The sequence below is a fragment of the Rhinolophus sinicus genome, linkage group LG11 (assembly GCF_036562045.2).
Source record: "Rhinolophus sinicus isolate RSC01 linkage group LG11, ASM3656204v1, whole genome shotgun sequence".
Classification (NCBI taxonomy): domain Eukaryota; kingdom Metazoa; phylum Chordata; class Mammalia; order Chiroptera; family Rhinolophidae; genus Rhinolophus; species Rhinolophus sinicus.
The window spans coordinates 20068287-20210598 of record NC_133760.1 but is presented as its reverse complement, the minus strand read 5'-3'; the positions used below and the strand labels follow the sequence as shown (position 1 = coordinate 20210598).

The 142312-nt window shown below is 48.1% G+C and overlaps 3 protein-coding genes across 7 annotated transcripts; 1 reads left to right on the top strand and 2 right to left on the bottom strand.

The window, feature by feature from the left end:
* Nucleotides 1–17701: 17701 nt before the first annotated feature.
* Nucleotides 17702–46839, bottom strand: ZDHHC7 (zDHHC palmitoyltransferase 7). Its single transcript, XM_019747114.2, has 8 exons — nt 46577–46839; nt 33071–33156; nt 29671–30002; nt 22338–22462; nt 22006–22102; nt 21422–21503; nt 20498–20628; nt 17702–19840 (listed from the first exon to the last, which is right to left on the bottom strand). The coding sequence occupies exons 3-8, from the start codon at nt 29983–29985 to the stop codon at nt 19664–19666; spliced, it is 927 nt and encodes a 308-aa protein (XP_019602673.2). The 5' UTR covers nt 29986–30002; nt 33071–33156; nt 46577–46839; the 3' UTR covers nt 17702–19663.
* Nucleotides 46840–55936: 9097 nt separating this feature from the next.
* Nucleotides 55937–112939, top strand: KIAA0513 (KIAA0513 ortholog). Of its 5 annotated transcripts, XM_019747109.2 has the most exons (14): nt 55942–56095; nt 56850–56989; nt 87583–88068; nt 90205–90304; nt 91151–91224; nt 94184–94254; nt 96210–96417; nt 97233–97273; nt 97767–97845; nt 99765–99842; nt 101099–101128; nt 104203–104283; nt 104799–104893; nt 105954–112939. In XM_019747109.2, the coding sequence occupies exons 3-14, from the start codon at nt 87740–87742 to the stop codon at nt 106001–106003; spliced, it is 1236 nt and encodes a 411-aa protein (XP_019602668.2). In that variant the 5' UTR covers nt 55942–56095; nt 56850–56989; nt 87583–87739; the 3' UTR covers nt 106004–112939. The 5 variants fall into 5 exon arrangements, with proteins under 5 accessions (XP_019602667.2, XP_019602671.2, XP_019602668.2 ...); XM_019747108.2 differs by lacking the exon at nt 56850–56989 and having other exon boundaries at nt 55937–56095; XM_074314493.1 differs by lacking the exons at nt 55942–56095; nt 56850–56989 and adding an exon at nt 56097–56226.
* Nucleotides 112940–114394: 1455 nt separating this feature from the next.
* CIBAR2 (CBY1 interacting BAR domain containing 2) lies at nt 114395–125558 on the bottom strand. Its single transcript, XM_019747096.2, has 9 exons — nt 125397–125558; nt 123348–123582; nt 121471–121539; nt 121289–121390; nt 121177–121182; nt 120270–120374; nt 116968–117081; nt 115562–115663; nt 114395–114732 (listed from the first exon to the last, which is right to left on the bottom strand). Exons 1-9 carry the CDS (start codon nt 125414–125416, stop codon nt 114589–114591), a joined length of 897 nt encoding a protein of 298 aa, XP_019602655.2. The 5' UTR covers nt 125417–125558; the 3' UTR covers nt 114395–114588.
* Between the last annotated feature and the right edge of the window lie 16754 nt (nt 125559–142312).

The window sequence follows — 142312 nt, the reverse complement described above, 5'->3', positions numbered from 1 at the left end:
TTGTCCCTGGTCGCCTCCCCACCCCCTCCTCAAAGAAAAAGCCAGGAGGGAATTGTCCCGAGACTCAGGTTCTCTCACATTTGGCTGTCACCGTGGGAAGAATGTGGGGGGCACCCCCATAATGCCACCCATTCTGCTGGGTTGACTCGTGCCCTTAATAAGACACATTCAAGGCCTAACCCCCAAACCTGTGAGTGTGACCTTATTTGAAACTAGAGTCTTTGCAGATGTAATTAAATAAGGTCATGCTGGATTAAGGTGGCCCTGAATTCAATGACTGATGTCCTTATGAGGAGAGAGGAATGTAGGCACAGACACAGGAGGAGAAAGCTGCATGATGATGGAGACAGAGGCCAGAGCCTTACGTCTCTAACCCAGAGACGGCCAAAGATTGCCAGCATCACCGGAAGGTGGGACAGCAAGAGAAGAACCTCCCCTGGAGCCTTCAGAGAGAGCTCAGCCCTGCCCACACCTTCATCTTGGACTTCTGGCCTCCGGAACTATACGTTGCTGCTGTTTAAAGACCCCCCAACCCGTTTGTGCCCCTTGGTTACGGCAGCCCCCGGACACTCACACACTCATTAGCTATTGTCGCCCATTTCCCAGTAGTCACCGTTGGGAGGAAACATGAGAGTCAGGAGATCTGCCTCCACGCGGAATATATCCAAGTTCAAGGACTGGTCTTTATGCCCAGCTTACGTCCTTCCTTCATTGTTGGGGATCAGGCTATCCTTTTATAAAGGGATGATGGTCAGTGGTATTCCATTTTACAGATGGGAAAACCAAGCCTCTGAGCTGCACACCTTGCCCAAACAAGCCCATAGCCACACCTGCCGCCCAGTCTAGCCAGTTCTGTGGACGCAGGGCAGCCTCCTTTTTTGCCCAGATGTTGGGCCACGTCCTCTGAATTCCCGGCAAAAGGGGGAGGTCCACAAGGAATTTCAGAGCTCAAGTTAGGACAGTGGACTGTGGCTCTGTAACCTGCTGTGTGGTGAGCTTGAGAAGTGACTGTGGTGCGGCACTGGCGAGTAACTCCCGCCTGGGCAGCACCACTCTTTTTCATGAGCGTAAACTGCCCTCTACCCTGTCGACAGAAACGGGCTCCAGGCCTGAGGTTGTGGCCGCAGGAGTCTCCCCACCCAGTGACCTCTCCCGCACTGTGTAGACCCTGTTGTCGGCTGGCAGCACCCACAGGGATGCCCCCTCCCAGGAAGAGGTCAGGCCGGGCCTGTCCCCTCCCTAGAATGCCCCAGGCACATAGCAGCTGCCGGGAAGGCCCCATGGAGATCTTGGGGTGGGGAGGCAGGGTCATTTCTGCAGAACCACAGGGGCCAAAGGGCACTTGCCCAAAGGACCACCTTTGAGTCTGGAGCTCCATATTTCAGAAGAGGACCCTGAGGCCCGGAGAGGCGTGACTTGCTGGAGTCCCAATATTTACAGCCTCCGAAGCTGACAGGGAGGCAGCTGTGCCCTGCAGAGCATGTGGTGGGTCCATAGGAAGTTGGGGTGTGAGTGGAGTGTGGGGGGAGGACTCGGGACGGAGGGCGTGTAGGCCAGCTTACAAAGGACATCGGGACCATTCTGGGAGTTGGAACTTCCTTCTGGAAACACAAGAGGACTATACCTGGGGCGTGATGGGGGTGTATGTGTATAGGCCCCCAGTACATGAGACGATCAGTTTCTCCATCCTAATCCACGTCACCCTCGCTTCCTGAGAGTAGTTACCCGGCTTCCGGCCTGGTAACCAGTGGGCTCTCTCCGCAGATGGCACAGCTGTCGTTTGGTTTCTTAGGGTCAACTCCTGGAGGTCACCATTGATGCCTCATTTTCTCCCATCTCGTGTCCAAAGGCGGGGTTGTCTATTACGCCACCTTCAAAATGCAGCCCGAGTCCAGTCACTTGTACCCCACAGCCTCCCCCTGGTCCGAGACGCTGTCACCTCTCACCTGGACTGTGCAGTGGCCTCCCTACTGCTGTCCCCTCCCTACTGCTGTCCCCTCCCTACTGCTGTCCCCTCCCTACTGCTGTCCCCTCCCTACTGCTGTCCCCTCCCTACTGCTGTCCCCTCCCTACTGCTGTCCCTGTGAGACCACTCTCAGTCTGTCCCGACACAGCAGGCTGAGGGAAGCTTGGAAAAATGACATCAGTTGGCTCCTGTGCCTCCCCTGCTCAGAAGCCTCTGAGGCCTTTCCATCTGGTACCGAGGTAAATAGTGTCCCCCCAGAATTCACATCCATCCATAACCTATAAGGGTGATGTTATTTGGAAATAGGGTCTTTGTAGATGTAATCAAGTTAAAATGAGGTCATACTGGAGTAGGGTGGGTCCTACATCCAATGACATAAGAAGAGGGAAATTTGGACACAGTACAACACACAGACCTAAAGGGACAACAAACATGTGAAGACAGAAGCAGAGGTTGGAGTGATGTGGCCACAGGCCAAGGAACCCCTGAGGCCCCCAGGAGTTGGACGAGGCAGGAAGGCTCCTTCCCTACAGCCTTCAGAGGAAGCAGCCCTGCTGACACCTTGATTTTGGACTTCTGGCCTCCCCAACTGTGAGAGAATCAATGTCTCCTGTCTTATGCCACCCAGTTGGTGGTGGCCCCAAGCAATGAATACAGTGGCCAAACATGGAGGAGAAATACTGCATCCTCTCTCTGCCTGTGGAGACTTGGCAATACCCCTCATACAGCAAAGGCCCTGAGAAGTCCTGCAGGGAAAAGCGTGTTCCATTTCCCCGAGCTTATCCAATCATGAAAGTATCGCTTCTCAGCTACACTTTAACCTCCTGTGGGATACATTTTGGGAAATGTTGGACAGAAAAAACCCTAAGGTCCCCTCCAGATGGAAAATTCTGTGGCTTTGGAGTTGCAAGCCAAGCTGTGTAAAACAAATAGAAATTTGTATGCATAATTAGACGCTAGTTTTCAAAATAGCCAAAATGCGCTTCCATTTGGCGAGAAAACAAAATCAGATCAGGGAAGAACAACTGCTTTAATTAACCAATCAGATGTGAGTTCTATTGACCATTTGGGAGCCTCAATTTGCAGTCAAGCCGGCTGATGTGTGAATGAGAACAATTGTGTTGTGCTGCATTAGTTCCTTGGGCTGCGTTCCTAGAGGTGGAGTTGCTGAGTCAAAGGCTTTGCATTTTTAAGACAATCGATTCACAGCGCCAAATTGCTCTCCAGAAAATTGTGCAGATTTAAACTTCTGCTAACAGACTGGTGGTGGTGCCCACCCCCCAGCCATGCCAACACTGGGCATTATCATATAGGACATCCGAACGTTGTTCTGTGTGATTTGGCCACAAAGGTAAATAAGAGTTTTTATTGAGTTATCTGAGCTTCTATTGAACCGTGCCCAGAGCAGCCTGTCCACTGGCCCATCACCACCAACGGAGGACTCTTGCCAAGGACCAGGCAGCAGTACCCTGAGATCAGGCCAAACTTCTCAGAGGAAACAGCCAACCTCACTCAGATTTGGCCTGAACTCGGATAGTAAACTCTGAAAAAGAGACGATTCAGTGTCACAGGATCCTTCCCCAGGGGCAGAGCTGGATAGAGAGGAGATTGGGGTTTGCAGTCAGGAAAACACGGGGTTTGTCCTGGCTTGGCCCCGTTCTCGCTCTGGGACCTCGGCAACTCACATGACCCTTTTGTGCCTCAGTTTCCTCATCTTGGATGTGGGGTCATTACAGCTCCAACCTCTCTGAGTTGTGCTGAGGAGTAAGTTATTTCCTCGTTGTGAGATGGGCTCTGCACAGAGAATCCTACAATGAGCCAGGATTGCGTCGCCCAGCTCAGAGGACATCGGAAGAAGTCCAGCCACTAAAAAGGGAGAGGAAGGAATTTGGTTTTTTATTTGCATTTCTCTAGAATATTGAAGGGGATCCATTCCTTAACCCACAGTTACATTTCTCAAAATCCTGCTTGCTCACTTCCCAGCTTTGCTTATATCCTGCCATGCATGACTCCAGAACCCCTCATGTATTCACCCCAGACCTCACCCCAAAATCCAGCTTTCAGTTTTGCCTCTAGCCCCGCCTCCTTTCCCTCTCAACTTTGCTCTCCTTTGAAAATGAGCTTCTTCTCTCCAGTTTTGCTTGTTCTTTCATGGCCTCATCTAGAGTCTAGATTCTCAGAATGAGGGGAGCAGCCTTACCAGTGTTCTCCTGCCTCTAGGTCCTGTTTCCACTTACCCATTCCCCAGCCCTGCCTAAAACGTGGAAGCAGTCTGGAAAAAACAGGAGGAAGCTGAGTGGGCAAAGACAAAATATACTTTCATTGGTGGGGGATCCATTACATAAATGTACTTGCATGTGTGGGTCACTCTCTAACTAACCACTAGCCCCCCTCCCCTTCCACTGGCTTTTCCTCTTTTAACGGAAGCCCTTTTAACATCTTGAGAGTTTTCCCCCTTAGTGAAGACACTCTTTTCTCCCTCCCACTCTCCCCAAAGTTCGGTGAAAGGGTAAATTATAACCCAATCTTTGTGGCCAGAACAACGTGGCAGCCCCCTGCTTTGGGAGGGTCTAGTGGGGGGGTCTTCTTCAGTGGATGGCCCATTCTTCAGCCTCTTTCTTCCCATTGTCAAAGGGCCTTGGTTGATCCCCAACTGTGGTGCTTACACAGTGTGTATTCAAATAAAAGTCCACCAGAGGGTTACCTCTTCCTCCCCGATCAGCCCTCACCCTCCGTGCTGGTGTCCCCGAGAGTGCCAGGACACCAGGAAATGTTTCCCACCTCCCCAGCCCCACCCCATCGTTCCCCCAAACACCCTATTCCCTAAGATCCCTAGCTTGGTCCGCTCTTATAGATTGGCCTCTAGCTCTGAGGGGAGGGTGGGAACAAGGTTCCAGGTGGGAAAGAGCTGGAGAGGTGGGGTCAGCCATCTCCCCCACTTAGGAACTGTGTGGCCTTGTGTAAGGCACTGAATCTCATAGAGCCTCAGCTTCCTCACCTGTAAAATGGGTGTGATTATATCTACCTCCCCACCTCACAGGGCTCAGTGGAACCTGAAACCATTAGGCGTGCTTCAGATGTGGCATTGATGACGATAATGATGACATTGGCCATCCATCCTTTCCCTCACTGTGTGCCAGGCATTCATTGGCTATCCATTCACCACTCTGTGCTAGGTGTCCTGTCAGCTCCTGGAGATACCAGGAGAAATTGGGGCTGGTGTCGTGGCTGCCAATACAGCTCCTGTCAATCACACCCAGTGAGCTTAAGTGCTGTGATGAGAATATGGGGCCTATGGGCTCAGAGGAGGGACATAACCCACCTGGGGTGAGCAAGGAAGGCTCCAAGGAGGAGGTGTGTCTGAGCCAGGGCTTAAACATTGAGCCCTTCATTTTTTAATTCACCTGATTAACAAGCATCAATTCCACATCTACAAAGTACAGATGCTGCATCAGGTGTTAGAAAAACAAAGGCACATAAAGTGTTGGCCCTGGAATGTTTGAAGCCAGGGAAATATAGAGAACATTTTTGACCTGTCTTTCCAGGCCAGCCCAGGGCTTGGCAAGGCCAAGTATGAGAGTGCTGGTAGGGCTGGTCCCCACCTGAGGTCACAGAGCCAGAGGGGTCTGGGGGCCTTACTCCATCAGGTGTGCCATAGCCATGTGGTGGAATAGTACGCAGCAGGGCACAAGGAAAGACAGTGCTCTCTGTGTGCTGATGTGGAACGATCTCCAGGACAAACTGTTAAGTGAAAACAACACAGCGCCAATCTGTGTTGTGCTGCCATTATGCTGCAGATACATACGTGAGCATACATACTCGTATACGTGTGTGGGTGAGCCCAGGGAAGGGACTGGCCACGACATCGCACGGCGGCCACCCTTCTGAGACCGTGCTCTTGGGGAAGACGTCTGCTGCTAATTTGAGCAGCCCACGGGGTCGCAGAGAGCCAGCAAGGCCTGATGGGGGAGGAAACAAGACCCAGAGGGGCCAAGCAAAGCCCACCCTGCCCTGGGGACTGTGTGTGATACTGTGGTGAATGAATCACGTGCATGAACCTCGAAGCCATGCTAAGTAAAAGCAGCCAGTCACTTGTTGGATGATTCCATCCATATGAAGTGTCCAGAACAGGCAAATCCAGAGACAGAAAGTAGAGGAGTGGCTGCCAGGGGCTGCGGGGAGGGGGATGGGGAGTGACTGCTACTGGGTCCCGGGTGTCTGGGGGGAGGGTAGAAATATTTTGGAACTGGACAGACGTGGAGGTTGTACAAGACTGTGAGTGCACTAAACGCCACTGAATAGTTAAAATGGTCGGTTTTATGTTACGTGAATTTCACATCAACAAATTATCTACAAAGAAAAACAATTCAGATGCCATCCTGACTGAACATGCATCTAGACAGTTTGACCCAGTAAGAATTGGGGCCCAGGGAGACGATGAATCTGCATTTCTAGATGAAATCTTCCGATTGGTCGATGTGAGGGAGTTACTGTAGGCGTTTTACCAATGCCTTGGGGGCCAGATCCAGGTCACGGCCACCAGCTTGCAGCCTCTGCCCAAAGTGAGCAGGGACAGAGCATCCACCCTTGGTCCACATGCCTGGATAGCTACCCCCACTTCCTTGGGCTTTGCTGGGAGAAAGGAAGACAGATGGAAAAGTACCTCCCCGTGGAGAGAAGAAAGGCCCAGGCAGGACTCAGGAGGACTCAGGGGGTTTTCAAAGACACGAGCTATAGCCTTTTAAAATTCCACAGGCCTCTCGCCATGGACAGACGCTTTCGGGAGGGATGGCAAATGTTTGCGCTGGTGGGACTTTGTTATAAATGGACTTGGTTTTGTTTAGTTGGTTAAGTTTTTATTTGGTTTTAAAAAAAAAATCCCACAAGACGATCTTGACTGAGAACACCGTGTTAGTCCAGAAAAACCAAGAAAAGAATAAACAAGATGGATGAGGAATCAGACCGCCTACTGCATGTCAGGTCTGGCTGGAGGTCTTGCCTTGGCTGCAAAGCCCTTCACCAGCCCAGCCCATAATAGTCATTACCGTTTCTTGAGTGCCTAATATGTCCCAGGCATCCTGGTCATTTGTGGTTCATTCTTCCTAATCCTTCCAATGGCTGCATAAGGCAGGGGCTGTTAGTGTGTCATTGTACAGAAGAAGAAACTGAGGCACAGAGAAATGAAGGCACTTACCCCAGGTCACTCAGCTGGGAGGGGGGCAGGGAGGGTAATTGTAGCCACATCTGTCTGGCTCTTTCAACCATATCTCATGGCTATGCAGACTGAGAGCCAAACCTGCCCTTTTAGCAGTTCTGACAGAGGCCCCTGGTCACTGAGCTTTCTGGGATGTGGAGCAGAACCCCTTGCCAGATATCCTTCACGGCCACCCAGCAAGCATCTGTCGCCTGGTGCTCAGATGGCTGGGTCTTACCCAGGCCGAGGCCAAAGAAAGGCCATGCACAGACCCCTCCTGGCCACTTGTCCCTTTGCCCCTGCACCCGTCCAGGTGGCTTTCCACAGCAGATGCCACCCCTGTTCCCACTAGCCTCAGCGTTCCCTCTCAAGGACCCCTAACAACCCACCCAAGAGGGAAATGCCTTTAAAGTCACCGATTTTCAGAAGTCTGTCTACTTTGCTCTTGGCCTCTGGGGACTATGGTTAGCCCCTTCCCCAAGAAATCTACCTCAGATGAGTCTGTGCCCCACCCTTAGTGTGTGTGTGTGAACCCTGAGGCACCTTCTCTGAACCTGGTAGACTGAGTCATGTACTAACCCCAGCATTCTTTGGTTTTAACCAGCTCCAATTCCAAGTTTATGTTAAGGACTAGGATTCACTGCCTGTAGTGTGTACACTTTATGTCTCCTGGACCTTCTCTGCCCCAGGGCCTTTGCACAGCTCTTCCTTCCTCCATCCTTACCCCCTCCCAGATTCCTCATTCTCCATGAAATCCACCCTGATGTTCCTTCCCTCTCCCTGCAGCTCTCTTCTTTTATAGCATGTGTCACAGTATATAATTATAATTTAATTTCTTGCACTTGTGTCTATTGAGGACAAAGGTCTCACCAGCACACACTTGGTGTTCAGTAAATATTTGTGGACCGACAGGCTGGGCGAGCTAACAGTAGAGGGAATTTGTTTTCGTGGCCTGAACAAATAGGGGCATTTGTTGTCTCATGGCGCTCTCTGGTGGACAATATGCAGATGCCAGGCTGAGGGTGAACCCCTTTCTCCTCTCCCTGCAGCACTGGTACCCCAGCTCCATGCCTCCTGCGACCTGGCCACCAAAAAGGTGTGACCAGCATTGGTGACGTGTGCAAGTCCATGAAGTGGCAGACCTTGGTCCTCCTGGCGTTCCGTGAGTCACTTCTGGATGATCAGGTGAGTTGGAGGTCATCTAGCCCCTCCCATTCTTCTTCTTCTTATTGTCACTATGATTCCCATTGCCATTACAGTCATATAATGGGTAATGTAGCCAGTCCCAGCCTTAATGACAGGGATACATTCTGAGAAATGTGTCGTAAGGACATTTCATTGTTCTGCGAACATAATAGAGTGCACTTACACAAACCTAGAGGGTGTAGCTACTGTAATTGTTGGTACTATAATTTTATACAACTGGCAGCACAGGTTTGTTTGCACCAGGATCACCACAGACACATGAGTAATGCATTGCACTACAACGTTGTGACGGCTATGACATCATTAGGCAATAGGAATTTTTCAGCTCCATTATAATCTTATGGAACCACCATCACAGATGCAGTCTGTCGTTGCCCGAAACGTCATTATGTGGTACATGACCATATTATTGAATAGACAAAGTTCATAACGTTAAATGCCTTGGAGTAGAATTAACCCCTGGTTGTTTACAGAATGGAAAAAAAATTACGAGACTCTGCAAGAGTCAGAAAAGATTTAGTGAAAGTCAAAAAGGGAGAGAGAGAGAGTTCTGTTTGGAAATGGCAGAAGTTTTGCCAGGGCAGTCTGAGAGAAACAGCTGTGGCCGGTTTCCGTTTAGCTTGTTTTGGATTTTTCTAAGCAGGACGTAGGATGCTTGTCGGCTTGCAGGGGAGCTGCCGTTACCATTGCCCTGTTCCCACCTAGGATGGATGTCAGCTTGCAGGGGGGCACCGTTGTGATTAAAAACTGTTCTGTTCCCACCTGTGGTGAACGTAAGGCACGTGTCAGCCTGCAGGTACAGTGCTAGAGCCAAGTGGTTAATGTTTAAACTCACTCCTGCCAGGTTACAAGCTCGCTCCTGTTAACTCTTTGCTTGTCTCAACATTAAACATGAAAGGATCACTATGGTTCCCTGAGCAACCTCTCCGAGTCATCGCCTGGGTCGCTCAGGGCCTGAGTCCCTTCCCTCTCCCCCAGGTGCCCTAAGCAGCGAGTTCTTCCAGGCTTTGATGGAGACCATGATGAGCATGTCCCTGTCTTTAATCCAGCTCCATCACACCGGGATTTGCATTAAAGCTCACAGAGAAAGATCAAGTGGGTTTATATTCTGAGCCAGGGAATGTTCAGCTATAGGTACATACATCTCAGACATTCAACACTCAGCGCTTGAATATCAGAGCAGAGCTCAGAAATTCCCCGTCGGGCCCAGCACCTGCATGCATGTTAAATACAGCACGAAGGCTTCCTTGGGGTGGGGGTGAAGGGGCAGAGAAATTGACAGGCGGGGCTCAAGTTCCAAGGGCGGCATGAGTCAGCCTGGAAGCAAGGAAGAGGTTAATTTACAATATATTCTGCGCTTCAAAGCCCTGAACGAAAAATATTGTTACACAGTTTTGTTTTACTATTTTTGACTTCCTTGTTTATTCAAGAAGAGTTTTTATTATTGCTTTTGCCATTTTAAAACTCAATAATTAAGAAAAACAGAAGGAGCTAGATTAGAAAAAGTGGTTTTATTGTAGCCAGAATGCCTATGTGGAAACCTTCCTCTTTCCCTGTGGGAATCTGTACACTTCATGTAATCTTGGTAAGTCTGAGTCTTTTGGTCTATAAAATGGGCCCGGCAGGTCCTCAAATAACATCCTTCATTCAATGTTTGGTTATAACACTGATGAGGAAAAAAAAAAAAGATTCTCAGCCAGGGCCATTGACTATATGGAGTTTGCATGTTCTCCCATGTCTGTATGGGTCTTCTCTGGGGGTTCCAGTTTCCTCCCATTTCCCAAAGATGTGCGAGTTAGGTGAATCAACGTGTCTACATTGTTCCAGATTAAGTGAGTGTGGGGTGTGTGCGCCCTGTCATGGAAGGGTATCCTGTCCAGAGTGGGGTCCCATCTTCCGCCCTGAGCTGCCAGGATTGGCTCCAGCCCCCTGTGACCCTGAACTGGATTAAGCAAATTGGAAATATTTATGAATCTTTCTTACCTGTGTGGGTAGCTCACATTTATTTCAGTGTTTAATATTGGAAGTGTTTCGGTGCTTGTTTAGAAATTTGGTGATGTTTTGGTGACCAGAAATACGCCAGTCATGACAATGAACATAAGGAGAGATGCAATAAGTGGGAACGTCACTCTTGTTTAGCTCCATTAGCCTACGATAACATTGGTTTTGTTCTACGTCATTTTGCTTAAAGCCACAGTTTGCAAGAAACTATTGACGGCATTAAGTGAGGACTTACTATAGACACCGTTCGCTACCTCAAAGGGTTGTAGCAAAGATATGATCAGATCAGGTAGAGGAAGACGCTTTGGAAAATGGAAATATCCAAACGGTGCCTGGCGATCCTCGTTATTATTTAAACTTGCAGTTGGAGCTTTTCTTGGAACTCAAGCAAATCTGTGGCCAGGCGACGATGAACCAGCTGATTTGTCAGAGGGCGGTCGTTGCACTTGAACCTGTTTACTGACACACACCACATGTCCACCTGTGTCCAGATGACACATTGAGCTCAGCCGCCCCATGTCAGGCACCTGTCAGGAGAGAGGCTTTCAGACTGGGTGCGCTAGCTTGCAGGCCTGACTGGGAAGTCAAGATAATGCCGTGTCTTCAACAAGCCAGAGCTTCTGCACCCAAAGTATCAGATCCTTTTCAAAAGGGTCCCGGGAAACCCCCATGTTGATTTGATGATGCCTCTGGGGCTTAGAACAGTCCGGCAACTTAAAAGACGTGCCCTCAGAGATGAGTGACTTCTTTCTTCAGGATGGCTGGGATTGGGGACACAGCCATGAGTCGTTCCAAGAAAGAACGCCAGCAAGAACAGCATCGCTACAGGGACACCACCAAATCCGCGATCACTCAGGACGCTGGCTCTGCAGGAAAATGATTCTCACCCCCTAAATGACTCCCTGGAAGGGGACCACCCTCCACTGACTGAATTTCTTCCTGATTAAATAATGGTAAGAGCTGCTTTTTTCCCACAGCCACGCTTCCTACATGAACCATTATCAACTTTCAGGCTTTTCTCATGAAGCTACCAACGGCTGTCAAAAAGAGTCAGTTCGAACATGTCCTTTTAGAATAGACTGCAAACAGCTCAACTCAACAGCCTCTTTTCTGGATCACCTACTTTTTTTAATTGCTTATTCCACAAACATACGATGACTTTAAAACGGAAATTCTCCAAAAGGCTCGTCACCTCAAGTCCAAATGCTTTCATTTTCCTATTTTCTTGTTCCTGTTCTGACTTTAGACGTGTGTCCGTATAGGAATCTTGACATAGGTGTGTAAATGCAGATGGTCTGTTTCACTTACACAAGTATATTTCACTGTTGCCAACTGGTTGTTTAATACTTTGAGTAGCTACCACAGGTTAATCAACTCTCCCCGCATTGGCTGATAATTAGACTTTGTTACTCCAAGTGCGGTCTGTGCAGCAGCAGCATTAGCGTCACCAGGAGTTGGTTAAAAATGCAGACTCTCAGGCCACATCCCACACACATCTGAAATTTACCGATGCCAGGGGATTTGTGTGTACATTACGGTTTGAGAGTTCTAGTTCAGAGTTTGTAAAATGCCACATGTATCTGAATGGGAGGCTTTTGGACAACACGGTGATGTCCTTAGGAGAACGGGGCCTTGCTGGGCATTTACTTTGGTGGGTTTCCGTGTGTGGGACTACTATTCAGAAAAATCTGAGGGGCTTTAGGGTCCCAAGGAAATGTAAGTGTTTGTTCCCATCTCATCTCCAGCAACCTTCAAAGTCATGTTTCTCTGGCATGTTCCAGCACTGGGGAAAAAAAAAAATCACGTCCATGCAGCAAAGCATCTATTGTTCAACTTGGTCAAGAGAGAGACAGCTGCAAAATGGGCCAGATATTTTTAGAAATGATGGGCTGATGGGCATGAGAAGGGAGATGGCATGTAACAGGGGCAATATCAAGTTTCCTTCATTGGAGTGAAAATGATGCCATCGCTGGTTCTTGCAATTGTTTCGTCTTTCCTGGAATTGCTGTGTTTTTTATTTGGAAAATGTGCAGGGACCAAGCTCTCGTCACACCTGTGAGCATGCAAATATTTCAGTGGTCGTTGTCTGTAAGGCTCTGGGAGGTTCATTTGTTCCGGAGCAGGCTTGTGCCTGTGCCTGTGCCTGTTTTGGAGCACTTGTCACCAAATAGTTCCCTTGATCTTGGGCTAGAGAGGAGCCCTCATTTCTCCCTTCTTAACTCATTCCACGGGATGTTTTCAAGGATGACAATCAAAAAATAAGGAGATACAATAAGAGAGGAAACACAATTAAACCCAAAACATTTCATTTTATTTGAATGTTGCTTCTTTATCAATCTGAGGTCTCAAGTCCCTCTCTCTCAAAAAAAAAATTCTTCCTCAAAACAAAGGTTGTGCTAATGCATATGTGTGCCTTCCCTAGAACATTATAGAACATTAACTCTTTACAAAACCATTCACAGCACTCATCTGTTGGCTTTTTTTCTTTTTAAGTGGTATGCTATTTCTTCCATGACTTTGTTTTGGTAGGTTTATATTTCTAGGAATTTATCCTTTTCATCTAGGTTATCCAATTTGTTGGCATATAATTGTTCATAGTAGTCTCTTAATGATTGTTTTTCCTTCTGTGGCATTGGTTACAATGTCTCCTCTTTCACTTCTGGTTTTTATTAAATCTTCACAGACCTATAACTAATACGGAGATTGAATCAGTAATCAAAAACCTCCCAACAAAGAAAAGTGCAGGGCCAGATGGCTTCACTCATAAATTCTACAAAACATTTAAGGAAGAGTTAATGTCAATCCTTCTCAAAACTCTTCCAAAAAACTGAACAGGAAAAAGCACTTCCAAATTCATTTTATGAGTCCAGCATTACCCTGATACCAAAGCCAGACAAAAACACCACAAGAAAACTGTAGGCCAATATCCCTGATGAACATAGATGCAAAAATCCTCAACAAAATACTAGCAAACTGAATCCAATAGCACATGAAAAGAATCAGACACCATGACTAAGTGGTACTTACCCTTGGAATGCAAGACTGGTTCAACAACTGAAAGTCAATTAATGTGATACACCACATTAACTATACAAAGGATAAAAATCGTGTGATCATCTCAACAGATGCAGAAAAAGTGTTTGACAAAATTCAACACCCTTTCATGATAAAAACTCTCAAACTAGGAACAGAAAGAATACCTCTGCCAGATGGGATAGAGGTATGAGGAAGAACACATTGGCAATTACAAAACAGCCATGGGATGTAAAGTACAGCACATAGAATATAGTCAATAGTATTGTAAGAACGATGTATGGTGTCAGGTGGGGACTAGACCTGTTGGTAGGATCACTTCGTAAGTTTATGTAACTGTCTAACCACTACGCTGTCCCCCTGAAACTAATATAATATTGAATGTCAACTGCACTTAAAAAATAAATATAAAAATGAAGGAAAGCACCTCAACATAATAAAGGCCACATATGAAAAGTCCATAGTTGACGTCATGCTCGACAGTAAAAACTGAAAGCTTTTCCTCTAATATCAGAAACAATGCAAGGATGCCCACACTTGCCACTTCTATGCAGCATAGTACTGGAAGTCCTAGCCAGAGCAATAGGCAAGGAAAAGATGTAAAAGGCATCCAAATTGCAAAGGAAGAAATAAAATTTCCATTTGCAGATCACATAATCTTATCTATTGAAAACTCTTAACAATTCTGCCAAAAAACTGTTAAAACTAATACATTCAGTAAAGTTGCAGAATACAGAATCAGCATGCAAAAAAAATCAGTTGCCTTTCTATACACTAACAACAAACTATCTGAAAAGGAAATAAGGAAAACAATCCCATTTACAATAGCACCAAAAAGAACAAAATATTTAGGAATAAACTTAACTGAGGAGGTGAAAGACTTGTATATTGAAAAACTACAAGTGGCTGATTGAAGAAATTAGAGAAAACACAATCAAATGGAAAGACATCCCATGTTCACAGAGTGGAAGACTTAATGTTGTTAAAATGACCATACTGGGTGATGAACACACAATGGGATATATAGATGATGTAATACAGAATTGTACACCTGAAATCTATGTAATTTTACTAACAATTGTCACCCCAATAAATTTAATAAATAAAAAAATAAATAAATAAATATTTTGATTGTGGGGGAAAAAAAAAAAAAATGACCATACTCCCAAATCTATCTACAGAGTCAATGCAACCCCAATCAAAATCCCAATGGCTTTTTTTTTTTTACAAAAATAGAAAAAAAAATTCTAAAATTCATATGGAACCACAAAAGACCATGAATAGCCAAATAAGTCTTGAGAAATAAGAACAAAGCTGGAAGCATCACCCTTCCTGATTTCAATATATATTACAAAGCAACAGTAATCAAAGACAACATATAGACCAATGGAACAGAATAGAGAGACCACAAATAAATCTATGCACATGTAGTCAACTGATGTTGGTCAAAAATACACAATGGAGAAAGGATAGTCTCTCCAATAAATAGTATTGGGAAAACTGGATATCCACATGCGAAAGAATGAAACTGGACCCTTACGCCATACAGAAAAACCAACTCAAAATGGGTTAGACTTAAGCAGAAGACCTGAAACTGTAAAACTCCTAGCAGAACACATAGGGGTTGAAAACATACCCACACAAAAACCTGCTCACAGCAGCTTTATTCATAATTGCCAACACTTGGAAGCAACCAAGATGCCCTTAAGTAGGTGAATGGATAAATAAACTGTGGTATGTCCAGACTATAGAATAGTATTTAGTGCTGAGAACAAATGAGCTATCGAGCCATGACAAGACATGGAGGAAACTTAAAGGCATATGACTAAGTGAAAGAAGTCAGTCTAAAAATGCTCCATACAACTCTATTCTGGAAAAGGCAAGACTATGAAGACAGTAAAAACATCAGTGGTTGCTGGGGGGAGGAAAGGGGGGGAGGAACAGGCAGAGCACAGGATTTTTAGGGCAGTGAGAATACTATTTGATACCATAATGATGGATCTATGTTATTATCCATGAGTCCAGACCCATAGTATGTACGACACCAGGAGCCCTAATGTGACGATGTGTCAGTCAGTGTAGGTTCATCAGCTGTAACCAACGTACCACTGTGGTGAGGATACTGATGGGTGGGGGGACAGAGGTATATGGGAGAGCTCTGGACCTTCCATTCGACTTTGCTGTGAACCTAAAACTTTCTGAAAAAAAATTAAGCGCTTTTTAAAAAGGACCAAGGAACAATAAAAAGCCTTTGGAAATTAAAGTTCTCATAGCCTGAATAAAGTATCCAGTACAAGAGTTAGAAGACCGAGTTCAGGATATGTTCCAGAAAACAGACAATAAGAGAGAAAATGAGAGGGGTGGTCCAGGAAGTGCAATGTTCATTTGTAAAAGTTACAAAAATAAAAAGATGGAGAAGATAAAAGTCCCAAAGCTGTGACACAGCACATTTGCCAGAATCAAAGAGCAGGTATCTCAGAGGGAAAAGGGCCGCCATCCATTAGCACAGGGCACCAAGGCAGATCATTGTCACATTTGAGGAATTAAGGTCTAAAAAGAAGATACTAAAAGCATCCTGAGAGTTGGAAAGAAAAAAAAAAAAAGAAAAGAAAAGCTAGGTCCCATAAATAGGAACCAGGACTTGGATCATCTCAATGGCCACTCTGGGAGGTGGAAATGACAGGGTGTTGTCTGCAGTCTGCTGAATGAAAAGTAGTGAACAGAGAATCCGCGATCTGGCAAAACCATCGACCCAAGGCGAGGGTAAAATAAGGCATTTTTCGGACAGGCTAAAATCTTGACAATTTTGGATAATGCACCTCTTCTCAAGGAACTACTATGGAATATGGATTGTACCAGATGCGGGATCCAGGAAGCCGGAGGCTGAAGGCAGGAGTCTCAGAAAGACAGCTGAGCATCGGGGGAAGCCAAGGCAGCCAGGAGCAGAAGCGGGAGTGGAGGGCTGGGGAGGGCAGGTGGAGAGAGGCTTGCTGGGGTAGAGACTGAGTGATGGATATACACTTACATTCTGCACGAGGCAATTTTATCCCTGGGGAAAGGGAAAAATTGGACATCACAGGACCCTACTTGGCTTAGCAATAAGATAGTCATAATATAAACTACATAATGAACCAAACATGGGATGTACATGTACTGGGTGAGTGGAGAGGGGCAGGGAGAGCAGGCGGTGAATCCAGGGGTAATGGGAACTCTGGGAAACCTTGTGTTCTCTGGATTGAAAATGCATCGTAGGTAGTAGAACCTTCTTCCATATTCTTCCACCTTTCCATCAGGCCTGGCAGCCAAGACATTATCTTACAGATCAAAAACTGGCTCAGCTTTCAGCTAACTGAAGCAGCCTTTATCTTTCTCCCCGTGATGTCTTTGCTTAAATTATCAGTTGGATGGATAGGGAACAATATGGTTTTAAAAGTGATCCTCAGTCAATATTGCGAGTTGCTTGCGCCTTCATGGAGCCACCTGAATGCTACTTTGGAAGCATTGTGGATTCCACAGGCATCCCGCTGTTCCCATGCTTTTCCCAGACTATCCTTCAGGATATTTTTCTCTGCTTAAGCAGCCAAACTGAAGTTATATATCATAGATTTAGCCACCTTGTTTGGGTACCATTTTCATTTTGCATTTTAATGCGAATGTCTCTGTGATGAGCCTACATAACACCCTAAATAGGAGGAATACAAATGAACATCGCAGCAAAATTCTGCCGCCACAAACAGGAACCTGCGACTTGCTGCTGGCCTAGCGTCCAGGCTCACGGATACGTCTCCGTGTCCAGGATCTTGTTTGTGCGTGTCTGAAAGGCCAGCGGCTTCCTCATGGAACAGTGTGTGTGCGACACCCCCGTGGGCGCGCACACTTGGTCATTCATATAGTTGCCCAGCAATGGGAAGAGGGCACGGTGACCCTCTTCGTGCATTTCCGGGTTCCTCAGGCACAAATATTAGACGAATTTGATGCAGTTGTAGGTAGCCAAGATTCTGGATGGAAGAGAGATTATTGTTTAAAATTGTGGTTTTTTGAAGAGCACTAAAAAATGACAGAAATGTTTAGGATAAAGCAAAGTAAGCTAATGTGTGTCCATTTAAGAGTAAAATACTAAATATAGGCAAGTGTGTGAGAGTAGTACCTGAATGCTCATCCCCTGTCATGGGCACTGGAGTTGTCTGGAGGCTTTGGAAACAGGAGAGACAGCCCAAGGGCTGGTGTTAATAAGCCAAGGAAAAGCCAGCCACCGAAAACACACTGACAATCCACCAAGCACTGGGCCATATAACCAACTGTTTGAGAACCATCAATTTGGTGACTTTATTTCATATAAAAGTTACATTGAAAGAAGAGGCTGAAAAGTCAAGTATACTTGATTTTCACATACTTGCCAAGTCTCACAGGATTCAACCACTTGGATAATTTTTTTTTATTCATGAACAGGATATACATATTAAAAGCCTCACATTGAAGCCCAATACACATGTCCAACCCAGACAACAGATGTGCAAATGAATATGCAAAACAATCTCTGGAAACTCATCTTCTCCTGCATTTTGTCCCCCTGGCTGTCACCGTCCATCTCCTAATAGCTCACACATTTCTGCAGTGACTTAGTCCATTTTAAAAACACCCTACAGCTTTGTTCAGTTGGCTGATTGTGTCTCAAGTAGGTCCCTTTAGTTTTGCATCAGCAGTGGTAGAAGCCCTGATTAGGATAGGGTATGGGGTAATTAAAAACAAAAAGAAAACGGTTCACAGATGAACAGAAAGGCGTGAAGACCAAGAGGGAAACACCAACTCTTCTCAGCGTGGGAGGCAGGCTTAAGGGAGACCCTCAGACTGTCACCAATGGCTTCCTTGTGAGTCCCGCAAAACATGTACAGACCAGGCAAGTTTAAGGCGAGTCCCCAAGGAGGGGAGCTGTTTGCTTTCTGGCATAATTTTAAGCTCTGCACCAAAGGTCCTATTTTATCACTTGTGACGTGAGCAGGGAAACAAACATAAACGATACCACCCCCCTCAAAAAAACAACATAAAAAAAACAAGCTGTTGCCATCCTTCAGATTCTCTACAGATGAGGGATACGGAGTCCAGGGCTTGTTGCCTTGCGGTCCCCTCACCATCTCAGTGATGCCCGAAGGCCAACACCTGTCTCCCTGTGTTTCATGGCTGCGGTGCCTGCCCCTCGTCCTACATACCCAGCAAGCTGCAGGAGTCTCAGGGTGCACAAAGTGAAGGCCGGCAACAGACTTTGTTCTTCTCTCACTGAGGTGCCGTTCGCACACTGCTCATTTGGCTGGGAACGAAAAGTCAGTTCCAAGACCCTCACACATTCAAGGTTTTTAAGATAAAATGAAAACAGGAGGGCAACAAAGGACCACATAGGAATGATTGTTCTTTGGATCAAGATATTCTCCAGTTTGCAATACATTCATACTGAGCCCCACGGGAGGAGGATCCCCGGGCAGCTCTCCCCGCTTCCCTGAAACGTCGGTTTCTAAAAAATAGCTTGTTTGCTGCACACAACCACTAATGATTACACTGCCTAAACGACACTTGTCAAGTTTAAAACATGTATGCACGCGCGCATACACACACACACACACACACACACACACACACACACACAGATATGCTGCAGGGTCAAAGAATGCCTCTTTTGGGGCAGTGGGCCTACGTGTACCTGATGCCGCCTTCGCTGTTCAGTGCACAGATATTTTGCAACTTCAGTGCAAAGTGTCAGAGCTAATGGAGACCAAAATGTATTTCTACGTAAACGCCCCTTCCTGACCAAGGGGTATCACAGGGCCGACAGCAACTCCCTGAAACCACTCACCGGAGAATTCTTGTTCACTGGATTGACATTTTTCCTTCATGATTGAAAAAAGCAGCTCAGTACACAGGATTTTAATAACCCATGTAATATCCCACACGACTTGTTAGAAAATGCAAAGTACTCTTAACAAAAATCTTAACTGTGCAGGAAGATAATGACATTTGGCTTCTTCGTGTGGCCACATCCCTCTCGTTGGTTGTACAGGTGAAAACTGATGACAGCATCATCATCCAGTTACCAGTTTGGAAAATCTGCAATCTGTGACTGTAAATTTATATAAAACGCTGCTTGCTGCAAGCAATTGGTTTGTGTAGGTTCCATTTGCCCTATTGGTCACAGATGAGCTATTGATACCCTTTCAGACCCCAAATAAATAACTTAAAGTCCATTCACAGGTTCCAGCACGATGACAGGGGCCTCAAACAGAGAACTCTGGGCCTCCTTTTCTGGGTCTCGTTTGCAGTCGCCTAAATCGGAAGCCAACAAAGGGGTTCATCCAGAGGAGGGAGGGGGGCCCCCCAAAGACAGACTTCATCCCTTCCCATCGTAGCCTCCGTTCCCAAGTTGGCTTCTCACTTTTCAGTCTCTCGATTTCCTAGGAGCAGAAAGAAAAGTAAGTGGGTGATAGTGCCAGCAAAACCCCCAACACATCCAAGTTAGGCCGAGCAGTTAAAACGGGGAAACGCCACCACACTGTACCGTCCCATTGCATTTGAGAACGAGGCATTTAGGGGAAGTGCGGGCTCTCCTTCCTGGTGCCAGTGCCCCCGGCCTTCATGAGCACAGGCCGGCTGTAGCCATCTGGCCACACCAATGTCAGACAGCTGGGCAGTGGCCACCAGCTAGCTGGACAGCCCACGCAGTCAGTGGTGCAGGAGGGAGCTGGTCCTCCAGGCCAGGGGCAGCCTTTAATTCATTTATTACAAATAATTGTTGAGTGCCTGCTCTAGACCTACAGCTCAAAGGCGTGAAGGCATTCAATTTCTTGCAACTCACTCGGCTGTTCCAGGGGCTAGGTCTCATAACTGGGAACCTGCCTGGCTCTGTTGACTCTCAAATCACACTGATCCCTGAAATATGCACTGCGCGTAATGACAGGAAGAACAAATACAGCGAACCTACCAGAAGTCATCAAAGCTGCCCAATTAACCTGCTGAGTTAACACACACGCACCTGCTGTTGACATTAGGTTTTCCCATTTACTCAAGCTTTCACCAAATATTAAGCAAACACGGCCGAGAACAAAGCATACCGTTTCATCATTGCATATTGAGTGGATCTGGGTGCCAAACATAACTGCAGTGAAGGTGAAAAACAGGAGACCCTCAAGGCACAGGAAGATCAACAGGATTACAGTGATTGGAGGTGAAAAATCACTGCATTCTGTGAACAGGAGAGAGGAGTTTGTGACTGCACATCAAAGCATAACGAACACCACCCCACGGCAGGACGTCAGCATGCTTAGCTCACAGTGACAGCCCCTGGGTCGCCCTCCAGGGAGAAGCTGCTCCTTTTGTAATGGGCACCTTCACTGCTCACCGAGGGACGGACAAGGTCGGCCTTTCCAAGCAAAAGTTCCCACTACCATTTCCTGGTCAGCAGTTTGCAAAGATTCCGTACTACCTGAGGTTTCTGTCAAGATTATACCTGTGTACTAAAGTGCTGATGAAAATGCAACCAAAGCCAGAGAAGGAGAGAGGCACACGTACCTCCACACGGGCGGTACACGCGGCCGTTCCCCACCCGCCCCTGGGGCAGGACGACTCTGACCGCATGTCCAAACACTTCATGCCCCTCTTCACTACTCTCACGTTCAGCCATGCAGCAGTGCTCTGGGTGATGCCAGCCAGCTAACCAGCAAACAAACACCAGGTCTGGTGGGAACAAGACTAACTGCCATCTAGTCTCAGTATTGGCAAAATACAAAGGAGGCTATTTCATACAAATTACTCATTGACTAAGGAAGAACAGTTAGATATTTGGCTTCGTTACACTAAGCAAAAAGGCAGTGTTTTAAAACTTACCCACGTTCTTTTGTTTAAAAAAGAAAAAATTAACTCCTAAAATAACTGTGAGGATTTCTTTCAAAACGGGAAAATCAGTTCTTCCTTTAAAGCTTTCCCCGCTTCACCCCGCAGTGTGACTTCCAGGAAGGTCGCACACAACCTGAACTTACCAGTCCACTGCCCTCGGACGCAGGAAATGAACTGGAGCCCACAGAGAATCAGAGCGTGGACTGAAGACAGAGCGATGTACATCTGGAACGAGGGAGAAACTGGTTACAACTGCTGAGCAATTTTGTATTTCGAGGAGCAAAGGCCGCTTAATCTTATGTTGACTCCTCCATTTCATTCGTCAGTAAAAATGTTTAGGGAAGGCGTCACTCGCGGTAGTTGACGACTGCCTGCCCAAGATCACACTGGACCAAGTAAAATAATTTTACAGAAACATATACAGTAGGAAATAAGTTCTAACACATTTCAGCAAGATCCTATTAAGAACTGTGATTCAAGGTATCGGAGGGAGAATTAAATGACACCTCCCTCCTGTTTTAGTAGAACACCTAAAACAAAGCAAGCAACATTTATCTGTTGGATGACTTCCTACCAATCACAGAACAATATTAGAATTTGAATTCGGGAGAAAAGGCTACAGAGAAACTGGTCTGATGTTAGGATAAATTTACTAGTTCCAGGCAAGATTCTAGGTAAAGAATTGAAAACTCAATATTTAAGTCATTACATAAATATTTCTACTCACAGTGAAGAGCACAAAAAATCTCTGATTCTTTTCTCCTACACAATTGTTCACCCACGGGCAGTGATGATCCATTTTCCGAATACATCTTTTGCAAATACTGAAAAAGACAGGTTTGATTTTCAGTATTCCCTACTCAGAGGGAACACAAGCCCAGGCCACAGGTCCCGTACATGGGAATTGTAATGCTGGTCAGAAGCTGCCGAGGGACACCTCCTGTTCCAGGGAAGAGGGCCCGGTACGTGCAGCGGTGGGCACTCAGGCTGCCCCAGGGAAGGGGGCCCGGTACGTGCAGTGGTGGGCACTCAGGCTGCCCCAGGGAAGGGGGCTGGTACCTGCAGTGGTGGGCGCGCTCAGGCTTGATACAGCAGCACTTTGGGCACTTGTAGATCACTTCTCCCGGCTTTAGCTGCAAACTCTCCATGTATTCTTTAGTAGCATTTCCTTTGGGTACTGCCCCCTACAGTTTAATAAGAATGTGTTTTAGTTGGGGAGACGGAAAGGTTAAAAATAATCAATAAATGTAGGAATTAGTGTTAGATTTTACATATCATAAAATATTGGTATTGCTGTAGTTGCTACTAAAGCATAATTAATATGAAAAATAACTATTACTCAGACAGGACCAGAAGTTTTATTTTCCATGAAAAATAACATGCATTAAAACGAATTCAAAATAAATGCGTCATTATCCTTCATAAACTGGTAAGTCACCTGAGTTTTTTCTAGCTAGTGCAAGACACACCAGAGGCAGGCTTTGCTGGTTAAGCCAACTCAAGGGCAGCTGATTGTCCTCAAAGGATGCCAGTACGTTCTGTTGACACCACTTCCCTATCGGCCCATTCTAATGGGCAGGGTTGGCCTGATAACACTGCCCACATGGTTTCCTATCAGCTGCCGCAGGGGAACATTGAACAAAACAATCTCACAAAGGAGGTGATCTCGTGTTTTCATATGTAATGCCTCTGTGACTGCCAACCTACTCAAGAGCACACATACTGAAATCTGGAAATCTGGGAAGCGTGGCCCCAGTACCCAACCCAACTCCAAGTCTGGAATGGGGTTGGGTTGTAACAGTACGCTACGCATGCCCCAAGTGCTGGGGGAGCTGGGGACAGACGAGCAATGAGGAAGCAATGGGAGGGCCAGTTAGGGAAATGTGAACTGGTGGCAGGAGGCAGAGCGCTGATGGCCAGGTGTCATCCCCACAGAACCACGTAGGCGGGAGGCCAGATGCAGGGAAGTGAGGCCTGTGCAGTGGGCAGTGAGGGCCTGAGTGGGCCTGCTCTTTGGGCAGTGGAGACACGCCTGAAACACATGTTTGGAAGATGATTCTGGGCGCGGTGGCATGGTGGACTAAGCGACCTGACTAGAGTGGATGGCGGGGGGCTGGGGGGATTGTTCTAATGTCTCAACATAGGGAACAAGGTCTATATCCCATTTCTTACCCCCTTGGGGCCTGTACTTCATGCAGAAATGCACATTTTTGGAGAAGGAGCCCCACTGAGCCAGTAGGATAGCAGGCCAGGGGTACAGTAATAAAGAAGCATAAGGAAAAGCAGCACGAGGAGACGCAAGGGCGGGAACTAAGAGCCCTGGGAGCCTGAGGAGGTGGAGGGGAAAGGGATGGCAAGGGGCTCCCGGGCTGACCAGCAGGAGCAGCACTGGAGCTCTTTAAAGCCTGCGCGTGCAGGCTGGACACGGGAGCCAGCTCCAAACCGCTGCAGGGTGAGAGCTGACACCCAACATGAAAGAGGTCTGCAGGCAAGTGTGCCGCAGTCTGAAGACTGAGGACCCCCGGCTCCAAGGCCCCCAGTGAGCCAGCCGTGGAGCCCCATCACCAGCAGGAAGTAAGGCCTCCAGGAGGTGCCCTGGGGAAGTGGGGACAGGAAGGACTTCGGGCAAAATGCGAATGTTTCCTTCCAGCTCTCCACTAGAGTTGACTTCCTCCAAACAAGCATCAGGCAGTTTCATCGTCCTGACATGGGGAAGCTGTCGTGGTCAAGGTCCTAGCGTTTTGCAACATTCAAAATGTCTCCTTAAGTAGGTAAAAAAGTTAAGGGTTTACATTCTTGTTGTGAACATTTAAATCAGAATGGTGGCTACAACACTTTACTTAATTTACATACCAGAATTTGGAGTCTTTCACGTTTCCTCCACAAATCCAGTCTTAACACTGTTATGGTTTTACAAAATACCACGATGTTGTATATATACTCCTGGTGACAGTTCAGCGTGACACACTTCCATATGAAGAAGAAATGGGCCAGATTTAAAATTCCACACACCTGGGGCCGGCCTGGTAGCTTAGGTGGTTGGAGCACCGCGCTCCTAACGCCGAGGTCACCGGTTCGATTCCCACAGGGGCCAGTGAGCTGCGCTCTCTACAGCTAAGATTGTGAACAACAGCTCTCCCTGGAGCTGGGCTGCCGTGAGCAGCGGGAGGTTCGCTTGAGCTGCTGTGTGCTGCCGTGGGCTACCGTGTGCTGTCAAGAGCGGCCGGTGGCCAGCGTGAGTGGTGGGCAGCCAGCGTGATTAGCAGGTGGGCTGCTGTGTGCTGCAATGGGCTACCGTGTGCTGCCATGAGTGACCGGTGGCCAGCATGAGTGGCCAGCAACCCTCGTGAGCTGCGGTGGGCTGCCACGGGCTGCTGTGTGCTGCTGTGGGCTACCGTGTGCTGCCATGGGAGGCTGGTGGCCAGCGTGAGTGGCCAGCAACCATCGTGAGCTGCTGTGGGCTGCCGTGGGCTGCTGTGTGCTGCCATGGGAGGCTGGTGGCCAGCGTGAGTGGCCAGCAGCTGGTGAGAGCTGCTGTGAGTTGCGGTGAGTGGCCGACCGACTGCCTCAGCCAGGGGAAGTGCAAGGCTCATAATACCAGCCTGGGCCAGGGAGCTGTGTTCTACACAACTAGACTGAGAAACAACGGCTTGAACTGGAGTGGGGGGTGGGGGAGGCGGAAAAAGGGGGGAAAAGAATTATTAAAATTCCACACACCTTAATTTTTATGAGACACACATGTACTCTTTCAGAGTGTTAAAAAAAAAAAAAAAGTAATAGAATACCCTCCTTCTAGAAAGCAGAACACCCTAACACCACCCACTGTTTTAGGAAATCGCTTATGACTTCTTTCACTGAAGAAAGCTGTGTATTTCGAAGGGGCAGCCACAAACAATCGTTAGGTGATAGCGACTAGAGACCCACGCCGGTGTGTAAGGCGTTTTCTGGTGCCAGGCATTGCTTTTTGTTGCTCAGGACCCTGGGTAGGCATCGAAGCTCCTCACGGCCATGTCTCCTCAAGGCTTCAAGACGGATTTCCTCGAGGCCCTGCAGCCCATGACATACACTTTGATTCTGAGTCTTTCGAGGTGTGCTTTCACAGACCAGACACCAAGCAGAAGGGCTGGCCCGGGCTTGGCTCGTACTACCAGTAGCCGGCTCTGTTCACAGTCCACCTCCCTGCTCAGCACCAGGGTCCTGGCCAGGTCATATCAGGAAGAGTGCCCGTTGCTTCCCCACCAGCCACTCTTCATTCCATCAAAACAAACCTTCCAAATAGCTGAGGTACATTCCTTAAGCTCACATTTGTATTTGGACCATTTTCAGGGGATGTTTTTCCTAAGCCGCACCTGGCATGTGTCCTGCCCATCTTCCCAGGACTGCGTCCCAGCATCAGGCCGCCTCAGGGCTGCTTCCTAGCCCAGAGAGCCCCACCACGCCCCGTTTGCACAAAGTGCTCCTCAAGGCGTTTGGATTTCCTGCTGCCTCCTCTAGCGCCTGATCGCACACCCTGCCCTCATCTACCGCTAATCCACCATGGAAAAGGAAACCAGATACCCACGCTTAGGAAAAGGGCCGTCAACTACGTCATATCCAGGGAAGTGACACTTTTCAAAGCACATTTTCTTTCTTTTTTTCTCATATACTTTCTTCTTTAACCAGCCAGCCCCATCTCTCCCCACACACCCCACTGCCAATTCCCTGTCGTGCATTCTGGATCCCCAGGACCTAACCAAGGAAAAGTTACAGGGCTTTCCCCTATAGCTCCCTATTGATTTATGGGAAACACAGGGGATGAGGAACATGCTAAAATACGCACAGGGATGTAAACTGAAAATTCCAGAGTAGGAGGAAAGCCATGAGACAAAGACGATTTCTTCAATTTAAAAATCCCAAGAGAAAAAGAGAAAGGGGACCACAGAGATTAAGAGAGATATAAGAGACACATCAACCAACCACAAAGTACAGACCTTATTTGGATCCTTATTCAAACAAGACGAATGTGAAACAACTGAAGACAACTAACGAAATCTGAACCCTACGTGGACAGGGAGTAAGGAATGATTCCGCTGCTCCACGTGACCTACTGGCATCATGGCTCTGCTTTTACACAGAAAAGCCCTTACTTTTTAAACACAAATATTTACAAATAAAGTTTTATAGTATCTGAGATTTATTTCCAAATACTCTGGGAAAGGAAAGAGAGGGAGTTAGGTGAGGGTGTCTCTGAAGAAGACTGACCATGAGGTGGTAACTGGGGTTCGTGACACTGTTTTCTCTCTATTTCTGTATGTGTTTGAAATGTAAGACTAACAAAAAGCAGGGGCTTTGGAGACAGATAAATCTTGTTCAAATCCCAACTCTATCTCTTACTAGCTGTGGGGTCTTGTTTTCGGATATGGCTTTACCACCCACCTCTTCCAGGTGCTGGAGGATTAAAGAAAGAATGCCAGGTTACCTGGAACAGGACCAGTGGCTCCTCAAAGGGAGCCCTTCACTGGATAATCGGCAAATACCTGCTGAGAAGGCTGATGAAAATAAAAGGGTAGGGGCTTTGGGTGAGGGCCTGGGGGCTCTGGGGTAGCGAGTGGCCCCTTTTCAATCAGTCGGTGTCCCTTCACAGTTTTAAGTTTTCAGTGTTTCCGAATGTTAAGACTGCTGAAAGTCTCATCTTCCGACAGTAGAGCTTGTTGTTTTATTATCGAATCTCTGCTCCATCGAATGTCATGGACCCATCTTCTTTCCTATTCCTCAAAGTACCAATGACTTTTCTCAAGTAACAACCAAACCCAAAGCTAGTAAAGACTGGCTTGGTCCTACTGGTTTAATAGGATGACATGAAGTCCCACTGGGATATCGGCCCTGCCCTGGGGTGGCGAGATGGTTCTAATTCAGCCCAGACTATACGCTGAGACGGTAAAGCCGTGCTCTATAGAGAGAAGAAAGCAAATTCCCTGTTGAGAGGACAGAGTGGACACCTGACTCTGCTGGGCCACGAAATCTCTTCTTTAGGAATGTGGATTTGGAACTTAACGATTCCCATTCTAGCTGGTCTGCGGGGGCTACTGTTGTTCACTGGGCGGCAGGGAGAGCGAGGTCACTGAGAAAGACAGGATGCGCAGGGACATTCTGAGAAAGCCCGAGGGGCCTGTCCATCTCTCTCCTCACTCTGCCTAACAGCGTCCACATCCCAATTCTGTAGCCTGCCAGGGTTCTTGGCGGGATTTTTGCCCTTGGGTTCCTCAGTGGTTTCTGTCACTTGCCACCTGAGTCCTAATATGTAGCACGGCTGAAACAGTGACATCTAAATAGACAAAGGACTTGAATGGACAGTTGTGTAAAGACATAGGAATGGCCAAAAAGCACATGAAAAGATGCTCAGTGTCACGAGGGAAATGCAAATCAAAACCACAGTGAAATACTTCACACCCACTGGGGTGCCTGTGATAATACAAGACGAACAATAACATCAGGAGGCGGAGAAACTGGTCCCTCATGCACGGCGGGTGGGAACATAAAGTGGTGCAGCCACTGTGGAAAACAGTCTGGCAGTTCCTCAAACAGCTAAACGTAGAGTTACCATGTGACCCAGTCATTCCACTCCTAAGTATCTGTCTACCCAAGGGAAGTGAAACATACGCATAAGTCTACACGAAAACTTGTCCACAGATGTTCATGGCAGCAATATCCATAACAGCCCCAGGTGGAAACAACCGAAATGTCCATCAACTGATGATCTCCATAAACAAAATGGGGTCTAACCATCCAATGGAATATTATTCAGCCATAAAAAGGAATGAGGGTCTGACACATGCTACAACATGGATGGACAATGAAAACCTTATGCTAAGTGGAGGAAGCCAGATGTAAAAGGCCACATATTGTATGATTCCGTTGATATGAGTGGTCCAGAATAGGCAAATCCACAGAGACAGAAAGTAGATTAGTGGTTGCCTAGGGCTGGGAGAAATGGGGGGACTGGGAGTGATGGCTAAAGGGTGCAAGGTTTTTTGGGGGGGATAAAATGTCTAAAATTGATGGTAATAATGATTGCACAACTCTGTGACTTACACTGAAAATCAGTGAACTACTCGTATACACTTTCGAAGGATGAATTCTGTGGTGTATGAGTTAAGTTTCAATTGAAAAAGTCTGGCACCCAAGATCTCACCCTTCTCCTCTTCCTGGGTACCGCCTCCCTCTCAGTCTCCCATATGAGACTCTCTGCTGTGAGGCAACAAGCAGAATGAACATGCCCACCAGGAACAGAGGCGGCGTCCTGCACACACTTTCTCCTCACCACCTCATCTCCCCCAGCTCCTCCTGGGGCTTCCTGTACAAGTTTTGAGGCCTTTTTCCAGCAGAGGAGAGGGGGTGGGTGCAGGAGCTGGGCTGCCAAGGAGCGAGGGACGACGATACTTGGTAGAAGAAACAAACACACTCTGATGAGGAACCTCAGCCTGGTCAATTCTCCTTCCCCCACAGCCCCCCCTTCCCCTGTGCACTCTCGTAAGTGGGGACCATCGTATGGAGGTGATCCCATCACCAAAGTGCCTATAAAGGATGGACCCTGCCTGGTTTTCAACATCTAGGAAGATGGTCGACACTAACAAAGCTTTTCCTACACTGAATATTTGAGTAGAAATCATTACTCTGGCTCCTATCCCTGTGACAGTACTCTCTGTGGCCTGAGTACCTGATGTGTGGTGTTTCTGCTGCAGCAAGGAGAGGGGACAGAGACACACAGGGCTCAGGAGCAGGGTTTGGTACCCAGAGGGAGGCTGTGCTGTGTAAAAGGAAAGGAGAAGAGAGTCCTTTAAAAATCTCTGCGGGATATCTGCTTGGGTTACGGTCAAAGACTGCACAATCAGGTGAGGCCACGAAACCACGGGCAGACTTAGCTTCCGAGCTGTCCCCTAAGTGCTGCTCCCATCTGCCCATCTGGTTGGGTCTGTAATACTGTACTGGGCCTAAGACCTCTACTAGGGGCTTAGAAATGAGAGCTAACCTTCAGTCCAGAGAAGTTCAATTAGTTACTTGTGGTCAAAAGGCAACTGAAGAGATTAGTACAGTGATTAAACCTAGATCCCAGATTTCTGAGCTTTCAGTCCATTCGTTAGAGAAACAAAATATTTAAACTAGGAGGGATTTTAGAAATTAGTGCAATCTCTCCCTGTGAATAAACAGCCCATTGGGGATATTTTTCATTAACATACCATGATACCGCGTTTATTTGAGCGATGCTTATTTTTTTTGCAAAAATGCCACAAGCCTGTATCCGGGAATTACTAAAAACCTGAGGTTCCAGGAGCAAGCAGTCCCTCGCCATATGGTGTGTGGTGTCACCCTAGGCCGGACACGAGAAAAATCCCGCGAGACAGGGAGTACTCACGGGGTCGGTGAGCATGGTTCTCAGGTGAGAAGACAGGGCGAGCACCGCTAAGCAGTTAAAAACGACCCCATTGACCACGGAGTACCAGAAGTCTTTGGAAGGCAGCAGCATGACGAACGTCACCACGAAGTCTGCATAGACGACCAGAAGCCACGTCATGACGGCGCAGATCATGCCGCAGCCGTCGCGGATGAACCAGACCCTGTCGGCCACATCAGCCTCGGAGGAAGAGGAGGACGAGGAGTCATAACTGTCATTTTCCGTCAGGAGCGGATGGTGTTCGACATCGCGGAGCCGGTGTCCTGATGACGGCATGGTTTCCCCGACGCGCCCTGGAGGGGATTGGACACAGAGCTCATGAGGCTCCCAAGGAACACACCGTCCCCTAAGGCTGGCTATGTCCCCCCTAGGGGACAAATGGACAAAGATAATGAAAAGAACAAGCCAGAGGCGGAATCACAGAACCCAAGTGCCCACGCCGCGGTGGACACGAAGCTTTCCCACCGCTGCCATCCACTGCCCACGCGTCCCGGGCAGCCGCATCTGTCTGTGCTGGGGCTCACCGTACACCTGACAGCTCTCGCACACACAGACCACCGGCACGATGGAATGGTGATGAAAACATGACTGTTTCTCTGCTCACTCATATGTTGGCCTGCAAGACACTGAGCTCCTCGTTCCTACCTGGCCTTTCTCAATGCGCTTCTCCGTTTCCTTTCTCCCTCGTTTTAACTCTGGTAACATGGGATCATGTTTTTGATGCAGGCTCCCATTTTTAATCTCTATCTTCTTCAACTCTATACTGTTTCTAGAATGCCTTTCCTCTCTATTTTAATATTCTAAACTTTCCTTCACTCTTTAATCCAGTCTTTTCACCCCTTTCCTGTATTTCCTAAAGTCACCGATACCCGGTAATATAATAGGGTCCAACCAAACAAAAGAGAAACTTGCACTTTTCCTAGTAACTTGTTTTGCTGCTTCTTTAAACATACGACCTTCTCTTCTCAGGGTTTGATGTAAGAGTACTAATACTCGTGATAAATAATGACAAGGGAAATGAAGTCAGAGCTCATTTGGCCTCAGTGTTTGTACAAGGGATAGAAAACAATGACAGCTTTTTATCAAAGGACCCAGGTGCTTCCTCAGCGCAGGCACGCTGCTCATCTTTCAAACAACAGAGCCAGAGACCCTCCCCGACGTAAAGGAGCAGGAGTGATGAGGGCGAATGCTCTTGGAATCGGCTGCAAGTGGTGACTAGCACAGTCTTTCGAATCTGGGCGTTTTTCTCTTAAGTGCAACTGGAGCACAGTAATTATCAAAACATTTAATGAATGAATGAACCTCCTAATGAGAGTCCATTCTACAAATATTTTGCAGAATTCCCTCTCAATTTAAAAATACTGACTGGTACAAGAGAGAAATTGTTCCCCATGGTCAGTAAAAGAACCCTGCTCTTAGATCAGACAAAAATAGCTTTAAAAATTTTTTTTTAGTGAAATAGAAGAAACAAAGACAAGAATTTGGGGAGGCCTCAGCCAGCCATTCTTAGCTAGCACTTACTGAACCCGATATCACCCAGATTTGTCTGCCCTCCTTCCCCTGCAAACACCTCTACTGAGTCCATTCTCTCTAACCCCACTCTCCCTGTAGTGCCTAATGTTTCTCTCTTCCAAGCAAGTCATCCCCAAAAAACAGTTCTCTTTCCTCTGAGGGGCACTTAGAAAAGGGTCTCTGAACGTCAGACATGACTATTTAGAGAGGATACAACTGGTTCTGCCTATACCACTGTAAACCTGATTCTGTCAGGGGCCGAGAGAGTACCTGGAAGCTTCTCTACTGCCCTTGAACTATCAGGGCACATTCATCAGTTCTCCTTGCAGTGCAGTTACCACTTTCTACCATAAGCGAGCTTCTGTGTCTCCCTCCCTGACTGCCAGCGCCGCAATATGGAGGGTCTCTCCCTGTGCTCCCTTTCAGTCCCGGCATGCTGTTGGCAAGTATCTGTTTGTTTATAGACAGACGCAACAACAAGAAATTGCACCGCTCTCAGATTTGAACAGTTTCCTCGTGATTTCCATACGAGTTTCTAAGTGAATCATAACTGCACATCAAGACCTTAAGCTGAAAATTTCCTCCGACCAGAATCCTTTTGCTTTCTGCTGACTCCTCAGTAGGGTGCTGTCTATGAGAAACAGGTGCTTGCTTGCTGGGCAGTCAGGTGTTACGTTGCACAGCCACATGTCCAGGGACAGACTAGCCTTTTGTCAGAGTACAACACTTGTGCAGTCTGAGTTCCTGCCAGAAATCAGGCCCCTGAACGTCTTCTAAAGGCATGAATAACCTTCCGGTTAAGGTCCTGGTGAGAACTGCCAGACAGCGCAGGACACAGCCCTGTGGTGGCATGCAGGCCTCTGCTGGGGGTGCAGACGGCAGGTCTGTTTGTGCAGGAAGAGCAACCACAAAGACACCACCCAATGGCGTGGTAGAACATTCCCAGGAGTGCATATTAGGATGCTGGTACACAATGCTCCTGAGCTTCAGAGCCAAATTCGTAACATCCACTAGAAGACAAAGGGAAAACCATCTGACACCCAGAAGTCTATTTTCAAGAAAGCCATCAGCGGACACGGCAAGGTTAGGCTGGACGGACGCATTCAAATTCTGTCATAAACTGCACGAGCGTTCCGCTGAGTCACTGTATTTACACTTCATTAATGCAACAGGAAGGGAGGGGAGGAAATGAAGAAACAATTCCTTTACTCTGTACTGATATAAAAATACTGGGAACACGAGAGCCATGGCACGGCAATATGCAAAGCAATATTAAAAAGGACACACTCAGGGTAGGGCTGCAGTCTTATTCGTCACTGAATAACAAAATCGCTATCGATTTAATACTCCTGTAGATCATTTCTGGGAGAAACCCGAAAGCGCTATGCATTGACCGCGGGCCAAGCAGATGTCACATCATCATTTTCCTACTTGACTGACCGATTTACTGAGATCTTTGTCTGCACTCCTGTACCTAAGCTGTCTGTCCTCATGTGAAACAAAGCCCCGTTTCCCAGAACATGAAAAGCTGCACTGCAGACCTCCACTATTTAAGGTGACAACCACACAAGCAAAACCTTGCCATTACACTTACACTTGACATTCACCTCATCTTGTAACACTTGCTAATTAACTTCTCAGGTCACTTCGGACCGCCCCCCTCTGGAGATACAGCGTCCCTGTAGGACAGGCAGGAAGCGAACCAATGACAAAAGGTGGAGAGAAAGACTTCCCTGTGGCTGCTGGCCTCTTGTACTGTCCATATTGCCTTCTCAATAGTATAGCATTAGTGTCAGCTGTCAGAAAGGAAGCAGTGATTTTACTCCTCAATAAAGAACCACACTCTTACCTCACAACTGATTTCGAAACATTACTTGAACATTTTGCGCCTTTTCTTCAGGATCTTAAGGTGCATGCTGTCCTATGTGATAGGATCTGAAAGACAAGAAAATCTGATTAGAAAAGTTTCTTATTTTATAATTTCTTAGGGTATGATTAATTTTTGGAGCGTATATAACCAGCGTAACATTTTACACATAAAGTTCTGTTATTGAGAACTACCCCTTTTTTTTTTTTTTGAGAACTCCCTGTAACTATAAATCATTACTCCCCTAAGGTTTCATTGCTAGTAAATTGACCGGCGATCCTGAGAATTAAGTCATTTATTTTAAGTCTCTCCATTTTGTCCTCCTGCTATTTTAGCCACAGTATTAAATATAAATCTTTATGCCAAAATCTCTTGAGAAAGACCCCAGGGGATAATCCAGACCAAATCGGACCAGCCTGCATTTCAATAGTCAACAACTGTTTTACTAGCCAAAGCAAAGGAATTACAGAAAAGAGGGAGAGAGTGAGAAAAAGAGATGCGAGATGCTGGAGGGAGGGGCTGAGTCACAGAAAGGAACATGGTGGGAGTTGCGTGAGGGCCACCTACTGAATGAAGGCACTCCCAGTTCTCATCTTCTACTTGGCAGGCGGGTGAACGGACACAGGCTCTCTAGAAGCACTCATCGAGCCTAAGAGAAAAGGCCTAAAGATACCGAGAGGCAGGGGAACGCTCACAAAGAGGTCAGATTCACTGCCACATTTTCCTAAGACGAGGGCAACCAGAGGACTCCCTACCATGGACACAGAGGCCCCGTGCGCTCGGCACATCTCATTGTTACATAGGAATGAACAGTCAGGTGTTTTGAAGAAAGCCCAAAACAGGTCTCTTGAAAGACAAGAGACCATAAAAGAAAGGGAGGGAAAGGGATTCAGAGCAAGCACGATGTACAGAGACGAAAACTTAAGCAAAAACAAGAAATTGTATCTGTGAAACAAAAAGAGGAACATTATGAGCACTTCCTAGTTATTGAAAAATAAAAATATGATGGAAGAATTTTGAAATCTTAAAAATAGGAATAGACCAGAGAGTGGGGAAATCTCCCAGAAAGGAGAACTAAAAGTCAAAGAGAAAGCCCTTAGGAGAGAAAATAAAATAAGATTAGAGGACCCGTCCAGGAGGTCCATCTTGTAAACAGGAGGTCTGACAGAGGCGGCCGCCAAACAAATATCCTTCCTACACAGCTTGGCTTCCATTCTATTGCCTGGTCATGCACCTTATAGCCTGTCCATTCTGCTTTTATCCAATATCCTTCCAATACATTATTTTTCTGCTTAAGCAAACCCTCAGGTGGTGTCTGTTTGTTTTCTGATGTTTCCTTTTTTAAATTTATTGGGGTAACATTGGTTAATAACATATAAATATCAGGTGTACAATTCTACAATACATTATCTGTATGTTGCATTGTGTGTTCACCACCCAAAGTCTAGACTACCTTCCGTCACCATATATCATGTTTCCCCCAAAATAAGACCAAACTGGACAATCAGGTCTAATGCGTCTTTTGGAGCAAAAATTAACATAAGACCCGGTCTTATAATATATTATGTTAGATAAGACCGGGTCTTATATTGTTTTGCTCCAAAAGACGCATTAGAGCTGATTGTCCAGCTACATTTTATTTTCGGGGAAACAGTATTTGACCCCCTTTACCCTTTTCATCATCCCGCCAACCTCCTGAGTTTGTTTCTTGCTTTTTGTTTTATATCCTACGAGTGAAATCATAAGGTTCTTATGCTTTTCTGACTTATTTCACTTTAGAACATGATTTTTCTCAAGATCCATCCATGTTGTTGCAAATGGCCATTTCATCTTCTTTATGGCTGCGTAACATTCCATCACCTATGGGCACCACATCTTCTTCATCCAATCATCTGTTGAAGGACACTCAGGTTGTTGCCATGTCTTGACTATTGCGAACAATGCTGCAATGAACATAGGGGTACCTATATCTTTACAAATAAGTGTTTTCAATTTTTTCCCAAAAGAGGGGTTGTGGGTTGGTATGGTAACTCTATTCTTAACTTTTTGAGGAACCTCCATACTGTTGCCCATCGCGGCTGTACTAATTTATATTCCCACCAGCAGTGTAGGAGGGTTCCTTCTTCTCCACGGCCTCCCCAACACTTATCTGTCTTATTCATAGTCGCCATTCTAACAAGTGTGAGGTGGTATCTCATTGCGGTTTTGATTTGCATTTTTCTTATAGCAAGTGAAGTTGAGCGTCTTTTCATTATGTCTGTTGGCTGTTTGTACGTCTTCTTGGGAGAAGTGTCTGTTCCGGTCCTCTGCCCATTCTTTAATTAGAAACAATCCAACTAAAATATAGTGTCTGTTTTCTGACACCAGGACCCCTACCTTGAACACCAGAAGGCTGGCATGGAAGAGGGTGAAGAGATAGGGGAGGGCATGGTTCCCCAGCCTCTGCCACCAAACAGATTTTGGTGCTCCTCTCAGTAACCCAGACGCTTCCCGGTGTTTCCTGTTTCCTGTCTGCCGCACGTCCACTCTGCGCCAGGCTCTGCTGTCAGTCTCCCCTGCCCACACCATCCACTGCAAGTCTCGCAGGACTGGTTCTCCCTCCGCACTCAGCGGGACCGCCTCCCGCCCCCACCCCACCCCCCCGCCTCCCCACCACGCCCCACACACACAACCCTAATGTATTAGGTTGGTGCAAAAGTAAGTGCAGTTGAAAAGGTTAAAAATAATTGCAAACACCACAATGACTTTCACACCAACCTAATATTTCCAGCTCTGAGGTCCTTCTGAACTTGATAATAACAATGTGGAATGCCAAGTTGTTTAAACAAATGGTGGTGACTTTCTAAACATGGTACTTATAGATAGTAATTTTATTCAAATAGCTATGCAATAGCCAACAACTTTAAATGCCAAATAATATTTTGAACTAATAATGCCTAATTATGCCTTAATATTTTCAATGTTCTATTCACATTCATTTTGAATATTTTCAAAATGAGCTTATGTTACCAATGCTTTAGAATAAAACTGGCTTTGCAAAATACAAGACTGCCAATAACAGGCACTGGGTTTACAGCAGACTCTCTACAATGAGACCAAATTCCCATTACTTTTATAAATTTAAAAAAGTAGCCAACACAGGAACGACTTCGGAAAGCAGTCGGGCACTTTCTCAACGTTAAACACACACCTACCCTATGCAGTTCCACTTCTAGGTATTTACACAAGGAAAAATGAGTATGAGCACAACACACGTCTGAAACTGGTCACAGCAGCTTTATTCATAATATTCCAGAAACAACCCAAATACCCATCCCCAGGAGATACACAAACAAACTATGGTATAGTCATATCATGGTATACTTCTTAGCACAAAATAATTACTGCTACATGCAACGACATGGATAACAGCAAAGAGAAGGAAACCAGACGGAGATGTACAGTGTGCGTCCATCTATATGGCCCAGTAAACCAGGCAAAACTACTTTATTGTGAAAGAGACAGGACAGGGGTTTGAGCCCAGGGGGGAATGAGTGAGAAGACCCCAGGGTAACTTTCTGAATTGATGGAAATGCCCTGTATCCGGATAGGGAAGTAGGCTACACGGGCATACGCATTTGTTAAAATAAAATTCAATGAGCTGTTAAGAAAAAATCCAAAACAATGAACTACACACTTAAAAGTATTCATGTTATTATATATCAATTATGCCTAAAAAAAACAACAACAAAAAATGAAGAGGAAAATAACCAGTGCAGGTCCATGTGGCAGGTGTGAACGGGTGGGTTGCCCAACAGCTTTCTTCCTAGAGGAGCTGCATGCAGGAGTCAAGACCCTGCCTCAGATTTATGTTTCACTGTATCTTTGGTTAAGCTTCTTTCTTAATCTCTTCCCCTCACCTTTTTCCTTCACTTATAAACAGAAAATGTATTTCTCATAAACAAACTGAAAACAAGTAAGTAAACAAAAGATACCTGTATTCTGTGGTGATCAGTTACTACAAAAAAAAAATCAAGATACAATTATTTCACTATGGCAACAAAAAAGGAAGTCTACCCTAGAGTCTGGTATTCGTGTTTATATTCAAGTGCTGTTGAAACTCATCCTTGTTTTACTGTTCATACGCCCACTGATGACCTATAAAACACAGAAACAAGCAAGCCTCTGCTTCAGGCACAGAAGCAGCATATGCAGCAAACACCAGCCGTGAGAGAGCCATTGAATTCAAACCTGGGGCTCTCCAGGCCCCCTCCTCTACAGCAACCACAGACAGGAGCTGTGCCCACAGGGGCTCACAGAGCAGCAGAGGTGGGAATCAGCCTTGTAAATAACGTGCTAAGTGTTATCCCCAAATTAGAAGCAGGGCGTGATGAGAGAGAGAGAGATGACAGAGCTTCAGTAAAGAAGAAAGCATCATGGGTCCTGATGACCAAGATGTGGAAGAAGGAGAGAACAGTGTGAGAAGGTACATGCCCCGGGAGGGGAATACAATGCACCTAAGGGCGCCCCACGCAGGGCTAAGTTGGGTGGGGGAAAGAGAGGGGAAATGGAACCCAAGGACAGATTGGGGTCCAAAGCACTCTGAATGCAAAGCTAAGGAGTCTGGATTCTGCTGAATGGGAAGCACCAGAACTTAAGTAAACGGACAGATGCTTTAAAAAAGACAACTGACAACAAAGTGAGAGTAGGCTGAAAGGAGGAAGACAGGCAACCAGAAGGCTGCTGCGGTGACCCAGAGCAGAAGTGATTCAGGCCAAGGCCAGAGGGGAGCAGGGGCCTGAAGGGGGCTGCCTGAGAGACTGTCACAGCAAGAAAAGGCACAGCAGTGACCAATAAGATGGAGCAGACGGGACAGAGTACAGGAGAGTAAAAGGGACTCGGGCATGACTGCCCCGGCTGACTCATAGAACGTGGGAGCTGCAGACTCAGGGAGAAAGCACCCAGACTGGGGCGCAGGGACTCTGAGGTACCTACAGAAGAGACTAGCAGACAATTAGTCTCTGACCTCCTCCAGCCCCCTCCCTAGACCTACGGAATGAGACCAGCACAGAGGAAACGGATGAAGTGGGAATGGATGTGATCACCCAGAAGGCCAGAGTGTGAGGCTGGACCCCTGGGGAACACAGGCGTGAAAGCGGAGAAAGAGGTAAGAAGAGCCGGGAATGGAAGCTAAGGGCAGGAAGGAAGCCGGGAGCAGTCAGCACACCACACAGGGAGCCAGGAGAGGCGAGGCAGGCTCAGTTTCAGTAAATTGCCAAAAGCTTGGGGACTCGGTGGTGAGAAAATTAAAGAAGCAATTTTTTTTTAAAAATGCAATTAAATGAAGGATATGTGCAGCCTAAAGGAAAAGTGGAGGAAAAACATTTTTTTATTTTCCCTTCTCATGTATCATTTCACTTAAATTGAGATAATCTTAAAGAAGTACTTGGTCTCCCCATTTTACAGCTGAACCACTTTGGACCCACAGGGTTTAAGGACCCACCCAAAGTCACAGTTAGTCCCTGGGACTCCACGAGAATCCCACCATGTTTCATCTTGGCCTGACCACGCCACACTATAAATAAAAGGCCTGGGGATGGGGGCCGGTTAGCTCAGTCGGTTACAGCGCGGTGCTCTTAACAACAAGGTTGCCGGTTCGATCCCCACATGGGCCACTATGAGCTGCGCCCTCCACAACTAGATTGAAACAACGACTTGACTTGGAGCTGATGGGTCCTGGAAAAACACACTTAAATGAATTTTTTTAAAGTTTTAGAAAAATAATAAAAACAAGCCTAGGACAGCCCCAAAAGTGACTGAATGTAAAGAGCATGAAGAATATAAGCCTAGGTAAGCCAATTAGGCTTTCGGGCTAAGAGAATATAAACCAAGAGGCCCTGCCATGCTTGCTCTCATTTCTTTTTTATTTCTAATTTTGTACTTATGTGAACTTTTCCTGCAAAAGCAATATAGGCTCACTTTTTTCTGTTTTTAAAGAATGAGGGTCCAAGTTTCCAGACTCAGGGGAAAGACGGCTAACAGAGCGCATGACCCTTCTTCCCTGGACTGGAGGAAGGGGAGGTGGGGGAGGGGACAGTGGCTACAGAGAAGAAGCACTGGCGCTAAAGAGGTTCACACTCCCTAACACTGTTTTCTGAGCGAAGAGTACGGAGGGGGCTGTGGGTGGCAAAGTGGAGGAAAGCTTAATAGCTCCTAAGACTAGAAAAAAGACGCCGGGGCAGGGAGCGGGCAGCCAAGAAAGGACCGAAACCCAACACTGTGGGTGCAGACAGTGCTGATAACCTCTGGTTCCTAATAAAGCGATGGGAACAGCCAGCCCTTTTATGCAAAGTCCAGCCCAGCGCTACAGATGCTGACTGGGGTGGACATTAGCAAAGGTGATGATAGAACAGCAGGGTGTCAAAGGCAAGACTTGGGATGAAATGATTAACCAGTGTTAAGATGAAGGGGGGGGGGGGGGCCTGATAAGCCAGGAACAGGAAACATCAAGGAACTGGAGAGGGAAACATCAAGGTGAGACTGAGAATCAGGTTTGGAGGAAGTGACAAGGTAGCCAGGTGGCCTGAGGCAGGGTCACCAGGGGGAATTTTCAGAATTCGGAGGAGGTACCACTCAGCCGAAGGCTCAGATCTCATGCAAACAGGTTGCTACACAGGAGGGGAGTGAAGGGAGCATGTCAAGCATTAATGTCGCAGGTGTATCAACTACATGAATGATAGTGAACCGGATGGGGCCTGAGTCAGGGTAGGTTATCACCAAAGAGCCAGAATTCTCACTGACCTTGGTAAACGAACGGAGCATTCAGACAATCTACTGCAGTGTATTTACTGCAATTATGTTCTTAAATGTTCTTTCCAGCAGTTTACAATCATGAAAGATTTAGTTTGTGCTTTCAAAACCGACCAATAATGGATGCCACATGAAACCACTATTTTCTTCTCAAATTACTGACTCTGAAGAACACAATATAACCTTTAAGGAAAAAAAAAACCAACAGAATATTAAGTGAACTAAAGCCAAGTCTCAATAATATGCGGGCACATTATCCTTAACGTGAACAGTCAACTTATTTAACCTTTCTACAAAGATCTTTTACACTAAAATCCTCAGTCACTCAAAAATAGCACTCGGACACCGCAGATCAAAAGGATGGAAACGCACCAAGAAGCCATAGGACTAGAAGAGGAAAGTCAGTCTCCTGAGTGGGGGTGGGGTGGAGCCAACACTGAGTTTCTTTCTTTTCTCACCAGCCATACGTCAGTCTCTTACTAGGTCTTTCTCCTCCATAGACACCTAAATGTTGGGAGTGCCCAGGCTCAGTCCTGGGTTTTCCCCTTTCTCTAGATGCTCTCTAAATGGTCTCATAGGATCCCAGTCCCATGTCGTTTAAACTATGTCCATCTGGGGGGTGGCCGGTTAGCTCAGTTGGTTAGAGCGTGGTGCTAACAGCACCAAGGTTGCCAGTTCGATTGCTGTATGGGCCACTGTGAGTTGTGTGCCCGTTAAAAAAAAAAAAAAGTGCATCTGGGAAACTCCCAAGCTAATAATGTATCATTGAGTACCTCCAACTGGCTTCTCAACAACTCCACTGTAGGAAGGTCAAAGCTGAAACACTACCCACCCACCCACCACACTGTTACGACCCCACTCTTCCCGTCTCGACAAACAGCACCACCACCTAGTTGCCAAGGTCAAAACTCACCCTTCACGAGTTTGATCACCCTTCCAGGACTCATCCCTCATCTAACTCTTTCCCCCACTTCCACATCTAACCCATCAGCAAGTTCTGTGGGCTCTTCCTCCAAAGCCGACCCAAATCGGACGCTCTCTTCTACCTCCTCACCCAGCTAGATCAAGGCACGTGAACCCTCACCTGGGCAGGACTCAGACCACCTACCCAGTGCTGTTTCTACACTCACCCTGCCATCCATTCCCCATGCAGCACCCAGAGTATGTTTTTACGGCTAGAAATCAGACGGAGCCAGTCCCTCACTTAAAACGATCCGATGACTGCCTCTGCATTTAGAATACAAACCAAAGGCTTCCCCGTGGCCTATAAAATCCTACCCATCTTGAAGCCTGCTGACCTCACGTCTCACCATCCTCCCTTGCTGGCTGTCTTGTTCCTTTGTCCTCACCTCAACAGAATGTTCCTCATGCCCAGCACGCCCCTGGCGCACTACACGCTCCGCAAATATTTGTTGAGTGAATGAGTGAGAGCATCAGGGAGCGTGCTTGAGGAAGACCAGAAAAAGCAGGCAATAAGCCCACGGCCACATGAAAGGAATATGAAAGAGGATCAAAGTGGGAGGCCTGGCAGGGGGGTGGATCACAAGCTCGGGGACCCTTGGAGAAAAAGAGTAGGGGAGAAATGTGGAAGGGTTAAGGGGAGAGGGAGAAGGGAAGAGAGGGAGAAGGGGAGGAGGAGAGAAACCCACACTCGTAGGGCTTTTTATGGGAAAGTCTCAATTTCAGGTGTGTCACCTGGAGCACCGAAGGCGTGTTCACACACACACCAAAGGTTTCATTTTATCCCTGTACTAGAGCCACAGCCTGACTCTGAATGTCAAATGGAGCCGTGATTTTTAAACAGACAAACATGGTTAGTAAATCTTCAAGAATCCTAAATCTAGAAGAAAAAAAAAAGAGCCCCAGAGTTACAAACCTCTTTAACCGTCCTGTCCTAGGGAATAGCTGAACCTGAAGATTGATGAATCCCAACCTCTTTCCACATTTTCCTAAATAGGGCTTCCTTGTTTAATATGAAGTGAATTTTTATAACATTAGACTCACCCAAATCCGAAACACCATGAACACTTGACATGCCAATAGATTTAACTCTGAGCTGCAAGTTAATGACAGTGTAAAATATTAGAGGTGAAAAGCAAGGCCAATTACCCAATAGCTACTGTGTGTCAGGAGTTTTCTATACATTATCACAGTTACTCCTGCCACCACCCGAAAAGCTAGGCACTATTATTAGCTCATTTTGGGGATGAGGAAACTGAGCCTTAGAGATGAAGTAACTGGCCCAAGTTCACAGCCAGTAAACGGTGGAGTCAGGACTGTTTTGACTCCAAAGCCCATGTTCGTCCATTCAATTATCTCCCACAGCACTTGGTTTTAGAAAATGCATTCTGTAATGAATACATTGCATTCGGGAAACATGGAACTTTAAGAATTCAAAACATTTCAACAAAGAAATGACTGTAAAAGACTGTCTCAAGAGAAACTGGAAATTTCTCTATCCTGACTGCCCCCTGCTTACTGGGTGCAGCAAGTGAGCTGCACCATTTCCCAGAAGGCACCAAACCACCAGCTTAAGAGAACTGGCCTCTCCTTCCATTGGTTGACAACACTCCTCACACCACCCGTATTTATTAGGCACCGTTTAACCTCTAGGCACACAATGCCTCCTCCTCCCTCATTCCTCCATGCTGAGGACAGACACTTCCCACCGACAGCTCTGATTCTTCCCTTCTCACCTTTCCCACAACCCACATGTAGGCACCTCACCTCTGGCCTGAACCTGTGCAGAATCCTAACCTCAGAGTGTCGCCAGGTTTCAAACACCCTCTATGTGGCTGCAGGAGTTACGGTCAAAATCACACGTGGGTCACAAACTCGATCTGGTCCCAAACCTTGGGACCACGGCCTTCCAGGCGCCACTGAGTCGGCTCTCCCGACCTCTCCGGACTCAGTTTCCAGCACTCGCTTCCACACAGCGCTCACTCTGGCTCCCCCTGCCATGCCCTTTCATCCTCTGTGCTTTTGTTCCTGCTGTTCCCTCCAATCAGAAGACTCTCTCTCTCTGCCTGGGCAAATTAGTCATTAATCTAACATTTACCAAGAACCCACCACGTACCAGGCGCTGTCAGATAACATACGTGTTTGAAAACTAGGAGATGCTGTACCAGAACAAGGCATTATCTTGGCCCGGTAAGGAGTCTGGATTTTATGAGACAATGCGAGTTTACTGAAGGTTTTTTGAGAATAGAATGAAGTATAAGCAAGGCTAAGATTAGCAAGACATGAACATGGCTGTAGGAAGAGACAAAGAGTCAGTAAAAGAGAAGAAAATCAAAGGGGCAAGTGAGAGTAAATGACTAAATGCGTGTCCCACAACAGGAAGACCAAAGGACACGTACCGGTTAGCATTGGGAAAGAGGGATTCTCTCTTCCTCAGAGGCAAGGGGAAGAAAAAGACTGATGGATATTCAGATTTGATACCTAGAAAGGAATCACAGTTAAAAGAACTCTCCCAGTGGTCTCTGTCTCCTCCATGATCTAGATGGGTGAGTCATGTGTCAATGGTAAAGCAAGAGAAAAGTGTCATTTTAAGGATGGGACCATGAGAAAAGGAAGGATGCTGTGTAGTAAAGAATTCAACCTTGCCCCAAAGGAGGTCTGGCCTTTGTCCTTGGCTGACAATGATTTAGGGTGGGGGCTGGCCACACCAGAGAGACTAACGGTTGGATTTAAGGTGGGCGTTTGGGTCACACACTAAGAACTGACCGGGAACCTGAGATCAACGATGTGAGCAATTAATCAGTCACACCTATGTAACGGAACCCCAATAAAGACTGAACACCAAGGCTCAGAGGAGCTTCCCTGGTTGGCAATACCCTATGCATACTGTCTCATAGGAATGCTGGGAAAGTAATATGTTCTGACTCCACGGGGAGAGGACAACGGAAGCCCCACCTCTGATACTTCCCCGGACTCTGTCCTTCGAACCTCTTCCCTTAGTTGATTTCAGTCTGTATCCTTTACCTGTAATAAACCATAACTGTGAGTATAACAGCTTTCAGTGAGTTCTGTGAGTCCTTCTAACTACTACTCAAATATAAGGTGGTTTGGGAAACCCCCAAACTTGTAGCTGGTGTCACAAGTGAAGGTGGTCTTGTGGCGACTGTTCTCTGTAAAATTGTGGTTGACTCACTTTCACAGTTAGCCTACACGCTCAGGTGCTACAGCTGAAGGGTCACGCGGCAAGTTGTTAATTAACACTGACCCTGGACATTGGTTTTGGGGAGAAGAGGGAGTGTGAATGAGTGTTGATGCTTTATGCTCTGCTCTATTTAAACTTTTTACAAAATAAGCATGTATTGCTTTTATAATGAAAACATTCCTTGTAAGAAACGTGCTTCAAGAAAACGATCTCGTAGAGCTGTTCCGCATGGACTGGAGCGGGAAGTTCTGGAATCATCAGGAAAACTACTTCTCAATTCATCCCAAATGGTAACTTTGTATGTGAACTTATTTCTAGTCCCATTTCCTCCAATTAACAAAGACTATATTACATAGATCACCAAGGAGTCCAAGCCTGCAGGGACAATTTCAGAAGAATGTAAAAGTATATCCACACTTTCGACTGAATCAAGACTGGTCTCACATCGAGTTCCTTTCACTACGGCCTCACTGAGAGGGCCATTCTCTCCATGCTAATACAGTCCCGTGCTGCATAATGATGATTCAGTCAACAACGGACTGCATATACGTCAGTCTCATAAGATTCAAATGGAGCTGAAAAGGTTCTATTGCCTAGTGAATCGTAGAGCATGTCATGCATGACTCATGTGTTTGTGGCAAGGCTGGTGTAAACAAACCCGTGCTGCCTGCCAGTCATATAAATTATAGCACATACTACAATTTGTACTGTACATAATACTTGATAATAAACGACTATGTTACTGGTTTATGTATTTACCACACTGTACTTTTTATTGTTAAGAGTATGTTCGTGCTACTTATAAAAACAAGTTTGCTGTAAAACAGCATGCTGTGTTACCCTGGCAGCAGCCTCAGACATCTCGTGTTTACCCCATCTCTTGATTGCATCCTTTTCTCTTGTGCTTGCTTTAATCTTGTGTTATTTTGTAGAGTCGCATGCTGTACAGATTTATAGCCTGGGAGCAAAGGGCTACACCATCTAGCCTAGGTGTGTGGTAGGACAGGCCATCTCGGTTTGTGTAAGGACACTATATGACGTTCACAGTGACATCACCTAACGACACACTTCTCAGAACATATCCCTATTGTTAAGTGGCATGTGACTGCCCTTGTCCTTTCTAGAAGAGGATTTCTGCTTTTATACTGCATTCATTAGCATGGCTATAAAGTTCCAATTCACTCGTTGTAATTTGAGGCAGGCTCTGAGTCACTGGGAACGGAACACTTCCGTATACATTTTTACCCACTTTACCTTGGTATGAGACATTTGCAGAAAGAGTTCCAATTGTTTTATGAATTCGTTAGGAAATTATCTCTTCAGATGGTCTTGTTCTCCTCTACCTCGCAACTCAAAAGTCGACGTGAATCTACCGGTCTAACTCCAAAAGTACATAATCCAAACAACTTCAATAAAATCGAACCCTTCCATTTTGCCAATGTTCAAGAAATGCAATTTATCACGTGTGTCCCATTCCATGTTTCAAATATCCTGAGAGCCATTCACTTCAACCAAGTTGTAACTTCCTAACACGTCAAATTTAACAGGGTGACTTTTTAAAAGGTGACTTTAGGGAAGCAAAAGTTGTGAGACAGTATCAAAGAAATTAAATGCATCATCTATGAGGTGAAGAGTTTAGGAAGAGAAATATACTGAGCGAGATTTCTAGACCATCTAAGGCAGTAAAAGTAAAATACATACATATATGTGGATTAAATACATACACCAAGCACATTACAAATGTAACACTGTAGCATCAATGTGGAAAGCACTGTATACAACCTGGACAGCAAAAGAAGCCAGGCGTCTGCATCAACAGTTGTCCTTACACTCCAATGTAACTACCATGATAAACCGGTGGCTCCTAAGTGAATAGTGTCCATCTAACAGCAGAAAGAGACTCAGTTCCAGCAGCAATGGCTCCTCAGGAGAGATGAGCCTTGGCTGCACTAAGAACAGATGCAGACATTGATGGCCCTGAAGGGCTGACCTGATTGTCCCAGATGCCCCGGCGGGAAACCCCTCCAAAGATCAGTGACAGGGGTAAGGGAAGATAATGAGAACGATGCGCAAAGCAGGAGAAAAGTAAAAATAAAACTTAAGGAAGGGAAGAACAAGAGCGTTCAAGAAGCCACGGACGATGTGGGAGAAAGGCCATTGTAATGTGTGCCTATCATTAACTCTTTATAGCTTACAGAACGGTTTATAGGCACTCTGTCTTCCAGCCCTGAGAACAACCCGGTTATTAAAGAAGAAAACCCTGGCTCGGGGAGCTGTCATGCCCAAGGTCAAGCAGAAAGCCGGGGCTGCAATTCGGGCCCTATCCAGAAAGATCAACTAAGGAGTGACAAGGAGACACCTGCGGAAGTCAAGTGCAGGCACAGAAGTGCCCCCGAGGAATCTGGGAAGGTCGCAGATACGCGGCGGGGTGAAGGTCAGGGAGCAGGGGGCAGGGGCCTGGGAGTGGCCGGGAGACCTGGGAGTGAGCAGCCAGCCGGCCCGGCCCGGCCCAACCCAGCCCAGCCAGCCGCACTCACCCGAGGCCCGGGCGGGGTCGCCCCGCGCTGCGGCTCCTCCTGACCTGTGGCGGCGGCGGCGGCGACTGCAGCAGCCGAGCCAGGGACGCATCATGCGGCCGCGCTCACGGCCGGCCCGTCGCAGGCCCCATGGCTCGGCTCGGGTCGGTCCCGCCGGGCCGATCACAGGGAGGTGGCGGCAAAGCACACACGAGAGCCCGGAGCCCTGCCTGGAGAGCAGGCGGTGCGACCCCCGGAAGTTAACCCCGCGAGGTCAGCGGCGCCGCGCTTGCGCAGTTCCCGCCGCCCCCCTTCCTAGCGGCGGAGCGGGGCTTGAGGCGGTTTACGGGGAAATGTGAGCCAGGATTCCTCTGGAACACTGGCTCTTAAGGACTGACGGTTCGTTGAGAAAGGCAGCTTCTAGTTACAAGCTCCGCTCGCTAAAGTAAAGGGATCCCTCCAAGCTGACATCCGGAAGGGAAAGGATGGGGGCTACGGGCCGCCGCAAGGTCCAAGCCGCGGTGTCAGGCTGTCACACTCGGTGGAGGATTCTTACCCAGGTGAACGGATCCTGCGGCGACGTCTCGAGGAACTGTCACCTTTAGGTGTGGCCTGTACGGTATGCAGGAATGAAAACTCAGAAAATGGGGAAATGGAAACGACAGGAGTGGAAACGACAGAGGCGGAAGCACGTGGGGAAAAGGGCGAAACATGCTGGCCTGGGGTTTGGAGGCCTGATTCCTGGGGTCCTGAGCCTCTGGTCTCCCTCTGAGGGACCAGGACACCAACGATTTTTTTCCAGATGATAAGTCCCATATATTTTTTTAAAGGTAGACACATGCTTTTTATTTATTTGGGTTTCCTATAGTATTTGGGACAATTTCCGCCGGGCTGGGAAGTAGGTGCTCCGTTAGTGTTTGTTGTTAAACTGGTGAGTACGCCACTAAATTGATGAAAAGCCGTAATTCAGATGGATGAAAGCAATAATTACAGCTAAGGAACCTGTCAGAATCTCACTGTCTGCAAGCCACTTTCTCACTATTTTCTGTTCTTGCTCCCAGAAACTTATTCCAGCTCAACTTTTGGAAGGATGGGGTACATTGAGTTAACCATCAAAATTTCAGCTTTAAAACGTTTATAATTTTGTTAGCGTATTGTCAGTGTAAGAAATGTCCAACCCTGTAGAGAATTTTTATGAGTTTCTTTGAGCCAAACTGCTGACAATTGCCAGGAAGCAAAAATCTCAACGGATGGAGAAAATGCTCCAGAGAATGGCAGTTTTGCAGCTTATTTTATGCATTAGAGTCAAAGGAGGAAATATAAGGATGGTTACATGAAATCCATTGGTAGTTGATGACGGGGGCGGGAGGAAGCAAAGGAGGGGAAATCACTGAGATTGGATAAACAGTAAAACAGAGAGACACACACTTCTTTTATATGGGTGGGTACAGGATAGTCAATAATTAACATTTACAGCACCTAGAGATGCTGTGCAAGGAAAGGATAACAATGGGGGGTTCTGTGGTCTCCTGCCCTGGGGAGGAGGTTGTGCCCAACTATGCTGACATTTCTAAAGTAAGTTATCTTAGATTTAAAAAGACACTAGAGTGTGGCTGGTTAGCTCAGTTGGTTAGAGCGCGGTGCTCCTAACACCAAGGTTGCTGGTTCAATCCCCACATCGGCTACTTTGAGCTGCACCCTCCTTAAAAAAAAAAAAAGAAAAAAAAAAGACACTAGACAGGCTCACCTAAGTTAAAGATTGACCTTTGTCAAGGAAGCTACAGGCCTAAGATGTGACTTCCCGCCATGACTCGCTTTTAGTTAGGAATTTTCACGTTCAGACCATCCTATGTGGTTATGTTCAGTCTCTGAGTTTGTAGGGCCGCCATGTTGGTTTCCCTGAACTTGTCAGGTTTAGTGTGTGGCCCCTTTTTTCACCCACAGTGTCATGCACCTCCATTCAAAATGGTGTTCTGCATTCAGTCACCCCTCACTGAGCCTCCTAACACCTGGTATCTTTGTTTCCACAAGGGAGAGAAGTGAGGTAGGCCTCCAATCAGTGGTCAAATCTTTTCCGTAGGCTGTAAGTGGCTCTATACTTGAGATACACTTGCTACAAGCAATGTTAAAAGAATATTTTTTTTTTAAAAAAAGGTTAAATTATGACTTATACAAATGTAAACACATGTAAAAGATTTAATTTAACTCACTAATTAATGAGAAAGTATGGAAGATGATACAGATGGTTGAGAGATGAATCCAAAAGGCAGGCCCTTATATGTACAATCAGGAAAGCTCAGATAAATTTGCTTAATAGATGCAAAACTGGCTTCTTCTACTGTGGCGGAGGGAAGTCAGTTGAACTTCTACCGTACAAGATTCATTTGTCTGTTATCTGTGGGGAAGAATCACTTGCATTGCTATCAATTCTCTATAACCTATAGATTATAAATAGTTTAAAGAAAAGGAAAAACATCATGGAACCAGATAACCCAAAAAGGGTATGCCAGACAATGCCTAGTTGTTCATTGAAGACACCCAGTAAGCTTTTTAACCCATTTCAAAGTCTTTCACCAAAAATGAAGAGGGGGGGATCCTCACCCCATAATTTTCCTGAGTCCCCACACTTGTTTATGTTGCCTATGTTGTTAATTACTAGTATAGCTTGTTTATTGTAACTTTATAATTACACCCTTGCTAAGGAAATAGTACAATAAAGTCATTCATTAAAATATTTAACAGGGATGGCAGCAGCTGACAAAAACAATTCAACTCCTATCAAGGATTTTCGTCTCTTTCTCAACAGAATTGATAATGTGGTCTTCTGCAAGTCATTTCCCCTTTCCAAGCCTCAACTTTTTCTTTTTTAATCTCTAAAACATAAGATTAGACTAGATTTCTAAGGTTTCTTCCTGTTTTGAAGACTGTGGCTCAACACAGAGGTTTTTGCCTCTCACTGATTCCACTGAGACCCTGGGAATAGAAAACCCCCTAACATTGGTGGCCTTTGCAAGGGTGGTAACAACATCCCATCTCCAGGGTTAGGTCTGTTTACCCCTCAGGAGCAAGTTTCCAGCTAACCAGTCATTCCAGGAAACAGCCCTTTTATAAGTGGAGGCTCTGTTCAAATATGTGAAAAGAGGCTCAGTCTCATTCAGAGTAAAAGGAATGAACACAAATTTCAAGTACATGGAGATCCCATTTTTCATCTAGTAGATTGGCAAATACAAAAGTTTTTCGGTACTCTGTGTTGGCAAGGCAGACCCAAGTGGTGCAACAGTAAATTCGTTTAGCTCTTTGCAGAGCAAGCTAGCAATACAAATCACAAAAATGTGCGTACATACCCTTTGACCCAGCACTTTCCTTCTTAGGAATTTATCCTACAGATAGACTCACCCATTTGCACAAAGATGTTTGCACTTAATTATTTACAGTAGCATGTTTGTAGAAGCAAGAAACTGGCATCGCCCTATGTGCCCATCCATATAGTAAATAAAGTATGCTGTGAGCATAAAATGGAATTCTGTGCTGTGCAATTATAAGAAGAGAATGAGGCAGATTTTTATGTGTGTGGATGGTCTTCCAGGTATATTAAGTCTGTTGTGTAAAACAGTGTGTGTATTTGTGGAGAAAAGGAAAGTGGGGGACACATATGTACATAGAATATCCCCAGAAAAAAATACAACAAACAGGTCTGTAACTTGTTTTTTTTAACCATGTATTCATTTTTAAATATCTACAAATGTAATGAAAAGTAAATGGGACAACCCAATAGAACAATTGGCAGAGCACTTGAACAAGTACTTCACAAAAGAGACTGTCCAAAACATGAAAAAATGCTCATTTTCATTAGTCATCAGGGAAATGCCAAGTTAAACCACAATGAAATACTGTTCACACACCCACCGGAATGGATCACATGAAAAACCCCAAGTGCTGACAAGCACTGGAGTAACGAGAAGCTCCGTCCACTGCGGGTGGGCACGTCGGTGTAGACAGCCTTGGACGACTGTTGGGAGTGTCCGCCGAAGCAGAGTATACCATACCTGTGTTCACCAAAAGACGTGTCCTACAATGTTCACACAGCATCTCTGTAACAGCCCGAAACTGGAAGCAACCCTAAAAGTCCATGAACAACAGAGTGAATAAGTAAATTGGGGTCTATTCATACCATCAAATACTATACAGAAGGAAAGTACAATGTACATACAACAATACAGATCAACTTCAAAATAGGATGCTGAGTAAAAGATGCAAGACACGAAAGAGTACGTACTGTATGATTTCATCATAAGTTCAAAGGCAAAATGGATCTTGGTTGTACAAACACAGGGCAGGGCAATGGTTACCACTGAGGGGGGAATCTAGAGATCTAGTAATCGGTCTGGGTGCCAGCTGTACCCGTGCTCACTTGGTAAAACTTCCTCCAGCCAGGTACACTTCAGATTTGTATGCTCTACTTCAAGTAAACACTGGGGCTGAGGGGGGAGAGAGACAAAGGCTGTACAGAGGAAAATCGGGTTTGTTGCAGAAGAGTGTTTGGGTTGTTTCTTATTTTTTCCTCTGAGTTTGTGGTGTTGCAGGCAACAGCCAGACTAGAAAAGTGAGAGGCTTCCAACAGCCCATGGTGTTGGACAAGGCCCAGGAAGTCTAAAGAACCCAAAGTGGTATGGAGTGTTCCTGAATTCCTCTTCAGTGGGCAGCTGTGCCTCCAGCTATCGGTAGAGCCACTGGTGGGAGGGCGTGTGGCTAGTGGACATGTATGGAGCACTTAGTGAGTGCCAGGATCTGGGCTTGGTGCTCTGGATGTCCTAAGCTCGTTCTCTCATGCCCTTTGGGACTTGACTTGGAAGGCATCTTTCTCCCTGGAACCACATCTAAACGTTTTCCCTCCCTCCCATTCCTGCAACATTTCACTTCCCCCTCCCAGCTTTGCTCCTTGTCACATCTCAGTTAACTTCCTGTGTCTTTCACTTCGTTATCCCACTGTTTATCCCTCAGTGGAGTGCGAGCCTCACGAAAGGAGAGAGTTTTGTCGGGCTTGGGCACTATTGTCTCCCCAGCGCCTGTCAAAAAGTAGGCACTCAGTCACGCATTGGGTGAATGAGCACCAATGCGTGGTTGGCCCCTTGCATAGATGAAGAAACAGGCCCAGTGAGGTTAGGAGTGGAGAGCCAGGCTTCAGACCCAGATGTCTTGCTCTTTGCTGCGGTCATACCGCCTCACAGACTCACTTCATCGTCACATCCTTGTGAAGTTGTAGGATCCCTTTGTATAGCTGAGGAAACCGAGGCTCAGAATTAAATGAGTGCCCCAAGGAACCAGAGAAGCACAGCCAGCCTGCAGACCTCCTTCCGTCTATGAAAATCCTTCTCTTTACAGTGTACCACACTCCCTCTCGAAGGAGCTGGAGGCCATGCTCTACACCAGTGCAGCTCTATCCCAAGCTCCAAGGGCTGGCCTGTGACATGATTCCCGTTCCTGTTGCCAGGACTTGATCCACCACCAAGTCTCCTGGAAGCAAGCCCCGGCCCATTGGTGCTCTGGCTCCAATAACTCAGTTCTTTTCTTGTCCCTCCCTCCCCGCCATCCTTGTCTTAGTCTCATATTGATTCGTTCGATAAGCATTTAATGACTGACTCTGTGCTTGGTGCCATGCTCGGTGCTGCAGACACATGAGCACGCAAAACCAAAGTTCCTGTCTGTCATGTCGATTAGCTCAGACGCTCATGAAATAAGTCAGTGCAGAATTACAGACGTGTGTGGTGTGTTCCTATAAAGGAAAAGGACGTTGTGGAGTAAGAGGGTATACCCAGGAATCTGGTCTAGTCTGGAGGTCACGTGGAAAGCTCCCTTTAGGATGTGACATGTGAAGGACACTTGGGTATTTGCTAAGCAAAGGATGCAGAGGCTGGAGGAAGAGGGTTCCAGGCCAAGGAGTAGGTGGGGAGGCCCTTCAGGAGAAAGTGGCCTGCACTGTTTGAATTCCATAAGGGGTCTGTGTGTGGAGGGTGAGGGCGAAGTGGCTTGAGCCCAGGCTGGGGAGCTTGGAAGGGGCCGGGTCATGCAAGACCCTAACAAACAGATGAGGGATTCCAGCAGATTCCAGCAGAATCTGAGGGGAAGCAGGAAGCCACTGGAAGCTTTGATCACATTTGTGGTTTTTAAAGGTCATTCCATCTATTTTTGTGGAGAACATATTGGAGAAGGGCAAGCATAGATACAGGGAAATGTCAAGTAGTAAACGCCGATGGAGCTATTGAATTAGAACACACCACGTTTTGCAAAAAGCATAGCATTATTTTTAATGGATGTTCAACCACTGGGTGAAAGTTCATTGGATGATAAGATATTTAAATAGTCTCAATGTATCTTCCTCACAGATTATTAATTACAAAGGGGAAAAAGGTTCCTTTATAATAGAGAAATACATCATCATCTCAACCAGTGGTCAAATATAGGATCAGCAGTAATGAAACAAACTGTGCCTCCTGATATAATACACTGAGGACGACCATCAATTTTACAGTACTGCTGCCAAAAACGTGACTATAAGGGAGCAATCAGAAAATCTAAACAGAGACATTCTACAAAACAACGGTCCTTAATACATATTCGTGTCATGAAGGACAAAGAAAAGCTGGGAACTATTCCAGAGGAAACGAACTATTTGAAGACGAAGGAAGCAGGGGCCTTGAGCCAAGGAATGCTGGTGGCTTCTAGAAGCTGGAAAAGACAAGGAAATGATTCTCCCCGAGGGCCTCCAGAAGGAACGAGCCCTGCTGACACCTCGATTTTAGGACATGACCTCCAGAACTGTAAGAGAATAAATTGGTGTCGTTTGAAGCCACTAAGTGTGTGGCGATATGTTACAAAGGGGGAGGGGGAAATAGGCATGGTGGACAGCAGAACTGCTGCGAAATCACACCACCAGCTCTATCTTGTATAATTGTTTTTTGGACTCATTCTCTAATGAAAGTATTTTTGAATATTAATTCAGTCATCCAGCAAATTTACTATTTCTCCCTCTTTGTCTTCCTGTCCTTCATACAATATCATGAGCTATCTTAGCAAATGCTTTGTGTGGATCGCTGTTGCTTTCCTTTGCCTGCCCGGAATCTGTCCCCCTTCTCCTCACAAGAGCACCTCGGTTTCCTGTGGGGACCCACCTTTCCCTTGCTGATCCTCACCTCTGTCCAGATGTGGTCAATCCAGTTATCCCAACAACCTGGCCTCAGAGATTAGTTCAAGGGGATGAGCACCTGAGCAATGACGGTCCATTCTGACCACATCCTGCAATATTTCCAGCAGTATTGCTGGAAATACTGAAGGAGACAATCCTTTTTTCCACTGAGGCAGCTAAATTGAGAGAATATAAGCCTGTTGCTGCTAGAGACCACTCTAGAAAGAACCTAATCTAAGAATGAAGCCAACTCAGAGTGAAGCAGACAGATGGGAAAGAGATTATGTTCTGATGACATCATTTGAGCCCCGAGATCCTGCTGGGCCAATCCCAGAACTTTTCAGTTACGGGAGCCGATATATTCCCTTTCAAAAAACCAGTATGAATTGAGTTCTGTCACTTATAACTGAAAGAATCCTGGTCAATACATACCTTCCAGATCCAGACACATGACTTCTACAGTAGTTCCTTGATTTAGCAGCCTATACCTATTTCACAACAGAAATAAGGCTAATCTAGCATGACTTGGTCTTTTCATCGGTGCTTCCTCTTCTGAGGGGTACAAATATTTTTTGCGAGTAACCTCAATATTTTTCAAGCCCAATGTCAAGTTCATTGGTCTGTGGTTTGCAGAACTTAACTTTCTTCCCCTTTTTCTAAATGGCTATGCCATCTCCCTCTCTCCAACCTTCTGGCAAGATAGGGAGAGAGAAGGTCTATATAAATCTTTTGAGAAATGATGTTTCCCTCAAATGGAATCTGACCCTGAATGAGCTCACATTTTTCGATTTCCCTGAATAGCTGCTACTGCCAGAGTCAGGTCAGGGCTACATGAGGTGGTGCTTTGTGTTAGGTTCACTCACTGAACTAGAAGAGGACGTTCTCCAGCTACAGATGCAACCCTCTGTTTTCATAAAGTATGCAAGACGGGCTCATATTCTGCTGGACAGAACCTTACAGGGACCAATAGCATGCCCACCTATCTGTAGTGTCTCATGAGGGAATGAAGGCTCCCTTACACCCCTTTCCTTCCTGAGTTCACATCAAGTTTGAAACATCCAGAGATCCAGTTTCTCACACATGATGGCCATACCAAGCTTGTCAAGCAAATCTGGGATGGACCAGAAGCACCTATGGCGCTATGACCTGTGAAACTGCAGCTCCCAGCGTTTTCATCTTCTTGTAGTTCCCTTAAGCTTTCCCTAGCAAGTCTGAAGTTCAATAGGTCTTCTTCCAGGACCCAACAGCTCCGTGCTTGGGGCACAGAAAAGATACCTGATCATCAATCCATAACTCATCTTTTCTCCTAAGTGACAGAACTCCAGTTCTTCCTGTTTCACCAGAAGGAGCACGATAGCTCAGCAGTGTAGTTGTGGAAATGTCTTTAGAATTTGAGGTATCAGAGCCCACACTCCGGAATCAGATTCTTTATTTTGCTAGGTGCTGGAACCAAGTTTGACTTAACTCCAAACTTATGGGGGTGGGGTGGGGTGAGGGGGACTCAGTTTCTCAGGGTAACTCTTCTGTTTTCTTCTTTTTTCTTTTTAATTGCAGGTATGTGGAAGGAACAGGATGGCTTGAAAGTTGTTTATTGTATTTGCTGAAAAAGATGCAGCCTGGCCTAGAACTTTGGGAGCAGGTGAGGTGGAATCTTATCAGCCTTTAAGATGCCCTTTTCAAAACATAATTCAGCCTCAAAATGCCTTTCTATAACATGCATCCTTGCCTGACTTATTTTAAAAGTATGTTCGTTAATGCCATGACTGGAAAGTATATTCGTTACTGAGGGCAGGAAATGGCAAATGGCATCCCTGTTTTAAAGGTGGGGACACTCAGGGCTGGGAAGTAACCAAAAACAAGCTATATTTCCTGGGTCCCTGCCGGAGCTCCCACCACCACAACTAAAAACACCAAAGCCCCTACTCATCTGCTGGCAGAGCGGTCTGTCCCACCCAACTCTTCCTGGCCCGGGAAAACACCCGTTTTGAGCAGACCCAGGAAATCGGGGTTCCCAGGACCTTTCGTAACAGCGACCCACGGGACGTCTCCGAACGTGCTCCCGGGGGCAGGGGACCAGGCCTCTCGCCGAGGGGCCCAAAGCGACTCCGACCGAGCCAAGACCCTGACGAGCTCTGGGAACCAGCAGCAGGACCGCCGCGTCACGTGACGCCGCTCCGGGGCTGCCTTCGCGCCTGCGCAGGCGGCACTAGGTGGGCGGGCGCGGTCCGCTGACTGACAGCTCGCGCGGACCGGCGTCTCGGAAGGACCCGGCTCTCCCGCCAGCTCTGTGGCTTCACCGCGGATCCCACCAGTGCCCACTCGCTCCCGGCTCCGCCAGCCGGTCGGCATCCGTCGCGGTGAGAGGGGTCACACCGGCGCCCGAGGGGGAAAGGCGGACTCCGGGGTCTCCGGGCAGCGCGGGGACTCTGCGAGGGGCGACAGCTGGAGCGCCCGAGGCGACAGCACGGGCTTCTCCGGGGACCAGCGGGTGAGGGGAGGTAGGGCTGGGGAGAGGGGGCCGTGGAATGACGCGGAGTCGGGGGCCTCGGGGGTTTCTGCAGGGTCCGCGTCTGCTGGGCGTTGAGGAAATGGGAACGGGAGCCCACGGTGTAGGGGACGGGAAGGTGTCTCCATCCCGGTGGCAGATGGTGTTGCCAAGTGGCTCCGAGATGGAGCCGGTTCTTCGTTCTCGTGGGAAAGAAGAGCCGCCAGACTCCTGGAAGAGCTCGCTGGGGAGGGGGTGCCGGCGCCTGCCGTGAGAAATACACCTGCCACGTTGTGCGTGTGCGTTCGGTCTTAGGTCTGCTGCCCCTCTGCTCCTGGGGTGGCGGACTGGCGAAGTGTGCGGGCGAGGGAGAAAAGGCTCTGGACGGGGTGCCTGCCGCATCGATCCCGCCGTGCCTTCCCGGGCTCCCCCACTCCTCCCCATGTGTCGGTAAGAAAAGAGGAGGTTTGCAGCGGGCGCAGCAGTAGACACGCAGGGTTAGAAGCCAGGTGTAGGACTGCTGGTTCAGGGCGGACTACGCCAGTGACCAGGGTCTTTGAGAACACAGGCTGTGGTCCTGGAGCTGGGAACGTTTCCTCCCTTATACGAGGTTTGTGCCTCCCTAGGTTGCACGTTGCTTGGATTTGGGAGAAGGAAACCTGGAAGAGGACTTTGCAGTGGGCACCAGCCAGCTCCTCAAACTCTCTGGTTAAGTGCTAGGCAAGGTGCCAGTCCGCAGAATGAGCAGGAACTTGCCTCTGAGCAGGTACAGGTGAGGGCGCCCGGAGGTGTAGGTTGCCGTTGTGGTGAGTCAGTGTTCCAGGCGAGCTGACAGCTGTCAGGGACCAGGCTGCTTTAGCCAGGCTGCCATCCAGGCCATCGTCACCTAATGCTAATGTTTCGGATTCATTTCATGAGCGGCATCGGCTCCCTAAACCTAAGCCAGGGCAATAAGATGCTTAACACTGGATTAAGCAAAGAAAAAAAGAGATTTAGATTGTATTGTGTGGCACTGCTCCTGCCCGTCTTTTCATATTTCTGTTTGGAAGTGTGTATATCCTCCCATTGTTCAGAGTGTTTCCCTTCAGCTGTCACTCATTTTTATTTCCACTTTGTTCAGAAATTGGACTGCTTGTATATTTGAAGTTCAAAGCGACAGGCTGTTGAGATCGGCTCACAATGAAAAAGTTGACTCATGAGGTTTTCTTTTTCCATTAAAGAAATGAAGATGGCTGAGGATGCACACATAGGCACTCTTAGTGATGGGCAGATTATCTCTAGCCTCTCATTTAATTCTGGAATGTGTTCCTATGTTTTTTGCAGTGTTTGTCTTTTGTATGGCATGTGTCAGTTAATATAAAGATAGTTTGTATTATTTGAGAATGTAGCAACTAAAGACAAAACAAAAAGCTACTCAGTGACTTGAGTAAATCACCAATCTTATAAACTTGCTACAGAATTCCAGAAAGTGGAGAATATCCATACATATTAGCTGGGATTCTCTTTTCATGGCTATCACTTTGGTTCTTCAGAGGTAAATTGCTTTATGGTCATGCCAAATGGCTCTGAAGGGACTTCTTTTAGGACAATCTTTAGGAAAGGCTTAGGGTGGGATGAGTTATGCTACGTGCCTCTCTCTCTCTCCCTCCCTCCTTTCCGCCTCCCTCCCTCCCTCCTCCCTTCCCTCGCTCCCTCATTCCTTCTCTTCCTTCCTCCTTCTCTTCCTCCCTCCAAAAGAAAATAATCAGGTTAAAAAAAAAAACATCAAAAGCAGCCTTGGAAGATTTTTTTAGAAAGTCATGAAAAGTCAACTGGCAGCAGGAAAGAGCTGCAAAGGGATCAGTAAAAATCCCACAGCCAATAATAACCCCTCACTTTTATATGACAGTACAAAGGACTTGCACACCCAAAATCTTAGTTGATCTTCACAATAAACATGGAGTGATAGGTGGTGTTCTCATTCAAGGATCACAGATGAGGAAACTAAGGCTGAGTGACTTGTCCAAGGTCACTTAGGTACTAGGGGTCAAAGCAAAGTGTTAAACCTAGCGATCTGACACCAGGTGTGGAAAGGGATGTGGGAAGGATCTGGGCAGATGATACGCACATCTGCGCGGCCCCAGCGCTTTCCCTGCATCCACTGGCAGAACACCCTTCTCTCCCACCGCTTGCCCTGCTTACTAAGTCAGCTTAGCTTACTGGTATAGAGGCACCTTCACCTCTTCTCCCTACTCCAGGCTCGAGGTAGTCTACGTCTACTCAGATTTGTTTGTAAGTCTTTGAGAAATCTAGTAGGAAGTATGATTTCAGGGAGTGTCTTTTGCTCAAGTTCTCAGTATTTCCACATAGGTGTCTTCAGCTGTGTGATGCAAGAAACCAAAGCAAGGGTAGAGAAACTTGCCATAATAGTTTTCCTTGTCCTCCATCCGGAAGAGAAATGCAGTGGTTATGAAACCTCAGGAGCTGACCCAGTCGTTTTGTTTATTTTATCCATTTTTTTATATGTGGTATTGTTTGGGTAATAGTGACACTTAAAAAAAAACATGGCACAGCTATTCTCATTAGGGATAATGATCTTTTTTCTAGATTTGAGCATCAAAAAAAGGACTTCAACAGAAGGTTACTGGAAATATGTTTTGGCAGGACAGTGGTACAAACCAGAATAAAAAGCCAAGACAATCCTGAAGCACGTCAATAGAAATATAGACCTGGACTGAGTAAAGTGCTAGTTCCCATCTGTTCCACACTTAGAATATTGTGTTCTTTTCTGGACATCACATTTAATGAAGGACATAGAAAAAAAAAAGTCAAGCATATTTATTGGAAATGCTACAGTGGTGAGTGATTTAGAGCTGGTAAGCCAGGAGGATCTTGGGAGCCAGGATTACAGAAGGTTCGGGGCTGTCATTTATTGAACTTGTTCTGTAGAGGCTTAAGATCCCAAGTACCAAAGGACAAAAGTTATAGTGAGAAACACTCCAGTTTTAAGAACTTTAAAACCATGCCAGAGTGATCTTTAAAAAACGGAGTTAAATCATGTCTCTCTCCAGTGGCTTCCCAGTACTCATGGGATGGAACTGAAACTTCTTACCTTGGTCTGCTGGTGTGTCTATGAGTACTGACTGACCTTGCTTGTTTCTCCAGCTTCTTTAATTACCATTCTCTTACTCACAGAAGTCCCACCTTCTTTCTCTGCTTTGAGCATGTCTAGCTTGCTCTGCCTCAGGACCTTTGCACTGGCTGTTCCTCCTTCCAGATTTTCCCATGACTGGCTTCCTGTCATTCAAGCCACTGCTCCAATATCACATCCTTAGTGGAACTTTCCCTAACAATCACAATAATTCCTTTCTAGTTCCCAACCCACTCCTTCTATCCTGTTACGTTGTTTTATTTTCTTTATAACAATATGAAAATGACCTTATTTGAGAATGCTTTTCTTGTCTGCTCCCCATTTACCACTGTATCAACAGTACCTCAAACAACAGTACCTGACATATAGTAGGTGCTCAATAAATATTTGTTGAACGAATGGTATTTATGACAGTACTTTTCGTACATGGGAGGGATCGCTTCCTTGGTAGATATTAAGTTAGGTTTTTTTGTTTGTTTCTTTTTGTGGTGTGTTTTTTTTTGTTTTTTTGTTTGTTTGTTTTTTTACTAGAGTCAGTCATACATAAGCTGGCTAGCTGATCTTTAGGCAAGAGAACTCAAGCATTCAAGCATTAGATAGTAAAACTAGATAACTTCCTGTATCCTAGTTTCTAACAGAGTACCACAAACTGGGTGGCTTAAAACAACAGAAGTTTATTCTCTCACAGTTGTGGGGACCAGAGATCCAAATTCAAGGTGTTGTCAGGATTGGTTCCTTCTTGAGGGCTCAGAGGGAGAATCTGTTCATGCCTCTTTCTCAGCCTCTGGTGGTTTCGGTTTCTAGCAATCCTTGGTGTTCCTTGGCTTGCCGCTGCATCACTCTCAACTCTGCCTCTGGTCACATGACCTTCTTCTCCCATGTGACGTTGCATTTGTACCTTCACATCACCTTCCCTCTGTACGTGTGTCTCTCTGCTTCTTCTTACAGGGATACCAGTCAAGTTGGATTTAGGGTGTACCCTACTTCATTATGACTTTGTCTTAATTTAACTAATTACATCTGCAAAGACCCTATTTCCAAAGGTCACATTCACAGATTCTGGAGGTTAGGACTTTGACATATCTTTTTAGGGGGACAACTCAATGCACAACACCTTTCAACTTCAAGATCCAGTAACATTTTAAAGGGGAAAACTGGCAGGAGGTGCTGTGTTCTTTGTAGGGATAATGACATGATTTGGGTATTTATACACAAAGCATCTATGATTCTTACAACTTGCAAAGTAAGTGGTGATCTATATGTGTCACAGGTGAGGAGGATGAGGGTCGGGACAATTGAATGACTTGGCCAAGTTCGCACAGGACCAGCTGAATCCCCTGACTGGTGTCCCATGGTTTCCCTACCCCACCCCCCTGCTAGTGAATAGATCTTAATAGGAGCCCAGGGTAGGATGTGGGGTTTCTTTCATGGCTCTGCAGAGGCCCCCCGAGGGATTATTGCCTTTACTATTTCCTTAGTGTTTTGCTTACCCTGTCCTTGTGCTGGAGGAATAACTTATTGACGTCCAGTAGTGAAATAAGTGATACAGCTGAACATGACCATGCTCCAGCATTAGACCTCACGCAGCGGCTTTGATGGGAGGTGATATCATTAGAAGTTGCATTTTCCCTGGTGGAGCTTTTCCTGATGGGTTTTTTCATAAGGTTTTAAGAGTTCTGGGTTTCAGTGTCTCAGATTTGTTTTGGACCCTGAAAAAGTATTGCTGATACTCTAAGAATGAGCCATCCAGGAATCCATTGAGTGTAACTTTTCGTATTTGGAGATCAGGGGTTGGGGGACAGGGGAGTGAGTGAGAGCAAGCCAGCAAAATATCTGAAATGACTTCCACTTTCACCTTCAGAGAACTTTATATTTCTTGCTCTGTCTCACCCAGATACCCAATATGCCCCTTCCCTAATTTAATTTAATTAATTAAAAAACTTTTAATTTATTTTTAAGTTTGTTTTTCCAGGACCCATCAGCTCCAAGTTAAGTAGTTGTTTCAATCTAGTTGTGGAGGGCGCAACTCACAGTGGCCCATGTGGGGATCGAACCGGCAACCTTGTTGTTAAGGGCACCGCGCTCTAACCCACTGAGCTAACCGGCCACCCCTCATTTAATTAATTTTTGACTAGGTAATACAGCCATGCAGATGGTACAAAATTCAAATGATACAAAAAGCTGTCCAGTGAAAAGTCGTTTCAGGCTCTGCCTTCCGTACCCCTCCAGCTTCCCAGCCCTCGCCCCAGTGGCACCGTCACCACCATTCTCTTGCGTCTCCTTTAGATGTCCTTTAATGTCCCTGAGTGCCATCCCCACCGCATCCCGTGGGCTGTGCTTTCATCCCGACTTTCCATTCTTCCTCCTGCCTTTTCAAATCCCTTTCCGTGGGGACCTGAGAGGCTGTCCTGTTCCCATCTGCTAAGAGCTGATGACAACACCTCTGCCAAGAGTTTTATATTTGGAAGGAAGAAATGAGTCTGTAATTGAGGCCAGAGTGTGGGGAAAGCGCTTATAGTTATGGGATGGTATTCAGAGTCAAGTTCCTTAAACTTCAGAGTTAGCCTGGACAAGGAGGCAAGCATAGAGCTCTCACAGAAGAAAGGCAGGAAGGCAGTTTATGTTATGTTCCTGAGGGGGAAGTTTGTTGTTCCATCTCATATTTACTGGGTTTACTCTGACATGCCCAGTGATGTGCTATGTGCTTTATAGGTTGTCACTTTAATCTTCACAAACACACCATGGGGTCGTCACTATTACCATCCCCATTTCACAGATGAGAAAACTGAGGCATGGAGAGGCAGAGTAATTTGCTTCCCGTCACACAGCTTGTGAGGGCAGAGCTGGCACGCAGACCCAGATAGCTTGTCTTTCTGCTCCAGGATCCAGGCTGGGCACAATGCATTTACTTGTCTCCCCGGTCTCCTCTGATGAGGGACAGTTTTTTACGTACAGTTTGGTGGCCCCTGTGTAAAACAGCACCTTCATAGCTCTCAAAGGAAAGAGTGATCCAAACGTGGCCATGTGTGAAGGTCCATGTCGTATGATGGAGGAAGAACGGCACATAAGGAAACCTGCTTTCATCCTCGGGGGGCTTCTGGGCTCATTCCAGGAACATTCTCCTGCCTCTGAAAGTCTGAAACGAATGACTAAGACTCATTCCACCATAGGAATAATCTCGAACAAATGCTGAGACAAATGGTAAATTTGGAAGGAAAAAAAAGAGAAAAGGGGGCTATCTTTTTCTCTTACGTACTGAATGCGCTTAGGAGAACATGTGCGTGGGTGCAGACCGTAGCCTTCAGTGACATCCTTTTGTAACGCAGGTGTGCTCTGAGGCATTTTCCTGGCCTTTGCATCATCGCCAAGCATGACTCAGAGCAGATGACTCACCAGTGGCAAAAATGACCACTGAGCTAGGGAAGAAATGAGAATCGAGAAACAACAGAGCAAATGGTTCGTGGAAACCGCCAGAGTAAATGAGCTTAGAGGGCTGCTGTTCAGCTGACAGATCGTGAGTAAGGGGGTTTCGGGGGTGAACCCAGGAAGCTAAAACACAAAAATAAGGCCCAGTTAAAGGGGTGGAAGCCTCATGAGAGAAGTAAACCAAATTTTCCATTAATTATAAATAGCAAGAATGAAGTAAAAGAATTAAATGAAATCAAAACGACAAACCTAAGACCCTTCCCCCCAATTTTTAAAAAAGTTAACTAGTGTGGTGATGGTGGAACAAAGGAAATGGGACACCAATGGGTAAAGGGCAGCTAGCCTAATACCCTGTCTTCTCTGAGGAGGCACGTTATTGCAGAACTCCACGAAGCAACGTGTGATCACTCAGAATCCCAGGCTCAATTTGGATAACAAACGCGTCCTTTATCTGCTCCTGTGAGGAAAGCGGTATTCTATGGAATCAAATTTAAATATAACAAGACTTGGTATCCTGTGCGAGAGAGCTAGCAATGTCTCTGACTTTGTCACCTATCCTCGTCTGAGGTCACCTGGAGTGGCCAAAAGCTGTGGGGGTCCCATGAGGTTGATGCCTCCTGCCTGGTAGCCCCGCTTCTATCCTGGCTTGCACGCCAGTTCTCTCTCCCCTGGGCGCCAGCCTGCAGCATGTTTGCAAAAGCTAAATGCGAGAGTGGTGTTCCCCTGATGTAACCGTCCAGTGCTCTCCCGTGGCTCCTGGCATGGAATCCCAACTCCGAAACTCAGCCTCCAGGCTCTTGCCTAGTGCCAGGCCTGCGGCCCTGCCAGCCTCAGCTCCTTCCCGCCCTCTCCTTACCCCTCTCACTGGGCCACACTGCCTGACTGCGGCTCCAAGAAGCCGGGTTCATTCCCACCGCAGAGCTCCACGAATTTGCCTTTTCCTCAAGCTGGGACATTGGTCTTCCAGATCGTGGAGTGACTTTCCCTGGTGTCTCAGGCTGAAGGAGCTCCTGCCTCCGTTGGGTTTCTCTGACTCAGCACGGCCCCATAGACATACAGGGTGAGCCCCGTATGTCATCTTAAGTTCCTAGCAGCCACTCTGGACAAGTAAAGGAAACAGGCAGAATCATTTTGAGAGTAGATTTTATTTAACCCAGTATATCCAAAATATGATCATTTCTTCATCTAATCAATATAAAAATCATTAATGAAACCTGAGGCCTCAGGTGGTAAAGTTCCAGAACTTGGCACTGAGCAGAGACGTGACAAACCATCCAGGGTTTGTCTAGAGTGGCCCTGCATTTGCCCTCATTCTCTGTTTTAACCAGTTGGTGACATTGTGGGTAGAAATGGTGGGTTCGAGACGCAGCTCTGTATGAATCACCCTGTGACTTTGCTCACATGATGTCACCCTGTCACTTCATTTCTCCGGGTCTCAATTTCCCATCTTAGATCACTTCCATGAGTCTGTGCCTTTCCCCGGGATCTCCGTCCCCCTGTCCTATTGTTACCTGTCTGCCCACCTCCCTCCCCACCATCTTCCAGAAATCTGAAGTCTCTTCTGACCCTATCATCTTGTGATTTCATTTGAGTAAAATAAAGTCTAGAATTATTCTGTGCATAACTGTTTTGTTCCTTTGCAAGTATCTCCTTTATTCTTTCATGATTATTTTTAAGTCATTCAGTTTGTCCTTTAGGCACTGAGTAACCTCTATGAAAACCAGTCTCGGTGGGTGTGAAGTGCTAAGCCCTCCTTGTTCGCCAATCTCTACTAAAATGGGAATTTAGAAAACTTTAAATGCTTTGGAGTAAATATCAAATTGCTGAGTCAGATGTTACCTGCGTCACTTGCAAATGGGAAGACCTATAGATTGAGTTCTCTAGAGACTGGCAAAGTAGTGTCAATCCACAGTCTTCTACGGCTATTTGGAGTGTCCTTAGCCATACCCCCAATTAGCAAACCGTTACCTGTTTGCATGATAGCAAGACTGTGTAGTCATACTCTGCACGGGTTTATCTATTTAACCTTGCTATGTAACCTTGCTAAGCCTTAAAGTTTCTTCAGCCATAAAATGAGGCTAATAAGAGACCCAGCTCATATGTTACTGGAAAATTAAATCAGGTTATCAGTATAAAACATTAGCTCTGCCTGGTGTGTAGTGAACATACAATGAATGTTAGGTGTAATTATCATTTAATTATTAAAAAGTATTAACTAATAGTAATAGTTAGCATTGTGTGAAAGAACAGCCCAAACCGTCATGGGTTTCTCACACCATTGTCATGAACCGAAGCAGCAGTAGGAAGCTGTGGCTTTGACCTTCTACAGAGCATGTAACACCAGGGACCAGGGCAGCACTCAGGTGTGACAGAACATCTCATGCGAGTACGTGAGAGGCAGGAACAGTGACTCTTTTGAGATGTCTGAAAATGCCACCCTTTTATTCAAATATGAATTTGTAAGGTGGGAAAATTTTAGCAAAATGTGATTGTATATAATTTCTATAATGGGTGGTATAAAAATCTTTCAAATGTTGGGTTAAAAGACCTCTTGTTTCACATCTCAGACCGCTTTGTAGAATGGATGGCGCCCGGCCATTAGATCCAGCAGTGAGTCTGTGTGTCTCTCTGTCTCTGTCTTTCTCTGTGTCTCTTCATCTGTCTCTGTCTCTCTTTGTCTCTTTGTCTCCCTCTCTGTCTCTTTCCATGTGCTTCCCCTAATGGCTAATGAGGTTGGACATCTTTTCATGGACTGACTTACCTACCTGCCATCCATATCATCTTTGGTTAAGTGTCTGTTTTTCCCCCCATTAAGTTGGCTTCTTGTTTTCTGATTGTTATGTTTTAAGAGTTCTTTCTGTATTCTGGATACAAGTCCATTGTTGGATATGTGATTTGCAGATGTTTTCTCCTCGTCTGTAACTTGTCTTTTTATTCTCTTCACCATTTTTCATAGAGCAAAAGTTTTTAATTTTATCAAGTCCATCAAATTTTTCTTTCATGGATAGTGCTTTCCATGTAATATCTAAGAACTCTTTGCCTGTTGTTTTTTTTTTTTCCTAAAAGTTATATAGTTTTATGTTTTACATTTGGTCTGATCCATTTAAGTTAATTTTTGTATAAGATGTGAAGGTTAGATGTTCAACGTTCTATTTATTTATTTATTTATTTATTTATTTATTTATTTATTTATTTGCCTACAGGTGTCCAATTGTTTCAACACCATTGATTGTTGAAATGACTATCATTGTGCCACCAGATTGCTTTTGGATATTTGTCAAAAACCGTTGGCTATACGTGTGTGGGGCTATTTCCGGGCTCTGTCTTGTTTCATTGATGTGTATGGCTATCACACAACGTCACACTGTCTTGATTACCATAGCTAATATAGTAAGCCTTACAATCAGAAAGTAGGCCTCTTCCAACTCTGTTCTTCTCTTTCCAGTTTGTTTTAGCTGTTCTAGTTTCTTTGTCTTTGCATATAAATTTTAGAACACACTTGTTTATGTCTGTTAAGAAGTTCTTCTAGGATAGTAATTGCATGACATCTGTAGATCAATTTGGGGAGAATTGACATCTTTACTGTATTGACTCTTCCCATCCTCAACAAACATGGTGGCAAGTGTCTCTTTTATTAAGTCTTCTTTGGTTTCTTTCTTTCGTCAGTGTGTTGGAGTCTTCAGCATATAAATACTATACATGTTTTGTTAGATTTTTTACCTAAGTATTTACTTGTTGGAGTTCTTGTAAATGGCACTTAGTATTTAACGTCAGTTTCCAAATGTTCATTGCTAGTAAGTGGAAATATGATTGAATTCTGCGTTAACCTTGTATCTTGCTCCCTTGCTAAAGTCACCTATTAGTTCTAGGGATTTTTAAAAAGAATTGGGATTTTTACTTAAACAATATGTTATCTGTGACTTGAGACAGGTTTATTTTTTCCTCTTCAATATGTTTTCCAATGCCTTTTAATATCTTTCTCTTGCCTTATTGCACTAAGTAAGACTTCTGATATTGTGTTAAATAGGAGAGGTGAGAGAGGATATCCTTACCTTCTCCCCAGTCTGACAGACAGAGCATTCTTTTTTTTTTCATCATTAAGTATAATGTGACATATAGAGTATTTATAGATGCTCTTTATGTGGTAGAGGAAGTTCCCTTCTATTCCTAGTGTGCTGTGAACACTTATCATTTATGGGGATTGAATTTTGTCAAATGCTTTTTGTTGGTTTTGTTGCATGAATTGATATGATCATACGTTTTTTCTTCTTTAGACTGTCCATACAGTGGGTGACATTGTTTGATTTTTGCATTATATTCCAAGGATAAACTCTACTTGGTCATGGTATATTCTTCTTCTTCTATGTTGCTGTATTTTATTTTCTAATATTTAATATTTTGCATCTGTATTCTTGAAGGATATTGCCTTGTCATTGTCTTGTATTGTCTTTGATTTGGTAGAGAGTAATACTGGTCTCATAAAATGAATTGGAAAGTGTTACATCCTGTTGAATTTTCAAGAAGAGATTTGTAGAATTGGTATTATTTCTTCTTTAAATGTTTGGTAGAATTTGCCAGTGAATCCATCTGGACCTGGAGATTTCCTTTTGAGAAGATTTTAAACTATGAAGTTAATTTCTTTAATAGTTATAGGACTATTTAGGTTCTCCATTTCATCCTGGGTGAGTTTAGGTAGTTGGTGATTTCAAGGAATTGGTCCATTTTATCTAACTTGTCAATTTTATGTGTGTAGAGTTGTCTGTAGTTTGTCCTTATCATTCTTTTAATGTCTACAGGATCTCTAGTAATATCCCCTTCTTTATTCTTAATATTGATGATTTGTGTCTTTCTTTTTTTTATTGATCTATCTTGCTAGAGGTTTATCAAGTTTTACAGTCTTCTCGAAGAAAAAAGTTTTGGTTTTATTGGTTTTCTCCATTGTATCTCCTTTTCAATCTCATTGATTTCTTCTCTTTATTATTTCCTTTCTTCTGTTTATTTTGGGTTATTTTGCTTTTTTTCCTAGTTTTTAAGATAGAGCTTAAATTATTGATTTAAGGCCTTTCTTTTCTAGTATAAGCATTTCATCCTATGTATTAGGTTGGTGCAAAAGTAATTGCGGTTTTTTTGCAATTATTTTTAACCTTTAAACGGCAATTACTTTTGTACCAACCTAATACATCTCTCTAGGCATTGGTTTAGCTGAATCTCATAGGTTTTACTATGTTGTATTTTCAATTTCATTCAGTTCAACGTTTTCTAATTCTCCTTGAGGCTTCCTTTTTGACCAATGGATTATGTGTAGAAGAATATATATATATATTGCACTATATTGTACTGCCTTCTGCCTTCTTTCTCCTCTCCTTCTGGGACTCTAATGACACACACATTGTCTTTTAGTGTTGTCCCACAGGTCCCCAAGGCTCTGTTCATTGGTTTTTTTTAAACTTTTTTTCTCTGTTATTCATATTAAATCATTTTTATTTATCAGTTATTGTCTTCCTATTCTCTGATTTTTTTCCTTTGTCATATTCATACTGCTGTTGAGCCGATCTGATAGTGGTTCGTTTTCAGTTCTCAATTTTCCTTTTGATTCTTCTTTATATCTTCTGTTTCTTTGCTGAGACTTTTAATCTTCCCCTTCATTTCAAGAATGTTTCCTCTTACCTCGTGGAGTATTTTTTATAACTGCTTTGAAGTCTTAGCTAATTCCAGTAGCTGTCATCTTGGCACTGGCATCTGTTGAGTATCTCGTCCCAGGCAAGTTGAGGATTTCCTGATATTTTTGTATGATGGGGGTAATTTTGGGTTGATTCTGAATATTTTGAATATTACGTTATGAGACTCAACCAATTTGAGTGTGGATTCTGTGGATTTCAGTATCCGTGGCGTTTTCAAAGTCTTCGTGGTACTCTTCAGATCTGCCCCTTGTGTGCCACTCCAGGCCCATGTGGGTCCTGGGCAGTGGTCTCTCCTGAACTTGAGAGTCTATGGCAGGCTGGTTTGTATTATATCTACACAGGCTTAGCTCAGGGGTGAGCCCAGGAGCTCATAAACAGATTTATGGGGTTGTTTTCCTGAGCTCTTCCCTCTTGGCAATCTCTCTAGTACTTACCAGTTCCTGGGGTCTCCTGCCTTTGGTCCTTCAGCCAGAAAGCAGGGGCTTTATTCCTCTTGGCCTGCTACCCTCTTCCTTAGCTCACATCCATGACCAAGCGAGAGGCAGACTGAGAGAAAATCCAATGGGTTTTTCACCCTCCTGAGACCACAGCATCTCCAATCGCAAAGGAAGGTTCCGTCCCTCACAGTTTCGGGCACCTGTGGAGCCTCTACTGCTACGGACCCGCAGGGGGACGGGGACACAAGACAGCTGAGAAGACAGAAAAACAAGACAGCTGAGAAGACAGACATGAAAAAAGGAAAACCCCTGTGATTTAGCCCACCATCTCCGAGGACTAGGCCACCCCCTTCCTGCTCCATGAGCCAGGACGAGGTGTCTCCCTGTGGCGCTCTGCTGTCTGCGCTGATGCTCGCTCCTGGGCACCCACTTGTGTTCAGTCCAGGCTGGGGGTCCTGGAGTGGGAGATGGCAAACTCACCACCTCTTTGGAGGTACTTCAAATTCTGGTTGTCTTTACTCATCTGCCCGCTACTGTTTACTTTTCAGAGCCCTCAAATACCTGCTCTGCTTATTCTGTGCAAGTCTTATGGCTGCAATCAATAGGCAAGACAGGGTGGCGGGTAGTCACTCCATCTTGCTCAGGACCATAAGGAAGCCAGAAGACGTATGTTGTAGAGGCATTCACCAAAGAAATGAGGAAGTCAGGCTGTATCTAGCTCAGGAAAATTGCGGTTTGTATGGGGAAAGAGGAAAATAAAAGTTGAAAAACTGGGTAGGTATTGACACGAATACCTGCTATGCAGGGTCACATAAAGGACTTGTGGAATCCTGTTCCTGGAAATGTCCTTATTCCCCTCTTTACATCTCTGCGCTTGCAGGGGGCGGGGGGTTCCTCAGCACCCCTCAGGCTGCCAGGTTGAAGTGAATGGTAAGCAAATGAGCTTTATTTCCCCCCACCGGGAATGTTAGGGAAAGTATACAGGGAGAAGTGGAGAAAGATTGCTCTGAGCATCAAGAGTCTTTAATCTAGAATATCAAGCGTTTGTATCCAGGTAGTCACCAGTGTGTACAGCTCATGCTGCAAAATCTGACCGGGGCTTGATAAGCAAGTTAATCTCATAAAGTAGATTAACTCTTTATGAGTAGTAATTCTCTCTCTTACTCTCACCCAGGCACACATTCACTCAAATAAAACAAAGTCTTTATTGCAAGAATAACTCTTGCTTTGTTAACAGACTTTCTAAATGAGTGAACTATTGACGCTGCTAACTCTATCACACACATTTCCATCTACACACATTGCCATGGATGAAGACAAAAACCACCTGCAAATTGTAAAGCAGAACTTCTGAAGCGGCCACTTCCTCCAGGGCCTCTGATATGCTGTGATCTTTAAAGTTTCCATTGCCCTGTTGATTCAGGTACCGAACGTTCATCAAATGCCTAATATTAATGCCATTTACAATTTGTCTAGTACTTTCGTCATTTCACAATTCTTTTTTTGCTTTATTAATTAGCTCATTTGATCCTTATAGCAAGAGTATAGGGCACACAGTAGAGCCGTGGCATTGTCCTGTGTTATTTTTACATCATTGTAAATGGGGAGAGCATAATTTTATATCTTGTTTTTTTCATTTTTCACTTCATTTTCATTTAACATAGACATTTTCATGATGCCACGTTGTCATTATTGCTCTTCGTAATAGTTCAGTGAAGTGCCATAACCAACATAACAGGCTATATACAATTTTCTTTCTGAGCATTTGGATTATTTTCAATTTTTGCTGTTATAAGTAATGTTGCATATATGTTTCTTGGCCATATTTTGGGTTATTTCCTTAGGGCAGATTAAATAGATAGACTTTTAAAATAAACATGTTTCAACATTAGGGAGGATTTCAAAAGACCACAAATGACCTATGCAAAACACCAGCGTAGCACAATAACAATTTTCAGATTTCTCCATGTTGAAGAGCAGGCGCAGGATGTGCCAAGAGATTTAGCCAGAGAGAGGTGGGTAGTGTGTCTAGGGAAATGAAGAAAGCATTAGGGGGGAGGGAGGGAGAGAGAGAGAGTTGAAACTAGCCTGACTGAAGCAGAAGTTCCGTCTTGAAGAAACCAACAACCAAATGCTTATGCAAGGTCACTTTTGAATAGTGGCAGTGTCCCCTTCTGCATGTGGCCCTTGGAGAGTTGCGTGGGCAGCCTTGAGCAGCCCCAGATTGCAGAGCACCGTGACCACCATCCAGAGATGACGGATGTCATGGTGAAGCAGTGACGAACACGGGCAGTTGTAGCAAAAGGCTTTCTGCAACCCGCCAGGTGATCCCCGAGTCCAGGAGGGTTTTACCAGAGCCTTTTTCTCCCCCAGAGATGCAGGTGTCCGGTGCGCACAGCTCTTTGCTTTAGCCCTGTACTGGGCCAAAGGGAGCAAAGCACCAAGCTGGGAGAAAATGGACGTTTGTTCAGTTCCATCTCTAACCTCCCTCGGGTTCTTTGGTGAAGGACCACGTCTCAGATCTTTTGGGCAGCCTAACCCAATCCACTAGCGTGTAGCTATCGTCATACCAGGGGTTGGGGCCATATGCATTTATTTTGCCAAATTACCCAAAAGAATGGAAGGCCAGGGGTTTTCTATCCAAATTGAATCCAGCTGTCCTTGAATTGTCAGCTGTGTCCTTCTTTTACTAAAGAGGTACAGCTGCTCACCAAGGGGGGGAGGGGTGTGCCTTGCAGTAAATTCCAACATTTGGTTATAGTGGAACCAACTCAGTAAGTTAATAGCAAAAATTAATGGAAAACAGCTGTCACCAAATCCCTCCTTTCTGCTTTAAACTAGAGGGCTCACCAATTCTCTGAGGAATTTCCTAGAATACATTAAACATTAGTGAAGTGCAAAATGTACATCCAAATGCTTGTGTGAGGTGACTTTTGCATTGGGACTTAGTACAACTTTTGAAGAACGAAGAAACATCAAAGGCTTAGACTGTGGAGGAGCCACTGGTTTGTAATAGATATTCCTTTTCCTTCCTCCCTAATGCACTGGGGATAATTGAACCCCTGGACCCTTCTGGGCTTTGGCACTGTGGTGAATTGGGGTTTGTTCTGGAGCCTTCTGCACTGTTCCTGAACCAAGGGAGACAGGATCACCAGACCGCATGCTCCGTGAGGCAGGGAATTTGTCTCTTCCAAGGCTCCGTCCCAGCACTTACTGATCCAGCAAAGTCACAGTTTTGTTAGGAAGTCTTTATGGAGAATGACGCCGTCGTGTTCTCTCATTGCATTGGGGAAGCAGCAGGTGGTCCATTATCTCTTTCCTGTGCACTATGAACATTTTAGACCTTTCTTTCTTCCCGGAGGTCATAAAACAGAAGTTACTGTCAGGTAGAACCATTATGACAGCTGCGGTGGTGAAAAGCCTGCACTGAGCATCATAAAATGATATCTCAGTGGACACGGTGTGAAGCCCTAGCGGTCCGGCAGCCTCTCCCACTACTAAGCTGCTAACAGCAGATGTCCACCTTCCGCTTCCAGCTTCCCTGACAAGGGGACTCTGGAGGGACCGTTCTGCCTTGCCAGGGCTCCACTGGGAAGCTCGTTCTTCCCTTTGGAGCCACATAGAACGATCTGCTCCTCGGTTATGTGGCCACTCCTGGAACATTTGAAGACCGCCCGTCCCGTCCCCCAAGTTGCTTTGCCTACACTACATGTCCTGGCCTTCCTCACCACTGCGCATGTGACACCATTAGCAGGTAGGCTTTGCTTTTTATTTTTATTTTTTTGCATGCTCTTCAAAGTCTCAATAGTTCTCTCCATTTTCCTTTCCTTTGTTTTTTAAAGTCTCACCAGCATTTATTAAATCAAAATGTCTTGGCAAGTTTATTATTTTTTTTCGAAAAGGACACATTCTAATGGGTTGCTTTGGACTTGACGGTTGAGGAGAACGATGCCTGTGGGTTCTTGGATGTGTTTACTCGCCGTACGAGAGGTTGATCATTCCTTTCAAGGTGTGGCTTGGACAGCCTGACTGGCAGAAGCAGAGTTGAGTGAAACCGTCGCTCTTGTTTTGGATCAGGTACTTTTGTCAATGCAGCTGAAGGTCGGTGGAGCGTTTTCTGTTGTTAGCATCAAACACACGACTCAGCGTACGTGCTGTCAACTGACGAGCTGCCTTTCGCTACTGGACTTGTATAACTTTGGGTCAAAATATCAGACTCCCTCACTAATAATTTACGAGTTTCCAAGGGCAGAAATCATGTCATCACCTCTGCTCGCACAGTATGCCCAGCACATGGAAAGCCCTCAGCAAGCACCCAGAGAATGAACAAATTTCCTATCAAGAGGTGTTTTTTTATTTAATTTTTTTCAGTTTTATGAGATATTAACAGATAACAAACATTGTGTACATTTAAGATGTACAACATAATGATTTAATATATGTGTATACTGTGGCATGATCACCACATTAAGTTAACATCCATCAGCTCACATAGTTATAAACGTTTTTTTCTTATGATGAGAACTTTTAAGATCTACTCTCTTAGCCACTTTCACATACACAATACAGTATTGTCATTATAGTCACCAGGCTGTACATTGCACCCTCAGAACTTATTTATCTTATAACTGGGAGTTGGTACCGTTTTACCACTTTCACCCCTTTCTCTCATGTCCTGCCTCTGGCAACCACAAATGTGATCTCTGTTTCTATGAGTTTGGTTTTTTAGGTTCCATATGTAAGTGAGATCATACAGTATTTTTTTTTTGTCGGACTTATTTCACTTGGTATAATGCCCTCTAGTTTTATCCATGTCGCAAATGGCAGGATTTTATTCTTTTTTATGGCCGAATAATATTCCGTGTGTGTGTGTGTGTGTGTGTGTGTGTGTGTGTGTAGCATACCACACTCTATCCATTTATCCATTAATGGACAAGTTGTTTCCATGTCTTGGCTATTATCAATAATGCTGCAGTAAACATGATGGGCAGATATCTCTTCTAAATAGTGATTTCATTTCCTTTGGATAAATACCTAGAAGTAGAATTTCTGGGTCATATGGTAGATCTATTTTCAATTTTTTGAAGAACCTCCATACTGTTTTCCGTAATAGGTGTACCAATCAATTTACATTCCCACCAGCAGTGTACAGGTGTTCCCTTTTCTCTATATCCTCACCAGGATCTGCTATCTCTGTCTTCCTGGTAATAGCCATTCTAACAGATGTGAGGTGATAATATCTCATTGTGGTTTTGAAGAGATGTCTTTTAGACTCAGCCCACCTCTGAAGTCTGCCAAAACCTTTTTGGATCCCAGTTGTGTCATTCTCTGAGTTAACTATCCCTCTGGTTCTGTGTCCCCCACATTCTCCATCAACATGTGGAGAATTTCAAATATGAGTATTTAATGACGGTGTAGGGTAGAGCCTGGACGGGAGGCCTTTGCCCATTAGCAGTAGACACATCTTTCCAAGTTGACTCTGGGTAAAGGGCTCAACCACCATCGTTCATTGAATTTAAGACCTCATCAGCTGTAAAGTTCATCATCATTTTCCGCACTATGAGGAAAGATTAAACGCTGCCATTTAAACTATCACACAATGCTTTCCTTTGACTTAGAACTTTTCTTCTGTCCTTACTGAAAGAACTCCTTGAGAATTACTTAGACATAGATTATTATCAAATATCATTCTTGTCCATAATAAAGAGGAAAGTATTTGCAAAGTAAATTGGTTAAAGGACTTCTAAAGCTTCTTCATATGCATAGACCCGTTCTTCTGAATTTGTCACAGAGCCCTGGAAGTCCCTGGCTTTCTGTAAAATACCTTGCTCTCTGCTATCAGCATGCTCTTTTCAGGGTGCTCTGTCCATGTCCCTTTGGGGAGGAGGGGCGTCCTGGGGGAGGGGCCCAACGGAGAGGGGCACGTCCTGCTCCCTGAAGTGGGTGGTGATTACATGGGATATTCACTTGGAGGGAATTCATTGAGTGATATGATTAGGATTTGTGTACATTTTGAATTTATCTTTTTAATTGCTTAAAAAAAAAAAAGAGGGTCCACTCTTATCTCCAGACAATGACAACTGTATCGTGATGGGCCTGGCTGGAGCAATGGTAAGACACATCCAATTTCAGAGATCATAGAATGCAAAACAAAAAATTCAAAAACGTGCACTTTAGGGTAATGAAATCCAGTATTTATAAATCCACTTAATCACACAATATTCAGTCCAGACTTTTCTGTCTTGACCTCAAAGCTGTCATGCATTTGTTGAGGACCGTGCTAAGACCTGTGCACTCCTTACACAGTGTCTCTTGATCTCCGAGTCTATAAGAAACAACGCAACAGCGCTGCAGCAGAGGGTGGCATCGGCTTCTGACCTGTCCTTACCACTTCCCTTCTGTGGTGCCCACAGAACCCTCCTGTTTGTAACCTCTTCAAGGTGTCCCCTGACACGGCTACCTCCCTTAATCTATTTATTCCACAGAGTCTGCTGTCTTCGTCTTCCTCTTCGCAATGAGGTTTACATCTGATCTTTCTCACCTCTCCCCCTGTTACCGTGGCTTCCTCAGAGATGAGCGATCAGGATTCGGAGACTTCCCTTGTAAAGGCTGAGTCGTAATTCATCACTGTGGCAGCCGTGTGCTCCATTCCAGTCTCCTTGACCAGCTTGGGCTCTCAGTGCAATTTAAACCCCTATGCTGGTGCTTTGTGCAGGGCTTTGGGGGCGATCTGTGCTCGCTCTCCTGAGAACAGCGACTCTGCAATTCAACCGGTGCCCTTTCCCCGGGCTTCCCAAGCTGTCCTCGTCAGCAGTGCAGCTCAGCCCTTCTCTGCTCTCTAAGTGGTTCTGTGCTTCTCTCTGCTTCTGGCTCCTCATCCCCAAATCCACGTCTGGCCTGGACTCTCCTGGGAGCTATAGCTGAGCGGTTGCAACGGTCCGCATCCCAGCAGGCACCTTGAACTCAGGGAGCTGGGGGTTGTGTTGCGAGGGATGGCATGAGGGTCCTGAACGTGGGTTCTGAACTGCCATAGGCGCCCGTGACCCTCCCCAAACCTCCCACCCTGTGCCCCTTTTAGTCAGAGCCATATTAGAAAAGCCCAGCCCTGGCAGGCCACGTCTCAACACTTTGCCATCAGAAATCTTTGAAATGCCGTGGAAGTCCCTGGTTCAAGACAGAATAAGTAAGTTTCTCCCAAGGCCACACTGCAGTGCTAGTTCATTACATTCCACACACCAAAGGGAGGTACACGCATTTCACAGCCTACCCCACGGGAAGTGTTCGCGCTTGTTTGACGTGGATCGCTCTCCGGGGATGCCTCCCTTCTGAGGTCTGTTTAGCAGTAACTGACCCAGCTTTCAGAGATGCAGCTCAGGCAGTCTTCCCTGACAATTCCCTTGCCTTTCTGTGTGGTCTTGCCTCTCCTGAGCCACCATCTCCTCCAGCCCTGGTACCCCATTTGCTGGTGCCCTCTGCCCAGTCACACAATTACTTACATACTTGTCTTATTCTTCTTACTAGGTGTGCACTTTTTAAATGACTATAAATGACTCTTCTTTGCACCGTGCTTTGCACACAGCCCCTACGCAGAAAGCAGGTTTGTGTTTCAGTTGTCGAATGAGTTTTCTTTGCCTCGTGGGTGAGATCGGAAGTCCATGGAGGTCAGGAATTGTGTGGTGGTCGCTTGTGCAGCCTAGCAGAACGGCTCATAAACTTCATTGACTGAAAGATCAAGAAGTGATCCTATAGCTTTTTCTCCTTTCAGCTCTCTAAGTACACTGGCAGTGAGGGGGTTTTCTGACAGTCTTTCTTAAGCTGTTTTCTCCCTTCTCGGAGCACCAAGGGCAGTGGCAGGAAATGTGTGGTAGTGATTAAGCCGGGTTGGGCCAGATGACTTGACAAACTACTGCAGGGGTGGGGGAAGCAGCCTGTGGCCAGGGAGATCACCTTTGAACTCTGACCTGTGAGTTTTCAACAACAACAGATATTGCCTGAGCAACTCTTACATGCCGGCACTGTTCTGGCTCTGAGAATCCCGCAGTGAAGGAAACACACAAGGCTACCGACTCTTGGGGAACTTCTGATGGGGGAGCAGGTTGTGAGGTTAATCCTGGACCACGGAGAGGTGCAGCCAGCTAGAGAGTAGGCCTGGCAGCCAGGAGTAGACGTCTCCTGTCAGGCGCCAGTGCAGACATGCTCCCTGGTAGAGGGTTACCTCTTTCCAGCCAGCTGCAGGTAGGCAGGTCATCCTGTGGGCGACCGGGGTGCCTGCAGGCGGCAGTGGAGAAAGAGGGTGGAGCTGCCACTGCCCTTCTTGTCCTGGGTAACACTCCCCACAAGAGTCCCTCTGCAGCTGCCTAAGACGCTGCCCTCTCCGGATCCCAGGAAGTAAGTCGGCCCCTTCAAGGGTCACGACAGAATGACAATCCTCTCCCACTGGGAGCATCAGCACATCGATCCTGTTTTGATTATTAAATCAGAATGTGGGCACTTGAGGTGCTCTCAGAGAAATCAGCCGCGAATGGTCTGTGATCCGGTGCTTGCCGGAAGCCCTCTGGGACATCTGGTATTTGAGGGAGAGAGGCCCTCGCCCTCATGGGCATGTTCAGTACAAGGTCCCCAGGTATGTGATGCCCCGTCCCTGTGTCACCAGGGGAATCTCATCTGCACCTAGCAGCGTGTTCCAGCCAGACAAACACCTATACTGAATTAGTGTAATGAATACGTCAGATTCTTGGAGAGTCATTTTTTTTTTTTTTTAATTGGGGAAGGGGAACAGGACTTTTATTGGGGAACAGTGTGCACTTCCAGGACTTTTTTCCAAGTCAAGTTGTTGTTCTTTCAGTCTTAGTTGCAGAGGGCGCAGCTCAGCTCCAGGTCCAGTTGCCGTTGCTGGTTGCAGGGGGCACAGCCCACCATCCCTTGCGGGAGTCGAACCGGCAACCTTGTGGTTCAGGGGACACGCTCCAACCAACTGAGCCATCCGGGAGCTCAGCGGCAGCTCAGCTCAAGGTGCCGTGTTCAATTTTAGTTGCAGGGGGCAGAGCCCACCATCCCTTGCAGGAGTCGAACCGGCAACCTTGTGATTGAGAGCCCGCGCTCCAACCAACAGTTGAGCCATCCGGGAGGCAGCTCAGCTCAAGGTGCCGTGTTCAATTTTAGTTGCAGGGGGCAGAGCCCACCATCCCTTGCGGGACTCGAGGAATTGAACTGGCAACCTTGTGGTTGAGAGCCCACTGGCCCATGTGGGAATCGAACTGGCAGCCTTCGGAGTTAGGAGCACGGAGCTCTAACCACCTGAGCCACCGGGCCGTCCCTTGGAGAGTCATTTTTAAAATGTATGTTTCAACATCTCTGTCTTTTACAGAACCTTGTTAGAGGTTTTCACTATGATCATCAGTGTCGTTTCATGTGAGGACCTTACTGACAAATTCATTTTTAAATTCAGTGTCTGGGAAAAGTTAGTCTGCCAATGAATTTGTCACAATGAAAGATTTTTATGACCCAGGGTAATTCCCGTTTTTGCTTTGGCTGCCAGAAAACACCACTACATTCATTGCCCAAATGTAACGGGTTTCTTTGATTGCACTGGCCTGTACATAGCCCTAGGTCCACAAAGACTAGATATAAATCTGTGTCTGAACAGCTGCCGGAATACACTGACATCTAAAAGGACATCAGTGACATCTCATCTTATTCAACATGTATTCATTCGTTGGACCGACTATTGCTCCTTAGCCTCCAAGGCCCAAAAGTCTCTTCCTGGTTCCAAGGCAAAGTCAGTTATCAGCCGGCCAGAAAGTGATGAGCTGGTGTATTTGTCAGTAGCTTTAGGACTGAGCTCTTCAGCCCCTGGCAGAGGCAGATGGAAGTCTCCTTGTTGTGGTCTCACAGTATGAGAGGTTCTGAGCAACAGGAAGCATGTTTCTGCAAGCCCAAGCTGCGGTCGGGCTGGTCTGGCTGGCATGCTGGAAGGCCGTGCCGTGCAGGGGGGCTCCTGGGGCGTCCTTACCACAGCCTGCGCACGCCAGTCCATTGGGGTCCTTCTCTGACTTGTGACTGCAAGGGGAGAGGTGCACCTGCAGGAGTGTGGAGTGTGTTGAACAAATGCAGATGGAGATGCAGGAGGGAGCCCTGCCCCTGCTGCTGAAGCTGATTATTTGTGGCAGGCTGGATGGGCGGAGGGAGGCGGAGGGGGAGGGGGCAGCAGCTCCCATCCCTGTGACTGTGAGACGGCCAGCGCAGACTGGTGCACAGGGGAGCTGAGGAGGGTCTGTGGACCCGGTTGGTTCACATTTTCATCCCTCACGTTCACATCAGTTTCCTTACAGAGCGATTGCGTTTAGCAGTGTGTTGAAAGGCTTCCTTCTTCTCCCTCTCCTCTCCTCCAACTATTTCAGTGAGGCATGATTTTCCTGGAAACCGTTCATTATTGTCACTTAATAGCTGAACAAAAGCAGATAACAGTAATCTAATAATTGATCGAGGTCACTTATCTCAAGGCAGCCCTAGAGACCAGAAATCTAAGCCCGGGGTCAGTCTCCCCTAATTCCCCCAGCCAAACCCAGACTGACTGTTGATCTCTATTAGGTCAGTTTGAAATACAACACTCTTCAGAGGACCAGCGAACAGTATTCATGGGGTCACCTTCGTGTTTGTAGATGTCACAGGAGGGGTAGCCGCTGGCTAGGTGCAAAACAAACATTCAGATTTCTCTTGGCGTCAAAACAGTCAAAACAAATGTTTGCCTATTAACAAAGACTAGGAAGGAATACACAGAAATGGAGATGGGATTGTGGGATCAAGAGGTTCTTCCTCCCTTTTGTCGTTCTGAACCTTCCTCTGACAATATGTTTATAATAAAGGGAAATAAAAGCTAAGTGATCTCCACCCGCTAATGAGTGCCGGGAAGAATCCATTGAACTTGAGTGGATGTGAGACCCTACTTCAGGTTGGAAGCTCAAGTGGCAGATAAGGGATTTGCTGGGCGTGGGCCCCAGGCCTTCTCTCCAGGCCAAAGGTTCTCTAACTTTCACAGACCCTGATTGTCTCGCTCATTTTCCGTGGCACCCTAGGCTAAAACAAATACCTGATAGTCTTAGCAACTCAAGTAAGGATGTCCTAACAACATGCTAGCTGTTCATGTGAGTTTCCTGTGGCTGCCTGAACTAATTACCATAAACCCAGTGGCGTAAAACAACAGTTTGCTATCTTCCAGTTCTGGAGAACAGAAGTTCAAAATCCGTCTCAGTGGGCTAACGTCAAGGTGTCGGCAGGGCTAGTTCCTTCTGGAAGCCCCAGAGGAGAATCTCATGCCCTTGGCTTTTCCAGTCTAGAGGCCACCCGGCATGTCTTGGCTTTTGTCCCTCCTTTCACCTCCAAAACCAGCATCTTAGCCTTGTCGCATCTCCTTCTCTGACTCTGACCCTCCTGCTTTCCCCTTGTAAGGACTTTTGTGATTCCGTTGGTCCCACCTGCGGGGGGTAATCCAGAATCATCTCCCCATCTCAAGGCTCTGAGCTTCATCGTAGCTGCAAAGGCCCTTTGGCCATGTCAAGTAACATTCACAGGTTCTGGGGTTTAGGACATGGACGTTTGCGAGGGTACCACACCATTTGAAAAAATATTTGCATTTCATTCTTAATTACTTACTAATGGGACATCTGTGCCTTTTGGGTTGTGCACAACTTCGAGTCCATGGAATCAGATTGGACATGGCCACTCTCCTTTCCTGTCCCGTTGATTTTTGTGCCCTACTTGCTTTTTATCATTATAAACTGCTGAAAATCCAGCTTCACAAGGATATGACATCAACAGGAATATAGTGTGATCTGATGGTGAAACTGTGAACTACGTCAAGCTAGTCGCTTGCTATGTGTTTAGCAGGTGTCAAGTTATTACCGTTTATTCCCTCCAAAAATTGAAATATCCCACAGTACCCCTGTGGGATCCCTACGACTTTGCTCAGGTGTCTGCGGTGCCCTGGCTCAGCTTGAGAATCACAACGTTAGGTGAAAAGCCTCCCCACTGGGCCCCTTAGGCTGGGCCTCATGTGGTGAGAATTGGGTGCTTCCTCCTGGCCAGGCTGTGTCTGCTACTCCTGGGCAGCATGCAGCTGAGACGTCAAGCTAAGAAGATGCCATCAGATCCAAAGCCTGTTCCTGGCCGAGCCCTGGCCCCATTCCCGGATGGGCTAATAAGGCTCATTGTCTTCCTTAGCCGGTCACACGGACCCTTCCCTTCCCTTACAGGTCATGCAAAGTCCTGCGCGTCAGGATGCCCTCTGCTCACAACCACGGAGGCAGAAAAGACTGACTTTTCTTGGGATCTTTGGGCATATTTCCTGAAAGACATCTACTGAAAAGCCACAGAGGGCATTCAATTGATCAGTAGCTGTGTTACTCAAAGAAAGCTGCATGAAGTAGGGTGCCCCTATCTAGGGAGTGAACCGTCCTTTAAGGTTTAAATCCCTATGTTAACATAAGTCTGGTGAGTGTGAGGGGAGAGTTTATTACTCTGCTTCCCACCCAAGATCCTCACCTTCTCTCTGTTTGGACAGAACCTTTGCATGGGGGCAGGTAGGGTTGACAGTCTTATGAACTGGGGTCTCTGAGTAAAGGGTCTGTTAATATCCACATTTGGCGCGGTTCTGCTTCATAATTTTCACTGGCCCTCTACCACATTTAGGCAAAGCAAGGGAGGTTTTGTATGGGGAGGTAAGCTCACTGCTTTACATGAGGCCCCAGTGGAGGGCCTTCAAGTTGTGGTGAGAGAGAGGTGAAAATATAGCCCAAGCTCAGGCAGCCTCTGCGAGGGACCTTTGACCTCTAGTCCGAACAATAGGTGGTCCTGCTTTGCTCCCACCCACCTGGTGATCCCACACTGCCACACACCTCCCTCTTCCAGCCCCAGGCTTCTCATCTCTAAAGTGGAGGTAAAAACGCAATACTGCCCAGCAGCTTGATGGAGTGGTTGAGAATGCACCATTTTTACATATTTTTGTGCCTTGGAAAGCATCAACTACGCTGATAATGTCAGCCTCGATTTCTGTTTTCAGCCCTCTCATGTTGTTACAGGGGGTCTTGTTCAGCTTCCCCCCGTGAGCCAGGAGGGGCCAGCTTATCTCCCTAAGGGCTGCTTCTAACGCCTGCCATGTGTGAGAGCTCCTTTACTTGGTAATAATCCAAATGATTAGGACAAACAAATTCCAAGTCACAAGTTCCAAAAATAGGAAACTGGTACAGATTTAAATGATTCTCCCAGTCTGACTGAGTGGAGCTGAACTTCAAGGAAGAAGAGACTAGTGGTTTTTTTTTTTGTTTTTTGTTTGTTTGTTTGTTTGTTTTGTTTTTGGTTTGGACTAGTCATCAGGCAAAGCAATCAAACCAGATGTCTTCATCAAAGGCCGGGGGTGAGGGGGTCTCCTGGCCGCCCAGAGACACAGCTGGCCTCCCAGGTCCCAGTTCCCTTGTCTGCAAAATGCACCTGCCCTTCCTTGTTAGTACCCTGCACTTAAACCGCGAGTGAAACAAACAGATCAGAGTTCTGAATGTGGGGTTAGGTGGAGTTATGACCTCCAGTTGAAATGAAGGTGCAGACGAAACACCCACCCTGTGTGTATCGCCACAGCACAGACTTAGGGAAGGTCATTTGGTGAAACCATCATAGCTTTCATCATGTGCAAACCTTGGACCCAGCACCTCCCCTTCTAGAAATGTATCCTCAGGAGAGCATCAGGGAGGTGGCCCCTTTGCTCTCATTCTGTTCTCCTGGCTCCCTGTTCTCCCGTGGCTGCCCAACGCTCTTAGACACGTGGGGACAGCATGGGGGTCAGGAGCCTGGGCGTTGCAGGCGACCTGTGTTTGGATTCCGTGAGCCATCACTTCCTAGCTGAGTTCAGGTGGGCCCCCTGCTGAGCCACGCCAAGCCTGGATTTACTAGGTGGACGTGAATGGCAGCCATGCATGTACGTGTGCTGGTCCAGCGAGTTGTTTGCGCGCTCTTCTTTTTGTGGGAGGAACAGCATGTCTCTTAGTTCTTGGTGACCGTAAAAGAGGGAGCTGCCCGAGGTCTATGGCAAAGGGCAGAGATAGAAAGTTCCGGATTCTCCCCCAGGGAACTTTGTCTGATTGCTCAAGATCAGCTTGCTAAAGAAGTCCTCCTTCTGGTGGCTTTGGGGTGCTGGGGAAATCAGAGTTTGAGCAAAGCCCTGTGGGGATGTGGCTGAGCAGCCACAAGCAGGCAATCTCCTTCCCAGTTCCTTCTGCAGCTGGGCCCCCTGCGGCAGGAAACGGCTGGGGGGCGGAGGCGGCCACGGGAGGGCAGGAAACCTCCCACAGACCTGCCTCCACTGGCCCCTTTGCTCTCACCCTGTTCTCCCGTGGCTGCCCAGCGCTCCTGGAAGACATTCCAGGCGCCCACGGGGCGGACAAGCCCTCCTTGCACATCTGGCCGTCCTCTTCTCCAAGAGCAGCTGCTCTCCACCTCATCAGCCTTCCCAGTTCTTCAACTTTCCGCAGTCATCGTTGCCTCGGGCCTCTGTGCAGGCTGCTGCCTCTGTCCCAACCACTCTGCTCAGCAGGCCCTGGAGTCTTCCCAGCGGGTCCTTCTTCCGTCTCAGCTCCGATGTCTGCCTCCCGGATCCCCAGTCCAGAAAAGCCCCCCACTCAGTGCTCTCGGGGACGTGGCCTTGAGCCGTCTCTGGGTTTTTGTTTTATTAACTCTCTCTTACCCTCCCCCTGCCCTCCAACACACACACACACACACACACACACACACACACGCTCCATAGGGCTTCATTCATGGTTGTTTTCCCAGCTCCTTGCACGGTACTTGAATGGGTGATTAAGGTCATTGGAAGTTATAGGTTGACTTAGAATTTTCACCTAATTTGGTTAGTAGAAACTTCTGCCATAGGTTTAGGAAATGAATTGTAAAAGTGCCAACGTGGGAAAGTTTGTTCTGCTCTGGGTCTGTAGAAAAGCATTTTCAATATTCATGTTCTGTAGTTGCAGAAATTCCACCGTGATTTAAAACCCTGAGTCTTCAGAGTCTGGATCTATGGGGCGGGGGCGGGGGGGGGGGGGTTCTCGGAGCCTCTTTATGGGCAGAACAAAGCACATGGATCGGGGCACAATCCACACATGTGTTTTCTTTGGCCCACAACAATGTGTTTTGAAACAAATTAGTTGCCAGGGTTGAAGAACTGGAAGATTTCACACTGTGGATTTCAACGTTCTTTGGAAAGCTCTGTAGGTCTGATACCGCTGGGCCCGCGATCCTACACGGCAACACCTGGCTGGTTCTGAACAGTCCCCCTGGGCCCGCTTCCTCTGTGTTCTCTGGCTGTCTCAACACAGACAGTCATGTGCGGTGTGTGATCCTCGCGTGCTCACCTTGTCCTGCACCTGTAATTAGGTTTCCTGCCTAGAGAAAAAAGGGGGGGTTGCTTCCCAGACCCTTAGCACAAACCGCCCCTTCACCCTGGCTTTAGCTCCATGACCAGGCTTGGCACCCCCACCTTCAGTCCTGAGAGAGATGAGATCCCTGGGCTGCGGGGCCCGAGGTCGGGGGTGGGAGGCAGTGGAATGAGATGACTGCACAGGGCCCCAGGGCCTGCGCACTGAAGCCCGCGATGCCCTCACGGGGTCCAGCACTGGGCCCTCACCCTGTGCTTCTCCCTGTCACTTTGTCCCCTCCTTTCTGAGCCTACGGAGGAGGCTTCTGGGGAAGGATGACTCATGCGCTCCCAGAATTTCTGAGCTAGGAAGGCTCTGGGAGAGCGGCTCACCAGCCTCAGGGTAGACCAGAAATAGCCGTGATGATTTGGTCTGCTCTTGAACGTCCTGTGCTGTGGCGGTTCTGCTTTGCTAAATAGACGCAGCCCTTCCGACCACTATAAACGTTTCAAGATACCTGTTTCCTTTTCCCTCTGAATTTTTAGTTATTGCAAACTGCATTGTTATGGTAAAGAACAAAATAAAAAAGGGGAAATTACCTCAGTGCCATTTTACTATATTTAGATTCCCTCACCCCCTCTCCCCCTGACCCCCCAATTTATCAGAATTAGAAGTACTGTTGCCGTGAGCGTTTTTTTTCCCCCACATAACTATTTTGGAGTGTTTCGAATCATTTTCTTAGGATAAATTCCAAGCATTTAAATTCCTGGATCAGAGAAGAGAAAAATAAGAATTATAGAAATTGCTTTCTAAGGTCTTATTTATCCCAATTACCAGGATTGTTTGAGACTATTACTTTTACCATAACCTCATTGGCATTTGGGTTGTAATTTTTAAATTTTTGCTGATTTAGTAGTATAAGGTGGTACCTAATTGTTTCAAGTTGCCTATCTATATGTGTGGTTATTAGTATGGGTTGAAAAATTGTCTAAGCATTTAATAATGGTGTTTCTTCTTGTGTGCTTTTGAATAGTTGGTATATCCATTAGCGTATAGTTTTTGATTTTTTTAGTTAGAATTGGGTGAATTTATAATATAAATTGATTGACTCAATTTTCTTATAGTGGCTGCAAACATTTTCCTAGTGTGTGATTTTTCCATTTTAATATCAGGTGTGTTATTATAGGTGTGACTTTCTGGTTTTAGGGGAGTCTGAGAACATGATTTCCTGAAGGACCTTAGCAATCTAACCTGGCCATGATGTCTCAGACGGGGAGACCCCGGCCCAGAGAGCAGAGGCCCCGGCTCACTGACGGCCGGTGGGAGGGGGGCCAGGGCTGCCCCGGCCTGCCACGCTCTAATTTCGAGCCCTCTGAGTGGTAGCGTCCTGCTGTCTGAGCTCCTAAGAGCCCATGTTGCGCTCCTGGCCCCGAAAGTTCTTTTGTGCTGAGGTTTATGCTTCTCTGTTTTAAATCAAGGCAAGCTTTGTAGGACTCTGCTAAAGGTGTGTCGCTGTCACTCTGCTGACAAGGAGCCAGCCATCCCATCTTTCTGACTCGGGGCATTTAAAAATATCCTGGGCTGGGGAATTTGGAGGAACCCATAAGCGCTTTGGGAACATTAAGCTCTTAACAGGCAGTAAATGCAGTTTTGATATTGAATTACCCTCCGAAGATGCATTAGTTCATCAATATCGGCAACCACCTGCCTGCCAGGTGTTGTCCTAGATATTTGGGTCTGTGAAGGGGGAGGAGAGGCACTTGGCTCAGGCTCAGGGGGTGCTCTAGCCCGGAGTTGCTGAGGCATCCAAAGGGCTGCTTCTTCCTGCTTCACTGTCTGCCACTCATCCCTGGAAAGGGAGGGCCCCAGAACTGGCAGGTGACTCCTGAACTGGTTGTCAGGAGGCCTGGTTTAGAAGCAAAGATTCTATTCCTAGCTCTGCTGCTGTGTAGCTTGGGTCGCCGACTCCCCTGACCCTTAGAGCACGTTCACGATCAGGTCTGTTCGTCATTCAACAAACGTACAGTGAACACTTATTTAGTCAAGACTCTGCACTCGGATTTCTCCAAAGGTGGCTAAGGCCTCCAGGGGTTTTACTTTAGTGGGCAAACAGAAATATTAATACTACCGTGTTTCCCCAAAAATAAGACCTACATGGACCATCAGCTCTAATGCTTCTTTTGGAGCAAAAATTAACATAAGATCCGGTCTTATGTTAATATAATGTAGCACCGGGTCTCATATAATATCATATAAGACCGGGTCTTATACTCATTTTTGCTCCCAAAAATGCATTAGAGCTGATGGTGCGGCTAGGTCTTATTTTCGGGGAAACAGGGTAGTGTCTACAAGCTGCACTATAAATGAGTGTAAGTGGAATGCCGGGCACCACAGAGGACTCAGTACATTGTTTTGCATAGGGGTGGAAGCAAGCGTCTCAGAAGATCTGGTAACTAAGCCAAGCCTTGAGGGGTAGCTAGAATTCTGGGCAGGGGTGAAGAAGGAACAGAACGGAGAGGACCGCCTGGCCTAAAGAGCAGAAGGAACAGACACCGGAAGGCGACGCCAGCATCCAGGGTGGCTGTAGGGAGAAGGGCAGGGAGGAGAGGTTGGGTCCCGGTGGCCAATGCAGCTTAGAAACCTTCAGGGGGCTTGAGAGGGATGATGGGAGAGGCCATGTATCTGAAGCCTGGGAAGGTCCTGTGTCTTGAGTGGAAGAATGTTAAGAAATGAGGAAGGAAGAGCTGTGAGCCCAGGAGGTGAGGGGCCCACGTGCTTAGCCGCTTTTCCTGATAACGTCTGACGACATCCTCCTACCCGCCCCACTCCCCCCTCCATCTTCCACAGCTGTTGATCCCAACGACAGCAGGTGTCAGGTGCAGGTGTGTCTCTGGGGACTTCCAGATGCCAGTCTAGGGTCTGCCTTTTTCTTTACTGGCTTCAGTCTGGGAGGCCAGAGTGGAGAGAGGGCCAGAAGACGCTGCCCTCTTGAAGTCCACTTGCTTAGTTTGGAGAAATCCTGACTGTTGGTATTTATTAGTTCATTTACTCCGCAAAGATTTATTGAGTGCCTGCCACGTGCATACCAGGTGTTTAACAGTAAAGTGGACAAGAGGAAAACGACGGCAGTGTAGAGATGTCCCAAATTCTGGAAGTTTGGAGGCTCTTCTCTTTATAGGGCGTGGGAGACTTGATTTATTCCTTGAAGTCTGGATTCTCAGCGCTGGGTTCCCCTTACACGAGGGCTGTGCTCTCCCGCTGATCGTGTTTATGTGCTTCTGTCCTAGATGCCTTAGGGCCACGTGAGCTGCCCCAGCGGACTCATTCCTGGTGGCCAGCAGCTGCCACGCAGCTCACATGTGATTGGCGGGCTCCCACCGACACTCCTGGGAATCCACGCGGCCAGCTCCTACGTGGCGTCCTTCTCAGCAGCCCACGCAAGCCATGGAGTCCTCAGAGGTCCCTGTGGGCTCGCTGATTGACTTTGGGACCGAGCCATCCGCCTCCTCGCCCCTGGAGGGGCTGCCACCAAAGCTGCAGGATGGGGACAGCTCCCAGGGAGACGGTGCGTCCGAGAGTGAGACCACGGAGTCGGCGGACAGCGAGAACGACATGGGCGAGTCACCCTCACACCCGTCCTGGGACCAGTACCGCCGCTCCTCCTCCAACGACTCCTTCTCTTCCAACCAGAGCACAGAGTCGGCCAAGGATGAGGAGGCCCTGGAGCTCAGGGATTTCATGCGCAGCTACGTGGAGAAGATCTTCTCGGGAGGGTAAGGCCCGGGGCCGGTCTGCTCTCTCTGCTCTGTCCCCCGCGCCGGGTGCCACCTGAGGCCAGGGCTTCCAGGCCCTCACCAGCCCGGTGGTTGGCAACCCCACCCCGGGCTAGAGATAAGACCTGGGGGAATGTCATCCCTGCTTCCCTCCCACCCCCGGCTTTGACCACTCCACTGACGCCCTCACCTCATCGTTGCTGAAGCCAAGACGATACTACTTTTGCTCTCTCAGTATCTGCGCACTTCCAGGTTAGCTCCTGGTGGGCATTCCACGTCAGAGTCTCACTTGACTAGAGGGCCGCAATGATTAGCTGACATTAAGCTTAGGGGCAATATAAGTAAGACAAGAGGTTTCAGTGACCTGCCCGCCTTGTGATGCCACGGGCAGCTGAACCGTAGCAGCTGCTAGGAGGGGGACCCTTGCTCTCACCTCTTTCTGATTTTTCTATTGTGGTCCTTGAGGGGTAGGTAAGGAGCATTGGCAGTTGGAGCAGCAGGAAGAGGAAGTGGGAGTTAGCCTGCAGATGGAGGAGCAGGGAATCTGTGGATGGGCTTCTCGCTCTCCTGCCCTCATGTGTTAAAATCGCAACCCGGCGCAAGGGAAGGCAAACAAACCCAAATTCATGGGTGTCCGGGGTGCTGACAGGTGGTCTTGCATCTTCCACAGAAAACACTCGTCGTCCAAGGTCTCGCTGCTCAGAGTGTTGTCTGTGGGCCCAAAGCATCAGCACCAGTGGGAGCTTGTTAGAAATGCAGAGTCCCGGGCCCCACGCAGCCCCACTGCGCCTGAATCTGCTTTTAACAAGGTCTCCAGACTATTCACACACACATTACACTCTGAGGAGCTCTGGACGAAGGGGAAATTTTCCATTTTCATTAAAGCAGCAAGAATTTCTGCCTGTTGCCACTCTGCAGAGTACGTTATTTTCCATCAAGATTTAAGGCCCTTGTGTGTAAACTGGCAAGGTGGGTGTCTGCCTTTTTTAGGTGTGCCTTAATTTTCTATGAAGTTCAAAAAGGGGGGGAAAGTTTTCAATGATAATCCAAATATTTGACGATCCAAAAATGCATTTATGTTTGACGTTGAATGCATTCTAGAGAGCAGTAGCTGTGGCTTCCTACTTATTTTGTTTGACGAACATGGAAATTAGTCAGCTTTCTCTGAGCACACCCAGTTAATGAAAAGGGGAGAGAGCCCAGAAGCTTGCTAACTTGCCAGGAAGGCTGGTCGCTAATTGCCACAGCCTGCCAGCCATGTGGAACGTGAACAACTGAGTCAGATGGGTTTTCAGGAGCACGCCAAAAATCACTGCAAATGGCTGGCAAATTCTCGTATTTCACCTGATGTTGGCATGTAGGGATCAGAGTCCGAGATGTTTTCTACAGAACCTTAAATAAATGAAACACTGCATAAGCCAATTGGTCTTCAGCCCCTGCTTCATTTTTGTTGTCATTAAATTTGGGGTAGAGTAGTAGCCCCCCACCAGGTGTGATCAGAAGTGGTTTGGGGTCAGTGAGCACTTTGTCCACTCTGGAGAGAGTGACCCCCTGGGGTCCCTTGGTCTCCATCCCTCACTCATAGAGCAGGACTGAGGTGAGCAGATTGACTTTTCACGAGCTCAGAGGAATAAGCAACCACGTCCTCCGTCTGATTGGTGGGAGGCGGCGTCAGACCCATATGTCCTGCTGAGACTGAGCACGTTAGGAATTCTTGAATTCAGCGGGTCGATCCATGAAGACCTCAGAACCAAAGATGAGTGGGAGTCAGCTGAGCTGGAGAACCAAGACCACAGGGTCGGGTTTGGTCGCTCTGGTTTGTGCCGGGACCTCACTGGAGATAGGAGGACACGGGGGAAGGAACGTGGGCTGTAGAGCCAGGAAGTCTGGATTGAGACCCCGTTTGCAGCTCCCCCGCTGCGTTGGATCCTTTAGCCTATCTCCTCATCTTTGAAATAGAAATAACACCATTTCCTCGTGGGGTTTCCCAGAGGGAGAGATGAGCTGATGTCCGTCAGGCTCTGTCCGTGGCTGGGGTGCAAAACTTACGAGTTTCTCCTTGTCCTCTTCCCCCTACTATAACCTTTTTTGTTCCAGAGGATTGAAAGTTGTTTTTCCCTCTGCTCTTTTTCTCAGGGAGGACTTGGACCAGGAGGAGAAAGCCAAATTTGGGGAGTACTGCAGCAGTGAAAGTGGGAAAGGCCGGGAGTGGTTTGCTCGATACGTGAGCGCCCAGGTAAGGGCAGGTGACGGGGAGGAAACTGGTGGTGCGTTGCATCCTAGCTGTCTCTTCAATTCCTCCCTCTGGAGAAAAGAGTCAAGGGAAATGACCCAACAGAAAAAAGGAAAAAAACCCACTTATCTAAAGATGTTCTGAAAAGGCCTATTAGGGACAGTGGGAAGTGAGAAATAGCTAGCTCATTTGGATGCCCCCCCGGAAAGGAATGAGTGGGCAAACTGACCTGTCAACTACATGAAATTCCATAAAAGTTAGTTTTTTAAAAGCAAGCATGTGGGCTCCGTCCATGCCTCTTTTTATTAAATAATACTCAATATTCAGTTTTTGTAAAGTAATATATTCATGACAGTGACAACCTTGTAAGTTCAGAAAGGAATTGAGTTTTGTAAATATCCAGTAGTTTCTTTTTTTCCTATAACGTGGCTTAAACTCTTCATTCTTAAAATATCTTTATCACAGATAATTTATTCTTCAAAGGAAAATTAGAAAATGCAGATAAGCAAAAACGGAAAAACTACTCATAAATCTACCACCCAGAAATAGCCAGTGTTGTCATTTGGCGGTTTTGTCCCTTTGTACTTTTCCGTGTGTGGGTGAGTGTGTGAAGTTCCTAGTTGTTAGACTCTCATAAGGAAATGCAGGAAACTGCCTGCCCGTGCTCTGCCAAGCGGCGGTCGGTGGAGTGCCAGGTGCCAGCTCTCTGCTGGGGTCCTGGTTTCTGTAGAGCAGGGGAGGCTGTTACGCTGGGGAGGCTGCTGCGCTGAGCTGAGAGATGCTCAGCAGAGGCCTCTCTGAGCGGCTGCCTGGTCGTCCCAGTGACATGTCTGCCCTCTTCCTGAACAGCGCTGCAATTCCAAGTGTGTCTCCGAGCCCACCTTCTACCGCCTGGTGCAGTCTTTTGCTGTGGTCCTGTTCGAGTAAGTAATGCCGTTGCTCAAAGCTCTTGTCCTATGCAGCTTGCCCTCCCTCCCTGACCTGCCCCGTAGTAACCCAGGTGTGAGTAACAGCTGCACGAGTCATCCACTCAAAGTTGCTGTGACAGCAGCAACTTTGGGCATCAGCTCCAAGGAGATGTGGTGACCAGCATCTCACGGGAGGGAGTCATTAGCGAGCGGTCCTACCTGGGAGTAGAGCCTAGAGGACCGCAGCTGGGTGTGAGTAAATTCCTCCTCTCAGAACCTCAGGGCAGGCCTGTGATTATACATGTCCGCCTTTCCCTCCTCCAGCAGAGATCTGGAGTTTTCTTGATTTCCTGTTGTGAAGTACTTGAAACTGGGTAACCGCCCACTTAATGATATGATTGCATGACATAGCCTGCCCTGAGTATGAATTGGACACTGCTGGAGCCTTTTCTCACACAGGCATTCGTAGGCAGTGTGGGGTGGTGGGAGGGGCCCCTCTCGGCTTCTGTGTAGCTGTGGGAGGCCGGCCGGGAGCCTCCTGGGGTTCTCCTGCTGAGGCCCTGTGGCCCTAGCACTGCCAGACCCGCTTCAGACATCTCAGACTTGCATCAGAGCGGGCGACATACCCTCCAAATTATGAATCTAGGGGACGTTCTCTGCTTGGAGGAAGCCGAGCCGTGGCTATAGATCCAGGTGAGGGGGGCAGATCGTGGGTAAGAAATGAAAGGGTACAGGGAAGCCCTGATCTGACAGTCACTCAGTGTGGCCTCAAAGCAGGTCCCTGTGCCGTGGCTTCTGCCATGGCTACCTCCTCCTGGCCCCATGTCTGTTTTGTCTTTCCCCAACATAAATGTAGCTCTTCTCTTCAATCTCAATTCTCCTGTATCTTGGTGTCTCCTCACCTTTCTGTATTCCGCCACGAACATGGGGCATGGACTAGAGGAAAGTGACCAAAAGAGCAGAGAATCTGTGTTTTTCCTGCACTTACTCAGAATATCCCAGGTTCAGGATATACTCCCAAAGGGGGGAATCTGGGTGTGCTGCCCCCTCCCCTCAGCTGGGAGCACATCAGGAGCTTGTGTAAAGCAGCCCCCAGGTTGTGTTGTATGCAGCATGCCCTCGGGCACTGAATACACTTAAACTTCCAGACATTTGCGTCTATAGGAATTTTCATGAACCCATAGAGTGCGTTGATTGGGCCTGTCCCACATGGTAACATACTTACCTAATTCTCACATTTTCTTTGATTTTTTTCCCTTAAATAAATAAAATTGGGGAAAAATTAAATTCAGTTTCTAACCCTGCCCAAACACAAAATCTTTCCATTGCTTTGTGAGCATCTACTGGGGGTGCCAAAAAAATGTATACAAGTGGACAACTTTGGTCAACGTTGCCCAAGCAGTAGTTCGTCGTAATCAGAAGTGTCAGGACGCTGATGGTAACCACTTTGAGCACCTCTTGTGATTGCAGACGTCAAACATGACTTGTATTCACCTTTTGTTATCGGTATATATTATTACAATTTTAATACAGTTTTCCTTTCTTAGAATGTGTATCCATTTTTCATTTTTTTGGCCCCCTCTGTATATTTTTGTATGCTTGCAAAAAAAAAAGAAACCCTATAATATTTTGAAATATTTATTAGTTTTTAAAATATATGAGTTTTATCATTTTTAGTTTATTAGTATCTTTAGTGTTTACTTTTACTTAGTCTTTTATGGTTTTGTTAATAGTTTAGTTCTTTGAATTTATTAGATTATATAAAAAGATAAACAAAAATGGCCCTAATCTACTATCTAGATCACTTCTGTTGATTTTTATTTGTAAGTAATATTTGTCCAAGGTTAAAAACTAAATATGAAAGAAAAGTACAAAAGAGAACAGATACACAGGTGCAGAAGCTGCAGTGAAAAGGAAAGCTTGTCACACACCCTTTCTCTCACTATGGATTCATCTCCCAATGAAAACCACTGTTAATAATGCACACATTAGCAAATAATGTATTTTTTAAGAAAGGCATTGCATTTACACACAGTTCTGCATCTGTAATGGCTGTGTAGTATTCTAATATATCCATGTACCATAATTTACTCGACTCATGACCTGTTGATGGCATTAGGTTGTCCCTCTTCTTTTTCTGCTCTGATTCATGGTGCTACTGTGGACCCACGGTAGCTTTTGTGACGATAACAGTATAAGCCTTCTTTTTGAAGATTTTCATTCTATTTTGTTTGTTTGTTTGCTAAGTTGAAGAGACTGGGTATCTCAGGATCGTGTTAGGTTGGTGCAAAACTAATTGCGGTTTTTTTATTTGCACTTATGTTTAACCTTTTAAACCGCAATTACTTTTGCACCAACCTAAAAATATAGTAAGTAGGATATAACATAGTCGATATAAGTCTTTACATGTATAGAACATTCTTTCGTGTATGAAACATTCTGGTATAGAATCATTTGATTTCCAGCAAGTGACCTAGGGTGGGTCGGTGTACATATTCCCAGCAATCCACATCTTCCCCTGCCCCCAAGGTGGTTCCGATGCGGCTCAAGCCTGAGCACCATTGACTGCGCTGTATCATCTAACTCATGATTCCTGAGAAGCAAGGGCTGGAGGGCCACTGGCTTTGACCTGAGACCTGAGGCCCGACTTCCAGTCCTGGCGCTGCTCCTGGGTGCAGATGGACCTTCCCGGGCCTTGGTTGTTCGACCCTGAAAGTGAAGGAGGCCAGGCTGCCAGACATGAACTCCTTCCTGCCCAGAGTCAGACCCAGGCTTTGCCATGTGCCTGTGGGCAGTTCACCTAATTGAATCGAGGGGGATTATTCTTGTTGCTTCTCCTATGTAGCTAGCATCTGGGGAGTGAGCTATTAATGTAGACATGTTTGTAAAGTATTTTGGCCTCATTGCATGAACTTGCAGTGAGAAAATCGGGTCAAACAACTCTTCAGCCAGTCAACCCTCCTCTTCATTTTAGGTGTCACCAGATGGATGACTTTGGGCCTGCCAAGAACCTCATGACCATGTGCTTCACTTACTACCACATCGGTAAGGCCCGGGGGGTGGGGTGGCTCACGTGGGGGGCAAGCTTGGAGCCTCAAGACGTGTCAGCTTCTAACAGGGCATCAGATGAGGATTTCTTCCTGATTAAGGCAAAGCTGAACGAGACTTCCAGGAAACAGTGAAACCTGATGTTAGGAAGGGAGGAGCAAGGAGTGAGATTCCTAGGACAGGAGGAGAAGACCCACGTGGTCTACATCGTGGTGGAGACATTGACTGTCCGCGGTACGAAGCAAACCACCCCGCTGTTAGGCAGTGAGACAATCAACACATTCAGCAGGACGTCCCGTGGTAGACACAGGACTTGCTGGATATGAGGACACCAGTTTCAGGTTTTAGCAAAACATGACACCAGGTTGGCTGTTGAAGGGAGCTAAGAGGAACGGTCTAGATCTTCGGCTGGAAAGCATTCCCAGGTATGGGCTGGAGGTGCCTTAGTGAAGAGTGCACGTTGTTCTTTACGCTGAGGCTCTGACAGCTCTTCTGGCTCATTCCATTGCAATTTTCTGGTACATTGGAGCTTGAGGGCTCCTGTGTTAAGCTGCTACAACAGTGTCATTCAGGCCCCTGGAAGAAGGTTGCTGGGGGCCTGCCCGTGGAGTAGAGCTGGGTCAGGGCAGTGCTGGCACCGGCCTCCCTTTCCAACTCCCCCCAGGACCCATGGGTTCGCTCCTCTGGTGTATCCCCATCCTCTGCAACTTGGCTTCCTCCTGTCCTTCTCCCAGCAGCCCGTCCTCTCCATGCCCTCCTGTTCTGTTGGCAATAGCTGGTCTGACAGCCTTAGCTTGGCCAGGCCGTTCATCGGCTGACTTTGGGTCAGATGGGAACCTCTCATCCGACGTGTGGCTCCTCCTTCTCAAGGAACATCTAGACACTGCTTGTCTGAGTCAGATCTGTGCAGAGCAGCTTAAATTAGTCCCATGTTTCCCCGAAAATAAGCCCTAGCTGGACAATCAGCTCTAATGCGTCTTTTGGAGCAAAAATTAATATAAGACCCTGTATTATATTATATTATATTATGTCATGTCATGTCATATCATATCATATTATATTATATTAGAGCCGGTTTTATGTTAATAGTAAAATAAGACCAGGTCTTATATTAATTTTTGCTCCAAAAGATGCATTAAAGCTAATTGTTGGCTGGGTCTTATTTTCAGGGAAACACGGTAGGAGACACTGGGCACCTTGACGTGTAGAGAGCACTTTTACCTGTAAGGGACGTCTTGCCTGAGGGGGACACCTATGACCTGAAGGGGATGCCTTGACCTGTAAGGGGGTAATTTGACCTGTAGGGGGCTCCTTGGCTTGTAGAAGGCACTTTAGCCTGTAAGGGACGCCTTGGCCTGAAGGTGCGTCCATGCACTGTGCTTAGAAAGGGGCATTCCTTGTGTTGCCTCCACTCACACCCCTCCTTCTCCCAGGATGCCCTCCTCCCGCCATCTCCCTGGTCCAGCACTCTCCTGCTGCAGGTCCCATCCAGGTGCCATCAAGCCTGCCTGGAGTCTGCACGCTTCCTCCCACCATAAGGAAAGAGTTTTCTGTTGTCCGCTAACCCTTGGCTGCACTACCACGTGATTGCTTTTTATCTTATGCTCTTGCTGTGCGTGTGCATTGCTCACCTCCTTTCTGGACTGTGCGCGTCTTTGGGGCTGGATCCTCACGTGTTTCTTCTTTAGCCCCTGTGGCACCTGGCTGACTTCTCGGACACCGTCAGTACTTAGTGACAACCCTGAGAGAGAAGGCCCCCCGGGCCCCCGTCTTCTCCTGGGCGCCTCTGAGTGAGCCTTTGGCTTCTTGCTGCCGTTTCTGGCAGTTGCAGAAGGAGGCCTCCCCACCACCCCAGAGCAGCTCCAGCAGCTAGCAGGGGTTCCTTCCCACCCTCTGTTGTTGCTCCCACACAGCCCGGTTCTTATCCCTCCTCTCTTTCCCCCCGTCTCTAGGTAAACTGCACCTGCTCCCCTCAGAATCCAAGGAGAAGCCCGCAGGGAGCATTGACTCCTACTTGAAATCCGCCAACAGCTGGTTAGCGGAGAAGAAGGACATTGCCGAGCGGCTGCTGAAGAACACGTCGGCCAAGACGGAGAACGTCAAGGGGTTCTTCGGGGGGCTGGAGACCAAGCTCAAGGCACCTCTGGTCAGGAAAAATGAGTAAGTGTCCCCTCGTGTGCATGCCGGTGTGTCTGTGCAGACGGGCAGGCACACAGGCGTGACAACCGGCAGAGGCCTATTGAGCCCAAAGGGACAAGGAGGCACCGGGCTGGTAATGGAAGAATCTGTCCACGCTTGGTGATCAGTGGGGGCCCCAGAGCCGCTCCCGAGAAGCACAGCTGCCGGCCCAGCTTGACTCCTTGCCCACCCCCAACCCCCACCGAGTTTTCTAAGGTTTCCAAATGCCATTCCATTTGCTGACATGCAGGGATGTCCCCTGGGAGTCCATGTTTTCTAGAACAGATGAGGAGCATATGGAAGTTGTCAATTGGCAGGACAATTTCCCTTCTCTTTTAACTGTGGCGAGAGCTTGTGTTAAAGGAGCGAGGTCGACTCAGAAGAAACCACTGTCCCCAAGACAGTGGTCCTCCCACAGAAATTCAGGATCCCGATAACAGGCGTGTAGGAGCTCAGATTTCCACAGAGAAAAAGGGGCGCATCAACAAGAGAGCCCTGGGCCCAGTGCCTGCGCCGGCTACCCTGGGGTCCCTGCCTTGACCTCCGATGGCTGGGTTACAACCGGGTGACTTGGTTTTATTCCTTTTCTGGTCCAGAAAAAATGGCATAGAGAAGCCTAAATTCTACAAGACCGGCAATTGACAAACGCAGCATTGGCTTAATAGAAATATTTTAGAGGAAACCATGTTAAATGCACACATTGCTTATGAGACTGAATCCCGTTTCAGCAATGTCAGGTGGTTTCTTTGAGAGAGTGTGGGGGTCCTAGTGTCACAACTGTGGTTTCTCTTCCCCAGGGAGGAGGAGAGCAAGGCCAAGGACAAGCCTCAGAAGACTGGTGAGTCCTCCCAGCCATCCAGTCCCAGTGACCCAGGTCTCCTCGGGGCTCTTAAACCAGGCCACCTTAGCTGGCAGCACCAACAAGCAGGTCCATGACCGTCCTGGGACTCCACGGGAGCAAGAGGTGCTGCCGTGGGTGACCCTCTAGTTGCTCTCAGTTCCTGTCTGTTTTCTTATGGAATTTCCATGGAAGAGCCCCTTCTCTATGGAGAGGATGCAGGAACTAAGCTCCTCATCCCAGGGAGGTGAAGGGAAGTGTTGCCGGGGGTGCGGGAACCTTTCAGGGATCCCTCCCTCAGAAGGGGTTCTCATCGCCAGGTGTGAGGAGCATCATTCCTGCCCAGGGGTGGGAGACAAGCTGTCGTGCAATTTCAGCTATGCGTTTCTGTGGCCCCTGGGCAGAGGCAGTGGCTGCCGGGAGCGTCACTGTAGGGTGTGCCCCCATGTGGGTGCCCCCAGAGCCACGCTCAGTCTTTCTCCCCTCCCTGCAGTGACTGTGTACAGCCCAGAAGAGGAAAGGAAGGGAGAGAAGATCTATCTGTACACGCATCTGAAGCAGCAGCCCATCTGGTAAGACCAACCTTGCAGTGGTGGGGCAGCGGTCACCGCACTTGGTCTCCCTCAGAAACCAAGGTCACTCACACCCACTAGGGAAGCCCAAATAGGACAGGTGAGCGATCGCCAGGGCTGGTGAGGATGTGGAGATGCTGGAACCCTCCTACACTGCCGGTGAGATTGTCACGTGGGGCAGCCACTTGGGAAGACAGCCTGGCAGTTCCTCGGAAGGTGAAACAGAATTACCCTCTGACATAGCACTTCTACTCTACGAATGTGCTCGAAAGACTTGGAAACGAAAATCAAGCAAAACGGTGTGCGCTTGTCTTCATGCTAGCGTTCCTCATAGGAGCCGAAAGGCAGGCACAACCTCAATGTCCATCGACGTGTGCATTGGACGTGTGGGTGCACGGAGGTGATACATTCCCACCGTGGAATGTTACCCAGCCACATAGAGGAACAAGGCACTGACGCATGCTCCAGCATCGCTGGGCCGGGAACACATTTTGCTAAGTGACAGCAGCCAGACCCAGAGACCACATAGTGTATGATTCCACGTATATAAAATGTTCAGGATAGCCAAATCCCTGGAGACAGAGTAGATTAGTGGTTGCCAGGGACTGAGGGAAACGGGGAACCAGGAGTGACTGCTTGTGTACAGGGTTTCTTTATGGGGTGATGAGAATGTCTTGGAAATAGTGGTGACGGTTGCACAACTCTGTGAATATGCTAAAAACCACTGAATTGCATACTTCACAAGAGAGAATGTTAGGGTTATGTGAATTATAGCCCCCAAATGCTATTTTATTTACATGAAGGTCGTGGTAAAAGTTAGAGGCCAGTGGCCAGGGGAAATCTTACTCTGTGGATGACCACTTGTGCAGCTGTAATCCCGCCAGAGCGTCTCCATCATCACATTGTGTTTAGTCATAGTAGGCTCTGGGCTAGCCCCTGGCACCCAAAGGGAGTCAGATGTTCTCCTCCCTCAAAGATCACAGTCTAGGCCTGGGAGAACTGCAACAAAACCAGGGCCATGTGAGGAATGTGGCCAGGGAGGGCTGAGCTGGAGCTGTCCAGGAACATCTGTGCGGAGGCTCCACCTGAGCTGGGCCAGGTGCAAGAAGAAGGAGGCCGAAGGGAAAGCTGACTGTCACTCCTCTCCAGTGATTTCAGCTCAGCCCCTCTGGGCCTTGATTTGGGGGCCGTCATATCATCTGCAACAGGACAACAACCCTAAAGGGCTGGGTGATGACTGTTTTAGGCTTTGCAGGCATCCATCCAACTCTGTTATTAGACAATATGTAAGTGAATGGGCGGGGCTGTGTTCCTATAAACCTTGATTGACACAAACAGGCAGTGGCTGGATTAGGCCCACCCACCAAATCAGTAGTTTGCTGACTCCTGATCTTTAAAAGGAACGTATCTTCCTGCATGTCCCTATAAACATGCTTGCTGTCTGCCCGTTCCCTGTCCCTGCCACGTTCCCGTTTATGTTCCTAGCACTTGCTCTAGAAAAGCAGGTCTCCCCGAACCCCTTGCTTTCTCTTGGGAGCCTCAATGGGAGACGGAGAAGCAGGAAACGGCAAGCAGGAAACGGCCTCTGTCTGCATCCCGCCTGTGGCAGCTTCAGCTTTGACCTGAAGAATCAGGGTCACCCAGCTCCACCTCTCACCTTACTGGCTGCACTTCAGCCGTTAGGCTCTGTCCCCCCAGGAGAGGTGAGCAGCTGCACTCACGATGCTTGGCCAGGGACCCCAGGGAGGCACCTGACTGAGGATAAAGGCCGGTGCTCCTTTTCTCAGACCTACCTCCCTGGGGCTTTTAGAAGCTCCTCCAGATGTGGCAGGAAGATGGGCTTTCTCATCCCTCAGGGGGCCGAGAGCTGCCTCTCCCACCTCGCTTGGAAAGAACTGACGCGTGTCTCTTTCTCGCAGGCACACGCTGAGGTTCTGGAATGCGGCCTTTTTCGATGCTGTCCACTGTGAGAGGAGAAAGCGGTCCCCCACGACCAGGTAGGAGCAAAGTCTGGGCCTGCTTTCTTCGGGAAAGAGGACCCGGGAGAACTTTCTCTTCCTGTTTCTGAAGAGGAGAGCAGAAGAACGGCTGAGTCCATGTGTCTGTGTTTCTCCTTCAACCCTGTCTGGCGCAGTGCCCTGCAAGCTGCCTGAAGGGTCCGGGGCGCACAGCTTCGTGGCGGGGGTGGGGGTCGTCAGCTTGCATGAACGCTTCCTGTCCTGGGGCTCTGGCATGACTTGACCTGACCCTCCTGAGAAACGCAGACTCCCACTGAATGAAACCATCAGGACCCGCTCAGACCCACTCTCCCTATTCCCTGTAAAAAGTCAGAATCCTGAGCACGAACCACTGCCACAGGATCCTGGGGTGCAGGGCTGGCCGCCACCCCCAGACTTTGCTCTAACATCCAGAGAAATGCAATTGCTGCTTTCAACTTACTCCTCTGGTCTGCAGCCTGAACAGACCTCTCCAGCTTCGCTGAGGGTGGCCTTGCCACTTCAGAAGACCCCTTTGGTGAAGCATTTCGCAGAGCACGCGGCGGCTGTGAGGGGCGGGCACTGACGCTGTGGGGCTGGCGCTCAGTTCTCTCTCTGGCCACAGCGAAGTAAGGCCGCCTCCCGCGGGCACACAGCGCCGGGCAGGACGGGAGCAGCCCTCCCAGTCCTGGGTCCCCTTATCGGCCCCGCCAGTCCTGGGGCTGTGACACCTCTGAACCTCTCCTCATTAACAAGATGGATCCCCTCGTCTCTAATCCTGGGGAGACCCCTTCCTCCCTGGCAGGGAGACAGCAGGTTCTGCTGTTTAAGATAAGATTTCAGTCCACTAGCACGTGGGGCAATCTTAGGTGAAATCTTTCTGTTTGGGGGGGGCAGCTAAACCCTAGTGGGGGCACGATAGCCTGCCTGTACCCCACAGCAATCTGCTGTGGCTGCATTTTCTGGGGGGGCAGAGGGTGCAGGTGTGGGGGACACCGACACTCTTCCCGAGGACTCAAGAGAGAGAACTCTATGCTCTGCCAGGAAACGAAAGGGAAGGACATGCTTAGATGCTTGTAGGTGAATGGGGTTCCTCTTGTCGCTGAGCGCTCAAACTCCTAGGAAACAGATTGATCTCGAATACCCTGTCGCTCTCTGTTCTTCTCCGTTTCTGCCTGTAATAACCCTCCTTCTTTCGCTTGTTCTCTTTTTCCATTCACATATCTTGCATGACTTTGACATGTTCCTCTGTTGACCTGTTTCTGCTGCCGCTCCAGAGGGGATGCTGGAGAGGAGGAGAAGAAGAGGTGTGTGTCCACGGGACTTTGTTCATGTTACAGTGCTGGGGGGTCCCTTCCAGGGCCACCTCAGGGCGGGGAGGGCAGAGCCCAGACCCAGGTGCAACTCAGCGCTGGCTGCTGGCAGTGAGGGCACTCCTGGGAGGCAAGCCCAGCGCTGGGGCAGGCGGGTGCCGGGTGAGAGCTCGTCAAGCACAGAGCACCCCAAAATAGACAGGAAGCAAATAAGGCACCCCGATTCCTCCCAGAAGGCCCAGTGGGAGTTCAGAGAGGAGAGAGCAGTGAAGTCCAGAAAGTCGGCTCCAATTTTGAGGGAACTGAGCTTTGTGCCGGCCCCTTCCAGGCAGACCTTGAAACCACACCCATGGCTTCACTTGTGTCACGCTCGGAACCCCAGCTTGGAAGTCACAGCTGGGTGCAGAGGATCTGTCTGTCTGGTCACGTGCTCAGAGGTGTGCAGGGGCCTGTCAGACCCACAATAACAAATTTGAGGCATCACGGAGAATGGACAGTGGCTGTCTCATTCCCAGCCTGATGGAGAGCCTGTGTGTGAGGGGTCTGACTTGAATTGTTGGAACTTCGTATTTGTTAGATATCTTTTATAGTATATTTTTAGAGTTCAAGACCTATTCAAACTATCATTTCTGATACAGTGATTTTTTTTTCCCCATGGAAATTTCCCAAAGCATGCTGTAATCATGTGATATATTTTTAATGCTTATTGTTTTATGAGAAATCTTGTTTCTTATGCAGCCTTATTATGGCTCTAAAAGGAGCATTTAGGTATAACCAGTACCTCCTTTAATAGACAGCCCTGGAGTTCCCACCATATCTCTGCGTGAGTGTGATTAACCAGCGTTTCCGGAGCAATGCTTCTTAGCACCACAGCCAGGCCCAAGAGGGTGGGAGCATTATGGTCCCCGAGCCGCCGGTGCTGAGCTGGCGAGTGCAGGCTGGCCTCTGGGCCTCAGAGGCCTTCTCCCTGGAGCAGATGTGGTCTGACCACGCACATCTTGGACCTGCCCCGGGGACACCCAGACATGCCCCAGGCCTCACCGGGAAAGAGGGACAGGGTTGATTCAAGACTGGGGGCAGGAAGGGTGGCTCTGAGTCCAGGACAACCTCATGCCACCGACATTATTTTCCCTCTTTGGTAAACTCTGCCGACCATGCCATTGCTGTCCTCTCTGTTCTCAGAGGCAGAGACGGCTCCATTGCAGAGGCTTCCCATTCTGCAGGCTGTGGGTCCCAGTTCCCACTGCAGCAATGTAGACACATGTTCCACCCTTTGTGCAGTATGACATCGCAACTGGCATTGGGTGTTCGATTCAGTTTAGAGGAATTGATTTGATTATAAGCATCACCTGATCTGCTGATTGCTAATGACCTTCCACCTCTTTCTTCAGAGATCCCATTAAATGTCCCAGTTCTACTCCTAACCACAGAAAAGAGTCACCTCTTTGTCCGGGTCAGGAGGAATGGAGGTCAGGGCGGCTGTGCTGCATGATTCTAAGAGAGCCATTCCCACGCGATCTGGGCTTGTGCAGTCTGTAGCCTGCACAACTGTACACAGTGGGCCTGGTGGTGACGGGGGGATCTATGCCTGGACCATCCTAAGCGTGGCCATTGTGGGAAGGAGGATGGGAGGGGTTGGCATAGTACCTGGAAGCACATTCTGGGTATCTTCACGGGTGTCCTGTCATCGGCATGAGGAGCCTGGAGCTGCACGGCCCCTTGTCTCTGTCAGGCCCGTGATGGCTTCTCGCTGAGCTGTGGCAGCACCAGTGGCCTCCCTGGGCCAGGAGGGTGGAGAGGTGAAGTGTTGATGTCCTTGGTTCTGTTTCTCTTCCTCTGGCTTCTCCATTATCCTGACCCCTTGTACCTCATACTGCCTCCGCGCTCCCTTTTCTTTGGTCTTTCTCTTAACCTTGTTTTAATCAGACGCATCATCCAGAGTTTAATTTTTAAGGGGCAGTAGGCTAGAACGAGCTTTTCCTCACCATCTGCATCTCCTGCAGGTATCACACTTCTCAGATAGACATGTCATGTTCTTTACCCTGGGGGACACGGTGGTGGAACAGTGCAGGAGTGGGACAGTCCCCCACCCCCCTGGGACAAAGATGCTCTGCCATGAGGGGAGGGAGAAACGACTTTCATGGAGGGGCACGGAATTAGTGTCACTCAGAAGAACATCTGCTTCCCCAAATCTTGTGCTCACTAATATTCCTCCACAGAGAACAGACAGGCAGTTTCATTCTCCAGAGTTCCACCCGTGAAGCCACGCACGCAGACCGAGTTCCTTTCTCATTGGAGTTTCGCACTTTGTGTTAGAGGCTTTGTGCTGTCTTCCTGGTGGGCACAGGTCACAGTTCCCTGTGCGGAAAACTGTGGGTCTGGTCCACGCACTCTGGGAGGGGCATGGAGAGTCAGCGTCATTTGTGAGGAAACCAAGCGGAAGAAGGTGACGCTCGGCAGAGCTGAGGCTGCCTGACCAGACAGTGTGGGTGACAGAAGCCTTCCAGCCTCCCTGCTCCCTGGGCCTCCTGGCAGGAGAGCCTGTGGCCACTGCCTCCCACAGCGGGCCATCCCCTCACTGGCAGGGTAGAGCCACCAAAGCCGGTGAGGCATGGAGACATAGCTCAAGTCTCGCCGCGGTCTGCATGCCCACTCCCCACAGGGAGCGGCAGGGTCCTTTCCTTTGCGTGTTTCTCCACCTTAAACTGGGTCCATGACTTCCCATCCTTGAATGTAGAGAAAAACATGAGGGATGGCGTTCTTGTCTCCTAGAGAACATTCTAGGCAGCCACTAAGCACGTGTCATCTCCGCTCAGTAGAAAGCACGTGAGCTTTTGGATCGTGTCATCTCAGGAAGGATGCTATAAATGAGTTTGTGCTTCGCGCCCCCCAGGCAGAGTGTCAGAACTCTGGCAGACTTTGTGGAAAAGCAAAGTGAACGGCTCCTACATCAGGGAGGCTGCCCTTGGGTGCCCCTGACCCCTGTAGGTCCGAGCAGGGGAGGGGTAAGTAGCTGGGCACGCAACGGCACTCTGTACACCCTCTCCTGTCACCTCCTGTGCTTCCAGGGAGAAGTGGTGCCACATGACCCAGGAGGAGCGTGATGACAGCCTGAGGTTCAACGAGAACATTACCTTCGGGCAACTGGGGTAAGAGCGCTGGGGGCCCCTCAGGACCGAGAGAGAGTGGGACGCGTCAGGGGCTGGACCCGTGCCTCTCCCACAGCAAGTCATCTGTGAATGAGAAAGCAGGGCAGAGTGAGGTGCTGACACTGGCACCCAGACTTGGGGAGGAGGGGACCGCTAGCTGAGGTAGATACTTCTACCTGGGGGCTCCGTGAGGGGAGCGCCACCCCTCACGATGTCACACATCCGTGACACAATGTCAGTACAACTGTATGGTCCTAAGCAGCTCAAAAGCGTAGGATTGATGACAGTTGGCCCGGCTTCCAGTTCCTAATTCACCCTGTCAGCTCACCTGGTGGTGGGCAGTTTCCCAGGGAGTGTTGTTGTCTGGCTGAAGAAGGGAAGATTTGTTTTGACTTTTGTCTGACTATTCCAGGTGGCCTGCATGTTGGGCCTCCAGGAAGGAAGGGCCTGGGTCCCGGTTCCCTCTCCCCAGGGAGGCGGGAGGGGTGCTAGCTCATGGGTGTTTTTCCCTCCAGCACGTTCACTCACAACATGCTGGCGTTTGGTCTGAGCAAGAAGCTGTGCAATGACTTCCTGAAGAAGCAGGCTGTGATCGGCAACCTGGACGAAGGTGAGTGATGGCCTGAGGTGGGAAGGAGCACAGTGTTAGCAACACATGCTCTGCAGACTGAAAGTTCTCACCCTGCTGAAAGGATGGTTCCTATTTTAATGAGAAACATGATGGTAAACTACATGGTTGGGTCCCCCCTCCTGTTCCTGGCTACGTAAATGCACGGATGCTTCTCATTCCAGTTGGAAATCCGTTTCTGCTAAGCAGGGTTTGCCAGGGGCTAGGGGGAGCTCGCCAGGTCCAAATGTAAAGACGTAACGTGTTGCTCAGACTCTGAACTTGAAAATGGTCCAACTCTGGCCACAGGTTGCCCTCCTTCTCAGTGGCCACCGTGTGCCCTTCCTTTGTTTCTTGAAACACACTGCCATGAGGTACGGGGGTGGTATGGTAGGTGGAGGGGGGTCTTGAGGTTATTCTGGAGTTTCTGACTTCTGTCACAAAAGGGCATCTGCTGCTGATGTCAGCTTCCCTAATCTACACCTAGGTCCACCTTCATGCATCACCCCACCTGCTACAAACAGCTCTTCCTCATGGCCTCCAAAGCCTTCCACTTAAATGTGTATTTGGATTGACCAATATTCTTTAAAAAAAAAAAAACCACTTCCTCCTGCACCAAGTTAAAGGAGCCGCAAAGGAATGGCCTCAAGTGCTGGGAGAGTGTTAGAGGCGCCTCCAGATGTTCTTAGATGTTGTCACTAGCCCCACCAAAGAGCCAGCAAAGGGCACAAACACTGTCTCCTCTCGCACCACGTGGCCCCTGTGCAGGCTCCATGGCAAAGGGGGCTCCCGTGACACAGTTTGTCTGCCCACACCAGCAGGGCCGTGCAGCCACCTTCTGTGGCATCGTTTCCATGAGAGGCGGCTCTTCGCTTCCAAGGAGTGTACTTCCCGACATGCAGCGTGCTGGTGGCCGAGCGCTGTGTCATCACGCACCTTCAGAAGCCTGCACTCACTGCTCCTGAAGGAGTTCTGAGTTGTCACTGCCCCAGGGAGAAGAGCAAGACGTGCCTGTCCGTGCCACCATCTTTCTTCCACGAAATAACGTTGTTCTCTCTTCCAGAGCAATATAAGCTGCTGAGCGACCACATTGAACAGATGGCCACTGAGTAGGCCACCGGAGGGCGCCCAAGGCACCCCTCGGGCAGACTGAGGGGCACGCCCTCTCCTGGGCCAGCGCCTGGCTGTCACCCCACCCGACGACCCTGCATGACATCCGTGACATCGTGACATCAGCAGCACCTACAGCCTCTCCATGCTGCCCTAGAACTAGCAGTTCAAAGACTCCGATGCCCGCTCTCCCCGCCTCCTCTCTGCCTGTGTCTGCTCCCCTATCCACGTGCCAAAGTGTTCCCAGGATTACATGGCTAAAACGAGGTGACTGTCCATACCCCCAAGTGTCAGGCCTGTGACATAGGACTGAGGGAGGAGGAGGAAGGAGGCCCAGCTGGGGTGGGCACAGGGCAGGGTGTGCCTGCAGCCCCCTGCAGGAGAGGGTGGGGTGCCTGTGGGAATACGGATGAGGGCACACACCAGTGACACGGGGCAGTCATGGGTGATGACGTGGGCCCTCTCAGTGTCGGTCCACGGCTGGTGCTGGCCTTTTCCTGGCTCCCCCTCCATGTGACAGGCTCTAGTCACAGGAACCTCGAGGAGGAGCGAGACGCCTCCTATTTTAGGGAGGGAGAGAGACTGGGGCAGAGGACATGCCTTCCTGTGGGCAGAAGGCCTGGCCACATGCAGGCTGTGAAGTGCCCTGGAGACATCACTGTATCAGACACACCAGCACTGAGGTGTCTGTGTCAGGCCGTCTGGACTGTTCCTGGGCAGCTGACAGCTTCCTTCTGAAGCAGAAAAAGCCCTGCCACTCACTCCCTGGGAGGAGCATCGGGCTGTCTGTCCCAGGAAGCAGCACAGAAAAGTGTCTTCAGTAGCTGCAAGACAGCCACCCTTTCTAAAAGCAAACAGTGCTGCTCTTCATTTCAAAAAAGGCAGGAAAATCTGTTGGTGTTACAGACGCTGGGCCCAGGTGGCTCCTGGTGGCAGCTGTACTTGGCTCTTTGGCGGAGTGACTTCGGAGCGTGCTGGGCCCTGCACTCCCTGGCAGCTTCGGGAAGGTGCCCTTACCTTCCGCAGCCCCAGCCCTTTGAGCTCTTCCCTGCAGACTCTGCACAGAGCCCCCCTCATCTCACTTCCGGAGGCTAGGAAGCCCGGCTCTCCTCCCTGGCTTGGTACCAGCCTGAGGGCACTGAAGTCTGACCCCCAAGCCTCCAGCATGCTGGCTCCTCTGCTGGGAATATTTCAGCCTGGTTTCCTCTGCCTCCTGCCCATCACTCTTGGGCCCTGACCTTGAAATAGGCCTGTGGGGCTCTCTTTTCTCCCTTCTTTCGCCCATCCTGTTTTCCCTACTACCTCCTCCGACTCGCAATCACATTACCTTGCGGTTTTTTCTTGAGCGTAGCAAATAGATACCTGATCGTCGCTTACCCAGCCACTGCTCAGAAGGGTTCCCTGCTAGAATGCATGCCTCCCTAGAATGTTCTAGAGAAGAGCAGGCATTGGTTGAGCCGTTGAATGCCCATCGGGGTAATCATAAGAGAGGCGCCGTGAAACATGGTCTGTTCTGAGCATGTGGTGTGAACTGTTGCCCGCCAAAAGAGCTGGGGAGCGGGGCTTCAGAAACCCGGCTTGTTTTCTGATGGCAGCATGTGTCTGTGTGTGTGTGTGTGTGTGTGTGTGTGAGAGAGAGAGAGAGAGAGAGAGAGAGAGAGAGAGAGAGAGAGAGAGAGAGAGAGATGGAGGGAGAGAGACGTCAGCCTTGCGGGTGATGTCTTTATACAGAAAGCACAGCCCTGTTGCCAGTTTGCATGCCATGCCAGGGCCGGTCACACAGGCTGTGTAGTGAGCCCCCAGCCCCACTGTTGGGGCCCCATGATGGTGCATGTCTCTACTGAATACACATTGATGGGTCTGTGGCCCCCCCAATGCCTCCTTCAGATAATGCGTCCCCCCTTTAAATGGTCAACTGTGACCCCAATGCGCTGTGCTCCTTTCCCCCTCTAAAGTCAGGGCCACACCGAGCCGCTTGTTCGAGGCCCCCGCAGGGCCCCCATAGAGCCCCCCCTTTAGCTTGCCCTTGTCGGCTTTAGTATTCATTTCTCAGTAGTTGGTGGAAATGCATTAAGACTTCGAGACGCCCAAAAGATTTATCCTTGCAGATCTAAGATTCTTGTGTAGAAGTTTGGATTCAGTCTGATTTCCAGAGGAAGAAAAGTAGATTCCAGGGGTGCTGGTGGGCACGGGGGTAGCACACAGGCTTTGGAAGGAAATGCTGCTTCAACTTCTTTGGGCTTTTTCAAGCACTTTAACTTCACACATGATCTGGAGACCTTTCTTTTCTTTTTTTTTTTAATAAACCTCTTGAGATAGCAGTTGAAGGTAGAAGCAAAGGGTTGCTTTGGTTTTTCCCCTCACTCCTTGTTCTCCTAAATCCAGCTCCTCAGGGTGGAGTAAGTGTGACCCAGAGGAACTGCCTGTCATGTTCAGCCCCACAAGGGGACACTGGTAGAGTCAGCGGGCCGCCTTGGTGTGACCAGTGCAAGGGGTTCGGTGGCTGCCTGTCTCCTGTTGGCAGCTGCCTGGGGCTGAGCATTTCATCGTGGAGTGCGTCTGGCCAGTGTCACCTGGAGAAGCACAGCATTCCTGGAAGGGGGCTGGGAGCTTGCCTCACTGATATTCCCTCTCCCCTCCCTGTGACATTCTCTTCCCTCCGCCTGGTCAGAGCAGACGCAAGACACACCCTCTGAGGTGCCACCCAGCATGGGGAACTGGTGACCCAGTGCACACACAGGACGCTTTGGTCAAAGAGAGCTCTGGTAGCCCTTCCTATCAACTCAGGAACCTTACTCAGTGTAGGAAGCACAGAGCATATCCAAGAAGGGACTTTCCAGTACCAGCAGGTGGCGTGTCCCAAGCTGGGAGCTTCGAAGGCCTGTCATTAGCCGCATCACTTCAGATGTTCTGCCGTCGGTCCCTCAGGGCTGTGTGAACCATAGTGAGCCAAAGGACAGCTCACTCTCAAGGACAAAGTTCCCCGCTCAGAAAACAGGATGAGGCTGAGACGCGGCCTGATGTGTTTTTAGCCTTTGTTATAATGTTAGCAATATCGGTATATCCAGAGGGGCCACGTTGATATTCAGATAGCATCTGCTGTGTGTGTGCGAACACGTGCGTGTTTAACCAAAGGCAGGAGAGCCAGATTCTGGTAGTGTAAGTTATTTGTACAGTGAAATGGAGTAGACTTTGATTTTCCTGTTGCCAAAAGACCAAAACAAAAAAAGTGGGCTGAGGCGCTCTTAAAGTACCAAAAGGAGGACTTGAAAGAGTCCACTTCCTGAATTTTGTACCCGAATGAAAGCCTGCGGTGTTCCGGTTAACCCAGCGAGCCGTGGTGGGTCTAGGACAGAAGCCTGGGCGAGAATCAGAAGCACCAACTTTGGGTCCTATTCTCACTTCTCCACACTCAGTGAGACAGTGGGCTTCACGGTGTGGCAAGAAGGCAACAGCTTGAAGTGTGCTTTTCCGGGACTTTTGTATGTGGGTTCATTGATCAGCCGGGGCCCCTGGTATTCCAGCCTCCTGATGTGAAAGGTACAGCGTTCCCTCCACAGAGGAGTTTGTAAGAGGTTTCGTCTAACCCAGGTGTCTGGAACTGGAAGCCAGGGCCGCAAGCTGCAAGCCTGGTCTTCCTGGGTGTAACAGCACCCTAACCTTTGGCTTTTTAATTAGGGAGCATCCAGCTAGACCTGTGGTTAGGTCAGCTTGATGACCAGTCACCTGAAACTTCAGACAACTGTGCAGTACGGGGCTCAGTCCTTTGCCCAAAATGATGAGGACTTGGGAAGTGAGGGAAGGTAGGAGGGCTCAAGGCCCAGCCCCGACTGCTGGAGACGGTGCCGTGAGCCACCTGCCGCTGCGCCCAGCACAGCAGTCTCAGGCTCGTCTCTTCTCTCATCTTCCTCAACTGCAGACAAAGCTGCTGGTTGGAGGTCCCTACAGACCCTCAGTTCCGAGGGTTAGTCTTCTCACCCCCTCCCTCCCCCACCCAGCCTTTTCGTTTTCCTTAACCATTGCTCTTACAACTCAGCCATCTCACCCTGCTTTCCTGTAAATCATTTATTCCTTTTTATGATTCTCAAGGCTGGGTTTTACTTGAAAAGCTTTCAGCCGAGTTTCACGGTAAAGGGAAGTTGTATTGGCTGGAAGTGCCCCTAATGGACTACTGTGCAATGTTCAGACCCCGACAGGAACAGGGTTTACTCAAGCCACACAGCCACATGTCCCAGCACGTACGTCTTTGTTGCCATGTGGCCGGGAATGGGAATGTGTTGGTTCTCCAGAGAACAAATGGATGAATCATTTCCAGATGGTTCACATTTAGTGGATACACTCAATGCTCAGACCAAGGCAGGCTCGGGGGGGGGGGGGGGGCTCATTCTGGGCCTGGGTCTCCCTTGCCCAACCAGGGCCTGCGTGTTCTGCTTGTCAGGAGGGGTGGAAGGAACACCTCAGGGGCCAGCCCGCTTTGTTCCATGGGTAACCTGGTGTTAGCCCGTGTCCCCATGTTGGCCAATCTGTCTGAGCTCTGAGCAGGGGGGTGAGTGGAGAGCTGAGGAGTGCACCCCCAGCCCTAGCTGGCTCCCCGGGATTCAAGTGGAGCGGTGCTCCCGGTGCCTGTCCTTCGTTCCTATTGGAAAGAGGGATACGTATCATTTCCAGGAGAGAATCAGAATGGTCTGGGTTTGCCTATTTTCCAGTCATTTCCACATACACAGCTCCCGCCGGACATCTGTGCCATGGGGGAGAACCCAGATCCTGGCTGAACCTGCAGATTCCAGCCTTTGACAAGGCAAAGCCAGACCGCAGCGCCACACCACCCCCACCCGGCACACACCCCTGGAGCTCCCTGGGCAGTGTTTGCACTTTAACTAGAAAGGACTAACTGGTAAATCCCCTTTGACTTGTGGGTCAGTCCTAGAATGGGGGGACTCTGCTGATTCTCTCCTTGGCCCTGGGCGATGTGCTTCTGGAAAGAGAAAGGGGCGTGCTCACCGGGCACCATCTCCACAGAGGCTCTGACCCAGGTGGGGTGCCCATCGCTCCTGTGCTGGAGACAGTAAGGCTCGGGGTCTCCTGCCCCCGAGGTCGGGAGCCAGCCTGGGGCCATCGCTTCCCGTGGACGCCTTGAGAAAGACAAGCCAAATGTCTGAATACCAGGAAAGTCAAACAACAGACGTAGATCCCCTTAAAATATGTAAATGTGTTAGAACATGGTCAGTCAGCCGCCTTTGTTGTAAACTGTGGCTTCTATTGGGGTACAATCTGTTTTCCCTTTCACCCCAGTTTGTCTCAGACCTACACTTGGCATTGCCACATGTAGACATCACCTTTAGTAGCCCCACAGTAGAGTTCAGTGGTGCAGGTCTTTTATGTGTCTCAGTTATGCAATTTTGTGTCACATCTGGTGATGTTGTACAAACTGTATTTTAAGGTTGAGAAAGTTTCGAGGTTGAGGGTCTCAGAACAGTGCTAAAATCAAGCTGTTTCCTGTGAAGAAAAAAATATATATATATGTCTATATATATATATCGCACCTCAGATTGTCAGAAGGTGGAAACTGAAATAAATTATCTTTAGAGAAAAAAAAAATTGTCTCTTTAATTATTGTTTTCACATATCTGTGAGGACTTTTCACAGAATTCGCAATCTTCTCAGTGACATCAGTGGCTTTTCAGAAGAAAACTTTTTACTGGGGTGAATGTTTTTGTCACTTAGGGTGAGTGTTTGGGTCTTGTCCAGATGTGTGTGTGTGTGTGTGTGTGTGTGTGTGTGTGTGTGTCATGGGAAATGCTAAGAAAGGCAGCACTCCTCTGAATGCTATGGAGCCCAGACTTGTCAGTTTGGGCATTTGGGGGTATCGTAGGGATTGGGTGGCCCCGCTCCTGGACGGGATCTCAGTCCAGGCCTCTAAGATGCCTCGAACCCTTTCCAGCTGGAATCCTGACCCTGCTTATCCGCTGAGCCCCAGCTGTTCACCTCTTGCGTTTGGGGGCTTGGGTGTTGTAAATGGAAACTGATGACAGCTCCTACCTCATACAAACAGGACGCCTTTATCAGTCCTTTCCCACTTGGTGCGACAGATGCATTTTATGAAATGTTTGGGCTTTCTCTTTTTCTGATTAGAGGAGGTCAGTAGCTGCATCGCATTCTAATGCTCTGGCCTAAACAGATCTGAGCGGTGATGCTGAGGAGCAGCAAAGGGCCTGGGAGAAGAGTCTTCGGTACCCGGGCAACAGGCTCAGACAAAGGTGCAGGCAGGTTACCTTCCTCCCCATTGTCTGAGATAGGCTGGAGTACCTCTCCCTGTGCTCGGGGAGATGGGGCCTCCATGGCCCCAGCTCTCCCACCCAGTCTTGAGGAACCCTGCCCCCTCTTAACCAAACATGGAGGGGCGGGACCAGGTGGCAGATGCCCCCAGCTCTGGGACATCACATCTGGATGTTTCCTCTGGTGCTAGGAGAATCCCACAAGTAGTAGCTCAGGACTGGATTCAGAGGCAACGTCACGGAAGGGGGAGGACCCTTCTGATGGGCACTAAAACCCTGCAGAGCAGGGGCAGGGTGGTAGGTCAGGTCCCATTCTACTTCCTGCACAACTGACTGTATGCCTTTCACCAAATAATTGAGCCTCAGTTTCTTCACTTGTAAAATGGGAAGGTAATTATCACCTATCCTTGACGGTTCCTGTGAGAATCAAATGCAGTATATGCAAACGTACTTTGCAAATGGCAGAATGGTGCTTATCACTGTCCAATCCATTCCCTCATTTTCCCGATGAGGATAAACCCAGGGAGGTGTACCCATAGGAAGGGTCCTACCCATTAAAGAAAAAAGAAAAAGAACCAAAGTATTCTGTTTAAATTTTACAGGCACAAATTTAAAATGTATTATTCAAAAATCACAACACTAAACATAAAAGAAATTTAAACAAGCTTTCAAATGGTGGGGGTTTTTTGTTTGTTTGTTTGTTTTTCAAGTTGTAACCTTTACTTCTGACCTTATTGAACTTAAAACTGCACTGATATTTCTGGAACACTCTGAGTGACTTTTTTCCCTTAAATTCCTGTGGAACACGTCCGTCTGCCCCATGTTACCAGGCTCTTTCTTGCCACAGCGCCAGAAAAGCTCTGCTTCTCTTAAAGAAACATCTCAGCTCTTCCCATATGTGGGACCAGGGTCTTACTCATGAAGCCATTTTTTATGTCATGAGAAGTGACTGCTCTCTTCTCCCATATTCAGATATCTGCACAGATTGCTCAGGGAACAGTGGGGTGAGTTTGCTTTCAGTAACTAGGAGTGAAAAGCAAGAAACACACAGGGAGGAAGACGGTCAATCCAGTAGTTCAGAGAGACCCCAAAAGTCATGCTCCTTCTGTCCCTGCCCATGCCACCTCCCACCTGGTGGCCCCAAAAAAGAGTAGAAATTTTGTCGCCACTTTCCAAGTGACACCCCCCCACCCCCCCCCCCGCAAGGAGATAGTAGTGCAGGAGAAGGCTCTTGGCCAACTATCCAACCCTGCACTTAGGAACATTTGGTCTCTGGGTGCACTGGGCCAGAGGGCACATTTAATGAACACCTACTATGTGCCAGGCACCATCAGGGTCCGGGACCACCAGATGAATAAACAAGGTTATTTTCCTTTAGAAACTAGCAGTGGGGTTGGGACAGAGCTGAGGTTAAAAAAAAAGTACATTTATGTGTGTGTGTGTGTGTGTGTGTGTGTGCACATACATATGCTTACAGTTATAAAGTATAAGAGAAAACATATAGCCTAAAATGTGACTATATGTACTACATAATACAATCAATGAATATGTTATTCTATAAGTTACCTATTATATAGAAAATACAGAATATTTTAGTTATTTTTGGAGTGTTCTCCTGGGTAGAATCAGGGTGGGCTTCCCTGAGGAGGTGCCATGGACCTGAATTTGGGGTAATAAAAGTCACCGTGGTGAGGACGTTAATCCTACAATGATCCCATGAGGAAGGTTTTGTGTTCCCCACTTTGCCGATGAGAAAATCATGTACCCACCCCTACCTTCACCTGCCTAACCCCTCCACCTCCCTGGACTTCTATGATGTGTTGCTTGTCCCAAGGTAATCCCTGCATATCATGTTCATGTGTTATGGGGTGAATCATGTCTCCCCCCCAAACTTATACATTGAAGTCCTAACTCCCAGGGCCTCCGAATGTGGCCTTATTTGGAAACACAGTCTCTGCAGATGTAATTAGTTAAAATGAGATCATACTAGATAGGGTGGATCCCTACTTCACTGGGGCTTGTGTCCTTATAAAAGGAGGGAATTTGGACGCTGACATGCACACAGGGTTTAAACACCCAAATCCCCAGGTCATAGATGAGAAATGAGAGCCAGCCCAAGTCAATTTGAGGTGCACCCCACATTTATTGAGCACCTATTATGCATCAGGCACCATGCAAGGCACAGTGATCCCCGGAGCGACCTGGGAGGTGAGTACTATTGTCCCTGTTGCCAGGTGAGGAAGCTGAGGCTCGGAGGACATGTGACTTGCTGGGGGTACACAGCAGAGCCCCCTGAGCATTCAGGGTCAGCCCCTATTTTTCCATGTGGGGAGCTTTCATCCTATTGATGGAGTCCCAGCCCAGTCCCTTGAGGTCATCCACGGGGTCCTCCTCGGCAGGATGGTCTTTACTCGCTTCCTCTTCTCTCCTCTGGCTCCGTATGATGCTCCGATCCCTCTAAATCATCAGCAGCAGCATCACCACAGCAACATCAGTGATAATGAGGCCACAAGTTATCGAGCATTTCCTAAGTGCTTCGTGTAGATTTGTCCAACCCTATGAGGGGGGTACTGTTATCAGCCCCCCACCCCCACCCCCTTTGCAGGTAAGGAATCTAAGGCACAGAGAGGTTAAGGAACTTTCTTAATGTCACTCAGCTTGGAGCAGTGGGTGTGGACCCAGGCAACCTGGCTGAGGGCTGTACTTCCGCCACTGCCTTTAGAGAGAATTATTCAGAAAGCTAAGAGACACCCTGTACCCCCTTCACACATTGTGGGGCAAGCTCCTGCCTCGCCTCCCACCCACTGAGTGAGTGAACCTACCCAATTGTCCGGAGGGTGCTTAGAGTCTCAGCTACTTGGCTAAATTCTCAGAGGTTTCCCTGCAGAACTATAAATGTGCCTGATCGCAGGCCTCACTGGGCTCGTGAGGTCACAGTAGTACATGCACCGTATTTCCTAAAGTCTGAGAAATGCTGGCTTCTGACACCCACCGGGATGAGCGCTAGGAGGCGGAAGAGCGCCTTCCAGAGCCCTCTCCTCAAGTGGACATACTACAGGATGCCTCTAGGGGGCGCTCGGGACACGTGGCGGCAGCAACCCTGGGTTCCGAGGTTTATTGATTCCGCTCTTCCAGGTAAGTCCAGGTCAGACTCGCCAGCAGCCCTCCCCACTCTTCCAGGAGCGCCTCTTTCTCAGCGACTCGTTTCCAACCCATGTTCTCAGCAGGCCTCCCCGAGGTCACTTCACTTTGTCACAGGTTTGACAGCCCCACCCCTAGTGCTCACCTGGGCTGGGAGAGACCATGGGACCGCTGCTGAGAGGGTGGTATCCGTGAGCGGCTGAGCATTGTAATGGCCACAAACTCCACGCATCTTGGCTCTAAAATCCTGACGAGGAGAGACCCAGGTGGGTTAGATCCAATCAGGAAACAAAGAGGGGGTGGGAAGGGAAGATGGTGCCAAGAAGGCCAGTGCACAGCTAACACTGCTGGAGCCCCCACCTGCACCGACCTATCTGAGAGCCTCCTGTTGGTTATTCTGTGTGATCCACAACAGCCCGGTCAGTGGGCATTTTCATCCTGTTTTATCGACCGAGGCCCTGAGAGGCTAGGTAACATGCCCATGGTCGCACAGGGAAAATGAGAGGTCACTCTTACCCCTAAAGGAATATCACACAGATGAGTGAATGCACAAGAGTGCCTTCGATCTGCCTTTAACTTCATGGGGTGGTTTTAAAGTTTACCTACAAAGTCTTGGAATTCACGTCTCCCCTTGAATGGGGCCGTGGTGACTCACTGGTAAGGAATAGAATGTGGCAGAAGCAACGACACTAAGTTTCTTCTAAGGTTAGGTCATAAAAGGTGATACAGTTTCTGCCTGGCTCTCTCAGATGATCGATCTTGGACCAGTGGCCGTCCAAGATCCACTGTGAGGAAGCCCGTGCCACGTGGAGAGGCCACAGGTAGGTTTTGAGCTGCAGACCCCACTGAGGACCCAGACAGGACGGACTTTGTGGGTGTATGGCTCCTGCAGTCGTCCAAGCTCAGAAGGAACCCGCTGTCGCCATCTTGAAATTCTTAATAATTGCTGAACAGAGGGCCTACATTTTCATTTTCCACTGAGCTTTGCAAATCATGTGGTCTGTCCTGGACCCAGATGACAGCCATCATCTACCAGACATGCGTGAAGAAGCCTGTGAAAGGACTGCAGCCCCAGCTACTGACCGAAAACTGATGCAAAGGAGGACCTGGAGCTGGTCCTATCAACCTCAGAGCCACAAACGGAAATCACGAGTGACTGCTGTGCGATGTGGGGCGCAATAGTCACTCAGACAGTGCATGCTGGATTTTCACCCGCTCAGGCAGGGTAACAAGCACCTTGTCTATATCCAAACAATACTGAGCATCATCAGTCTGGAGAGGCTTTCTGTCGTTGTTGACTCATTTGTTTGGATTTAAACACCCAGGTGATGACAGACACATAGATATTCCAGCGAGAACGTGTTTGGAAATTCCCCAGCTCTAGGTTTGACACCCAGGGGCAGATGTTTAAAATAGTTCATCAAAATGAGTCTTCCATATTATAAAAATTGCAAAATGTTGCCAACAGAAACCGCTTCTATCAAGACAGAACCTAAACCGACTTCAGCCCCATGGTGCCACCAAACAGAACAGAGGGCGTGTGTCACCTACCTCTACATCTCTCTCCAGGTCATAGTTGTCCAGGGCCTGGAAGGCGCTGGAATATACCTCCACTGCTTTCGTGTGGAAGACCATCTCAATAGTTACAAAGTCCGAAAAAATTTTCTATGGGGAGAGAAGCCCAAAACACAGAAGGAACACTCTCAGAAGGAGAGTCCTGGGGTCGGTGACCCCGCATGTAGACAGACTGGCGGGTGAGGGATGTTAGTTGTCCTTATGGGGACAGGCCCTTGGTCAGTATGTCATTTTTAATTTGTGTTTGTTTGAACAGATAATGCATCCCCATTCAAAAGCTGCCTTGCACAGGGATTGTTCCAGAAATGTAGAGGCCTTGTTTCTCAGCAAAGACTTTTTGAGGGCATCCTTTTCTCTGCTCTGTCAACCTGGGCTCATCCACTCAGCCTTTGCTCCTCTCATTTTGAGGACAGGTGTTTGCAAAGGTTGATGGCTACAGACCCTCAGCCTCTGTCATCCATGGGCTGGAGTGGGTCCTCCAGGATAGGGAGGGGTTGCTGCTGATTGACATTGCTCGGCCCAGTGCCCCCCCCACCCCGCCGCAGCCTGACGAGTTGGCTTGTCAAAACGTAATTAGTGATAGAGATGTTGGCCTCTTTTTGATCAGATGGTTTGTCTTGGCTCAGAAAGCTCTTACAGAGTTCCTACGGCATGTTCAGCCCCAGTGGGGGCTCCTACTGTGTGCAGGCCTAGCACAAACTCCTACTGTGTGTCAGGCCTGAGAGGAGACTCCTACTATGTGTATGTGTGTGTGGGGAACCTGGCACAAGCTCCCACTGTGTGTGGAGTCCTACCAGGACACAGGCTTGGTGCTGGGAGAGGAGCCTGCAGTTTGGAAACAGGGCACTTCAGGTAACATGGGAAGCACCTGGGAGAGGTGGGCCAGAGGAAGTCTGCAAGGCAGCCTAGGAGAAGTAAGAGGAGACAGGCCCAAGACTCATGGAATTACCTGCCTCCTGCCTCCTCCTCTCCTGCCCCTGGGAGGCAGCGCTGGTGATAGTAGCTGTGAATCAAGAGGTGGGGTCAAGGCCTCATCCTGCTGTTACTGGCATGGGGCCTGGGGAATGATTTCTCCTCTCCAGCCCCAGTTTATTTATCTGCACTTTAGGGATAGGGTGGCCCCAGTTCACAGAGATTTAGTTAGCCCTCAGTCCGTGCTCCCCACATCAGCACTAGCCCCCCCTGGGAGCTTGTCAGAAATGCCAATTCTCCAGCCCACCCAGACCCACCCAATGGGAATCCAAGGTGGACCCATCGTCTGCATTTTTAAGGAAGCTTCCAGGTGACTTCTGATGTGCACTCAGGTATGTGAACCCCTGTATGAAAGCGTCATTTACATCCTTTTATATAAGCTGGAGAGCTGTTCTGCAAATGTAATCGTTTTATTAGAAGTGGGACCGAAAACCAATATAGTGGTAATCATTATTTCAAGGTCTGGATTTTCTCTCTTAAAATTTGGAAGGCTTTTTAGCGGGTGGTTTGGATAAGCTTCTCTTACAAAGTTAACCCCAGAAGTGGAAAGGATACCCACTTTAAACGGCATGCTTCTGTTGGGCCCTTACCGTGGGGGGGGCTGAGAATCTGGTGTGCTCTGACTGGCACCCCGTGGGGCCGCGCTTTCAGGCCTCACAAACATCAGGGGTTAAAAAAGGTCAGCTGGTGGTTTTAGGTCCTGCCTGCAACATACCGTGTTTCCCCGAAAATAAGACCTAGCCGGACAATTAGCTCTAATGCATCTTTTGGAGCAAAAATTAATATAAGACCGGGTCTATAATATAATATCATATAGTATCATATCATATCATATCATATCATATCATATCATATCATATCATACAATACCGGATCTAATATAATATAATACCCGGTCTTATATTAATTTTTGTTCCAAAAGGCACATTAGAGCTGATTGTCCGGCTAAGTCTTATTTTCGGGGAAACAGGGTAGATGTTGAAGCACTAATTACCACTGTTTCACTCACTTGTGTATTTGTTCATTTATTCATGCATTTCCCAAATATTAACTGAGTACCGCTAAGTGCCAAGCCCTGGACCTGGTGCCCGAGACCCAGCAGGGGACATGACATGCAGGGGTCTGCCTTGTGGCCATGTGGTGTGGGAGGCAGGCATGGGACAGCAAGTTCTCCACTATGCCCTCCATTCCCTGATGAGTGGCACGTGGCACACTGGGGGCCTGTGGCAAGGCAGGGTGTTAACTCTATGGGGACAGGGGCCTCACTTTGCTGGCTATGGTGTCCTCAGCTTCAGACATAGTGACTGGCACATAATAGGTGTGTATTCAACGATTGTTAGATTAATCAGTGAATTAAAGATACAATTAATCTACCCACTGGGCTAATTGCCCCCGGAGGGAGCAGAGCATGGTATCAGCAATGGGGCTGGACCACTCTGGAGGTCAGGCGAGTTTCCTGAGGGATGAGGAGTGTTACAGCTCAAGCCAGAGTAAGGGCAGAGACTTCATGGTACAGGGCACAGCCTGTGCAAAGTCCCTGAGGTGCCAAGGGGCTCAGTGCACTTGAGCCTGGAGTGGTGTGTCCATGATGAGGCTGGAGGGTTGGGCTGGGGCTTCGGGAGCCACAGGGTGGATTTCAGCCTTTATCCTTACACAAGGGAGGCCACGGGGCTGTGTGGAACCCAGGAGTGACAAATTGGAGCTGCCTTTTGTGAGATCCTTGGGGCTGCAATTTGGTAAATGGACTAGAGAGGGGTCAAGTGGGTGAGGGGCCTTTGTGATCAGTGTGTCCTTCAAGATCCCAATGTTCTGAGGCCCTCTTATAAGAAGGGGCCAGGCTCTGGGCCCAGGGTTCTGGGTTGCGGTGGGGTAGCATCCAGGGGAAGGAGGGAAGCGCCCATGCGCTTAGAGCTTCATGGAGGAAGTCATGCCAAGTTATGTGGGTCCTTGTGTGGAAACAAAAGGGGCCCGGGGAGATAAACTCTGCCAAGTTCTCCTGGTGGGGAGCTGGGCCTGGGTATTGAGAGGGCAGGGCTGCTGAATGCTGGCTTCCGGGCAGGCCAGCTGTGCAGGACAGCTGCCCTGAGCAGCCGGCCTCTTACCCCTGCAGCCAGGATTAGACCAGGATTAACTGTCCTGGAGCTGAGTGGCCACAAGCTCACATACACGATCACACACACACAGCATACACACACATGTGCACACACACATACACATGTGTGCACACTCACACAGGGGAAACATGGGCACACACACATGCATGAGGCAGGCCCCAGTACCTCCAACAAAGGACCGACCACCCCTACCTGTAGGTCCTTCAGTTTCTGCTTCTGAAAGGCGTCCACCGTCTCCTCTAGCTGGTGGGTGGTGTGGCTGGCATCCACCGAGGCCCTCTGCACACTAGTCTCCGCCTGCCCCAGTGATAAAAAGTATCAGCAGTGGTTCCATTCTGGATCATTCTGTCTCCTGCCCTGCTTGTGGGCCAGCTCTCCTGCCTCCTGGGTGTTTTTTGCCAATTTGGTCATCAAAGGAATGGCCAAGTATAACCACCGCTAAAGGGGCAGGTGCTGCTTGGACAGACTTGCTTGCTAGCTGTGTGACCTTGGGCAACTCACTTAACCTCTCTGAGCCTCAATTTCCTGGCCTATAAATGGGACAGTAATAAGACCTGCTTTGGAGGATTGTTGAAAGAGTTCAACAGTGGGCACTAGCTGAGCTTTTATTACAACAGGGCTTCACGTTAGACAATAATTAATTCTAGCCTGTGGAACACTCTAAGGTAATTAATTCCTTGGTTCCTTCCATCGACATCTATATGACCTGACTTTACACAGGCACATGAAGAACCCAGATTTTTAGAGTCAGGTGCCTCAGCTGAGTCTCAGGTTTGGCCTATTAACTCACCCGTGTGACATTGGAGAAGTTACCATTCTTAGCCTGGATTTCCTCATCTAGAAGTGCCTACCTGGAGTGAGTGTTAAATAGGTAACTTGAGAAGGGGAGTGACTGCTGACCTGCTGAATAGTGTCAGTGGTGAGACAGAGCCCAGGGCTCCTGGCCCCCAGCTTCCCCCCACACCCCCTCCAACTCTCCCATCCCCAGCTCAGGGTCCAGCACACACCTGCCCAAGGAAAAGCTCACCTCGCCATTTTGTGAGGTCATTCATTACCTGTGTGCAATTCTATCTTGCCCAGACAGACATGTGGCCCTCACCTGAGACTAAGAAAAATGCTGTTAAGGAGCCAGGTTAACCAGCAGCCCCCACCAGAGGGCGCCATGGCCACCCTGGTCCAGAGGCCCCAGGCCCAACTCCAGGGAAGGATACAATCATTTGCCTATCGGAAGGCGACTTCTGCCTCAGTTTCTCCAGCTTTTCCAGTTGTTTGATCTCATTATTCCGGACATGTTTGAATTTCTTGATCTCGGCCTAAGGGCAGAAGGAAAGAGGGCCGTTTTCTAGGGATTCAGTGCATTCAAACCCAGACGCTCTGCAGTGCCATTGCTCACCCGTGTCTGCTTTATCTGCGTCCCATAGAGTTTCAGGGGGTTGACGACCTTAGTCTCCAGCCTCTCGACCTGGGGGAGAATCAGAGCAGGCAGGGCCAGGGAGATGCCTGGTGACTGCGTGGCCTCCAGCCTGCATGTATAGAGAGCCGTCTACACACACAGAGCTGCATGGTAGGAGCTTGTGTGTGTGTGGGTGGGGGGCACCCTCACCCTCCCTCACCCTTCAGGGTTGGGAGTACCGGTCTAGCTCAGGGCTCTGTCTCCCAAGGGCTCGTGAAATACAGTTCATCTTGACGAACCTTGTTTCCTCGCCTGTAAAATGGGTGTAATGACTGTATCCATCCAGGGCACCATGTCAGCTCCATGAGACCCATCACTAGTTCCGTTCTCCAAACTGCCTTAGGATCTTGCCCCGGGGGGGTGGGGTGGGGGGGGCTAGACAGACCTGCTCAGGACACAGAACAGCCTGGGATTCGCAGCAGGGGGCGAGGGGGATGCACTGAGCTACTGTCTCCATGCCAAGCCTAATACTAGGCACTTTAATAAACAACATCAGTAATAGTAATAATCACAATTAAAGCTAATGCTGAGGAAGTGCTTACCCTGCTGCCGACATTGTTGGGAATCAGGACGTGTCACACTAGAGCAGGCCTAGGGGTGCCCCCAAGGGGCTCCTGAAAACCCTGATTGTGGGAGGCAACCGTCGTGACTCAGCAGCAGGTCAAGGGTGTGGCCTGGAAATCTGCATTTCTAACAAGTTCCCAGGTGAGGCTGATGCCTTGAGGATGGCTGCCCCTGAAAATCTGGCTCACCAGCTGAGCCAAGAGAGCTGCGCTCCCCACCGAGCCCCTGCTCCTTCACCAAGGCTTATGACCCTCAAAAGGTAAATACACATCTAAAAAAATGAATTTTCCCAGGTGCCCAAAGGGAAAGCGACTTCCCATCCCTTGCCTTAAAGCATTTCTTTTAGAAAACTTGCCATTGTGACTCCATTCTCTGTCCCTTTGAGACAGATCTAAACCATTTTAAAAGCTAAAGAAAACTCTTGCTGGTTTTACAACCCAGGAATGGCAGTCATATCTTTGAAAGGTAAACATCAAGGTGCTAGTGGCTAAGGAGATTCACCCTGGTGCCTGGCTCCAGGCTATAACCCCCTGCTTGTCATAGAAGTGGTGAGAAATTTTACTTTTCCTTCCGGTAACAGTGGTTAGTTAATACAGGTGGCTGCCCAATCACCAAGTGGAACCAGGAAGTCTTGTGTGACAAATGGTGCTGTCCCCTCACCTGACGACAAGTTACCACCTGTCTGGAGAATGTGCATGGGAGGGGTTCTCTTGGCCTGGCTGTGTGGGGAGTGAGGTTTCTGTCTATCTTTGCCGTCACTAATCGGATCGCCTGTCTGGTTTAATGCTCATTCAGAAGAAAAGCTGTTTTGTTCTTTTCGACAATCACAGAGAGGAGTGTTCTGGGCTGGCAGGAGATTTTTGTTTTTAATGATTTCCTAACATGCTGCAGCCTCCATAGCCTCAGCCCCCACCATGTCTGTCCCGTCTCCAGGTCCTCTGGGCCTTGGGGAATGTGCCTCCTGCCTGGCACTCGGGGAGCCCACAGCAGTAGCCCTTAGAACTAGCTTCTTGGGTCTTCTTGCCTTGTCCACGCTTCGTCCAACTCTGCAAAGCCTCCCGGCTCCCAGTCCTGTAAAGGGAGGTGTGACCTCCCCCTCACACACACACACCTAGGGAGGGAATAGTGTTAAGTGTCCAACCTCTGGGGACACCTTGGGAGGAGATGTGTATGGATTGTGGCTCCCACAGGGCGGCTCCAAGATTCTGACCCAACCCTGGCAATGGGATCAGGTCCTCGGGGACCCCACTCACCTGGGCTTGCCGGTAATCTTGTACTTTGGCCAGGTCCTCGGCGAGGTTCCTCAGGGTGACCCGCATCTCGGGGTTCTCAGTGTTGGCGAAGTCAATGAGCTGCTTGACCAGCTGGTCGGCCTTGTCGCGCAGCCGGGCCGTCTTGCGGGTGTAGGCAGCCAGGAGCGAGCAGAACTGGCCAAAGTACTTCTCAGCATTGGTCACTGTGTTCTCCATCACCCTCACCTGGCTGTCCCTGGGAAGGCAGGGGCCTGAGGGGTCGTCTGGGCAGCGACACAGGGCTCACCCACCCACCACCTCTCTCACAGGTGGCAAGCGCCATGCCAGACATCTGGTCCCTGGGACAACACTCAAGGTTAGGTGTCAGCTCAGCAAGCTGGATGCAGGAGACCCACTGGGTCAGAGAACTGGCCCGTGGCCAGGCGGGAATGCCAAGGTGGTGTGGCTCCAAACCGGGCCTTCTCCCTCCCTGCAGCCTTTTAGAGGACCTTTTGTCTCCCTGGCAGAGTTATTCCTTGTTCCCTAGCTGCCATGGCCCCTTCCCTCTGAAATTCCTCCAATTCTAACTTTTCCCCAAGCTGTCAAATTTCTCTCCCTTCTCTGAATCCCGAAGCCTTTTTTTTTACATTAATGAACTTTCTGGGGACCAGGTTTAAGTGTACCGAAAAACAGAGTGGAAAGTACAGAGATGTCCCGTGTACCGCCTCCCCCAGCATACCCACTTTGCCCTGTCACTAACCTCTTGCATGACTTGGAGACATTTGTACAAAAGATGAGCCAATAGTGATGACACATTATTATTCACTAAAATGCATACTTTACATGAGCGTTCACTCTTGGCGCTGTGCGTTCTGTGGGTTCTGACGAAGGCCTGATGCCCTGGGTCCCCCATCACAGTGTCATACAGAGGAGTCTTACTGCCTTACAATCCCGTGCTCCCTCCATGTGTCCCCAACTCCCCTGCCGCCCACCCCCAACCTGAAGCTTTAGTTTGTTCTTGCACATCCCTGATCACTTCCGGTTGTGCTTGGTTTCTGTCACCCTCAGTGTTGTGGGACGGGAGCCTCCTGCCTCATTTTTTTGTGCTGCCAGCCTGGGGTCTCTCCATGGCAGGTGTTCAGTGAAAGTGTGTGGAAAGAGTAGAGGACCTGCTGAATTTCGTCTTCCCTAAACAGCCGCTGGTACTCACCTCCCTCCCGGCCCCTCTCTAGCGCAGCCCCTGCTCCTCCGTTTGACCAAAGTCCCCATGCACAGCCCTCCAATCACATCCCTAAAGCTGGAAACTCTGAGGAGGGCCCTGTGTCCTCCTCCTAACAAATCCTAACTCATTCACCACTTCCCAGTTTGCAGAACATTCCACATGCATTACCCGTAAGTAAGGCTGTATTACTATCACCATTTTAAAATGAGTAAACTGAGGCCCAGAGAGGTGACGTCTCTTGCTCCGGATCACACAGCTATCTGAAGTATCAGTTCCTCCAGGTGGGGTCCTTGGACCCCCCTCCATCAGAATCACCTGAGGCCCAAGTGAAGCATGCAGTTACCCAGGCCCTCAGCCCAGACTTGTGAATCAGAATCCTCATGAGTGAGGCCCAGGGGGCTGCAGAGACACCCTCGAATTTGCCACCCTCAGAGGAACCAGGCATAGAAACAATGGGATGAGGGCCCAGCGAGTTGCCAGAGAGCGGTGATAGGATGAGGCTGGAGGCAGTGGGGTCAGGACAAACCCACAGAAGGGGTGATGCCTGGTGGGACTTTGGGGCATGAAGAGGGGTTTTCCAACGAGGGAAGGTGGAGATGGACTCTGGGAATTTGGCTACCCAGAGCTGTGGGCAGTAGTGCTGGAGAAACAGAGGCCATATTCTGGAAGCCTCTGTGATCCCTCAACCTTGCAGTGGGTGTGGTGTGAGAGGGAGCCCATCCTTATCACCCCACCCTCCGCCCCTTCCGAGCAATCCCAGCTGCCCCATCTGTGTTGCTACATCAGGCCCTGAAAACCCCTCTCATTCTCCCTCCCAGCAGGCCCAGCAGCAGCACGGGGCCACTTACCTGAAGAGAACAGTGTTCATTGTGACCAGAGGCACCAGCTGTCCTGGTCCTGAGAAATAAGGACAGGGCCCCAGGGGTCCTGCAGGCCCCAAGGAAGCAGGGCGGGGCTGGGAGCAGCTGCCTGGGCCAGGCTCAGGGGACGCTGCCACCTGGTTCCAGGGCAACAGGCCACGCACAGCTGCCCTGGGAGGAGCTTCAGGCTGGTTGCCTGGCAACCCCTCCCCAGGCCAGCCTCTCCCAGCAGGTTAGCAGGGCCTCGCCCAGACTTGCATTGACTCAGGGGGGGCCCAGAGAGCCCCTTACTCACCCCTTGAAGATGGAGGTTTTTGTGGAACCGGGTAGTGTTGTGGTTCCCCAGGAGGTGGCAGGGATTGGATTTAGGGCAGCTTGTCCTGGGCCCAGCTACAGTGTTTCCCCGAAAATAAGACCTAGCTGACCATCAACTCTAATGCGTCTTTTGGAGCAAAAATTAATATAAGACCCAGTGTTATTTTACTATAATATAAGACCCGGTCTTATATAAGACCGGATCTCATGTTAATTTTTGCTCCAAAAGACGCATTAGAGCTGATGGTCCAGATAGGTCTACTTTCAGGGAAACATGGTATGTTTGTGGGTCCTGTGTGTGGAGGCCCCTCCTCCTGCTAGCAGGCCATCTGGCCTTCCCCTGGTGGGCTAGTGGGTAGGGTACTAGAAGACCCAGTTTCTCAGGAGGGGTGTGTGAAAAAGTACAGAGTAAATTTGGGTGGGGGGGGAATGTCTCAAGGCCTTAGAGCTGGATGAAGGGGACAGGGCACATGCCCAAAGGAACATCTTAAACATTTTTATCATCATTTTATTGTGTTTTTCCTCCTTATTATAAAAACTACCTGTTTAGTTAGAAAAGTAAGAAAATAGAGGTAATACAAAAAGAAAATATAACAACATGTATAAAATTGTACTCATAAAATATAGTACATTTTACTAATTGCAAGAGTTATGCATTTCTGTGTACCTACACTTTACCTAAAGAAAAGAAATAAGAAACTAATAACCACAACGATGATAAGAGATTGTGTGGAAAGAGGGGGGAGGTACAGGAGAGACAAGAATAGCAGAATGCTGGTAACTGTTGCTGTGTGGGACTCATTGTATAAGTCTGTTCACTTTGCATATGTCTGGAGGTTTTCATAATGAAGAGCCTTTTTTTAAAAAAGCATATATAAAAGCAAAGTCTTTAGAGTCAGCTAAACACAGGTTCAAATGTCAGACCCCAGCCCTGTTGTGTGACCTTGGGCAGGTCACTTGACCTCTCTGGCCATCAGTCTTCTCCCCTATTAGTGGGATCATGACACTATCTACTTGCCTTGTTCTTAGGAGAAGTCCCTGGTATGAGGGCAAAAGGACAGGGCATGGGCCAGAAAGCCCTGCTATTCCTTGCACGTGGGCTCAGGGTGGTGATGGCTCCCCCGTGGCTGGTCCCAGGCGCCTCCCATGCTGTGCTGGTGGCCAGCCCCCTCCCCACACTTCTCTGTGTCTGGTGCTCCCTGCAGGAGCACTGAGTAATGTATAGACATAACTTAGCTTCTTCCTCCTGCGATAGCTTTGTGTTGGGCATGCCACATTCCCTGACTTCCCACATGGTGGTTCTGACCAGTCCCCTGAGCTCTATGGGTCATTACATGGCTCTTCCTATGTGTTGGGGGGGGGTGTCCTGTGCCCCTGCTCTGTGCGGCACAACTGTTCCTGCACACAACCAAATCCTCTTACAGTCTTGGACCTGTCACCCTTGGGGGCTGCACCGCACTGGATAGTGTCTCCCAAATGCACATCTACCCAGAACCTCAAAAAGTGACCTGATTTGGAAATGGGGTCTTTGCAGATAAGATTAGCTGAGCTGAGTCATACTGGATACTGGAGTAGGATGAGCTTTAATCCATTGACTGGGGTCCTTATAGAAGAGGAAGCAGACACACACACACACACACACACACACACACACACACACACACACACACAGGAAAGCCGGCCATGTGACAGCAGGGGCAGAAACGGCAGGGATGCAGCCACAAGCCAAGCAGCACCAGTATTAGAGGAGCACCAGGAGCTGGAAGAGACAGCAAGGACCCTCCCCTAGGGCTCTCAGCGGGAGAGCGGCCCTGCTGACACCTCAGTTTTGGACTCTGGCCTCCAGAACTGGGAGAGGATAAGTCTGTTGTTTTAAGCCACCTAGTCAGTGGCAGTTTGCTATGGCAGCCCCAGGGCACTCACGCTGGGTGCAGGGAGAGCAGACTGCCCACAGCTCCACGATGCTCTTGCTGCGTTTCACACTCTCCCTGCAGGGGTGGGCCGACCTGCAGTTTCTCTGGGACCTCTCACTTCACCTCAGTCCCCTGTCCTCTCCTCTCCTCTCCAGCTCCCCTCCAATGCCACAGCTCCCTGCAGCCCACCCGTCCCCTGCACCCACTTACCAGGAACACTCCACTGGGCTTCCTCTTGTCTTTCATCAAGGGCGGTGTTCTAACTTCCAGACTGAAAGGCCAGCTCCTGGAGAGAAAGGACTGTGCCTTATACTCTTGATTACCCCGTTGGTTAATTCCCTCACTCACAAGCCTTGCTGAGTCTCCTCTGCGTCAAGAAGTGCCACTGTCGAGGAGACGCCCTCCCACTGCGGGGGTTTCTGGATCCCACCCCTGGCACCTTCTCAGGTCCTTGGTCCCACAAGCATCTCTGCTCTGTCTCTTTGTCCCTACGAGCTCCTCCCATCAGCTTCAACACAAGCATCCTCTCCTTAGGGAGAAATTCTCCCCAAACAATTTCCTTATTCCTCTTCCTCTGACTCCCTTTCTCACAAGAACTTTGCAAACAAGTGGCCTTTCCTCGCTCGCCATTCCCTCCCCTCCCACTCGCCGTTCCAGCCACTGCCTCTGAGGTCACCAAGACATCTCCAGTCACCAAATCCAATGTCCTTTCTCAGTCCTGCCCCCAGCCCCTAGCATTTAGGCCAATCACACCTTCCTGAGCCCTCTCTTCCTTCTCCCCCAGGGGGTGGAGGCGCTGGCCCCTTCCCATCACAACTCCCCAGGCCTCTGCACATGCCCACTGCCCACTGGACAGCCTGCCAGGACCCTTCTCACGCCCTGAAAATTCAAAGTGGATTTTAGCATGTCTGAAGGGCCCCAACTGACTCAGCTCCATTTCCCCTCACCTCGCTGCTTTATATCTCTGATTGAGCCAGAGATAGAGGAGTCGTTCTGATACCATGTATTTTTCACTTTCTGCACATTTGGAGAAAAGCTCTAATGTGACCCCTAGCCTTGATACTATGATGTCTCTCTCGCGCTCTCCCTTCTTCTCTCCTTCCCTCTTTCCCACTTCATTAACTACTCAAACAGGAAATTCCCATTATAATAATAATAATACTGGGCCACATCTACTGGGCCAGCCTTGTCACAGGCAGCTCGGAACCCTGTTCGTCTGTTTTCTCATTCACCCTTCACACTCGGAAGCCATACTAGGCACCTTCTCTTAGCAAAGAGTGGTGGTTTCTTTTTTTCTTTTTTTTTGTGGAAGTTGGAAACCAGCAGAAAAACATAATTTGAGACAGGAAATTTCCCTTTAAAATGTAATCTTTTCCGTTAACCAACTGCAATGGTCAGTTTTCGGCGTCAACTCAGCTGGGCTATAGTACCGATCATTTCATCCAACACAAACCTGGGTTGCTGTGACGGTATCTGGTAGCAGTGGTCACATCTACAATCAGTTGACTTTAAGTAAAGGAAGTGACCCTCGACAATGGGGATGGGTCTCACCCAGTCACCGGAGGAAACTGAGGTTTCCTAGAGGAAGAAATTTTGCTTCAAAACTGCAGGGTCACCTCCTACCTGAGTTTCCAGCCCACCCTGTGGATTTCGGACTTGCCGGCCTCCACAATCGCATGAGCCAATTCTTTAAAGTAAATCTCCTCAGGTATCGCATTGGTTCTGTTTCTTTGGAGACTCCAACTCCTTCAGGACAAGGAAAAACTGCAAAGCTTTTTCAGGTTTCTGCCCCTCAGAGGGTGGGTTTGGTATTATAGGCAATGGACACCAGAGGGCAGCAGAGACCTGCTAATGGGGAATTCGATGGTGGAGGGAAAAGTGGGCTGGGTGAGCCCCAGGAAACACACCAGGGGAAGCACATCCCAGAAAAAAGACTCTTCACCCAGGATGGGAGAAAAAGCAGCGAGTGGGAGAGAGAGGGCAATGGTTTAATTCACATCTTAGAAACTTTAAGAAATTTTAATAAATGCAAAACACCTTCTCGTAGGGCCCGACGGAGACATCTTGTGGTTAGAGAGAGAAAGGCTAAGAGACAGGCTGGGCCTGCAGAGGCTGGGGGCGGGGAGAGAGAGGCCCCCTCCCGGCCGCCTCCCCCACCCCAGACCCCTTCAAAGCCCTAGGCTGCAGGAGTGAGCGTGCAGGTCTGTGTCCTTGAGAAAAATTGCGTGAACCTCAGGGCACCCTCTGTGTAGAATACATAGGCTTTCTCATTCTCTTTCCTATAAGTGAATTTTTTGCTGAACCGCATGAGAGAGGGTTGCAGACATTCTGACCCTTTACCCAAACTCCAGCGAGCACCTCAGAAGAGGAAGACATCCTCCTGCAAGGCCTAATGTGACCACCCAGGAACTTAACACGGATGCAGGGCTGACATCTCATAACAGGAGAACTCCTTTACCCAAATCCCTGAATGTTAGCATTTTACTGTTTGTTTTATCATTCTCTCTCTCTCTCCCTTTCCTTCTCTATGTGTATTTTATCCTCTGAGCAAGTGGCAGAGGCCATGCCCCTGTACCCAAGTATTTCATATGCTTCCTTCGAGTGGGACCAGCTTCTTACACAGCCACACTATACAGATCAAATTGGACAATTAACACTGTTACGTATTACTGGGTTCTATGACCTAATCTACAGACTTTATTTAGATTTCACACTTGCCCCAATCATATCATTTTAGTCAATAAGCAGTTTTCTCCTGGTCCAGGACCCAGGCCAGGATTACCTGCTGTCTTTAGCGGGCGCAGTGCTGACATTTTTGTAGACTCCGGGCCAGTTGCTTTGGGGACTATCGCTCCATTTAGGCGCCATTATGTTTCCTGGGACACTGATTCAGGTTAAACACTTAGCCTGGAGCCCCCAGAGGTGGTCCTGGGTCCTCCTGTGTTACGACAGTCTTCCCTGGAAGACTTGCTTTTTCCCAGGTTAATCACACATGCACACCCCCGCAGGTCCAGCCCTGTCCCCCACCCCCCGAAAAGCATCATCTTTGGGCCCAGTCATCGTCCGTCCACCATTAGGTGTTTGCTGAGCGTCTCCTCCACCCTGGTCGTGGGCTGCTGCGGGGATACAGCCCTCCACAGGCGGACAGGTCCCTGCCTCATGGAGCTTCCTGCCCAGGGGACTGAGTCCAGGTTCCCTACTTCTAGCTGGGCCCTGGGGCAGGCCGGGACTCCTCTCTGAGCCTTGGTTTCCTCACCTGTGAAGTGGGGACAGTAATCATCCACCCTGATAGCGTCACCTCAGGGAGGAAGTGAGATGGTGCTGGGAGGGGCCCCATAGTACCCCTGGGTAGGATGGAGGCGTAGGGGCCAATTGGCAGATGGCCTGCCAGTGCCCGGGAGGACCCCCAGCTCCATGTGGGTCTGACCACCCTGGACTCAGGGAGCTCTTCCCTCCCGGGATCCAAGGCTCTGACATTTTTAATGCAGCCAAAGATTGAGCTAGCTTTTCTTTTAACAGCACATCACACTGTACTGACATTTCAGACTGCACGAAGCCAGCAGGCTGGTACATGAACTCAGGAAGGGGCTCATCCCAGGGCTGCTACAGAATCCACAATCAGTCCCAACATCTTTCTGATTCTGAGTCCAGCTTAGGGCATATGCTGAGAGGACCCAGCTGGGTCTGTTGGTGAAACCAATGGGATAGTCCGGCCCTAGGAAATAGCTCTGTCCTAGATGGGCTGCACTGGAGGGGCAGCTCAGGGAGGGGTGTGGCTGCAGAGGCAGGTCAAGCAAGCATAGGCAGGGGGTGCTTTCCCAACCTCAGGCCTTGAATTGGCAAAGAGTACTCAAGAACCAAGTAGAGTGTCTCCATTCCACAGGATGGGAAGCCCCAGAAGGCAGGGGGTCTCCTTCTCCAGGCCCCTCCCACCCTCAGACTCTGCTTCCTGCTCTGACTCTGACCCCCAGGACATGAAGTAATAAATGTGTGTTGTTCTAAGCCACCAAGTTTAGGTTCATGTGCTACAACAGCCACAGGAAACTCCTTTTTAATTCAAAGCATGGTCATTCACCCCATCTCTGGGGCTGACCCAAGAGGACACAGAAATAATTCAAATCCTGGGGGCCCAGCCCTCCCTCACTGGCCTATCCCACCTCCCCCCTCCTGGGCACTGGACCTAAGCTCCAGACCACTCCCCTGGTGTGTTCTTGGGTGACCTTTGCTCCTGCTCTTCCCGTTGCCTGAGCCGCTGTTCTCAGCCCACAGACCCTCAGGAAGGAGCCAGAGTGCAGAGTCCAAACCCAGCTCTGCGGGGAGCCTTAGGGAGGCACCTACCCTCTCTGAGGTTGGTTTCCTCACCCGAGTAGTGAGAGGGAATGTGCGTGCGCCACTGGGGTCAGTATGTGGGGCCGTCTGTAAAATAATATCCATGAAGCTCTTTGTCACAGTGCCTGATGATGTCACTGCACCGCCAATCTGCTCTTCTTGTTCCCACCTTTAGGGCCATGTTCCAATGCTCCCTCCACCTGGGCTTTTTCCTCTGACCCTGGACAGCCCGTTGTATCCCATACACCAGGGTACAAGGTCTAAACACCTGTAAGGTATCCCCCTTATCCATGGGGATATGTTCCAAGACCCCCCAGGGGATGCTTGAAACTGAAGAGAGTACTGCACCCTGTGTACTATGTTTTTTCCTATACGTACAGACACTTCGAGAGCTTCTCTTTGGCATATCCCAATTGCCAGCATCACTACTCTTGCACTTTGGAGCCATTATTAAGGAAAATAAGGGTTACTTAGACACAAGTACCGCAATACTGAGACAGTCAATCTGATAACTGAGTAGGCTACTAAGTGACAGAAGAGTAGGTGGCATATACAGTATGGACACGTTGGACAAAGAGATGATTCACGTCCCAAGTAGGATGGAGTGGGATGGTGTGCGATTTCATCACGCTACTCAGAACAGCGCACAATTTAAAACTTATGCATTGTTTATTTTTGGACTTTTCCACTTAATATTTTTGGACCACGGTTGACTGTGGGTAACTGAAACCATGGGAAGTAGAACTGCAGATAAGGGGGAATTACTGTAACGACAGCACAGTTGCTCACATTTATTGGGCTCTGACTCTGTGCCAGGCGTTGGGCTAAGGGTTTTATACATACACACTGCTGAGCATCACAATTATTATTATGCATTATAATAATCTCACACATGACAGGTCCACTACAGCCCCTCTGCAAATGACTCATCCCCAACCAAAAGATGGTGTATTACTTAGGAATAATATTGGCCACAAGTAAAAGGAGACCCCAAGTGATCATGCTTTAAGAAGATGGAAATCTATTGCTGACTTGTGTGAGGCTCCCTGAGGTCAGGGCCCAGGTTTCTCCTATCTTCAGTTGGCTTCTATTGCCGGAGTTGCCTCATGGCCCAAAATGGTTGCTGAAACTCCAGCCATCACATCTACTGTGTTTCCCCGAAAATAAGACCTAACTGGAAAATAAGCCCTAGTATGATTTTTAAGGAGGGCATCCCCTGAACATAAGCCCTAATGCGTCTTTTGGAACAAAAACTAATATAAGACCTGGTCTTATTTTCAGGGAAACACGCTACCATGTAGTCAGTAAGAGGAATGGAGAGGCAAAGAAGGGAATGCCTCTTTCTTTACTTAAGTTGTGCTTACATGCCATTAGCCAGAACTTAGTCACACAGTCACCGCTAGCTGCAAGGGAGGCTAGACAATGTGGTCTAGGCTGTAGGGACCCATTTTGTCATGTTGTACATCCACCAACTCCCCATGGACTCAATTGGCACTCAGAGCCACTAAAGCTCCAGCCAAGGGCAGCTCAATGTAGACTCCCTCAATTTTTCCGGATGGGGGTCCAACATCAGGGATCTGAGGAACTTGGCAAACACCCCATGTTCCCTAGAACTCAGGGCTTATGACGAAGTACCAGTGACACACCTGATGCCCCATCATTCTCCAGGCCAGTGATAGCCTCAGATTCTTGGGCCTCGAGATCATGATTGTGGCATGACTGCCTGTCTGCCGTCTTGTCCAAACAATTAGAAAGGGTTCTCAGATTTCTTCAGATGAGCAGAAGAAAAGAAAGAAAAATATGTTATTCTTGGAAAACACAGGGATGATTTCAAAACCTGGTGATGCAGGAAGTTGGGAAAGGGTTGAAATAGTTGCTATCCTGGTTGACCAAACTGAGGAAAATCCAGGAGCACTGTTGGGGGAGAGCCCTGGAGAATGGTGAGGGTACCCTGGGTGGGAAGGGCTCAGGAGTCTTGGGGTCAAGTCCCTCCTTGGCCACTGCCTTCTGTGTGACCTTGGGCAGGTCTCTTCCCCTCTCTGAATCTCACATTCCTTTCTGTGTAATGAGAGGGTGGGACCAAGTGTCTCTATCTCTGCCACGGTAGAGGTCTATCCCATATCAAAGAACACCCTTCACTCTGACCCCTGTATAGCTTTCTGTTGAGCAGAAAATCCTCAGCGCACAGCTGAGCTCTGTCCAGGAAACCTCCAGTTCCTGGGAACCCAGCTTCAGTTTCCCATGAAGTGGCCTCTCTCTCTTCTGCTGGATTCCTGGCAGCACAAACATTTCCAGGCAACAGGAAAGCCTTGTTCTGTCCTAGGCAGAGAGGACAATTTCAGAACAATTAGCAGCCCCCAGGAGAAGAAAGGGAAGGATAATGGGGAAATTAAAACCCTAAGATGCATCTTACTTATACTTTTTTTCAAAAGCGTTTCCCTTCCCCCACCACTAGTTGTCGAGAATCCAGAAACATGGATAGAAAGTATGGAGGGAAAAACCTATAATCCACATCCAGAGATATCCATGAGTGACATTTGGGTATTTTCTTTATGATCTCTTTGGTAAATAATTTTTATGATTTTGTAATTTCTACATATCACAAGCATCCCCATGTTTTTTCTTATAAACTCTGCATTGGTATCATTTTTATTTTTTTCCCACCCATTTACTAGAAAGATTTCAAATATATAGAACGATGGGGAAAAAAGAGGACAATATAATTTGTATACCCACCACCTAGATTCAACTATTGTTAATTAATCTCATTTTTAATGCCTGTGTAATGTCCATGAGAGTCCATGTCCTTGGATGTGGTCGATAACTGAACAAGTATTTATTAAGAATCTACTCTGTGCCCAGCAGTCTCCTAGGCACTTGGGCCACATCTGGGAACAAATGGTCCTGCATTTGCCAAGTGGACATGCTACGGCAGGATGCATCAAGATGCAAAGAGCCAATAGCCAGTGGGCGAAGGGAAATTTTTAACAGTGCAGAAGCCATACCATTAGCCTTCCTGGGAGCTCAGGGCACCTTAGGGCGAGGCGAAAGGTATCCACAAGGATTTTGGGCCAATTGGTTTGGGGCCCACTTCCTCAGTAGGATGGAATCGCCAGGACATCCCCTAGCCAATGGGAAATCAGCTCAGAGCGGTCCGAGGCTTTCCCCTGCCATGTCTCCATAACACCCACCGGCCCTGGGTGCTGCGTGGGTCACCACCACAGGGGAGCCCAGCCCAGCAGTCCCCAAATACCAACCACACACCAAAGCAGGCCTAATTGGCTTTTCCACAGCCCAAAGCAAACAAACAAGAAAGAATATGGGAAATGCAAACGTGTACTCACAAAGCAGGGCTGATCCCATGTAAAAAATATTCCAAGATCACTGATTTCTTTTGCTTTTGGTGGTCCCTTATCTCCTGTTTGGTATAAAATAGCAGTGGTTGTAAATGGTGTTTTAAAGCTCATCCTTATTTGGCAAAACAAGAAGTTGGCCACCCTATGTCGGTCCCCAAAACTGAGGAAAAAAGAGAATTAATAACCCAAGACATCTAAAAGCTGAAACCTCCATCTGGTTCATCTCATGCGCTCACAGAAGACGGAACAGGCCGACGTCTACATCATGGCACGGTGACCCCCACTGCTTCCTAATCCGAGGCTCAAGTTTCTTCCCATCTGGCCTGTCCCAGTGTCCACAGGCCCCAGGCCTTGAGGTGTGGGGCAGGATCACCCGGGAGACAGGTGAGCCCTCGTGGTCAGTGCAAGAAAGGGGAAAACAACACTCAGGGCAGCCAGGGATATGGTCATGGGTACTTTATCCTAGTTCTCCAAAGAGGAAACTGAAGCATGAAACAGTTTGTGTTCTACGCCAGACAAGATCAGAGCTGAGTGGGAAAGCCCGTGCCTTCCCTCTACACCGCATCCTGAGTTCACCCATCAGGAAAATTTTAAATAATAATCTGGAAGAAACAAATGCAGTCTCGACAACTTTTTTATTAGGCTAAGTCAGAAACATTTTTAAAAAGCCCCCCAAACAACTGAGGTCTCTGTCTCACAGCATTTATTCAAAGAAAGAATCCTGTAACAGAGAGAGAGAGAGAGAGAGAGAGAGAGAGAGAGAGAGAGAGAGAGACAGAACTCACCAGCTGCTGACTCACACTGACATATGCTAAACACTCTGGGTCCTTAATTGTGCTCCTCTGTTTTGAACTCCTGATAACATTGACCTAGGTCCTCACAGGCCCCCAGCCCCCTCTTTGAGGACAGCCATAGCCAAACTGCTTGGCTCGGATCCCAAGTCCTCCACGTCCCAGCTGTGCAACTGTGGACCAGTTCTGACCTGCTGTAGGCCTGTTTCCTCATCTGTGAAATGGGAATAGTAAGACAGCCTCTTTCCTCATAGGAGGAATAAAGAAGAACACAGCACTTTGACAGGGTCTGGCGCCTAATAAGTGCTCCGTAAGTGATGGCTGCTTTTATTCCTGGTCCTGGAGCAGGGGGACTAGCTGGCTGGGCTTAGGTTCAGGAGCTCTCTGGCAGAGAGGAGAGGACGGGGAGCATGAGCAAGGAAAGTGGGAAGGCACCCAAGATCAACTCCGCTAACTTCAGGGTTTGGCTGAAGCCCGGCCACCGTCCAAGCGGCCTCTGTCAGAGGGAACAAAGGGTGACCTCCCCACTGGCTCCCTGATTCCACAGGGACACTTCACAGCATCATCCTCAGGGCTGTGCAGGACTTTTTTCTTTAAACAATAAGTGCTGAGCTCTCGTGTTTCCTCTCTCAGAGGGCGGCATCGGCACATCCGCCCTGATGAATTGACGGCCCGCCACTTTTGGCTGAGATGACCACCTCGGAGGCCAAGTCGCGGCGGCTGGGCCCAGCCAGGCCAGGGCGCCGTCCAGGAGGGAAACTGCAGCCCTGGGGCCCGGCAAAGTCATCCATGCCCCACGCCCCCGAGACAAGTCCCTCCCAGGCCTGAAGTGACAAGTTGTCGGAGGAGAACTTAATGAGAACTTGGAAATTTCCACAGAATGCCAATTTGGATATGGTTCTTTGGACTGCTAAACAATAAAAAAATCTTTAGAACTCAAAGCAAGATGCAATGAGGATTTGTGTTCACATGTGGATGCTTTAGAATTGTCACAATGCCATTCATTCATTCACCACAATTTTTATTGAGCAACTGCTCCGGACTGGGCCCTACGGGACCATAGTGGACAAGACAGGTGGGCGCCCTGACTTCCTGGAGTCTCAGTCTAGAGGGAGCCCCCAATTAAATAAGAGCCCATCAGTTCTATATTCAGAAGATCTGGTAGAAGAGAGAGATAGGAGCAGAGAGAAGCCGCGTCACCCCCACCAGGATGGCTAGACTCAAATAATGGACAATAACAAGCCTTGGTGAGAGAAATCAACCCGTGTGCACTGCTGGTGGGAATGTAAAATGGGGCAGCCGTTATGGAAAACAGCCTGGCCGTTCCTCAAAAGGTTAAACATAGAGTCCCCATGCGACCTAGTCATTCCACTCCTAGATGTCTACCCAAGGGAACTGAAAATGTCCACACAAAAACTTGTACACGAATGTTCATAGCAGCCCTATTCACAACAGCCAAAAAGTGGAAACACCCCAAATGTCCATCAACAGATGAGTGGAGACACGAATTGTGGTCTAGCCGTACGATGGAATATTACTCAGCTGTAAAAAGAAATAAAGCACTGACACAGGTTACAACATGGGCAAACCTTGAAAACCTCCTACTAAGTGAAAGAAGCCAGTCACGAGAGACCCATATGGTATATGATTCTGCGTATACGAAATGTCAAGCATAGGAAAATTCAGAGACAGAAAGTAGATTAGCGGTTGCCAGGAGCTGGGGGAGGGAAAATGAGGATGACACTGAAGAATACGGGGGTTTCTTCTGGGAGTGATGAGAATGTTCTGGGATTATATGCTGGTGATGGCTGTGCACCCTTGTGAATATATTAAAAACTGTCAAATTGCACACTTTAAAATTGCGAATTTTATAACGTATGAATTACTTCTCAGTATTTTTAAAAAAGCAGCGAGAAGGAATAGGAAATGGGGGCTTTCTTTTTTTGTATTTTATTTTTAAGATTTTTTAATTAAAATATAACTAACATACAATATACTAGTCTTAGCTGTACACCACAGTTATTCAACATTTATAGACCTAAAGAAGTGATCACCATGATAAGTCCAGCAACCATCTGACACCGTACCATGCTGTCACAATATTATTGACTATATTCCCTGTGCTGTACATTACATCCCCGTGCCTTATTTGTTTTATACCTGTAAATTTGGAGCTCTATTCCCCTTCACCTTCCCCCCCTTTTAAAATTTTTCATTTGCAGTTGACATTCAATATATTAATTTTAGGTGTGCAGCATAGTGGTTAGACATTTATATAATTTAAGAAGTGATCCCCCTGACTAGTCTAGTACCCACCTGGCACTATATATAGTTATTACCATATCATTGACTATATTCCCTGTGTTTTACCTTATATCCCCATGACTATATTGTAATTACCAATTTGTACTTCTTAATCCCTTCACCTTTGTCAACCTGTCCCCCAAACCCCCTTCCATCTATCACCCTGATAAATCCAGTACACATCTGACCCCATACGTAGTTATTGCAATGTTATTGACTATATTCCTTCTGCTATACCCTACATCCTCATGACTACTGTGTAACAACCAATGTGTACTTCGTAATGCCTTCCCTTTTTCTACCCATTCCCAACCCCCCTCCTGTCTGGCAACCATGAAATTGTTCTCTGTATCTATGAGTTTGTTTTGTTTATTTTCTTTAGATTTCATGTATAAGTGAAATCACATGGCATCTGTCTTTCTCTGTCTGACACTCCACTCAGCACAATCCCCTCCAGGTCCATCCATGCCGCTGTAGACGGCAAGAACCCACCCCCTTCCATGGCGGAGCAAGGTTCCATTGTATATATGTACCACCTCCTCTTTATCCATTCTCCAAACACCCAGGCAGCCTCCACATCTTGGCCATTGTAAACAACGCTGCAATGAACGTACGGATACACACGTACCCCTGAGGTAATAATGTTTGGGTTTCTTCAGATAAATACTCTGAAGTAGGATTACTGAGTCCTGTATTATCTCTTGTTATAGCCTTTGTTTTCAAGTCTATTTTATCTGGGATAAGTATTGTTATCACAACTTTTTTTCAGTTTTGTTTGTTTGTTTCCATTTTCAAGAAATATCTTTTTCCCATCTCTTTACTTTCAATCTGTGTGAGTTTTCTGATCTGAAGTAGGTCTCCTGTAGGCAGCATGTGTACGGGTTTTGTTTTCTTATCCATTCAGCCACTCTATCTTTTGATTGCAGCGTTTAATCCATTTACATTTAAAGTAATTGTTGATGGATATGTAGTTATTGCCATTTTATTATTCATATTTTTTATTTAATTTTTGTCTTAAAGAAGTCTCTCTAACGTTCCTTGTCATACTGGTTTGGTGGTGAGGAAGTCCTTTAGCCTTTTCTTGTCTCGGAAGCTCTTTATATGGCCTTCAATTCTAAATGATAGCCTTGCTGGGTAGAGTCGTCTTGGGTGTAGAGCCTTCCTTTTCATAACTTTGAGTATTTTGTGCCAATCCCTTCTGGCCTGCAAAGTTTCTGTTCAACAAAGATAGGCGTGTTAGAATCGGCAGGGAAGTTGAGATGGACACCTCTTTGCTGCTCTAAATGCCATCCAAATCCTTCTACCCTTCAAAACCAGCCTTTGCTGGACCCTCTCAGTTTAAATGTATAGCCTTTTAATGAAAGGGAACAGAGACGGTAGCCAGGTGCTGTTGGGCAGGTTGTTCACTGGGCAAGCAGCATTTATTGAATATTTACTATATGCCAAAAACTGTAGCATGCTTTAACTACAATGAACTTTGTTTACGCTTCACACTCACCCTTTGGTAAGAGTTATTTTCCTCAGGTTAGGGAGGCAGGAGCCTTGGGAAGTTTCACGATTCCCCCAATTCACACTCCTTTTACAGCTGTGTTGGGAAGGATGCAACTCTGCCAGGAACCTGGACTTCCTACAAAGCAGGCCCTGTCTGACCAGGGGGAGGGGCTGGAAGTTCTCCACCCCAGGGAGTCCCATACCCAAGAGGCCTGTGGCCTGGCTCTAGCTGGGCCTTAGCTTTAGGAAGCATAGTGGTTAGACACTCGGGCCAGGGGTCAACAGGACCTGGCTCTATTCTTCTGCAAGTAGTCTAATGTCTCTGGACCTCAATTTCCTCATCTGTAAAATGGGCAGTAACAATATCCTAGCGTTGCTGCAAGGATTAACACATGCAAAGCATTTAACGCATGCAGAGAAACCCCTAGTCCACGGTAATGTTCAGAACCATGTGTTGGTTGCTTTTTCCCACCAATCCATGAGGGCAAGGGGCTCAGCTGACTCGTTCACAGCAGTAGCTAGTGCTACTTCCTGACAATAGTAAGCACACATTCATATTTTTTTAACCAATGAATGAATGGATAAGTGCTACTTAGTTCCAAGGACTGGCCCAAGACTGCAGAATGGGCCTCCAGAAGTCCCCAGACCTGTCCCGGCAGAGGTCAGATTCTCCGTGGGTGGTCCTGTACTGGCGTTGAGCAGCACAAAGCCCAGAAAACTCAGCTGGGGAGGAGAGGTGAGGGGGTGGGGAGGTGTCTTGGCCTCTCCAGCACCATGACCTTCCCCACCTGGCCCTGTCTGTCTCACCAGCTGAGGGCCGGCTGGCTTGTCTTTCGCGTGGAGAGGGGCACCTTCTCCGTCTGCACAGCCTCACAGGGACTTTCCTCTCCAGCTCTCAAGTTACATTCCATTCACAAAAACCAGATCTTAAGATGTGTGAGCACGTTCTGAGGAAAAATGTGTGAGCACATCAGAAAGAAAAAAGTGAGGTGGAAAAATATGGTCAGAGAATGAGTGAGCTGGGATTGGGGCACAGGAAATGGCTACACCCACCCCCTTTCCCCCCACCCCCACACTTGCCAGCTGAGGGAGCCTTTCCATCTGCTGCGTAGGCTTCCAGTCTTGGGGCTGCCTGCTCTGTGGAAGGGCTGCGGGGCTGAGCCATGGAGGCAAAGAAATTTAGAGGGGGAGACTCTAATTACCCACTACTCCATTCTGTCCTCTCTATCAGGGCTGCTGGGTACTGTTGGGCAGGTTGTGCACTCTGCAAGAGTCACTACGTGGCACCATCCAACAAGCCATGTGCCTTGACTAGGGGCTCCATCACCCAGCTGGAGCAGTTTTCGTCACACAAAGGCACGGCATGAGCTGGTGGTCCTGGTTTCTATATCTTTATTTATAATATGCCTAAAACAGAAGTTTGCTCAGTGTGACCCCCTCACTCTGAGAATTCCATGGCTCCCACTGACCTACAGGAAAAAATAATAATAATAATAATAATAGTAGTAGTACTAGTAGTGGTAGTAGTAGTACTCATGTTTCCTAACCAGTCACTGTGCCTAGACTAAGGGATTTTGTGTACTATACCGCTTCCCCTATCATACACCATCTTTATTTTATAAAACATAACATGTATACAGAAAACTGCATGAAACATGTATGTGTTGTTTTATAAATCACACTTTTAACCATCCCAGAAGCCCCATGAGATAGCACTCTTACCAACCCATTCTCCAGATGAGGAAACCGAGATGCAGAGAGGGCAAGTTGCAGGCCTGAGATCAAACAGTGAGTGGTAGAGGCAGAATTTGAACCCAGGCCCCTGGCTGCATAAACCCACAGGGGTCCTGTGCTGCCTCATCTCAGCGAATCCTCACAACCTTGCTAGGGGCTTCTCTCATTTTCCCCATTTTCCAGGTGAGATACTGAAATCAGAGAGAGCAACCGCTTGTCCAGGGCTCCGGGGGGAGGATGCCACACTTACACCATGCACTGTGCCCGTGTATGTAGAAGGTGCTGAGTACATACCTGTTTGAGTGAGGATTGCAGGTACATAAAGCATACCAGTAGCCCTGCCCCTCCCCAGGCAGTTTTGGGAGAAACAGCTGGAACTCCATTCTGGGTGAGGCCTAGTCTACCCTGAGCCTGATTCCCCTCCATTGCTTCCCCCCCAGTTTCCTTTGTACCCAGGAGAGGCTTGTTTGGGTGCAGAGTCCCTAGGCTACCGGCCTTTCCCTCCCACTAGATGGCCATTCGTAGGAATGGGAGCCTCACCTGCCACATCCCTTCACCCCACCGTGCTTTGCACACAGTAGGACCTAAACAGAATGGAATTCCAAACATTGTGGTAGTTTCTGACACTGGAAGAGCCAGTGTTCAGAGCCCACTCCCTGGCCTTGCCACCT

Bases quoted from the DNA above. Each gene is read 5' to 3' on its own strand.
- ZDHHC7 (XM_019747114.2), bottom strand. From the start codon at position 29,985: ATGCCGTCATCAGGACACCGGCTCCGCGATGTCGAACACCATCCGCTC. The intron at 22,463-29,670 runs GTGAGTACTCCC...ATTAAACTGTAG, and splicing joins GAACCATGCTCACCGACCCC to GGGGCAGTACCCAAAGGAAA. The intron at 22,103-22,337 runs GTACCAGCCCCC...TGTCTTTTTCAG, and splicing joins GAGCGCGCCCACCACTGCAG to TATTTGCAAAAGATGTATTC.
- KIAA0513 (XM_019747108.2), top strand. From the start codon at position 87,740: ATGGAGTCCTCAGAGGTCCCTGTGGGCTCGCTGATTGACTTTGGGACC. The intron at 88,069-90,204 runs GTAAGGCCCGGG...TCTTTTTCTCAG, and splicing joins GAGAAGATCTTCTCGGGAGG to GGAGGACTTGGACCAGGAGG. The intron at 94,255-96,209 runs GTAAGGCCCGGG...CCCCGTCTCTAG, and splicing joins CTTCACTTACTACCACATCG to GTAAACTGCACCTGCTCCCC.
- CIBAR2 (XM_019747096.2), bottom strand. From the start codon at position 125,416: ATGAACACTGTTCTCTTCAG. The intron at 123,583-125,396 runs GTAAGTGGCCCC...CTGCCTTCCCAG, and splicing joins ATGAACACTGTTCTCTTCAG to GGACAGCCAGGTGAGGGTGA. The intron at 114,733-115,561 runs GTGAGCACTAGG...CTGATGATTTAG, and splicing joins CATGGTCTCTCCCAGCCCAG to AGGGATCGGAGCATCATACG.